Source organism: Eleutherodactylus coqui, chromosome 6, assembly GCF_035609145.1.
Source record: "Eleutherodactylus coqui strain aEleCoq1 chromosome 6, aEleCoq1.hap1, whole genome shotgun sequence".
Classification (NCBI taxonomy): domain Eukaryota; kingdom Metazoa; phylum Chordata; class Amphibia; order Anura; family Eleutherodactylidae; genus Eleutherodactylus; species Eleutherodactylus coqui.
The window spans coordinates 173,971,615-174,091,079 of record NC_089842.1 but is presented as its reverse complement, the minus strand read 5'-3'; the positions used below and the strand labels follow the sequence as shown (position 1 = coordinate 174,091,079).

Sequence of the window (119,465 nt, the reverse complement as noted above, 5' to 3'; positions counted from 1 at the left end):
GCACTGTGCTTGTTAAAAACTAACACATGCTTTCTTTTTCACAAGGCATAATGCAGGGGTCCATAAAAAAAAAAAAAAAAAAATATCGCTTTCGCCGCGAGACAACCCCTTTAACTTGAAAATCTGTACTACGCGTGAACCATATGACCAACATAAAAATGATAATGATACATATTGCATTGTATTTTTGCCTTATAACAAACAGGGTTTAGTACATTAAAACAAAAAAACAAACACCACAGTAACAGAAATTTCAAAGGAAAAAGGCTTTAAAACCACTATTTGTGTTCACGTATATGATCAGTCAATAGAACCGTTGCCGGTTGGATAAAAAGCTTCTACCACCACTTGTTTTCTTGTGCACTTTAGTAGATCACCACGTTTCAGCAACCAACAGTAGTCGGCCATCATGGATGTATTCCATTGCCCCTGGTACCGCCTTCCAAGGTCTTGAATGTCCTGGTGAAACCTCTCACTGCTACGATGGTTTGTGGAAAGTGTATTAAAAAGGTTTTTGCTCACCCACTGTCTAGGTGTCTCCTCATTTGGAAAGATTATACATTAGCTTGGGATCTTTCAGACGGCTTCAACTGCTCCGTCCAGTTGCGGCACACAGGTAAGTAGATGCAGAAAAATGCTGTCTTCACAGAGATAGTGTCCACAAGCCTTTATTGAAGGCACATAATCCTCTCTGGGGCAAGTCTATGCCACACACTGCCTTTTCTAGAAAACCACTTAGTAGGTTAATGCAACTGGTGTAGCAGCCTTTGTTGGGGCCTTTAAAGCCCTGTTTGAGGCAAGACATACCTCAACCCCAATGATAATCTCAATGGAAGCCCCGATTGTAGACCCAGCGATAGACATAACTACACACTGCCTGCATATAAACCCACATACAAAGTCTTCCTCAATAACCTATGCCTTTGTATTTCCTCAAGACTGCTCTCTTACAAGCCAGCCCACTTCTTTCCTGTACAGTGAAAGGAGAAGACGTTAGCTTGTCAAGGATAAGAAGCTGCCACAAAAGAGGCTTTCATCCCCCAGAGGACCACTTCAAATGTAGAACAGCAGCAAGATATAATCTACTGAAATGAATCACTATGAAGAAGAGTAACCCAACTATTCAGGACACCTAATTAATCTACAACGCTGCTGACAGCCGTAACAGCTCGACTGCGCTCTTCTATACCGCAAACTGATGCAAGATAAAAATAATGGATATATTTATATATATATAGCGCCAACTTATTCCGCAGCGCTTTCAGGTAATTTATTACCCCCAGCAAGCTGGGTACTCATACTGACCTTGGAAGAAAGGAAGGCACAGTCAACCTTGGGCTACCTGCACCAGGCGGGGATTAAACTTGCAACCTTCAGGTTGTGAGTGAGAGCTTAGGACTCTGCGCCACACTGGACTCATTGATGTAACTCCCCCCACTTTTTGGGGAAACAGAATTCGGAATGCATTATTAAATATATGTGTTTAAAGGATGTAACTCAAGACTGCCAAGAGAAAGTATTTGTAAAGTTACTGAACATACCTAAAATTATAGCAGTCAACCAGGATATTATAAAATCAAATTCAAAGAGCAAGTACATTACTGTACAGGATGTCACCGCTTCCTTTCTAAAAAGAGGAAAGTCGGAAATAAATAGAGAGACCAGGGCTTCCGTAAATTATTTCTTAAAAAAACGAGCTTAATTCTGGAGACAGGCATCTTAAAAATATAAGAAAACTACATCAAACGGGGATTTAATAATCGGACATCTACATACGATACTGTTGACTTGGGTCATTTATGGCGCTTTTACACACGAGTACTGCACAAGTCTCGTTTGCCTGAGTGAATGAGCTGGTGATGTCATCATTGGCTCATTCGAGCTCGTGCAGCCTGTTTAGTCAGGCAGATTGTTGTGCACCATTCACTTCTCGTGCAGCGCTGCACATTCCCTATGCGAACCACAGAGCAGGGACAAATGAATGAGCCAACGATTTTCATGCAAGCTGAAACTGAACCACCAACAAAAAGCGAACTATTCTCGTTCATTCAGTTGTTGGCAGAGTTTAAACTGAACAATTAGCTCACGTCCATTTGAACGATAATCGTTTATCTAACCGCACCTTTAGGCTCACAGATGGGCTGTAACAGGTACAGAAGTATGTCCATTATACCTGTGTGAGACTAGCCTTAGACTACTGTACAACATCTAGACAGGGCCGGTAACTAGGGGAGGAAATGTTGGACTGAAAATTCCAGCTAGGAACCTCCACTGCCTGTTCATAACACCAAGTCACGGTCACTAAGAATAAGTAACAAACGGGACGTTACATTTTTCACTTGTCTGTAAGAGGGAACAGATCCTTGAGGTGAAAGCGTTACCCGCACCCCTCCCCCAAACGCATTCCTAATACTACAAAGCTGCATTTAAAGGGTTGCCTCCTATCACTTTCTGAAAATCCTATTAGCCATGCAACATTCAGTTCAAACTGCGCCTCTCTCAAGCATCAACAGTGCAGCACAGAGACATGTGACTCCATCCTTGCACAATCATGTGACAACCATAAACAGATCAGATTGTATAATCTACATAAAGTCAGCAGGTCTTACATCAAATTGCATGAATACAATTCATATTACATTAAAGCGCCTCTGTCAGCACCTTTTGAGCAGCATAAACTACATTATGCTCAGAACTGAGGGAACTGGAAGTCTGACGAAGTATGTTGTATACTCACCGCTTCCCACAAGCAAGTTGCACTGTATGCACGCTCTCCCATAACAATTAATAGAGTACGCTCACAACACCGTTGACAAAGTTCATGTGCGTGCGTGTGCCTGCCAAGTCCATGGGGAGACCGCACGATAATGGGGTCCTGGCGAGTATAAGGCATAACTCTTCTCAGGACTCCCCGTTTCCTCTGCTTTGAGCACCATGACAGTTTACGTTGCTCAAAAAATGTGCAACAGAGGGCCTTTAATATGAAAAATGAACTCAGAGGGTGTGCAGGGGGGCAGCAAAATAGCCAGTACTAGTGTTTCTACTTTCCCACTGACCACGAGCGCGTGGACCCAGAAATCAACGTGCATGTGTCAAATCCAGAGAGCCACATTGGAAACCAGTGGAAGCGCACACACACTGCTTATTATTATTCATGAATTGTAAGTCACATGTCTACGATGTCTTTCTATACTGTTTTGTTGCTTGATCAAGGCTCAGTTAGAATGGAAATGCTGCACGGATGCTAATAAAAGGAGATTCGTTTTGAGCGCTGCCCATGCAGTTTTCCCCTTATATTATAGGCTTAAGAGTGCTCTAAGAACATAGTCACATGCAGAAATCTCTGCAACTGAAAATCTGTTCTATACAGGTAAAACCGGGTTGGCAGCAAGCACACAGATCTCTGAAAACCTCATTCAGACGACTTGGACAGTCTCAGAAGTTTCTGTAGCAAACCTGCCATGTGTGTATAGACCCAAAACAGCTCTTAAAGCAATTTGTTTACCCTAAGGCCTCATGTCCACGGACAAAAGAATTAAAATCCGCAGCGGATTTTAACTCTTCTCCTGCCCGCGGATCCGCGCCCCATAGGGATGCATTGACCACCCGCGGGTAGATAAATACCTGCGGATGGTCAATAAAAGTGATTTAAAAAAAATAAAAAAATAAGTGAGCATGAAAAAATCTGAACCATGCTCCACTTTCGTGCGGGTCTCCCGCGGGCTTCTATTGAAGCCTATGGAAGCCGTCCGGATCCGCGGGAGACCAAAATCGGAATTTACTCACCTGCTCCGGATCTTCCCTTCGCCGCGGCTTCATCTTCTCTCCGTCGCGGCCGGATTTTTTTTCTTCGGACCGGCGTATGCACGGGGCATGTAACCGACGTGCCCTGCGCATCCGCCGAGCCGAAGAAAGAAGATCCGGCCGCGACGGAGAGAAGAAGATGAAGCCGCGGCGAAGGGAAGATCTGGAGCGGGCGAGAGGTGAGTTAATTCTTATTTTAAGCGCTCATGTCCACGGGGCAGGAGGGACCCGCTATGGATTCTCCATGGAGAATCCGTAGCGGGCCTGATTTTCCCCGTGGACATGAGGCCTTAAGAACCTTTTACAAAACCTAACGATCAGCCAAGAACGTTTGGGGGACAAGAGACCATATGAATTGTTGGCCTTCAGAGTTTAAATTCAGTCTGTGTAAAGACCAGGCAGACAAGCCAAAGAGCTGGATCCTTACTTCAGTAAGTCTTCTACAGTCTACAGCTGGGCCGAGTTGTCAGAACTTCAGAACTCCCCAAACACTGCCCAAGAGGCTCTCATGGCTGGCTTAGGCCTCTTTCACATGATTTTGTAGCCTGTGTGAAAGAGGCCTTACTGCTTAGTGAAGGTTTGCATTACTTTAGGCCTCCGGGTAAACAGATGTAGATAACAAAATTGGTAATATACAAACTACTTTTTGCCATGTAAATGTATATAAATAAGTAGCTTTTTAAAAAAATCTTCTGCCTTTTTCCCCATTTTGATGACTTAAGCATCACTAGATGCCAATTTACCATAATCTGTTGTCTAAAGAGTATATGCATTGCAAATAGAAGTGCAGTCAGTATCCCTTGGCATTGTGACCCCACAAAGAGCTACAATTAGAGCCAGTTTGACCTGTAAAAGCAGCGTTCACCTGGAAGGTTACAAGATCACACTTCAAACATTCATAGTTGGAAAACGTTTTCATTTTTATTAAAATCTCAAAAATATCACAATTACAGAAGATTTCATTATCTACTCAAACTGTAAAGCCTACAGACATACAGCACTAGAGATCACCAGGGTACACAGATCAACGCACTTATTCTGGAAATTAGAATTGCATATCTATATATGGGTAAACTGGTGTATCTTGTCTCCACCAGCAGCTAAGGGTGGACTGGCCTTAGCTGGAGGAAACACCAGTCATGCCCCTAGCTGCTTATTGACTCCTGGTCTCTGCTGTCCCGTCCGCACTGTTACTTGCTGGCTGGTCATCCATCGTTCGGAGGGCGGCGGGGAGAAGAGTGCCAGTGGAGCCAGGAACAGAGGGGAGGCCGGCAAGGAGACTGACCACAGGGCCATGACCGGACACGCTAGGGCGCCGGGGACTGCGACAGCAGAGATGGGAGCTGCTGGTGTGCCGAGGACCGGACTGACGCCTGATACCGCCCCCCCCCCCAATAATGTAGAAGGAAATCCTGGCAGCATGTAGAGGTGCTATTTAAAATATACTCTTTATTCTCCCATCACACAGAGACAGCAACGTTTCATCCTTTCTCCAGCTTGAGAAAGGACGAAACGTTGCTGTCCCTGTGTGATGGGAGAATAAAGGGTATATTTTATATAGCACCTCTACATGCTGCCAGGATTTTCTTCTACATTACGTGGACTTCTGTGGGAGTGCGGTTTGGACTGTTATCTGGCTGCTGCATTTGGTGGCCCTACCCAGAGTGTTTTTTTCTGGTGCTGCTGACACTTCGTTATTTTGCATTTGAGCCAACCCCCCCCCCCCCCCCCCATCCCGTGTCAGCTGTAATGCGTGATGATGTCGCTAAAGGCGGCTACACTGTTACCTAGCTGGCCCCGATGTCCCCCTCCCGTCAGATCTCCCCAGCCCCCATCAGGCGCTTTCTTTACCCTCTGTCCTGCCGTTTCCTCCCCCTTCCCCCGCACTCTCTCTGCCTCAGTCCACCCCACACTGGCTGTCAGATCTCCCCCTCCCTCATGCTGTCAGACGTTTTCTTCACCCTTCGTCCAAGTAGCCAATAGTCAGCTGTGGGCATTGACTAACTCCACCCCCACAATCCCAGGTCTCCACCTGTAGTTCAGGTAGAGACAAGATACACCAGTACCAAACTGGGGATTAGGAAAATTGTAAGGAACATCTCCTCATACACAACCAACTAGGAAGACTGCAAAAACCATATTTGCGCATCCCAAGAGACTCGCGTTTTACCTGACCAACAGATTGCAGGCATCCGGACATGATGAATAGGACGGCTCCAACTCTTCATGTTCTCCAAGCTGTTCCTATAAACAGGACAAATGGACAGATTTGTATTAGGGCCGTAACAGATACAACACCTTTCTCTAGAAAGTGCCCATCTATTCATACCAACAGTGCAGCCACGTGACTTTACAGCCGTGTGATGATACAAAAGTGGCTTACATTGGTTGGTGCATTTAACAGTCATTGTTTGTATTGCCCCCAAAAGAAATTCCCCATTGACAAACGTTTACACAATGGGGCAGATTTAGTAACACTATCCGAAATTTCAAACAGCACCAAAACTATTAGGGCTCTGTCACGGGAGCTTTCTAGCAGCGCACTGCGTGCAGGAGCACACAGTGGCACACAATGCATTGCGCAACTGCTGTGTGACGACAATCTCCATACACCATCTTGGAGTACATGTGAACGTAATACGCACAGAGATACTGCATGCTGTGGTTTTTTGTGCACTGAGCGTGATGGGCACGATTGAATGCAATGTAAACAGTGGTACGGCGTAATACATTGTAGAATACGCTTGTGAGAGCCCTACTGGGGTGATAGATTTGGCACATTTTGATTGACAAGTTAAGACACTTCTCTTGCTAACAACACCTTTTCGTTGACACGAGTATATTTGAATTGTGTAATACACAATATGGTGTGCCACTCACACTTGCATAGAAGTGCATAAAAAAAATAAATAAAATTAAAAAAAACAAACACACAAAAAGCAGTATGTCCTATTTTACCGCATATTACGCGTGACAGAGCCCTATTGTCCTCTATAGAAACACACTGTGCAAACAATTACACTGCATTTATGCTTTTTTTTTTTTAACACAACGTTGCTCAAAGACAATAGAAGTAAAAAAACAACAACAACAAACAAACAAACAAAAAAAAACTAAAGCCAATGCACAAGAGTGTGTGTGAGATGAGCTGTCAGACATGATCACAAACAGTGATACACAGCTCCACACACTGGGAAAACGCTTTAAAAAGCGTTTTAAAGATGCTATGTAAGGTGTGTGAATACATTCTGGGGTTTTTTTGTTTGTTTTTTCTCCTTTTCTCTTTTTTCTTTCTCTGTTTCATGTCATGTTATTTTAAGTGTTCCGACAATAGAATATAGATAACTGGAAGCTCTAACTACTAGAATCTTACAGGTTTATGTACAAGCTCATGCCGTTTCCATATTGTAATACAATGTACTATTATTTCGATTATTCTCATTGTTATGTTATAACTAAATAGCAATAAAAAAAAGAAAAAGTCTGAGCGAGGCCTTATGCTAACTTCACAATAGCGAGGGCGATATGAGGCTGTGAATATCACCCCCATATTGCGCTCCCCACCATTTGAAAGCCCTGTGGATGTGAAAACAGCCTTGCATCACTTCGGGAAGGAAGCGATCCTCCGGCGCGGCAGTCACAGCAGAGGATTGCAGAGTTCTCCCATTGCTTTCAATGGGGCCGGCACTGCTGAAAAGTCAGTTTAAAAACCTGTGAACAAATAGTGAGCGATTTCTGTGCATTTACACTGCATGATTATCACTCCATTTTGGAGCGATAATTGTCCATTAATGCATAGATATTTTAATTTTTGGAACTGTTGATTCTTCAACTAACTGTTGAAAGTAAAGTCCCACTTAGATGGGAAGACAGTTGTCAAAACGACTGCATGAGCGCCGACGTCCCCTCATGCAGAGCTCAAGGCTGGATCGCGGGCTTCTCAGGGAAGCAGGGAGCGTTGACATGGAACGATCACTTGACTATTCTCACCATTACACCATCTTTTAGAACTAATTAGTTCTGGGGATCTATTCTAGATTTTGGTTTCCTACTCTTTCTAAGGACAATATAAAAGACATTGACCTCATTATGTCAGTACACTACACATTACTTTAGGCAATGAGATTACTGGGTGTAAATTCAGCTATGACAATTTTATCCAAAAGATTTTGTTTCAAGATATTTTTCTTTTTAACATGGACAGTTTTTATCCTGTGTTCTTTGCCATCTTTTGAGCATTTACCACTTACTGCCCCATTTACTATCTCTTTGCATTGAATTTTTATACAATTAAAGAAAATTTTCTGCACTTAATCCGGTTTTAGGCCCAATGTCCACAAGCGGATTTGATTTGCGGAATCCGCACAGAAGATCCACAATTCAAAGTGCTATATGTAAGCATTGGCATAAGCAACTGATTAAAAGCATGCGGATTTGATTTCCGGAACGTTTGGTGGGGAAAACATATCGCAGCAAGCTCCATTTCAGTGCGGATGGGCTCAACAGAGGACAATGGGTGCGGGCGATCCGCAGTGCATCCGAAAATACAATTGCGGATTTGAAGGTCAAAATCAATTAGGGAGGTGGAGAAAAGGCTGGGAGGTGCAGTTGTGGATGCTTTTCCACGCAGAAAACATTACATCCGCGATCTCCCACAAATAGTCGATCCACCAGTGGATATGAAGCCCTAATCGTATTGTTTGAGTTTAGGTTTGCTCTTCCTGTCAATGCATTGCATTCATAATATATAGTTTCACTATCTGGCAGTTTGAGGAAGAGACATCAGCCTCAAAATGTGTTACAAGCTGCTTTAAATAAAGCCTTTACTATCACTTACCATTAGAATTTTCACTTGTCTATAGATTGCCACAGAGGACTAGCCCTCCATATTCATAAGCTGCAGCTAGCCCCGTTCACCGCAGACATTGCCTATTACTGTGCATAGAGAGGCATTGGTCAGACAGCTGTCTGTGGCTTGTGGGCGGGGCTAGCTGCAGCTCAAATATGGAGGACTACTTCCTGTAGTCCTGTGTATGGCTCCTAACAATATAGTGTAAGTTTGTCCCAAACTGCTGCACATGGAGAGCAGATATAAAATCGCTGTAATCAGCGTGAGGGACACGACCTTCTGCTGCTCAGCGGACTGCAAAAACATGGCGACAGATTCTCTTTAAGGGCAGTATACTCTAGGTTTAACCCCTTAATGACATGGCCTATTTTGGGCTTAAGGACGCAACAATTTTTGGCGGATTTTCTTCTCCGTTTATCAAAAGTCATAACTTTATTTTTCCGTCGACGCGGCCATATGGGGGCTTGTTTTTTGCGTGGCGAACTGTAGTTTTTATCGGTGCCACTTTTGGGTACATTAACTATATTGTAAAACTTTTTTTTTTAATGATAGCAGGGAGAGAAAACGCATCAATTCTGCCTTGGTTTTTTTTAAATTTTTTTTTTACAGCGTTAATCATGCAGCATAAATGAGACATTCCATTTTTCTGCGGACCGGTACGGTTACAACGATACCAAAATTCTTACTTTTTTTTTAGGTTTTCCCACTTTTCTGCAATAAAAACCCTTTTTCTTGGAAATCTTTTTTTTTTCTAGATTGCTGCAAAGTCCTGTAACTTTTTTATTTTTTGATGTACAGAGCCCTATGAGGGCTTATTTTTTTGCGAGACGAGCTGTAGATTTTATTGGAACCATTTTGGGGTACATACAGCTTTTTTGATCACTTTTATTGCGCTTTTTAGTGAGGCAAAATGCTAAAAATTAGCATTTTGCCTGTTTTTTAGCGTTTTTTTCCGTGCACAGTCAAAAGCATGTGCAACTTATTGTACGCGTCGTTACGGACGCGACAATACCAAATATGTGGGATTTTATTTTTTTTATGCTAATCTGAGAAAAAGTATTAAAAAAATGGTTTTTTTACTCTTTTTAAATTCTTTTTTTAATCTTTATTTTTTTTTTTTTTACACTGTGTCCCTCTGAGGGACTTTAACCACTGCCCTGATGATCGCTGTCATAAGGCACGGCAGAGCTACTGCTCTGCCATGCCTTATCGCTTGTACAGCGATTATAGGCATAGGCAATACAGGACGCCAGTGTCTGGCGTCCTGTTGCCATGGTGACAGGCCGGGCTCTCGTGATGACATCGCGAGTTCCGGCCGGAGACACAGAGGGAGCCGCGCTCCCTCTGTGAACTCTTTCTCTGCCGCGATCTACTTAGATCGCGGCAGGGAAGGGGTTAACAGCGGGGGGGCGCATCTCCGATGCCCCCCGCTGTTGCAGCGAGACACCGGCTGTGACTGACAGCCGGCTCCCGCTGCGGGATAGCGCGGGATCACATATGATCCCGCGCTACCTCCAGGACGTAAGTTTACGTCCTGTTGCGGGAAGTACCAGGCTGCCAGGACGTAAACTTACGCCCTGCAGCGGGAAGGGGTTAAAGAAATTAGACAAAGTAATCGAACACTACTAAATGTGTTCAAGTGTCATATATACTGTATAAAAGGATATTAGTTTTATATAAAAGAAGCTTATTCAATGTATAAGTTACCCAACTCTCACCGCTTTGCTCACCATTTTCGAGCTCTTACTGTCAATGACTGGAAATTCTAATTTTTCGGATGCCATGTTACAAATTCAATGGCTTCAATTCACCGACACAACAACTTCATTTATTGAAACGAGCAGCATTGAACTGTAACCAGCAAGTACATACACTCCTCTCTGTTAAGAATCTTTCATACCCGCATGATGACGTCCAGATTTCTCCTAGTGAGGCCAGAGTACTAGCTGCCATTGTTCATCGGACTCCTCACGTTCCTCTTGTCCTTGCTGTAGTGGCAAAGCTCAGAGCTGCTCAACCTTGTCCATTATGTCAAGATTCTTCAGAAGACTCCGGGAAGATCACCCTCACCATCTTCATGTTCTGCTCCCTCTGTTGTGGAACAAATCTGAAAAATACTCAGACTTAATATAGTTTCAGACAACAAGCATGGATTTATAAATGAAACAAAGTTATGCAAGACAAGAATTTCAAGTGTGCTGAAGCTGGCAACAGACAAAACATCAGTCAGCAGGAGCCGCCAACTGGCCAAGATGTCACCAGCCAGATTTCTTCAGTCAATAAGAACTCCCAGAAACATCAAAAGAAAAGTTAAAGCTAGATTTTAGAAAGTTTCCAGGCACTGAGGGAGGATTCTACAAGCTGTACTTCTAGTTGTCAGTAGTTTTGTTTTCCCCAGAGATGCCCGTCACCGCTTACCTACCCTTATTGAAATATATACCCTCAAACCATTTACGTCACGAAGGCAGAATTGAGTGCATTTGGCCTCCAGCCGAAGTTTTCCCAAACAGAATAGCACAGCTTGCTGTGCCACTTCATTCAGGACTTTGTGGCCATCTACACCAAAGGCAGCGAACACTGACGCAAACATGAATGTAGCCTTCCATAGTATTATATGCATGGATGTAGGCAGCGCTTTAGGAGATATCTTTCCACCTACATGCCTGGAGCTGCGGTTTAGGTCTTGCCTGAAAGTCAAGAGTCAAACCTGCAGCAGCAACCTCGCTCTAGATGGAGAGAGAGCAGTTTAATATGAGACATGTACTAAACCTGCAGCAGCAAGAGCTCATCTAATCAGTCTTCCGCCCCCAATTAGGATTTTTACTACAAGAAAGTTGAACCCTCAGTTGCAGCAATAGCAGTTTTCTGTTAGTCACGCTTTCTGACAACAGAAATAAAAAAGTAGTCAGAAAGGACTGGTACTAATAAAACTAGACATCTTCCAAAAAAAGAAAAAAAAAAAAAAGCAGCCTCGTACATCTAGGTATGTAGAAAAAAAATAAAAAATAGGTCTTGGAATGTGGCATGGCAGAAGGTTGTCCTATGGTAAAAATAAGTGTTTACAAATATATCTTTTTTTTTCTTACTATATTTGTACATTGTGGTTGAGACAACCCATAAAATACACCGCACAGTGAACATTATTTCTCCGGCCATGTTCGGTCTTATGTTTTGTAGAAAGCTGTAATTTGTATTGGTACATATGGCTTTTGGATTGCTTCTTTGGTAGGCAAACAAAAGAAAAATAGAAATTCTGGTGTTCGTTTTAAAGTTATTTTACGTCATTCACAGTGAGATAAATATTTTTCATTGTCTGGATTATTATAAACACGGTAATACCCATTGTGTTGCTTTAGTTTTTTTTTTTTTATATATTTACAAGAATGTTTAAAAAGCATATATATTTTTTAAAACTCTTTAAAGTAAACCTGTAGGCCGTGTCACGCAAATGTTTGTAAAAACCCAGCGTTTTAAAACAAAGCGATTTTGTGTTTGCATGCGTTTTTACTGCATCTTTTGCACAGTAACAACGCAGGCAAAGAATGCTGATGATGTCACCCCCCCCCCCCTCTCGGTGGCATAGTAAGCAGCGTTAAAAATTGCAAAACACGGTACATAACGTTTTTTAAACATACCCCATTCACTTTAATGGGTCATGGCAGGGCATCAAAAATGTGCTATAACGCCAAAAATAGAACATACAGCGTTCACTGTATAGCGTGTTATAAATGCTGCACTCAAACGCTTGTCTGAGAAGCCCCATTGAGGTGAATGAAGGCTTAGTGCAGCATTTTTAGCAGGTGTTGAAAATGCCCACTAAGTGCAACCCCCCCCCCCCCCCCAAAAAAACCACAACACGTATAAGACGCCTTTTTGAAATTTTCATGATCCTGTCGATCGCTAGCATAAAACATTACATTAGTGTATTCGGTATTATTGTATCTTGTCACCACTGGAAGTAGGGGTGGTGACAAGATGTAGGCTGCTTGGCAGTCTGGTGACGCCCCCAGTAGCTGATTGGCTGATGCAGTTGCTAACTGTTGGAAGCTGTACCTTACTCTTGGTGTATGATTGCCCTCCTGTAAGAGTGTACTGGGAGTCCTGGGATCTCCGATGCAGTCGGCACCAGACATCCCGAGCATTGTCCCCACTGTCACAATGGACAGCAGGGACAATGCTCGCTGTGGTCATTGCCTGGGACGGAGCTCTGAGCAGCGACAGAGAGGCAACTGCCAGGACGAAGCAGCGAGGTACAAGTATCATGAGGGAGCGTACTGCACTATGGAGCTGTGAAGCGCAAGTATTTTCAGAGTCAGCGGAGGTCTGAGGGAGCGGATAGTTAGGGGAGATATAGGGATGGCCGGCCGGGACAAAGGCTCACCGGTGTCCTCCAAGGCCTGCGCCGCAACTCTCAGACTCACCATGGTGAGTTCCTGTCGTGTCAGAACGGCACTGCCAAGTCGCTTCCGTCGCTGCTGCTCCCTGCCTCGCCGCTGTCCTCCTGGCCTGTCTGAATTTAGTAACGCCCCCAGCCAATCAGTATCTCGGGGCGTTATATTGTTTGACAACTGGTACCTTGTCACCACTCCTAACTTCCGGTGATGACAAGGTACAATACTACCAGTTTATTCTACTATCCATTACAGCAGCCTAGACTCTGTGGGAGGCAGGGTCTATTAGGCAGAGTTAAATGGCAGACATGGAGGCCTTTGTCAGGCTCCCAGCTACCATAGGAACCCATTGATAACCAATGAGTACTAATGGGTGACAGAAGGAACCCCCTTCCAATATCATCTTACATACTACAGTTGCTATTGATTATGGCATGTAAAGGGTTAAACTGCAACGATCTGAGGTTTCTCCACATCTGTGGGTTAGAGCAGGAACCTGGCTATCAGTAGTCCAGTCACCACCTTAAAAACATGTTAAAAGCCCATTTGTGAGGTCAGTAAAAAGGTGTACTGACCTTCACTAATGGGATTAAATCTAAAATTAGTTGTGGTACTAAGGAGTTAATGCAGTCACTGCATAAGTACTCCCTTAAGAAAACACCATATACTAATAAAAAATATCCACATACAAACATACATAAATGTAGATCAAGAAAGAAGCAATGCATGTGTCAGCGCCACTTAATCCTTCGCCGTATTCAGCGGATGTAACTAATTACAGACCTTGGTTACTGATACAACAACCCTCATGTCCGTCCCTACGGGCCGGGAGGCTCTGCTCACACATTTCACAATATGAAGGCTGTTCAGTAATTCTTCAGGACAAAAAGGCAGTTGTTGGAAAATAGCGTGGGCAGCCCATGTCCCTACACTGCCGGACTGCAGGGCGACCGTCCAGAGAAGGACGCCCCCCATGGCTGTCACCTGATATGTGCTTACAGGACCCTATGCAGAACACATGCACTCATATGCCCCATGCGTTTCTCCCATCTGTCATTCCAGCGAACATAAGGGAACTAAAAACAGGCAAAAAGTGCTAAGCCTCCCAGAGCAAATGACATCCGGATGAATTACTCAATGATATTCGTAAGCCATTGGAAACCTGATTGAGCAGTAGATCTGAATCTGCGTTTATGATGCCTATTATTCCCCAGGTGCCCACTGTTTATGTATCCTCATTAAGGCATAAAGGTCTAGATTGACTCAAGGGCAGACCAACTGTATAAATAAGTGCGGCAGAATATTAGAATCAATGTGAACAAAGTATTGGGAAGTTTTGTGACACTAGAGTGACTGCAGAACATTGATGGGATTTCTGTTTGAGGATATTCTATTGATGTGGAATCACTATATAGCAATATTCTGCCCAATCTGGCTATCAAATATTTCCTGTGGATGAGAGGTGCTCAAGTTGGGTCCCATAATGATTCTGGGATACAGCCGCTTGTATTTATCCTCCCGACATAATACCTTATCTAGTCTCTTTACACGGGTCGAGCTGATGGGCAAATGACACATACACTCGTCTCAGTGCCGCTTGCTCCGGAGCCATTACACAGGGGTATTGCCTTCATCGCTCACAGCACTGCTGGCATGGAGGTGGAGCGGGCCAGGGAGCGTCCTCCCCTGTCAGCCTCCGAGTTGTTCACCCAGCGGCTCATCGCTCAGCTTTCTGCCTGCAGAAGCTGTGAACAATTCCCATTCAGTCACTGACCACGTTTACACGGGACGAGCATCGTTCAGAGTCCCGCAGGAGTGTGGTAATCATCCCGTGTAATAGTGGATTACTGTTTGGCGCCCACCTCTATCTTGATCTAGATTTGTGTGTCTATATGGGAGCATTTATAAATAGTACACAATAATAATCTTTATTTGTATAGCGCCAACATATTCCGCAGCGCTTACATAGACAGGGGGGATACGGAAAGACAAGAGTACAAACATGACAGAACCACGGTTACATAGTAATCAGTTGATTGAGAGTGTAGGGGTGAGGATCCTGCTCCAACGAGCTTACATACTACAAATAGTGGGGTGATACAGAAGGTAAAGGGGCTGGAGATGTGCACGGTATGGCGAGGTGGAGTGTGAGGGATGCTGTACACAAACAATGGTCAGACAGTTAGCAGTGTGATGGCAGAAACGGTATGACTGCAGGGGGTGGTTAATGGTAGCTGGCAAGGATTGCAGTCAGTAGGTCAGGGAGCATGTTATCAGGGAAAGTACAGATTCAGGATGGATTGGAGGGGGAGAGTCTGGTGCAGGGGAGGCCGATCAGCAACGAGAAAGTATGTTTTAAGGGATTACTTAGGCAGCAACTTCCTTGAATACTGCTGCATTTCTCACAGATATAACCATTTAGTGGTTATTGTACTAAGGAGTCAAAATGTATTTGAGGCAACTGACTTATGTGCCAACTACGGGAATCAATGTGTCGTATACTTGATACGAGTTAAAGAAACCCACTACATTTTCTCAGGAGGGTTTTTTGAATTTTAATGTGACTGCTAGGCGGTTAACGGACCACTGATCCAGTGGTAAAGCTGTAGCGCAAATCCTGAACTAAAGACTTTGGAGCAGGTTCAATCAATGGGCCACGTTTCCTGAAGTGGTAATAGCAATGCCCATGGTTAAAGGAGATGTCCCGCGCCGAAACGGGTTTTTTTTTTTTTAAACCCCCCCCCGTTCGGCGCGAGACAACCCCGATGCAGGGGTTAAAAAAACCACCCGCACAGCGCTTACCTGAATCCCGGCGGTCCGGTGACTTCAATACTTACCGCTGAAGATGGCCGCCGGGATCTTCTACCTTCGTGGACCGCAGCTCTTCTGTGCGGTCCACTGCCGATTCCAGCCTCCTGATTGGCTGGAATCGGCACGTGACGGGGCGGAGCTACACGGAGCCGCTCTCTGGCACGAGCGGCTCCATAGAAGAAAGCTGAAGACCCGGACTGCGCAAGCGCGGCTAATTTGGCCATCGGAGGCCAAAAATTAGTCGGCTCCATGGAGACGAGGACGCTAGCAACGGAGCAGGTAAGTATAAAACTTTTTATAACTTCTGTATGGCTCATAATTAATGCACAATGTACATTACAAAGTGCATTATTATGGCCATGCAGAAGTGTATAGACCCACTTGCTGCCTCGGGACATCTCCTTTAAAGGGGTTTTCCGACAGTCTCCCCAAATACTGTGATTTGGGCTAGAGATAGTCATGTACTTCCCTGACATCATTTTCGTGGTCCCCACAGGTCATTTACCAGACTATAGTGACGCGTCGTACTGAAACCACCACCAGGTGTCAGTGAAGAAAAGAAACGAAACACTAAAAACCAAACATCTCTGGCTTCTCGTTACATGTGAACGCTCCCCGCTTCACTTAGAAGGTTACGTGCTGAGCGAGCAGTCTTTCTGTGTAAACGCTCAGCACCAACAACCTTAGTGGTGACATCAGCGCTCGTGCTGTCGTTTCCCCGACTGTCGGCCCATGTAAAAAGGCCCTACGGTGTAATTGATACTTGCTTTGCAGCATTCTGTCATAACAGGAAGACTGTGCAGCAGCTGGGGATAGACATCTCATGATGGCCACTAACTGCACCTTGTAGACCCCAATGACTACAAACACGGCCCTCAGACCCCCGTCACACCGCCTGCAATATTGCCGGACATAGTTCTTCAGCACCATGCGTTATTTTGTGCATTATTTACACAACTGAGCGTCCGACGCAGATGAAAGAGCCTAAGGCTGCCTGTCCATGGGCGTTGAGGTGAGCCTATCTGACAGATAGGCTCACAGTAGAGAATCGCTATGATTCTCCGCTCGTGGACAGGGGGACGGCGCTTTCCATAGCAACGCTATGGATAGCTTTCACTGCGTTCCCCACGGCCGGATTATCGCCGTGGGGAACGCAATGCTAAAACACCCGTGGACAGGCAGCCTTAGGGCGCGTTCACACGAGCGTCTTGCATTTGTCGGTCCCTGAATGCGCAGATACCCGCCAGGGTATTTTTAGGCACTTTTTTTTTTAAAGAGTTAAAACATCCAATCGATGTCTTGTGTAAATGTGCAGGGTTCCTGTCTATTTACGCTAGCGCGTTGATTTCTAGGAGATATGTCGGTGTGTATTCTGCCCTAAAATAGAACATGCTGCAATATTTCCTCATGTGACCAGAAATAGTGTGAAAAATACACAGCCGAACCAACCGCAAACAATGGGTTCTATGCACTGTCACTGGCCCATGCACACCGGCGTGTGGACGCTGCGTATCCATACACAAGAGAAATAACACGCAGCATGCTCTATTTCTCTGCGTTAGCCCTATACACTCTGAACACAACAGAGGATTTAAAAAAACAAATTTAAGATGTGTGCGCGATTTGTGGGCATGCGCAGTGCCATATGCAGTCTCTGCCGGCAGAGCATATGGCTGGAAACAGTGTGAAATGCTGGGGGGAGACCTGCAGCGATTTACGCCTATGGCTGTAGACAGGACCCCTAAGAGGCGGCTTCACGCCTGCGCTGGAGATTGCGCTTTCCTTCTCCGTTTGGCGAACAGGAAAGAGGAATCTCTGCAGCCGACCGGCTCAGTCCGTGGACGGAACGGACCAGCGCCAGGCACCCTGCACGGAGTATAAGGCATCTGTGATGGAGCCTCCATCCGGACTGTCTGACATAGATGTGAAACCGGCCTAATTTCACCTTTATGTTTCATAACTGTAAGCGATACACTGAAGCCTGAGTGACAGGAAACGCTTGTGTGCGCGAGCTATGACAGAAAGGATCTGTTCAAAATACGCAAAAAAGCTTGAAGGTGTTCGTTTAAGGGCTCATTTAAGGTGGATTTCATTTGCGGAAGACCTGCAATACAAGCTGCCCGTGGGAAGCACGGATGTCAGCAGCTGAATTAAAGTTTACAGATTGGTTTTACCAACCTTTTGGTGCAGAAAAAACAAATTGCAGCATGCTCCATTCTAGTGCGGATTCCGTGCGGATGGCTTCCATTAAAGTCAAAGAAGTGCAGAAAAAAAGACGACTCGGACAGGTGCGCAGGGTCGCAGCCATGGGAGAATTCTGCTGTGGGCTCCCGCCTTCAGAATCTGACTCGCCCGTGGACAGGATGCCTAAAAGAAATAGTTTATGTTCAAGACTTGTGAGTGATGTGACGGCGCCCTCCTTACAGACGCTACTTGTGGCAATATTCCCTCAAGTCCTCCTTTACATCTGCAGTTAACCGCAGGACAATGCTTGCTTGCCCTAATGGATGATGTCATCACCAGCTTGTCCGCCCGCGTGCGGCCCGCTTAGATGGGCGCTGAGGTGCGTTAAAGTGCTACAATGCACAAAACCAGAGCAGACAGCACTTGAAAATTACGGCAAATCCCATTGAAATCAATGTGAGCGTTGTACCGCCATGTTTGAAACGCTGCAGTAATATCTGTAAGAAGCAGGCGGTGTGATGGCAGCCTCAGGCCGCCCTCATGCTGGCTGCTTTTTTCCACAATTATCGCAGCGCCCCGAGCGCCGTGCTATCCATGGAACAACCCCACCATTGATTTCAGTGGGCCTCGCAGACCCGCACTCATCAGTGGCATCTTTGTAACGCCACAGTTTGAGTGCCGTCTGCTCCATGTGTCTGTGCTTTCGTGTTTTTTATTGCGCCCCATCACAATGATAGGGCGCGTTACAAAGCGCTGCACCATGCATTCAAGAACAACGCTCAAAAAGTCGTGGATAAAAGTGCCACAGTTTTAGATGCAGCGTTCTCTGAACAGATGCGAGAGCGGCCTCAGCCGTTGGTTCACGTTTAACCCCTTAGTGACGGAGCTTTTTTCCCCCCCATTTTCGTTTTTTCCTCCTCCCTTTTAAAAAAATCATAACTCCTTTATTTATCCATTGACATCGCTGTATGAGGGCTTGTTTTTTGCGGGACGAGTTGTATTTTTCAATGGCGATATTTATTGTACCATAGAATTTTTAAAAAAGGTTTTCAGTACATTATAAGCAGAGCAATGGAAGAAAAAAAAAACACGACATTCCGCCATCTTTCGGTGCGTCCTGTTTCTACAGCGCACAAACTGCAACAACAATGACCTGATATTTCATCCTATGGGTCAGTACGATTATTACGATACCAAACTTGTATATATATTTTTTTTTTTAAGATATTGAATTTTTAAAATAATTTTCTGTGTCCATTTTTTGCGCACAATAACTTTATTTTTCTGTCGACATAGTTGTGTGGGGCTCATTTTGTGCGGTATGTCCTGTCGTTTCCGTTGGTACCATTTTCGCATACAATTGACTTTTTGATCGCTTTTTACTACATTTTTCCCGGAGACAGGGTGACCAAAAAAGTGCATTTCGGACGTTTTCCCCCCCCGGACCACGTTCATCGTGTAGGGTAAATGCTACATTACTTTGATAGATCGGACTTTTACGGACGCAGCGATACCATAAATGTATTTTTGGTTTATTATTTAGACTTTTTTATTGCAAATATGGCAAAAGGCCTTTTTTGTTTTACTTATTACTTTTTTTTGTAATAATTACTAAAACTTTATTGATCTTATTTTTACACTTTCTTTTAGTCCTCCTAGGGGACCACAACCAGCGATGCTTTGATCGCTCCTGCAGTATGACATAATGCTATAGCATTACGTCATACTGTTTTTTGACAGGCAGTCTATCAAGCCACCTCACGGGGATGGCTTGATAGGCAGTCTGCTAAGGCAGCTCTGGGTTAATAGCCGCGATCGGACGAAGAGCTGCCTGCGGGTGTCAGCTGTAATAAACAACTGAGGACCGCGCTGTATGGAGGGAGATAGCGGCGGTATCTCCCTCCATACATGTCCTGCAACAGCAGGACGTAAAAAGACTATAGGGCCGGCACTAAAGGGTTAAACTGACCAATTATGCACTGAACAATAACCATTCCGTGTAAACGCAGTTTTAGGCTCAGCCCAGCGTGCCACCTTCTATGTGACGTGGGGAGCGTTTACACGGAACGACAAGCCCGCGATCCAGCGATGGTTTTGATGTCCCCAATAACGACTTGCAAGCATTTTTTTCATTTACAAAATGATTATTGCACAAAATTTGTTAATTTGAACAAATTCTGAGTGATAGTTGCGTGTAAAGGGCCATAAGCCATCTGGGGGGGGGGGGATTTAAAAGCCTTCTGACTTTAACGGTGCACATTAAAAAATAAATAAATAAAAAAAATTAAATATTATATATAGGTTATTTGTTTTTTATGTCCTGGAAAACCCCTTTAAAATCAACATGGCGTCAGTTACTGCAGCACAGTTCGGAGTAGATCGCAGCTCTTCACACGGCCTGTGAATTCTGCATCACATTCGGTGCCAAAAAGAGCAGCAAGGGGTGATAGTAAGGAGACTGCTGCCCCTAGCGGCAGGACGGCTGCCTGCAGCGGGGGCGCCGCAGTGTGAAGTGACTGCTGCCCCTAGCGGCAGGGCGGCTCCCTGCAGGCATACAGCGGGGGCGCTGCACACAGTGTGAAGGGACTGCTGCCCCTAGCGGCAGGGCGGCTCCCTGCAGGCATACAGCGGGGGCTCCGCACACAGTGAGAGGTCACTGCCAGCTGTGACTGCTGCCCCTAGCGGCAGGGCGGCTCCCTGCAGATACAAAGCGGGACCTCACACACAGGGTGACGTGTCGCCGCCGCCGGGCCGCACAGGGTTAAGCCCCCACGGAAGCAGCTCCTCCGCTGGCAGCACTTCCTGTGACGCCGCTGATGTCACCTCAGCAAATGGATTCCTTAGCCAACAACGTCACCGCCTTCATATGACCTCTGCGCGCCGCCAGCAGCCGCTGTCTTACCGTTAGCCCCCCGTGAGGCGGCCGCTCCGCGTCCCCGTCCTGAGGGGAGAGCCACAGAACCGCAGCTGCCCACCTCCGCCCCGTCCGGCCGTCTCCCGGGCCGCAGCCTCCAACCGCGCTCGCTCCTCCTGCTCCGTCTAAGCATAAAATGGGAAACATCCCCCTTACAAAATGGCGCTGAGCCCTTTGGCAAGCGCCTGCGCAGTAAAGCGAAGCGCGCAGCAATCCCCGCCCCCTTGCGCAGCCCTTTCAGCTCCCTCTAAACTCGGCTTTAGTTCCGTTTCCAGGAAACAGAGCGACCAATTGTATGACAGGCACGGCTTCAGCCTTCAATCCCAATACCCAATCAGCGTCCTTCTAGCTTCATCCGGATCCTCGCTGTCCAATCAGTTCTAGAGAAGTGACTGCCTTCACTCTACAACATCCAATGATCAGCGAGGACCTGATGTATCCAATGAGAAGACCTAGTGACTTTACCTGTATCCTAGACTGCCAATGACGCTTTTTCCTTCGCGCAACCAATCAGCGTTTTGTCTCTTCCGACCAATCAGCTGGTGCGTTTGCTCCCCACGGCATGAGGATGAGCCAATGGTCTTCGGAGAAGGATTGGTTCTGCTCAACAGCTTGTTATTTCGTTTATTGCTTGCAGTTCCGTGCAAGTGGGGAGTTGTAGGAGCCGAGTGTGTGAGTGCAACTTTCACCCGTTTTGGGGTCACTTTCCGGTCTGGGGGTGCGCTGAGGGGGAGCGGAGGACGATGGTGGTGGGTGAAGGGGGGGCGGGATCCTGGAGCTCGGGGCATCCGGCTTGGCCGAGCGCTGACTTCTGAGGGGAGAGTTTGCAGGTATGTGACGGGGCCGGGGAGTGAATGGTGGCGCCTTGCGCTGAGGGGGCAGACGGGACGGAAGTGCGGGGAAGAGTCTGCCGGGACGGTGACGGCCGGGACACGGGGAGCAATGGCGACCTGACTGACTGAGCGGGGGAGCCGCACAAAGCCCGGCGCCCCCTCTGCTCTGCTGCCCCCGACAGGAGGAGCCCCACCGCTGCTGACAGGAGCCCAAGGGGTTAATCTGCTGCCCTCCCTGCCAGGGGGCGCCGGGTGACAGCCCTCCTCACTGGTGATGGCGGCACATCGCTCCCTGTCACACGCCAATGTGGGGTCCTTATTGCTGTTAGTCATTAAGCTGCCATTTTTTTTTTCTTGAATAGTTCCGGAAAAAGTTCTGACTGTTGCCCGGCAACGGGCGCAGGCGCTAGTCAGCGACTGGTCTCACCCCCGGGCGCAGGCGCTAGTCGGCGACTGGTCTCACCCCCGGGCGCAGGCGCTAGTCGGCGACTGGTCTCACCCCCGGGCGCAGGCGCTAGTCGGCGACTGGTCTCACCCCCGGGCGCAGGCGCTAGTCGGCGACTGGTCTCACCCCCGGGCGCAGGCGCTAGTCGGCGACTGGTCTCACCCCCGGGCGCAGGCGCTAGTCGGCGACTGGTCTCAGCCCCGGGCGCAGGCGCTAGTCGGCGACTGGTTTCACCTCTGTGGGGATCAGCATGGCAATGGGCTGTACTATGTGGGAGACACATTTTGGCCATGTGACTCGGACGCGGTGGGGGGCATCTGCAGTCGGGGGGCGACGGAGGTCTGCGGCCGCCATATGTAACGCTTGTTGTCTTCTTCTTCTTTGCAGTCGTAGTGAAGACAAATCTTCGAGCTGGAATCCCTCAAATAACCTTGGACGATGAAGGTAAGCCCCCCGCAGGAGCCGAGGAGGGTCCGCCAGTGTCGGCCGGCGTCATACCTGTCGTCGTACCTTCCTGGATTCCAGCTGTATTCTGGTGACTCGGAGCGACGGACAACAAAGTCAGCTCTGCTGCACCTGTAGAGGTTGTGCTCACGGCCGACCTGCTGGCGAGAAGGGGGCTGCATGTTGTCGGCCGTGTAGCAGGGTTTGTCAGACATGGCCGCCCGCCCGGAGGGTCCTCAGTAACATACGTTTCCTGGCTCTTGTTTCCTCCGGACGTCTTGTAGCTTACTGTCTGGCGCAAACATGAAATTGTCGCTTCTCTTCAGGATAGGGCTCCGTCACGAGGACATGGCGTATTACGCTGTGCTGGTAAGATATGGGCTCCCGTGTTGCCACTCGCACATATTGCGTGAAATCTGCGCTTAATAAAGATGGCAGCGTGTTCTCTCTCGGCGCGTATTACACATCCGTGCATGGCGATCAGCGGTACGCAGTGTCATCGCATACTTGCCGCACAGCTGTCTCATACAGGCGACACGCAGCAAATCCCGCTCTTGTGAGCAGCTGTTGAGAAGTACGAGCGGCGGTCGGTCGTCTGCTATTACGCGGAGCGGCGGTCGGTCGTCTGCTATTACGCGGAGCGGCGATTGTTCGTTAGTTGTCTGCTGACATCTCCTTCGTAAAGGGGATCTCCACGCAAATTCATTCAAGTACGAACACTGATGACTTTACACCCGGCGGCTTTTGATCAGCAATGAAAGTGTATTTTTGGTAAGCTGAAACAAAGCGACTAACGACTTACTGCTTGTCACCCCGCTGGCGGCCATGTTTACTCTGAACGACTATCCTTTGAATTCGCTCTTTTGAGCCGTTATTTGGAAGGTGGTCGCCCCGTGTAGCAGCGCCCTCACGTGGTTTTCTCTGCTGCTAACACGAGTGTATATCTAGCAGCGTACGGGCTATGAGATATATACGCATGCAGCCAGACCGCAGTGACATTGTGTACTGACTTCGTGCCGCCATGTATTTTTCTGGCGTGTATGCATGCGTAATAAACAACAAGATGGAACATGCTGCGATTTTTGTTGCATGCGTATTTTGTACAATTCGTATGAGCGGCGGTGGCATATTGGTACAGCATATTACGCGCACGTAATTCACGATGACCATATGCTTATGTGAGACAGCCCGTATACCTAAGTCACAAGCATCCTATAGGGTCTAAGTCTAAGCAAGATGACCTCTAACATTTGGGCCCCCCTTACATTGATCTCCGGGCTCTCAGCTGCACAAGTCCTAGACACAGGACCGTCTGCTCTTCTCCCATCCACGTGGTCCACCCTGCGCGAAAAGATCAGTCTGGGCTTGGCTCCTGTTTGGCTTGTTCTCACTCGTCCGCCATCGTGTTCCTGCGCTCCAGTGATTTCCCACACAACTGCTGAACTATGTGGGTGATCATGGTAACATGGTTGTACGAGGCTGCTCACATCTGCGTTGGAGGATCTGTTGCCGATCCTGTCAGAAATGCTGGGAAAAAAATCGTGCTGCGCTATTTTTCGGGGAAAATGATTGACCCATCATGGCCTCCATTGTAGTCCCTTCTGTGCATCCAGCGCTGCTGGTTCTGTTCCTGCAACTCACGAGAAGGTAAACCAGATAGCGCCTCAAGGTTGACATGCAGTGGAACTCAGCACTATTTTGATCCTCCAATACCCGGGGGAGAGCTGCAGAAATAACTGGGGTCTCTCATAAGAGAGTGATCCCAAAGAAATGAAATACAAAAGAGCTATCAGCAAAACAAAAATTTCTGCGCTCAATAAATAGTGTGAAACCACAAATAGTGATCCGTCAAAGAAAGTATAGGAGTTACACTTACTGGGGAGGAGGGGGGTATGATGACCATGAGCCCCCTCCTTGAAGTGATGACTCCTGCAGTCTCCAAATAGATGTTTCCCACACGTTTTTTAAAAATGATGCAATAGCAACTTTAATTTCAAAACTTCGCTAAAATAACAGGCAACGCGTTTCAGTGCACACAGGCACCTTTCTCAAGCCATAATGTAACATAAAATACTCACATATATATAGGAGATAGATTACTTACTTACTATTGCATCATACCCCCCTCCTCCCCAGTAAGTGTAACTCCTATACTTTCTTTGACGGATCACTATTTGTGGTTTCACACTATTTATTGAGCGCAGAAATTTTTGTTTTGCTGATAGCTCTTTTGTATTTCTGTTCCTGCAACGGAACAGAACCAGAGTTCTAAAATGTCTCCATTCCGCAGCGACATCTGTTTAGGCTGTGCTCCCACACGGCGTATTCCCGGCGTAAATCTCACGGTTTGGCCGTAGTGAAAAACCGCGAGACTTCCGACCGGAAAAGCGCTACTTCAGAACCTGTGGCACTTAGCCGTAGGTTTTGGAGCAGCTTGGCCGCACGCTTTTTCATTGCGGCCGGAGCTCCCATAGAGGAGAGCATGGCCACAACGAAAAAATAGAATGGACATGCTGCAGCCGGGGAATCCGCGCCGCAACGGCGGCTTCTGCTGGCTTTGCTGTGACAGATTCTGAGAAATCTCATCCACATGGCTGTCTAAACTTGGGATTAGGGGCCGCAGGCGGATTTGCCGTGGCGAAATTCTGAACGGAATTTCTGCTGCAAATCTGCCCTGTGTGAACCCAGCCTGACACGGAATGATTGGTTCAGATTGATATGAGATCGCGAGGATCTGATCTGTGATCTTTCAGTGTAAATTCTGCCGGCGACTGAACGGCAAACGATAATTTGTTTGCTTATTGTTCGTTTTCAGTAGGCCTAAAAATCAAACAATGACCGACCAACCCGCGTGAATCGGCTGCCTGCTGACTGTGAATAGAGCGACAATCATTGGAATGGCCGTTGGGTACTAAAGTGCCCAACAGTTTTTCCATGTAAAAGGCCTCATCCACACAGGTTTTTTTTTCTTTTTTTTACAGTGTTTAACATGCGTTTTCAATGCGCCGTTTAAACGTAGTACTAAGCCGTCATTCCTTTTTAATGGGGCTTCTCAGACGAGCATTTTTAGCGAAACACTTCTAACGCACGCTAAAACGAATGCTGTATGTTCTATTTTTCAGCGTTTCGGCACATTTGTGACACCATGCATCACCCACTGCAGATTACAGCATTTTACAGCGCTTTTAACGCTGCTCACAATGCCATTGGGTGTAAAAGATAAAAATAATAAATAAAACATGGTGATGTTATCGGCTTACTTTGCCTGCGTTGTTACTGCACAAAATATGTAGTGAAAACTCCAGCAAACGCACACTAAAAAATTTGTAAAAAGCGCAGTGTTTTTACAAGCGCCTGTGTGAGCGCGGCCTTAGTGTGTGATCTTATAGACAGCTCTGTCAGGAAGAATGGCGGTTAACTCGCCCAAGAAGCAATCTTATTAGAGCGGTGTACACCGATACACTTCTGATGGCTTTCGGCCGAACGCTCGCTTGACCCACTACTAATCCTGACAGCCCCCATATGGGCCAAGTGTGCAACAGGGAGAGGAGGGGAAGCCGCTGCTGCTGGACTCCTCTGGCCTTGGTAGAATCTTGCACTCCCCGTCCTCTCCCCGACATCGGTCATCCAGGGGTAGCTAGACATCGTTACATGCGGTAGATGCTGCTGAAATATATTCGTATTCTAGTTCTCGGTTTAGTGTCATTATAAAGATTCTCGCAGAGTGCAATATATTATTTTTTTCCCCACGTATGCAAGGCGTTTTTATTTATTTTTTTGTGTGTGTGTGTTTAAAAAGACCTTGCGTCACTTCGAGGAAGTAGTGATCCTCCGGCACAGCTTAACGCCAGAAGATAGGACATGCTGGGGAAAAAAATCACCCATTCAAAAGAAGTATATTCATGCGTCTCCCAGTGCACACATGTGGCGTGATTTTCCCGGCCGTGTAAAAGTGGTGTAGGGCTGCATTCACACAGCTGAGCACAATATTGGGCCAAGAAACTTTTCACTGCGATGCAAAGCCTTTTTGATTAAAAAATCGAATCTGTGAAATTCAGATCCTCACATGTGTACGGTCTCAGCGTATTGTGCGCATGGGTTTTTCACGCATCTACTATTTTATAACTCGCACAAATTGCGCAAACTCTGCGCACAAGAAAAATCACAGCATATTCTATCTTGGCCCGTATTATGTGAACATACAGGCTAAGACATCATTGCATACTACCGCGGGGGGCTTTCACGGACGGCTAAGCTAACATGACTTGGAGTAGAGCAGGTTCGGTGCTGCACCCTGCAGGATCGGCGGAGATAAGGTCAGCCGGCCGTGTACTTTGACATGGGTGGTCCTCAGCCCTCTGCTGCTTGTGTTTGGAGTGCATTATGAAGTACAAGGTGTTGTTGCTTTTCTGCAAGGTTTTGTAGAGCTGTAAGGCTAAAGTCGCACAGGCGAGCGTGATATGGGGCTCAGCTTGCCAACATACGGTTTACATTCACATTGCTTCTGTGAAATTACAATCCGCAGGTGTGTTTCACGCACATCAGTGGATCACAAGTGCTTCCTATTGATTTCAATGGGAAACATCACATGGTGGTTGCGTGCCCACCGGGTGTATGTGATGTTTTTAAAGGTCCCATTGAAAACAATGGCAAAGCGTTCTAAAGATGGAGTTCATATTCGTGCGTCTCACGGCGCACAAAACCTTGAGTGAGATTCTTACTCATGTGAACAAGCCCTAAAGCCTCCCTCACAGATTTTTTATTTTTAAGCGTTTAGCATAGCCCTCAATGCAGTCAGAGGCTCCCATTGTTTTCAATGGAGCCTCTCCGACAGCTGCTTGAGCAGTGTCTGTTATAGCTTTGGGCGTTTAGTGCTCCTCATCAATGATGAGTAGTGCCAGAAGCCGGCGTCGACCGCAACAAAAGTAAAATGTGGCAAAGTGGGGCACTTTAAATCTCTGTGCTTTGCCCCGTTCATGTGTGATGGAGGCCTAAGTCTGCAGTAAATCCATGGCAAAGTCTGCAGATCCTGTAACATAATAGTTGTGCAGACTTGAAGATTCCCAGATCATTTAGTTCTCCCCACATGTGAACTGACCCTGATAGACCAGCATCTGATGTGCTGATGATCCCCCTCCTCTTGAAGTGCATGATAATTGCAGCTGTCACATGGTGGAGCCTAGCTCCCATTAGCATAGACTTTCTTCACACCTATTTTTTGTGGTGTGATTTTATTTTTAACCAAATAATGTAATGTAAAAATAAAAATGTTCTATGTATTTTCTCCGGTCTCCTCATGTCGTGTTCGGGTCTGCGTCCCTGCGTTCCATCACACAGTCAACCACGCTGTTCTTTCCAGCATGAATAGTAGAAGAGAACAGAACTCTGCTGAGACCTCACCGGGCTGCGTTCGAGCGGTGCCAGCCTTTGCTTCCCTCCAGGTTTCTGTCTACATGCCATTTCTGCAATCCAGATGGAATCTGGGGACAGAGGCCTGAATGTAATGGAACAGACTTTTACAAACTTTTTTGGGTGGCGTTATGTTATTACAATATTCTTAATGTGCATTTTATTTTATACTACAAGGACGGTTATACAAAAACGCCTAAAATACATGCCAAACCTACAGCCTGCTGCGATTGGGGGATAAAAATGCACAAGTGGGGAAAAAAGTACATGTAATGTTTCCTTATTGACTTGCAGCTAGCATCTAACAATCTGCATTTCTTTCTGTCTTTTGTAGGCAGCGGATGAGCCTGCCTACCTAACAGTGGGGACCGATGTCAGTGCTAAATACCGGGGTGCCTTCTGCGAGGCAAAGATTAAGACCGTCAAACGTTTAGTCAAAGTTAAGGTAAGTTATCCGATAATAAAATGATACCCATGTCTTATAGCGTTGGGGTTGACAGTGCAGCGATTGCTGTGTTTTATGGACAATCCTGTTCTTGCCCCAATGACTTATAATGGGGCAGCTCTTCCTTGTTGAGCTGTAGCTGCCAGCCACTTTCAGAGCCCCTTCAGTTTTTCTCCGTGGCCTAAGCTTTCAACAGGTATGCTTCTCTGGATTTTGGACAACTTATCCAAGGATGTAATATACAACAGAATGCTGTTTTAGGCTCTTCCTTTGTCATTCCACTGGCAGATGTAAATTAACCTTGAGGGCTGTATGCACAGAGTCCATATAGGTTACTATAACGTTAGTAACATGACGGAATCCTGCAGCCGCAGTCCTGGAAATCTAAGGCTATGTTCACACGGCAGAATCGCTGTCGGATTTTAATTTTTTTTGCATCAGATTCCACCTCTAAAACCGTGGTAGACATCTGCATCTAAGCTGCAGATTCTCACATGGATTTATCCCTTGTGTAGGGACAAAATACGTTTGGTGAATTTCTTGTGTGGATCTATGTTGAGAAGTGACATTTAATGAATTTTTTTTTTTTTTATCCCCCCCCTACGTGAATTTGAAATCTGCAGCAGGAAAATTCCATGTCATGAAGGCTTTTGCACGGTGTCCTATTCAAATAAATGGGATACATGTAGTGGGCATTATGCCGCAAACATGCAACTCCTCTAGTATTCCATGTAACAAATGGTCTTGAAATAGCAGAACCCTTTTTAGAATATTTTACACGTGACTGGTACTGCTCCAGGTTATTGACACCATTATATGTGGCAGTACTGTAACCCATATGTATACTTAACCTGCATCTGCCTGTCTTCTGTTTACCAAGTAAGGGAATGATTTGACATCCACCGAGGCAATGTGTAACAACAACAATCCCTACCTGCTTGGAGTATTGTTTGATCCACATGTAGAGGAACTGCAGTATGGAGTCTGCACCGCAGATCCACAGCAAGCTACAGTATAAGGCCAAATGCACACGGCCGGGTTGGATCCCACAGCGGAATCCGGCTGGTGACCCCTGCGTACCTGTCCGGATTTATTCTTGTCTGTGCTGCGGACGCACAGTACAGATGACGCCACGCTGTCGCTAGACGATGACAAGGATTCCTCGGCCCGTTCGCAGCTGTCACTGCGGATCAGACAGCTTCCTTGCCGAAATAGAATATGCTGCGGTTTTCCTTCCGTGAGTGGAAAATCGCAATTGATTTCTGCTCATGGACAGGAAAAAGCGATTTTTCTATAGCATTCTATGGGCAGCATTTGTTACGGAATCCAGAGGCGATGTTAATACGCCCGCGTGCTTTGGCCTAATGTGTATGAATGAAGTTTTGAAAACTCCATCCACATACAGTGGAGAAAAGCTGCATCCTTAGCTTGTGAATTATGACAAGTACAGGGTTGAATCCATGATGAATCTGCACGGAATACATGCAGATTTAGCAGAGGATTCCTCACAGAATTGCAGCATAGTGCACTGTGGATTTTCTCCACTATGTCTAGATTCAGCCTTAGTCTATCTTCACACGGGCGAGCCCGATACCAGGCCAAGAAGCCCGGCCTGATATCACGCTTGTCAACGTGTATTTAACCTGCGGATGCGCGGCGTTTTTCTTGCAAAAACGCCTCGCATCACTTCTCTGAAATTCTGATTGATTTTTTAAGCTCACAGGAAAAAATCTCTTGTGTATGATTCCATTCCAAAGGATGGAGTTCATGTTTATGTGACTCGGAACAAACTAAATTCTCGTGAGCAAGAAAGTGTGGCTCCCATTGTCACATTATCGCGTTCACTTGTAAGGCTGGGTTCACATGGGGGATGATTTGCAGCAGAATGTCCGCAGTGGGCAAAACATCTGCCTCCAAACCAGTACGATTTGGTGCAGAATTCACTTGTTCAATGAAAGGAGGGAAGTTCTGCGGCGGAAATGGTGATAAAATTGACATGCAGGGGATTGAATCCCGCACCACATGGCAATTTCCGCACTGGTTTTATGTGGATTATTTCTACAGCTTGTGGATGAGATTTTCAAAATCTCATCCACTTTGCTGTTACTGTAAATGCCGTGAATTTCCGTGTGGAGAGTCCGCACGGAAATTCTGGGGCAGATCTGCCCTGTGTGTACCCCAGCTAATGATTTTAATGCTCCTGTGGTGCTGATTGGCCTGAATAAGTGTCTGTAATGTCGGCATTTTTCTATGCAGTGAAATGCAATATGTGGTAGGATTATGTGCAGACAGCATCCTAATGGTTTTCCATATACGACTGTATATCTCAGCACTTCTTGTCACGCACTTGGTTAAGAAATGCCAGCAGTGTATTCCCAGTGACCCACCTCTTTACGCCTGTGCCAGTTACTCAATAATTGGATTTTCAGACCTCTAATTGATTTACTCTTCTGCTTCCCTCCACAACTGTTCTGTGTTTGACATGGTTATCTGATTGTGGCTTCATTTACAGGTCACTCTGAAACAAGACAGCTCAACACAACTGGTGCAGGATGACCAGGTCAAGGGGCCATTACGGGTACGTTTGTATCACGTTCTCTGATAAGAAATAGGCATTTTCTTGTATGACTTCTATTCGTTTGTTTTTGTATTCGTTTGAGGTGCTTTTAGACGTAACGATTATCATTCAAACGAGCAAATAATAATCGTTCAGTCTAGATGTGCGCCAACAACTGAACCACAAATGAGAATCCTTCACTTTCCGTTCGTTATTTGTTTTATGCAGGCATGAGATGCATTGTTGGCTCATTCGCTGCTTGTCGGGTTAAGCAGTAATCGTTCCGTTACCGTATTTGCTTGTACAGGGACTCAACGATTCTGAACAGTTCTCATTTGAACGATGCATTTGCTTGTTTAAACAGGTGGCAAGAGTGCGAAATAATTAGCGGCGATGTCACTCGCTCGTTCAAATGAGAATCTGCTCATCTAAAAGGACCCTTGCTTAGAGAGGCTGTAGTACTCCTAAGACCAATTACCTGTGCTCAGGATAACTCGTCAATAGATGATCTGTGGAGGCCACCGCCCGAGACCCTGCCTGTCTGCTGATTGTACAGAATTAAGGCAGCTCCTTACATTAGAACACCAGCCTCGACTATTTGTTGATTGATGGTGGTCCAACACCTGAGACCCCTGCAATCAGCTATTAATGAGCTATTGAATCATAGAATGGTGGACCTCTGGGGTCATCTGGTCCAATCCCCTGCTCAGTGCAGGATTCCCTAAATCATCCCAGACAGATATTTGTCCAGCCTCTGTTTGAACACCTTCCATCGAAGGAGAACTCACCACCTCCCATGGTAACCTGTTCCACTCATTGATCACCGTCACTGTCTAATATCTAATCTGTGTCTCCTCCCACTCGAACCCTCAATCTTCTGATCCAAAGTCAGGTGCCTTATTCATTAGGCCACACATTGCAAAAAACATTACATGCTTTTAGATGGAAGGTGGGCAAACATCCCAGATGGGACATATGAACCCACAATCCCTGGCTTAGGAGGCCAGTGTCTTATCTATTATTGTGCAGATAGGACATCAGTCCTAGAAATAGGACAATCTGTTTAAGCCCTTCCCGCTAGATGACGTACATTTATGTCATGCAGCGTCGGGGTATGTATGAATAGAGATCGCGGAGCGACCTCTCTTCATACAGCGTGGGCGTCAGCTGTTTATTACAGCTGACACCCACAGGCAATAGCTGCAATCGGCCGTGTGGCTGATCGCGTCTATTAACTCTTTAATTGCCCCGAACACTGTTCGGGGGTCCCGTACGGCCCCCCCCCTGCGATGAGATCGAAGGGAGACGGGCAGGTGTCATGGCAGCTGGGGGCCTTCTGTAAGGCCCCATGGCTACCTTAGCAGAATGCCTATCAAGCCATCCCCATTTAAGAGGAGCTGTGAGTTACAGGAGATCGCAGTATGTAGAAATAGTAATGTAAACATCTGCTTCACCTAGCGATGGCCCCTGAGATCAGTTCCCAAGTAATGCATTTTTATTGCTTTTCTGTTAAAAGTGTATGACCATTAGGAAAAAATGTCATTTTCCTATAATTATGCTTTTCCAAACCTCTCACTCTGATCTTCAAGATTACTCCAGAGCTGCGCCAGTTTTCTGGGACGTGCTACCCCCAATCAACCAAGTTAATTTCTTACTCCCACAATTTTAAAGTGTGCCATAAAAACACATCTTTTTAGGGAGGCCTACTATATTCCCTAATCTTATTCTTCTCTATCCACCCCACTTCTACACTCCCTCTCAGAACCCAACCTGTTTATCCCACTGTATCCCCTACACAGCTCATTCTCTATACACTTAATGTCTGTATATACGCAGATACTGACTGGTGACTGGCCCATACAGCTTTATGTGTATTAACCTATTTGTTTAAAAGATGGCTGGACTAGTGTATATAATAAGAATGGGTATTCTATTTCCTCATAGTCTGTAAGCTCTTGTCAGCAGGGCCCTCACCACTACTGTTCAAATTGTCTATTGGCATTAGCCTTTTATGACCAAGGGTCATTGATGCGCCTGCTTCCAGATCACATTCTGCAGTCCTGATATTCCCTTTTTTTCTTTTTAACCTTTCGTGTGACCTCTATTTGAGGGCTTGTTTTTTGCTGGACGAGTTATATTTTTCAATGGTGCCATTTAATATACCATATAATGTATTGGAAGATTTAGAAAAATTTCTAAATGAGGCGAAATGGAATTTCTCCATGGTGCAGTAAAAATGATGGCTTTATTCTATGGGTGAGCGTGATTACAGCAACACTAAATTTATCTAATTTTATGTGGTAATGCTTTATAAGAAAAAAAAAGCCTTCTGTCACCATCTTTTGACCCCCATAACGTTTTTAATCGGGTTGTCCCGCGAAACAAAGTGGGGGTATACACTTCTGTATGGCCATATTAATGCACTTTGTAATATACATCGTGCATTAATTATGAGCCATACAGAAGTTATTCACTTACCTGCTCCGTTGCTGGCGTCCTCGTCTCCATGGTGCCGTCTAATTTTCAGCGTCTAATTGCCCGATTAGACGCGCTTGCGCAGTCCGGTCTTCTCCTTTGCTGAATGGGGCCGCTCGTGCCGGAGAGCTGCTCCTCGTAGCTCCGCCCCGTCACGTGTGCCGATTCCAGCCAATCAGGAGGCTGGAATCGGCAATGGACCGCACAGAAGACCTGCGGTCCACTGAGGATGAAGATCCCGGCGGCCATCTTCGCAAGGTAAGTAAGAAGTCATCGGAGCGCGGGGATTCGGGTAAGTACTACCCGGTTTTTTTTTTCAACACATGCATCGGGTTTGTCTCGCGCCGAACGGGGGGCTATTGAAAAAAAAAACCCGTTTCGGCGCGGGACAACCCCTTTAATTTTTCCATCAATGGGGCTGTTTTAGGGTTGTTTTCTTTTCTTTTTTTTTTTTTTGTAGGGAGACCTGTAGTTTGTATTCATTATATTTTGGAGAGCATATAACTATTTGATCATTGCAGATTTGTTTTCTGACTGAGTTAATCATGCAGGAGTAATAATTTGAATAAATTGGACCTTTTTATAATGTATTTGAAGCGATACCAATTTTTATATTTATTTTTTTCAAATTCTTTTCTACCTGGAAAAGCGGTAAAAAGTGTGTGTGTGTGTTGTTTAAACGGTTAGTGGCTGCAATCTGAGTTCTCTCCAATTTGCAGTCGTTGCCATTGGGTGTCTGCTCTCAAAGACTGCTGATACCCGCTGTGTATGATACGGGTTAGGACCCCGAGCTCGATATGCAGTGGACAGATATAGACCTCCTAATAGACCGTGGTATGTGCAGTTAGAACATATAGAGCCTCGTGTGGCGCACTATACAAATAACAAGATTTATAGAGGTTAATAAGGTATGTTCTAGTTTGCTGCAGAATATGTTGGCGCTATATAAGTAAAGATGATTCTCAATAATAGTAATATTTAGAGAGCACTAACTTGGTTAGTACTCTCTCTCACAAGACTCTTGGCCGAAGTGTGGGAGAGCAGGGCATTGTACCCACTTACTGCACAGGATTAACTTGCTGTGCTTATGTTTTTGTTGGCAAGTATCCTGCGGTGTATAAAATATTCTAGCGCTGTAAACGGTGATCTGGAAGTCATGTGATCTAGTTATCCACACCTCTTCAGTACTGTTGTATGAAGTACTTGGGCTGCTGTTTAATCAGTGTAATTCTGTGGTATGACCCGGTTTCTCCTTAAGGCCTCTTTCACACGGGCGACACGGCATCGGCACGTGAAAATCACAGCAATATCGCATTGCTGGTCCGTGCGATATCGCTGCATTTTCTCGCGGCAATACGTGCAAGGATTTTCGGGGTGGGTTCTGCGGGTGGGGGTGTGGAATGGTTTAATCACAGCCATTCATCGAGCACTGGCTGTGATTGGCTAAGCATCAGCCAATCACAACTAGCGCTTCCAGGAGGTGGGGATTTTTTAATCCCCAGCCAGAAGATGAAGAAGAGAAACAGTGCTGGGACCCAGGGGGAAGCTGCAGCAGAGAGCGCTTGTAAGGGGATGTATGTTGTGGTTTTTGTTTGTTTTCCTGCAGCTAGGGCTTAGGTTTGGCTTTGACAGTAGGGTTCCCACTGTCAAAGTTGGATGGCACGAAAATTGCGTTTTCATGCAATGCAACAGAGAGGGAGGCTCCATAGAAAAACATGGGCTACAAAACCTCACAAGTCTCGTGCATATCGCCGGATCTGTGAGGTTTTTGTGTTGGGTTGTCACATGCTACAAAACATCGCAGGTGTGAAGTAACCTATAGGAAAGCATAGGCTTCACATACATGTGATTTGTCGCCCGTGTGAACGAGGCCTAATGGAGATGTTTTCCATCTAAATTATCTTGATGAAGATCTGCTGTATCGGGCTTTCTTCAGTGTGTCTGAACAACGTCCTACTGAGGCTTCTGGCCACTTACCGTATTTTTCGTTCTATTAGACGCACCAGTCTATAGGACGCACCCCCACTTTAGAGCGGGAAAATGGGGTGAAAAAATTTAAACTCACCCAGGGACAACGCAGGGTTAGTGCCGGGTGACAGAGCAGAGGGAGCAGCAGAGGTCTGAAAAACCATCACTCCATGTTACAGCGGCGTGTGTGTGCAGCAGGAGGAAGGAAGGAAGCCGTTTGGTGGAGGCGGGGAGCAGCAGTAGTACCCGCCGGCGCTTGCCACCAATCAGAGGTATGTATGGGCGGCAGTGGGGAGGAGAGAAATCTTCTAACTGATCGCACTCGCGCTAACTAAATCGCGTTTGTGCGTTAAATTCGCGATCGCGTTAAGATGTCGATCAGAACAAATTTTTGGCACATTCACTCTATAAGACGCAGCAACTCCCCCCCCCCCCCCTCCCACACACACACACTTTGGAGGGGGGAAAAGTGTGACTTATAAAGCGAAAAATACGGTATAAGCCCCCATTTTTTGTTTTGGTAAGGGCATTGAACATGCCGGGAGAGCACGGCCGCAGTCATGGTCAGATTTTTCTACTTTCGGGTGGAGAACCCTTTTTAAAACTTTATTAAAGGGGTTGTCCCGCGCCGAAACGGGTTTTTTTTTTTTCAATAGGCCCCCCGTTCGGCGCGAGACAAACCCAAGGGATGGGTTAAAAAAAACAAAACAGTTTAGTACTTACCCGAATCCCTGCTCTGCGGCGACTTCTTTCTTACCTTAGCAAGATGGCCGCCGGGATCTTCACCCACGATGCACCGCGGGTTTTCTCCCATGGTGCACCGTGGGCTCTGTGCGGTCCATTGCCGATTCCAGCCTCCTGATTGGCTGGAATCGGCACACGTGACGGGACGGAGCTACGAGGACCAGCTCTCCGGCACGAGTAACCCCATTCACCAGGGAGAAGACCGGACTGCGCAAGCGCGTCTAATCGGGCGATTAGACGCTGAAATTAGACGGCACCATGGAGACGGGGACGCTAGCAACGGAGCAGGTAAGTGAATAACTTCTGTATGGCTCATAATTAATGCACGATGTACATTACAAAGTGCATTAATATGGCCATACAGAAGTGCTGAACCCCACTTGCTGCCGCGAGACAACCCTTTTAACATAGTGCTGTTCTTGGATTTCACAGGTATTTTATGCAAAAACTATTTTTGCATATTAGTGAACAGGATTTCACTTTGCAACATTTTTTTGTGTTGTAAAGTCAAGTATGATTTGATTTTGCCTATCAAGCAGGTCTAGATACTCATTTTAATCTAAGTGTGTTAAAGGGGTTGTCTCATAAAGGCGATCCCTGTCCATATGCCCCATTATTACATATGGAGGTCATAGAGGAGAGTCTCCTGCTTGGGACCCCACTTTCCTGACTAACCCCTAAAGGACCAGGCACTTTTTAGGGATTTTACCCATGTGGTGGTTTTACTGCTCTGATATTTATTTTCAGCCACCAAAATTATTTTTGCTGTTATATTTTTACGGTGACACATAGGGCTATCTTTTTTTTCTTTTTTTTTTTATATCTATCTACTTTTTTAAAATTTTTATTATCGGGGATAAAAGATTTAAAAAAAAAAAAAGATTCTTTTTTTTAAAAATTATAGTTGTTTAAAATTAGGATATTTTCGCTAAAATTAAGTACGAGAATAGGTTCCTCATCTTGTTTCAGACGTTTTGATATATAGTTCGCATATTTTTGGATTACAGGGCATGTATGGGAACAGTTTTGTTTGGCGTTTTGTTTTTTTATTAAAATATTTTTTATTTCATTCTGTTTTGTTTTTTTTCTTTCTTTTTTTAACAGCCATGACCCCCATGACATCATATAAGAGCTCTGAGGGTCATTCAATGGTTGGAGACAAACTGCACACCCACAAACAATGCCCACAATTTGATTGGCTGGGCAGGAGAATTGGGGCCCATCATCTCCCCTCCCGCCTCATGTCACCCCTCTGCCGCTCTCCCTTGTCCCCTTCCCGCCTCCTGCGCTGTCAGTCTCCTCGCTGCCGTCCCATCTGCGCTGCAAATAGTGCTCCGGTCCTCCTCCTGCGCCACTCTACCTTGTGAGTGACAGTGGGGTTGGCAGCTACGGCGGCCGGGGGGGGGGGGGGGGGGGGGGGAGAGAGACGGCAGCTAGTAGCTCACATGGAGCAAAGGGCAGCAGGAAGAGAGTGACAGCTGGGCCGGCAGCTGCTGATGCGGCGGTGACAGGGAGACTGGAGCTGGGAGCTGACATGGATGGGAGCGAAGGGCAGCTGCTGCGGCGGCCGGTGATAGCAGCAGGGAGACTGGAGCTGGAAGCTGACATGTCAGTCAGCGCAGCGATGGGGGCTATTGGCCAGGCAATTAAAAGTTGTGGGGCGTGCACTTTGCCTTCACCCATTCTACTGGCCAGCCAATCAAGTTGTGGTTGTTGTTTGTGGGCGTGCACTTTGCCTGCACCCATTCTTCTGGTGGAGACAAGATACACCAGTACAGCTAGGGCATCCATAGGAGCCTCCGTAACGGGAAAACATCCGCCTGTAGTGATAATAGTGTCTGCTAGGAGGGCACCCACTTCTCCCCTCTCCTCCGGGTGTGTCTGACAACAGAGGACCCCACCTGCTCCTGCTTGATTGCAGAAGCAGAGGCTTTAATCTCATGCCATATTTCTACCATTGGTCGAGATTAAAGCCCAGGACCAAGCGCAATAAATTTACCGCACTTGGTCCTTAAAGGGTTAATGAGGCAGAATGGAATGCCGCTCTGTGCGAACTTTTCCCATTCTCAAGCCATGTTTCATTCATGTGACTGGCTGTTCATGTAATGCTACGTTGCTTGTTCTGCTGAAGTAAGATCACTGGTGTGCCAGAAGTGAGACGCAGCGCGATAAGCTGATGTCCACGGTGGCCACATTTTGAGAGGTATTACCAATGTGTTTTTGCAGTTTGTTTGTATGTAGTAGTGCAGCAGCTGCAGCAGGTTGAAGCTCCAGATCTAGTGGCTTACAGTAGGCTGCTTGCGGCAGGTAAAAGCTCCGGGTCTAGTGGCTTACAGTAGGCTACTTGCAGCAGGTAGAAGCTCCGGGTCTAGTGGCTTACAGTAGGCTGCTTGCGGCAGGTAGAAGCTCCGGGTCTAGTGGCTTACAGTAGGCTGCTTGCGGCAGGTAGAAGCTCCGGGTCTAGTGGCTTACAGTAGGCTGCTTGCGGCAGGTAGAAGCTCCGGGTCTAGTCCCTTACAGTAGGCTGCTTGCGGCAGGTAGACGCTCAGGGTCTAGTGGCTTACAGTAGGCTGCTTGCGGCAGGTAGAAGCTCCGGGTCTAGTGGCTTACAGTAGGCTGCTTGCGGCAGGTAGAAGCTCCGGGTCTAGTGGCTTACAGTAGGCTACTTGCAGCAGGTAGAAGCTCCGGGTCTAGTGGCTTACAGTAGGCTGCTTGCGGCAGGTAAAAGCTCCGGGTCTAGTGGCTTACAGTAGACTGCTTGCGGCAGGTAGAAGCTCCGGGTCTAGTGGCTTACAGTAGGCTGCTTGCGGCAGGTAGAAGCTCCGGGTCTAGTGGCTTACAGTAGGCTGCTTGCGGCAGGTAGAAGCTCCGGGTCTAGTGGCTTACAGTAGGCTGCTTGCGGCAGGTAGAAGCTCCGGGTCTAGTGGCTTACAGTAGGCTGCTTGCGGCAGGTAGAAGCTCCGGGTCTAGTCCCTTACAGTAGGCTGCTTGCGGCAGGTAGACGCTCAGGGTCTAGTGGCTTACAGTAGGCTGCTTGCGGCAGGTAGACGCTCAGGGTCTAGTGGCTTACAGTAGGCTACTTGTAGCAGGTAGACGCTCCGGGTCTAGTGGCTTACAGTAGGCTGCTTGCAGCAGGTAAAAGCTCCGGGTCTAGTGGCTTACAGTAGGCTGCTTGCGGCAGGTAGAAGCTCCGGGTCTAGTGGCTTACAGTAGGCTGCTTGCGGCAGGTAGAAGCTCCGGGTCTAGTGGCTTACAGTAGGCTGCTTGCGGCAGGTAGAAGCTCCGGGTCTAGTGGCTTACAGTAGGCTGCTTGCGGCAGGTAGAAGCTCCGGGTCTAGTGGCTTACAGTAGGCTGCTTGCGGCAGGTAGAAGCTCCGGGTCTAGTGGCTTACAGTAGGCTGCTTGCGGCAGGTAGAAGCTCCGGGTCTAGTGGCTTACAGTAGGCTGCTTGCGGCAGGTAGAAGCTCCGGGTCTAGTCCCTTACAGTAGGCTGCTTGCGGCAGGTAGACGCTCAGGGTCTAGTGGCTTACAGTAGGCTACTTGCAGCAGGTAGAAGCTCCGGGTCTAGTGGCTTACAGTAGGCTGCTTGCGGCAGGTAGACGCTCAGGGTCTAGTGGCTTACAGTAGGCTGCTTGCAGCAGGTAGAAGCTCCGGGTCTAGTGGCTTACAGTAGGCTGCTTGCGGCAGGTAGATGCTCAGGGTCTAGTGGCTTACAGTAGGCTACTTGTAGCAGGTAAAAGCTCCGGGTCTAGTGGCTTACAGTAGGCTGCTTGCAGCAGGTAAAAGCTCCGGGTCTAGTGGCTGACAGTAGGTTGCTTGCGGCAGGTAGAAGCTCCGGGTCTAGTCCCTTACAGTAGGCTGCTTGCGGCAGGTAGACGCTCAGGGTCTAGTGGCTTACAGTAGGCTACTTGCAGCAGGTAGAAGCTCCGGGTCTAGTGGCTTACAGTAGGCTGCTTGCGGCAGGTAGAAGCTCCGGGTCTAGTGGCTTACAGTAGGCTGCTTGCAGCAGGTAGAAGCTCAGGGTCTAGTGGCTTACAGTAGGCTACTTGTAGCAGGTAAAAGCTCCGGGTCTAGTGGCTGACAGTAGGCTGCTTGCGGCAGGTAGAAGCTCCGGGTCTAGTGGCTTACAGTAGGCTGCTTGCGGCAGGTAGAAGCTCCGGGTCTAGTGGCTTACAGTAGGCTGCTTGCGGCAGGTAGAAGCTCCGGGTCTAGTGGCTTACAGTAGGCTGCTTGCGGCAGGTAGAAGCTCCGGGTCTAGTGGCTTACAGTAGGCTGCTTGCGGCAGGTAGAAGCTCCGGGTCTAGTCCCTTACAGTAGGCTGCTTGCGGCAGGTAGACGCTCCGGGTCTAGTGGCTTACAGTAGGCTGCTTGCGGCAGGTAGAAGCTCCGGGTCTAGTGGCTTACAGTAGGCTTCTTTGCTGTTCCTCTTGCTCCAGCTTAGCTTTGCATTTAGGGCATGACATGGCTTATTATACTTATACCCTGGATGCTGGGGAAGAGCTGGAGGTGGATGGCAAGGACTGCAAGGTCAGCTAGAAGCACCTTCATTTGCAGTCTTTATGAATATTCATTAAAATTTTAGCTTGTAAGGTCCCCGGAGACCCCAGGGGGGGTTGTGATGAGCCGCTAGCTGCCACAAGCCTCTTACCTTGGTAATACTGAAAACTCATCCAGCTCTTGTAAATCTCTAGGAAGCTGAAGGGTCATTTCAACCAGCCCACTGTATTTGGATGTAAAGTTCATTACGTGGATTTCAGGTTTGGATAAGCTGATAGTGGGGTTGGGGTTTCTACCTGCTACCCCTACAATCTATGGTTATCGATATGAAATGTGTGCGAGCCCTATCTTGTATTCATGCATTGTATACTACATGCTTGATAATGGATGTGTTGGTTTTCTTTTGTTTTTATAAATATAGCTTTTTATTTATATAATGGGGAAAAAAGTAAGTAATTTTTGTAGCATAAGTAGAATTTTACTTTGCACAGCTTCCCAGTTCTCTGCAGCTGGGTGCAAACAATCGGTATAGCCATGGTATCGGGGATTAAAATACGGGGGTGTGGATTGTATTGAAGAACTGAAAAGGATACATAACAGAAATAAGGTGTATCAACAAGATAGACTTTTCATAGACTTAGGCCGCCTGCAGACGGGCGGGTCGGATCCGGCGGCGGCGAGAATTCTCGCCGCGGGACCCGACCCGAGCGCCTGCAGGGAGGAGCGCGTACTCACCCGTGCCCGGCGGCCCCGGCTCTTTCATGTGCCGGCTGACGGGCAGCCAGCGCATGCGCACACCGTAGCCGGCGGCTGGGTGAGTGACATTTCTGTGCAAGGCTCTGCGAGCCCCGCACAGAAATAGGACATGCCGCGTTTTGTTTGCCGCGCGACATTTCATGCGGCCAAACCGTGGCCGTCTGCATAGGAGTGCGTATTGTAATGCACTCCTATGCAGGCTTTCAGTGGCGGAAATCCCTGCATCGGCGTATTTGCACTGTAGGATCTGGAGCGGGTGTCCGCCTCTAGATCCCGCAGCAAATACTGCCCATAACATGCTATGCAAAACTGCTTTTCCCTGTCCATGAATGAAAGTCAACTGCAATTTTTTATTTATTTTCCCCACTCACAGGGGGAATCACACCATGTTCTATTTTGGTGCGGGCCTCACATGGACGGCTTCCATTGATTTCAATGTAAGCCTACCATCCTGCAGCCCTTCTGTAGTGAGCAGTGCAGACGGGCCACAGGATCCGTGTCCTCGCTTTATGACAGCGCGTCACACTGTACTGTGATGGCCGGCACATCCGCGGTACAGAAGCCGCCTGCACACAAAGCCATCAGACAGGTACGCGGGGGTCCCTGCCGGGGCACAGGGTTGGATTTCGCTGCAAGATCTCACAGCTGGAATCCCACCTGTTCGTGTGCAGGCGGCCCTATAACGAATTCTGATGTCGTAGGGTTGAGCTTTGTTGTATGTAACCTTTAATATTATTGCCTTGCTGTAGGTCGGAGCTACAGTTGAAATGAAAGCACCCGATGGATCCACCCAAGAAGCAGTTATAAGTAAATTGACAGATGCTAGCTGGTATACAGTGGGTGAGTATGCACTATATGTCTCATTCCCATATATCTACACTAAGGGCTCCCACACACTTGGGTTTTTTTTGTTGTTTTTTTTTTTACTGCAAATGACAATAGGACTTTCTAATATTAAAAATGCATTGTGCTTCGCAATTTTTGAGCAATGCGTTTTTAACACTAGAAAGTCCCATTGAAATTTGCGTTAAAAAACGCAGCTTTAAAAAAAATGCAAGTGTGTGGGAGCCCTAAGACTGGCTGTACAAATCAACATCAATATATCACAACTTCCTTATGCACATGTGTGCTTGACTCGGCCAAATGCATATGTTCTGCATATAGAGGGGGAAGAAAGCCACTGCCACACTCCCGACAGCAGCTTAATCTCCCCAAAAACTAAGGATCCGTCAAGTTGAAATTCAGCTGCTTGATCCTTATCTACACGACATCTGATAGGTGGAGTCGGGAGGCCCAAACATACACATTGGATTGTCAGTTGGCCCGTCTAACATCCGTGAGTTTAGCTGATATACATCTAATATGGATTTGTGTTCCGCGAATTCCAGCACATGAGGGAACAGGTGATGATGAACTGACGCATTGTCTGGATTGCTGTATTGGCTTTCCTCACTGTAAGGGTAAATTCACAGGGGGGGTGGTTTGGACCCAATTAAAAACTGTGCCAAAAACTGCATCAGAGAAATCTTTCCTAACCGAAAACCCACAAATGCACCAAAATTGCGTGTTTTTCTTTTTTTCTAGAGTAATGCTGAATGTGTCTGAAAACTTTTACCATTGATTTTCTCTTTTATTCGTTTTTTTTTTTCTTTTCTTTTTAGTTTTCGATGATGGTGATGAAAGGACTCTAAGACGGACATCATTATGCTTGAAGGGGGAAAGGCACTTTGCTGAGAGTGAGGTAATCCTACTGAAGTTTTCTGAATGTGCTTCAAATACATTAATTATTGGGTTAAAGAGGTTTTTCCACCCCAGCCCATTCAACGAGGTCAGAATTATGGAAAGAGACAAACTGGCTGTTCTACACTGTTTCTGTGACTCTTGTAGAATTGAATGGGAGTTATGGAAATAGTGTACCATGGCGAGCTATTCTGCTTTTGTTAATCCCTAGTTGCAAAACAGCGTAGCTCACTGGGCTATATGGTTTCCTTAACGCCCATTCACTTCCATAGCAGTTGTGGAAGCAGTGTAGAGAAGACCTTCCCCCCCCCCCCTTTTTGATATGGTTTTAACTACACCTCCACTGCCCTGTCTGAACAATACCTTAGGCCAATTTCACACAAGTCTATTACTCCAATAATAAGGACCAGTGTCCTGGCTTTGGTCTGCTGACCTAAACCCTGACCATCATGGGTATCATGCTCTGAGTTTGGGTTAGTAGACCTATAGTTAGGCCGTGTCTCTTGCCTGTACTATGAGCACATAAATGCACCCATAATAAGCTTGTGTGAAACTGACCTTTGAAAAAAAAAAACTAACCAAAACTCTAATCTTTTAATAACATTTCTACTTATGTTTCGTAGACTTTGGATCAACTTCCACTAACCAATCCTGAGCATTTTGGCACTCCTGTCATTGGGAAAAAATCCAACAGGGGAAGGAGATCGTCTCTTCCAATGTGAGTATTGAAGGGCTCTCCGTGGTGTACAAACACTGTATGTACACTCTGGTTTTTATACTTTCAATCTGTCCTACCAATTTCCTTGATCTGCTGTATTCTGAAGAAGGGACCTTGTTATTTGTGTAGCGCCAACTTATTCCGCAGCGCTTTCAGGTAATTTATTTATTACCCCCAGCAAGCTGTGTTTTCTCACTTTTGCTTTCCTCCCATGTTTCTGTTATAGGACAGAAGATGAGAAAGAAGAAAGCAGCAGTGAAGAAGAGGATAATGATTTGAAACGCATTGGGGATGAATTATTGGGAAAGGTTGTGAGTGTGAACTGCAGCTCAACAAATGAATGCTATACTGCTGTGGTGAGTAACACGTTTCAGTATCTCTGGGATGAATCTGATGGCCATGGTATACGTGGCTCATTCCATTTAAAGAGGGAATTTTTGAAAAAAAATATCACAATATATTAATGTTAATATTTTTTGATGATTTATGTTTTTATGACTCTTAGAGTATATTTTACTATTCTCAAACATTTCTTCTAACACAATCATATCTAATACTGCACTCAAACTAGACCATGCAAGTTTCCACAAGTTTTGACAGATTGAAGAGAGAGATTTATTCAGGCTGCATTTCAGTATAGAAGTGCATAGATGTTTTTAACTAACACATGTGACCAAAAATAAGCCAGTGAGGTAATGTAACTTATTATATTTGTTATATTATGTAATTTATAGTAGAATCAATAGCCCAACAACTAGATGTCCAGTCTGTTACCAAGAAAGTGTAATTAATCGTTCTGTTAGTTAATGGTCATTATAATTTACAGCAAAAGTTCTTAATTCAAGTCTTATAAAGTTCATATATATTGCAGTTACCTGTTACTGAATAAGACCTCTAAAAAAATGATTATTCTTATTTTTAGTAAGTTTACATTCAAACACGTCCTGTCTGTTACCCGTACATCCTGTCTGTGACCATATGAAAAAATAAATTAGGGGTGTTTATAACTAACAGATCAGAACAAGCACAAAACAGACAATCTTTTAAGAGTATACTGAAAATAATGCGAAAGAGTCTTGATTATATATTAACTAGGAGAACAGAAATTTTGGAAAAAACAAGCATTCTGCAATTGCATGTCCTGTGTGTTACTAAAAGTCACATGTCATTTACTAAGAGTTGATAGAAAGTTAGGAGGTAGGTATGACATAGATACATTTGTCACAGTGCATAGTTTACCTATAGCTATTTTTAAAGTTTCAGACAAATATATATTTTAAAAAATGTGAAAAAATTTGCGTGTTGCGTGGCCTGTCCGTTACCATGGAATGCACCACATGTTGTACATCGTGATGTATTTAGAAGTATGCTTTGGGTTCAGTCATTAATTACCCTTTTAGACAAGGTAATTTATTGTTTGAATGAATGAATGACGTCCTCGTTCGTTCGGGCAGCCTGTTTATATAGCGGACACATCATTGGCTCGTTCAAACAAAAAATTGTTCAGTTTTTCACATTCGCTGTACAAGTGAATGAGGAGGACTAACCGAGCGCAATTATAAGTCAATGGGCCAACAATTATTTTTATGCCTACATAAAATGCATGATTGGCAAAAAGCGAACAATTATCTTTCGCCGCTCGGTTGTTGGTTTGCATTTAGACTGAACGATTATTGTTCACTGATGCTCGTTTGAACGATAACGCCCTCTAACTCAGCCCAACAGGTTTATAAACTCCGTGTAGCAGATAAGGTAAACCTTTTTTTGTTCTTTGTTTTTTTTTTCATTGGACACATTGGAATTCCCATCGCATATCGGGCTTTGGGCAAATGTCTTGTCAGCTGTGTAGCCCTTGGGATCTGTTCACACTGTATTTAGGCTCTGCGTTCTGCAGACACGTCCTGTCAGACACATGGATCTATTTGCCTATATTGCTGCATACATTTGCCAATGAATTCCATTGTCAGAAATCTTTTCCCTTTGTTTAGGCATCCAATTGTACTAAAAACTGTAATTTCTTTTTTCAATACAGTAATGGCCCATTTACATGTAACGATTATTGGTAAAATTCGTGTAAACAAATTTTGAGCGATAATCGTTAAGTAAATGCAAAAAATTGTTGGTTGGATCGTGGAGTTCTCGGTCCTGTAAATGCCTGTGATGTCTTTCAGTCTGAACACTCTGCACGAGTTCTGACGACCATAGCGGTGAGGTCCGAGCCTGTGCAGTCGTTTAGACGTCTGTCTGCCTGTGTAAAAGTGCCATAAAACAGGAGGTCAAGCGGAGGCATTCTGTACACATCGGGCTATTGGAAGTGTTTCCCAGTCGACATGCTGATTTGCAGTACCCCAATAGGATGTGAACAAAGCCTAAGGCCACTTTCACATGGTCAACAAAATCGTGAGATTTTTGCCACAATGCAATGGCGCGAGACAATGCATAAATGTGAAGCTTTCCAATCGGTTCCTTCACATTAGCGCTGTTTTCTCTGATGCTATCTTGCGGGGAAAAAATTTGCAGCCTGCTCTATATTAACGCGATCTGCAGGGTTTGTTGGTTTTTTTTTTTGTTTTTTTGGAGTCCATGTTTACCTATAGAGCCTTTTGTTTTTGTCTTGCTTTCATGCAATGTGATTTTTAACACTAGAAAAGAAGTCCTACCCCTAAACTAAGCCCTAGCTGCACTCCAGAAAAAAAAAGAAAGTCCTCGTTCAACAACAGAAGATCACTTCCAGGTTGCAGGATTTATAAATCCTGCCTCCAGGAAGCGATGGCTCTGATTGGTTCATCCAGCACCGCTAAGCCATTCAATGTAGCGCTCAATGAACCAATCACAGCCATCGCATTAATTTATCGAGCGCTGTATTGATTGGCTGAGCAGCGCTGGATGTACCAATCAATGCCGCGCTGGATGAACTAATGCGATAGCTGTGATTGCATTGATCGCAGCGCTGGGCTTAACATTCTTGTGATAAAATCCAGTGTTTTATTGCAAAAAAACGCATCGCTGACACTACAGATTTGTGGGGACAAAGCTGCAATATTGCCACCATTTTGTAGCGGCAATATTGCTGTCGCCCGTGTGAGAGGCCTAAAGATAACTATGCATTTGAGAAAACTCTCAGCCAAATGGTTACTTCTCCTGTCTGCACTATAAACCTTCTCCATTAATGGGAATAGGCTGTGACCAAGTTCTGCTCTGGCAGCAGCTTATCTCCTGCGCAGACAAAGATATATTGAAACTCAACAGGCAAATCTCTTCTTCCTCAGAAATGACGCGGTTTGCCCACATTTATCTTTTACATTTATTACAAGAAACTATATGCTTTTCTGAACACATGATGTATATCTGTGATATTGTAGGGCAGTGATTCCCAACCATGGCACCATGGCGGCCTGTTGTGCTGTGGAAGGGGAGGGTACCACAGGGAAGAAGGGAGATATTTAGGTGGGGGGGCGGTTGGCGTGACGGTCAAAATTTTTAACTAGGTGTGCTGCAAACTGAGAAAGATTCAAAAACACCATTTTAGGGAATTACACCTGGCCAGTTTCGGCTGATATCTGTGTGGTGAAAAAGAAGCCATTACCATCATGAGTTACTTTTAAGTTCTTCACTTGAATAAAGCAAACCCTGAACCCTAGTGTTTGAGCTCCTGCATGTATTACAGTTTAGTTGTGATGTGTCTACTACACAGTTTATAGCTTTCCTAGTGCTATAAGAGGTAGTGTGTGTGTTGTGGCATTCACATATGGACCATACAACTGGACTGATACAATTCTCCCACACTGTGTGCCCTTTACTTTCTGTTGTTATTTCAGCATGCCTCTGGTATACAATAGTAGGTATATAACCAGGTCCCTTGGGGATTCTAGGAAGGTTGTCATCTCCCAGTGAACATAGTAGCAGTCCTGGAAATGTTTACTCTGTAATTTAGTCCTCAGCAACATCTCCTTGACTGAGGAAACGTCCGTCCCCCTGTAACATCTGTTTATTGCCTCTTTAAAGTTGGCTTGGCACCTGTCCACCACCAGTCTAGTCTTAGTAGTTTAGTACAGCGTACATAGCTGGCATGCTCTCTGGGCTGCATTGCTTTCCTTTGTCAGGAATTATCTAGAAAAAGCCTATTTATCAAGGTTGAGTTGGAAATTAAAGCCCATTGCAACACAGCTGACATTTTATTTTGTTTCAGCTGAAAGCTATTGTCTGAGGAGGTGAAACAAGTTTCATCCAAACCTCACTCCCTCCCCCGGAAAAAGAACAAAAACTTAAAAATGGATTCCTCCTTCAGACTAATTCTGCTTGGCCTCCCTTACAAGCTCCAACAGTTGTCATGTGTGCCAACTGGCAGGGTAGACAACAGTCGGGATAAGGCGTGGATCCAGTGCATAATTACTAGACATAGATTTGCAAACATTACATTAATACCTTAACAATGCACGTGCTTTGCACCTTAGACCACTGGCATAACTATAGGGGATGCGGTTGCACCCGGGCCCAGGAGCCTCAGGGGGCCCATAAGGGCCTCTCTTCTCCATATAGGGAGCCCAGTACTATCAATAAAGTATTACAGTTGGGGGCCCTGTTACAGGTTTTGCATTGGGGCCCAGAAGCTTAAAGTTACGCCTCTACGTTAAGGGGTTTAGAGACATTAGGGGCCCCAAGATAAACTTTTGCCCATGAGCCTTTAGCTACGCCCCTGCCTTAGGCCTCATGCACATGGGGTAAAGTGAGCAGCGGATTCCACACCTGTCAACATGCTTGGGCGATCTGCTGCTCAATATGCTCATTGATGTGTATAGAGGTTCTCCACGCACACCAGCGGATTTTATTTGTGGCCACTATGTGCCAAAATAAATTTGCAGCATGCTATGTTTTTCTGCGGATTCCTGCATGGACTGCTTCCAATCCATGGCACATCAGCAGCTGTCAAAGAGTACAAAGTAGTATGGGAACAGCACTCCTCCACAGAACCAGTAAGGTAGGACCCACAGATAAAGAGCTGCCAGCTACAGCATGAGTCTGGATCAATAGACTCCACAAAAGTGTCATCCAAGTAGAAGGTAAGCCGTAGCAGCAATAATGATGCAATAGTTATGCCAATGTTGTCTTTATTCCTCTGCGCAACGTTTCGATCACATAGTGATCTTTGTCAAGCAGCTGTCACTGAGGATGTACCACGGATCCGCAGGAGATTTAAAAAAAAAAAAAAAAAGGCACTGCGCATGTGCTGGGCATGGCCCGGCGCATTCGCCCGTGATGGAGGAGACCTACGCTGGATCCGGAGAGGTAAGAACCTGTCTTTTAATGCCCATGTCTGCGGCCATGCATGGATTCCGCTGCAATTTTTTTTCCTTTGATTCAAAACCTTATTTTCCCATTGACATAACTGTATGAGGGCTTGTATTTTGCAGTGCCACCATTTTGGAATAAATATAGATATTTTTTTTATATACAATTTTACCATTTATTTCTTGCTGTTTCTTTTTTTTCCTTTTGTTTAACCTGCAGTAAAAATAACATGATAACTTTATTCAATAGGTTGCTACAATAATGCTGATAATAAATAGGCTGAGGTTTTTTACGTTTGAGTACTTTTTGCACAATAAAAAAACATGTTTTAGGTAGAAGTCCTTCTTGTTTTGCCGCATTCTGAGAGCCTTAACTTTGTTTATTTTTCCAGCAATTCTGCACTCAATACCCCATAATGGCAAAGTGAGAATGGAATGTTAGAAACCTTTTGTAAATTTTTTAAAAATGGAAAAACATTTTGCATTGACATACGTATTCACACCCTTTGGTATGATGAAATTTAGGTCTGGGTGCCTTCCATTTCTCTTGATCATCTTTGAGCTTTTTCTGCACCTTGATTGGAATCAACTGGTGGCAATTCAGTTGATTGGACATAATTTAAAAGACACACCCCTGTCTATATAAGATTCCTCAGCTCACAATGCATATCAGAGCCAACAGCAAGCTATGAGAAGGAAATAACTTCCTGTAGAGCTCAGAGTGGATTGTGTGGAGGCACAGATGTGGAGAAGCTGAAAGTTCCCAGAAGCGCAGCGGCTTCCATAAGGTCTCATGTCCACAGGCACGCATGGATTCTGAGTGTGGAATCCCACAACGGATTCCTGCCATGCCTGCAGACATGAGGCAAAAAAACCATTTACTCACCTGTCCGGATGTGGCGCGGGTCTCCTCAATCGTGCCCAGATCTTCTTTCTCCTGCACGGCGGACGCGCTCGGCACGCCGCCTGGCGTGCTGCTCGCATGCGCCGTGTCTTTTTTTTTTTTTTTTTTTTTAATCTCCTGCTTTTCCACAGATCTGCGGCACGTCTGCAGTGGCAGCTGCAGGCGAGATGTGGTCCGGACGGCTTCCATTGACTTTAATGGAAGCCGTCCCTGTCGGATCCACAGAAAAATGGAGCATGCTGCGTTCTTTTTTTCCCCACGTGCCATACGCATGCAGGGGGGAAAAAATAACATCTATAGGTATTTAAATATCTGCGAATGCCCAATGATTGTCTTTGGGCGTATTGAACTGCTGATCATCCGCGCGGGAGACCCAGGCGGATTCCGCAATTCAATTATGCCCATGGACATGAGGTTGAATTCTTAAATGTAAGTTTGGAACAACCAGGACCCTTCCTAGAGCTGCTGTCCACCAAACTAAGTAATCAGAGGAGACGTAACTTGGCAAGAGAAGTGACCAAGAAACCAATGGTCACTCTGGCTGAGCGCCGAAGATCCTGTGTGCAGATCGGAGAAATTTCCAGAAGGTCAACCATCACTGCAGCCTCCACCAAACTGGGATTTATGGTAGAGTAGCCCGAATGAAGTCTCTACATAGTAAGGCCAGCTTCACACCAGCATATGTGTGCACACAGTATGCAGAGAATAGAGCCCATTGATTTCAATGGGTTCATTCACATTTCCGTATTTTTCGCATGCGCTTTTCATTTGCGTGAGGAAATAGAGCATTTTCTATTTTTCTGTGTATTTACCACCAAAGTTTCTCACAGAAGACTGGGAATGCGCAAAGCCATGCATAATACGCAAGGAGGTACGTGAAACCCTGCTGGGCAAAGAACACATCTAAAACTAATAGGTGAGTCTTAGTTTGCCTCATACAAATGAACAGGACCTGCAGGCGCTTAACAGTAACTGTAAATTACACCGATGTGTGCGCAAAAAGCATTGTTCATTTTACAAATTCTCAAGGCTCATGTGCGCGCAAATAAGCTTACGCTTGTGTGAAGCCAGCCGTAACCCCTTAGGCATCCTTCACACAGGCGTCAAAGTTGCGCAATTTTGTAACATTGCTACAATGCTAAAAAACGCATGTATGTGAAGCCCATGCTTTCCTATAGCTTCCTTCACACATGCAATGTTTTGTAGCATGCAACAACCCAACACAAAAACCTCGCAGGTCTGGCAATATGGCTGCGACACGTCAGGTTTTGTAGCCCATGTTTCCCTATGGAGTGTTCCTCTCTGTTGCATCGCACCGCACAAAAATGCGGTTTTCGTGCTGTGCCATGCAACTTTGACAGTAGGAAATCCTACTGTCATAGCAATAACTTAAGCCCTAACTGCAGGCAAAAATAAAAAGATACATATACATTACCTTAGACGCGCTGTCAGCCCGGCCGCATCTTCTTCCAGGAGGCGGGGATTTTTGAATCCCCAGCCAGAAGAGAAGATGATGATCAGTGCCGGGAGCGGGGAGAAGATTTAGCCGGGTGGACAGCGCTGGAGAGGTGATGTATGTGTGTATTTTTTTTCTTCTTCAGCTACGGCTTATTTTCGGGGTAGGGCTTGTATTTCAAGCACCCCCTGAAAACCCTTACATGTGATGCTACAAAGTCGCCCGGCTTTGTAGCGTCACACTTGACTTTGTAGAGCTACAAAAGTGTGGTATTGCCACGAGAAGACGCTGCGATTTTCTTGCGGCAATGGTGTGTCGCCCATGTGAAGGAGACCTTGGGGCATGTTCTCCCCCCCCCCCCCCCCCCCCCCCCCTTTCCCCACATTTTTTTTTTCTCCCCTTGTTTAAAATGTCTTTTACTTCTCTATCAATGTAGATGTCTGAGGGCTTGTTTTTTATGGAACGAGTTGAATTTTACAATGGTACTAATGTACCATATAATGAACTAAAAAATTCTAAGTGGAGTGAAATGGAAAACAACCCTAAATTCTGCTATCTTTGGGGGGTGGTCTTGTTTCTATGGTATACACACTGCAGCAAAAATGTGTCAATGCGACTACTATGATACTGAATTTATATAGGTTTTTGGCGGGTCTTTTTGCTGTACTACTTTTTTAATTTTTTCCAAAGATTTTGTCTTTTAAATCTTCTTCTGACAGCCAGACCGTTTTTTTTTCATCCTGCTGCCATAGTTGTGCGATGGCTCGTTTTTGATGGACGTCCTATAATTTCTATTGGTACCATTTTGGAGTACATATGACCTTTTTGATCACTTTTTATGGTATTTTTTTTTCCTGGATGAGGAGTGACCAGAAAAACGTAATTCTAACGCAGTTTTTTTCTTCTGACGTTCACCATGGGGGGGGGGGGATAAATAATGCTCTACTTTGATAGATCAGACTTTTACCGACGTAGCGATACCACATATATATAGTTACATGTGTTTTTATTATAAATGTTGAATAATTTTTTTTTTTTGTAGGTACTTATTTAAATTTTATAGCGCTTTTTTTTTTAAATTAGACTTTATTACACTAATTAACTTTTTTTTTTTTTTTTTTGTCCTTATTGACAAGGACTTGTGGTGGTATTCAGAAGGGCCCCGGCTGCCGTGGCAACCCACGATCTTGTAGCGGGGTTTGTTCCAGACCCCCAAACATTGATTGGGGCATTTAAATGCCACTGTCAGAATTGATGGTGTTATTTAAAGGATTAACAGCTCCAATTAGTGGCGCTGCTGTTCGGAGCTGTTATGGGCAGTTGTCGGCTGTAAGAAACAGCCAGCACCCGCATTGTATGGAGCGGGATCCACCCGTGATCCTCCTTTATACATATGCCGAACCTGTTGAATGTAAATATATCTCCCGCAGCATTAAGGGGTTAAAGACCTATATGAAAGCCCATCTGGAGTTTGCCAAAAAGTGCCTAATGGACTTTCAGACTGAGAAAGAAGATTCTCTTGTTTGATGAAACCAAGATTGAACTTTTCGATTTCTGTTCCAAGCTTTTTGTCTAAAGGCTATTGCTCATCACCTGCCCATCACCATCCCTACAGTGAAGCCTGGTGGTGGCAGCCTCATGCTTTGGGGGTGTTTTTCAGGGGTAGGGGGACTGGTCAGGGTTGATGGAAAGCTAAGTGGAGCAAAGCACAGAAATATTCTTAATGTAAACCTGATCCAGAGCGCAAGGGACCTCAGACTGGACAGAAGGTTCACCTTCCAACAAGACAATGACCCTAAGCACACAGCCAAGACAACACAGGAGTGGCCCCAGTCAGAGCCCTGACGTTAACCCAATCGAACATCTTTGGAGAGACCTGAAAACAGCTGTCCACAGATGGCCCCCATCCAACCTGACAAAGCTGGAGACGATCCGCAGAGGAGAATGGCAGAAAATCCCCAAATCCAGGTGTGTAAACCTTGTGGCATCATAGCCAAGAAGATTGGAGGCTGGAATCACTGCCGAAGGTGCTTCAGCTAAATACTGAGTACAGGGTGTGAATACTTATGTCAATGCAAAATGTTAGCTTTTCATTTATAAAAAGAAAATAATAAGTTGCCAATATTTCTTACATTCTGTTTTCACTTTGTCATTATGGGGTATTGAGTGCAGAATGATGGGGAAACTTGTGATTTTTTTTTTTTTATTTTTTTTTTTTTTTAAATTCGCACAATGCCACAACACAATAAAATTGTAAAAACGTGAAAGGGTCTAAAGACTTTCCGGACCCACTGTAGCTATATAAAGACTTATTTTTTCCAAGATGCGTTTTGTTTTTTTTGTTTTTTAGTGCTATATTGGGGTGCATACAACTTATTGACTTTTACTTTGGGGGCTTTTTTGTTGCTGATTACTGTACAATAAATAAAAAAAACTAATAACTATTTTCATTTTTTTACCTTTGGTTTTCTTTGGGAGCAGTCATAGATAGGCAATTTTGCTTTGAAATATATAATACTAATTAACCATGCCCGATGAGAGAAGTTGTCAGTGCTTGCTGTCTAGATGCTGATATCTGCGATGGTACCAGAACAAAGGGGCTACAGCACCACTCTGTCTCTATATGTTAAGCTACCAGTAATAAGGAAAAACGTGTGCTCATCTAATGGCTACATGTACACAATTCTTCTGTAAATTGTGTCTAACTCGGGTGTTAATGTTTTCTATTATTTCAGGTTGTTTCTCCTAGTTGCAATGATGACACAACAGTGAAAAAAGACCAGTGCTTGGTTCGATCCTTCGTGGATGCAAAATTGTGAGTTTTTGCTTTTTCTTCTTACAATTAATATGTTTTAAGTTCAATTTATGTGTTTTAGGCCGGGCTTGTATGACCGTAAATTGTGACAAGAGGCACGCAGCAAATACGCATTGTCATTGCGTACTTGCTGCAGGCCCTCCAGCGCCATGTACTATCTTGGCATGTATGCGCTGTACCAACACGGTTGTGTGAGCCTGGACTTAAGCTCAAATCTAGGAATTTAATGTTTATGTGGACATATTTTATAACTGTAGTTGGCATGTTTTACACTTTTGTAGCCACAAATTATGACTAAATGTATTTGTATTCCGAATCCTATTAAAGGGGTTGTCTCGCGGCAGCAAGTGGGGTTATACACTTCTGTATGGCCATATTAATGCACTTTGTAATACACATCGTGCATTAAATATGAGCCATACAGAAGTTATTCACTTACCTTCCCTGCGCTGGCGTCCCCGTCTCCGTCTAATTTCAGCGTCTAATCTCCCGATTAGACGCGCTTGCGCAGAAGGGTCTTCTCCCATCTGTTCGGTCCGGCACGAGCGGCATTCTGGCTCCGCCCCTTCTACGCATCATCGCGTGGCTCCGCCCCGTCACGTGTGCCAATTCCAGCCTCCTGAATGGCTGGAATCGGCACACGTGATGGGGCGGAGCTACATGACGACGCGTAGAAGGGGGCGGAGCCAGAATGCCACTCGTGCCGGACCGAACAGATGGGAGAAGAGCCTTCTGCGCAAGCGCGTCTAATCGGGAGATTAGACGCTGAAATTAGACGGAGCCATGGAGACGGGGACGCCAGCGCAGGGAAGGTAAGTGAATAACTTCTGTATGGCTCATATTTAATGCACGATGTATATTACAAAGTGCATTAATATGGCCATACAGAAGTGTATAACCCCACTTGTTTTCCCGAGACAACCCCTTTAAATGATCAAAAGATATAAACAAATTTACGCTTTCTCTGAACTCTGTCATCGCAGCTTCAGGCAGGTATGTGTGCCCCTTGTGTGGCGCAAAGTGCTAAGGCAGCAGTCCTAAGTTCTCACTCACAACTTTAATGTTGCAGGTTAATCCCCGCATGGTTCAGATGGCCATCTCAAGGTTGACTTTTTTAATCTTATGGTCAACTATTTCCCATTTAGCTCCAATGAGCAGGTTCTAGATGAGTCCTCAATGACTTCAGCATATGAGCCTGATTGTGAGTGAGATGATGTTGTCACTAGGGTCATGTCCCTGCATCGTTCACTGTATTATCAATGGTATAAGCTGCACTCCGCACCTTTCTAAGAATGATCATAGACAAAATTGTCATAACAGCACCTTTCAACACAAGATTTTAATATGCCGAGATGTGACATACGCCTGCTTGAAAATAGCCCACATATGAGGCTGAAGCGTGGTCGGTATAATATTGGATGCTGCACTGACTTATTTATGCAGCAACTTTTGTGTCACTTTGAGAAAAACATTTGCAATATATTCTTGTACTTTTTCGGGTGATTATCTCAAAAAGTTGCACTATTCTATCCAGTGGGATTTTTTTCTAAAATTTACTTCTGTTACCTATAGATATAATGAATAGAATAGTGCCATCTAGTGGTCAGGTATAGTTGTGGACATATGTATGCTTCTTCAGTTGTAAGATTGACCTAAAGCTACAGACAAAATCACAGGATAATCACAATGCGATGTTATTGAGAAGCCTTATGGGAAATGTTGAGGTGACCTTGAAGTAGGAAATGTTGATGGTTTCATTTCTATAACAGTAAACAGAGGATTTTATTTCATTACATAGTAATCTACACAATTACTTATAGCATTTTAAAGTCTATATAGTGTTATACAAATTATTTTTAGTAAGTGAACTCTGCACAAGATTACCTCCGGCATGTATCGGCGGCAATGCTCGCTTTCTGGACTAGAAATATTGACTTAAAGGAGATGTCCCGCGCCGAAACGGGTTTTTTTTTTTTTTTTTAAAACCCCCCCCCCCCCCCCCCCGTTCGGCGCGAGACAACCCCGATGCAGGGGTTAAAAAAACAACCCCCACAGCGCTTACCTGAATCCCGGCGGTCCGGCGTCTTCATACTCACCTGCTAAAGATGGCCGCCGGGATCCTCTGTCTCCATGGACCGCAGGGCTTCTGTGCGGTCCATTGCCGATTCCAGCCTCCTGATTGGCTGGAATCGGCACGTGACGGGGCGGAGCTACACGGAGCCCCATAGAGAAGAGGAGAAGACCCGGACTGCGCAAGCGCGGCTAATTTGGCCATCGGAGGGCGAAAATTAGTCGGCACCATGGAGACGAGGACGCCAGCAACGGAGCAGGTAAGTATAAAACTTTTTATAACTTCTGTATGGCTCATAATTAATGCACAATGTACATTACAAAGTGCATTATTATGGCCATACAGAAGTGTATAGACCCACTTGCTGCCTCGGGACAACCCCTTTAAAAGGGTTTTACTATTGTATAAAGTGATGGCATTTCACTAAGATATGCCATCGCCTTATGATCAGTGGGGATCTGACCACTGGGACCTACACTAAGGGCTCGTTCACACAAGCGTATGCGTTTTTGTGTTCTCTCATCCGCGCTGTAAATTTGCATGAATGGACGATTTTCCGCGATCAAGTCCTTAATTAGCTAAATTAGCGTTTTCTCATCCATTCATACGACCAGGTACAACATTTTTAGCGAAAAAATAAGTCGCACCCCGGAAAGCCCTCACTTGGCATAAATCTCGGAATGAATTCTAGTGCCTACATAGAGGCACCTGTAAGCTTTTTCACAGCATTGGACGCTGCTAAACTGCCTCCACCTTCCTCCCTACCCTATTTTTCCCAGCTCCCATAAAAGTCTATGGGAGCCACCGTCATAAATCAGTCAAAAGATAGAACCAGAACTATCTTTTTACCCATCTTATATTCGCCAGCATGTATTTCGGTCACGTATGTTCCATTTTTTTTTTGTTTTGTTTTCATGGTGCAGCATTTTTTTATGTGTGTATATTCGCCCGTGTGGATGAATGTCTTGGAAACCAATGCCTCAGGTGGTCGCGTACATCGGTCGGCTGTGAAAACGCAGCTGATATACGCCTGTGTGAATAAAACGTAATCCTGATAATGAAGGGGGCTCAGTACTGATTTAGTGCTACATCCCCTTCACTGGTTACCCTGCATGGTTTTGCCCTGGCCACCTGCTGTTCAGGGAACTGCGGTACATCTCTGTGCGTGGGCTCCGCTGAAGTTCCCTGCACAGTCGTACAGCTGGAAGTGCCATTGTGCAGAGAAGACCTAGAAGGGAGACGCAGCGCTTATTTACCTGCACTCTCCTGAGACTTGACATTATATTGAACCTCCCTAAGATGATGACATTCCTCATTTTGCCGTTTGCAATCTTGCTGTGTGAACTTACGTATGTAGAAGATGCCCTTGTTATTGGGTATATAGCATAATTGTAAAGGTGTTCTCTATTTTATAAAGTAATGCCCATAGAATATGTCATCCTTCTATGATCGGTGGGGGTCTGACCTCATGAACCTCCATAGATATTGAGAAAAAAAGGTCGGCCCCCACTGATCATAAAGTGACAGCCTAGCAATATGCCATCATACTACTGGGAATAACCTTGTACGGCTGGAGATGGTGACTGGAAGAATAATTTTTCCCGCAAAATGAGACACCAAGGCAAAACCCGACTGATCCCCTTTTATGAGACTAGAGGGTCTCTGGATGGTGTCTGTCTATGACATGAGCAGTAACGTTTAGGGTAGAAGTAGCTGTGCTGCTAAAATGACCTTTAGTGAAAGTCAAAGACTGTCTGTCTAATTCAAAGAAGAAGGCCAAAGGAGCGGCAAAGAGCAAGAACTTTAATAAGTAAGTATAAGTAGCTTACTACAGCATTCAAAGAAGGTTCCTGGAGCAGCAGCACACACAATACTATAGTAAGTAGATGTAGATTACTAAAGGTGCTTACTACAGCTATAAGGTTAGGCCTCCAGAACAACTTTTTTTTTTTTTTATCATTGGGCAGCATTCAATTTGGAGAAGGGGCAGCAAAAGTCTTTCTACTTATTCTATAAATATTCTGTGTGCTGCTGCTCCCGGGGCCTGAAGCCAGTGCTGCCCAATGATGAAAAAAAAAGTTGTTCCGGAGGCCTGACCTTACTTCTGCAGTAAGCGACATATGCTTATATAATAAGAAGTATCTATAGAATAGATTTAGAGTGGCCCACTTTGTATGTAAGCCGCCAAAATGTTATCTGCAGTCCCATGAGGTTTGCCGATTTCAATTTTGGCCCCTGCTAACTGCCGGGCTGTTGAGGCCTGCGCTTATAGGGTTCACTGTCTACTATACAACGGATTTGGCACTATGTGAGGTTTTCATTTATGAGTGAGACTTTAATGCAGATTTGAACAGAGCCCAACCATCTCACAAAAATATCTGATAAAAACACATCATAACCAATATATTTGTTACTTTTGCTTCCTGTTGTAATAGATCTAAATATTTTCTTTACTCTTTTTATTTATTCAGCCATACAGTAGCAAGAAAAGATATTGAAGAGCTTGACATGAATGCACTGAGTTCGGAGAGTCTTCTTAAGCCAGGTAACTGAATATATGTGCCCATCTTGATTGAACAGATTGCATTATTTTCACATGCAGGAAAATGATCTTTTTTTTTTTTCCCGTTAATTTTTATTATTTATTATTATTATTGCACGTTAACTTAACGAAGGGAATAACGACGAGGGCAACTAGTGCATGGTGGGCTTACATTTCTAAGCTACTTACTACAGTGTGTGCAGACAGATGTGTACAATTGCAGCTAATCTGATGCAGCTGGACTGATGCTGCTATACGTATTGCTTTACAATAAAAATAAATCCTCATTCCTCCAGACTTGCATACCACGTTTCATTTCCAATTTCCCCTTCTTGTTTTTTCTCTAGGAATGTAAGAAAAGACCCCAGAGAGTGGACTAGGCTGAAACTCCCACAACTAAATATGAACCTTCTCTTCTATCTGGGGTCATGACTGGACATTAAAGGGGCTGCCCAGGTGTTTACGTCATGTAGCTGCAGTCACTGTTAGGAAACGACAAACCAAACATTGCTCACCTGTTAAAATCCGCACCTTTTCAGTACTGATAGTCTGATGGTCCCCAACAGTATTTTTTTGTTTAGTTTTCCTGCAATGGTGACATGCAGTTCCTTACATGTGACCGCTGTAACCACAGCATTCACATGTTATACTTGCTAGCATCACCACTGAGGCCAGTAATTGGCCTTTTGTGCTGTTGGAGTGAAGTCCCTGCAGTGTATTTGGAGGTTTTCCATGATCTGGCTTCCTCCCTTCCTTGCAGTTATTGTGTTCATTAAAATCAGCAGAAGTAATGCTACTTCCTTGTACTTCCAGCATTAGTTCCATTTCGGGTTCCCGTCTCCTGTGCAGAAAACCGCACCGGAACGGAAACCTGGATGAAAATATAGGGTTATTATGTAATACGGAGACCTCTTTGGTCTCACTTTCGCATGGTTTCTGTCCCTGTTGGTCTTTGAGAAGCAGGTGGAGAGAAGACGGCATTTTTCTATGCAGCTAAAAACACTGGTGGGGATTGGAAATGCCATGCTCGGTGGATGGTGTGTTTGAAAAATATGCCAAGCACATGAAAAAGGCAGAAGAAATGCGGAAAAAAAGCATTTTGTATGAATACTATAAACTATTATGCAAATAAGGGAAATGGAACAATACTACTGCAGCGCCACCTATTGGAGGGCAGCATTCATGCAAGTCACTGTTGGACTCTTTTTATACAAGCCTTGTAACAATGACTGGGAATGAAATTAACTGTTATGTAAGGTTCACTTCCAGTGTTTCTAGCCAAAAAAAAAACACATAAAATATGAGAAATGTGTTTTTTGTTTTTTTTTATTTGTTTTGTTTATTTAGTTTTTCCCCTTAAAAAAAATCTCATGGTGGCACTTTCCTTGTTGGATGACTGATCTCTGGTTCTAATAGTCTGCCATCACCTAGGTAGCATGGCCATGCGTTTTAATATATAAGTACATAGAGTCCCCCCACCCTTTTGTAGCAGATCCGACTAATGGAGGGGCAGTCTTGTATGATGATGATCTGCCCCAATATTACATATGTACATTGGTTCTCATGATGTCCTGAAGGCTTCTTTGGTTTCAGCCTGGTTTTTAAAGCACCAACAGGCAGTGCTCAAATTTTTGTAAAAATGTGTTCCCAACGTGCTGTTTTGGGGGAATGCTAGTGGCATAATCAATGTACCTGAAAGCTGAAATTGTTCAAGGATTTAAGAACTTTGTTGCTGGAAATTAGAGCCTTAATACTAAGCCTCTGCTTCCCTCCCCCCATCCTCCAGGTATAACGGAAGCCATAGCCTTTTTCAATTCGAAGACTATTCCCGCTAGTTGGAAAATGGACATGAGTGAAATATTGGAGTCTTCCAGCAGTGATGAAGAAGATGGAGATGCAGATGCTAGCGATGGCGAACAGAACAAAGAAGACGAAGAAACTGAGGTAGGTGTTTGTCTGTGTCTAATCTGTTTTATACTGTGTGGTAAATAAAATATCGCCTTTTAAAGGGGCTATCCCACAAAATTATTTCCTATTCTAACTAGCGGATAGTTGGGGGTCTAACTGTTCGGAGAACCTGTGTCCGTAATAAATGGATTAATAGTCGCACATGCCCACCACCATTCATTTCAGTAGTGCCACCAGTGGTGGCCACGTTCAGGCACTTCACTATCTCCAGCAGTCTCCCCATGACCTGTCAGCGATTTCAACACTATTAAATAAATACAGGAGCAGACCGTTGAATTAGAGCAATTTCCATAAATATGCGAAAAACCATTTTAAAATCCCCCGCACCGCATGCTAGCATCCGTGGTTGGGTGGGCAGACCTGACTCCTCTGTTCTGACCAGAGTTTTTAGCATACACTCGCCCATTTCGGCTGCTGAGTTCAAAACCTCCACTGGAGTGCTTTGATCTCTCGTACGCCAGAAGACCGGCGCTTGAACTTATTACTTTTGTGGGCAGATTAGTTGTTCCCATCTGCGCATGCACCAGTCCAATAGGGTTGAAACCGCTGACTGGTTCCCATTAAGGTTATTCATTGATGTGAAGTGGATCTTAAATGTTTGATAGATATACCCGTGTCGACCAGAAATATTTTCTATACGCTTACAGCTGTAAAAACACAACTAAAACACACTAAACGTCCGTCTGGGAGACCTTGTACCTACAGTTGATTTGATCCCTACTTGTTGTGCAGTTGAAGGCAATCTACTTTCCTATTGTTATAATCCCTTTCAGACTGCTGTGTTCTATGGGATTACTTACAGTTACTGCAGGTAGATCTTATATTTCTCCAGTTGTGAGATCCTCCAGTATATTTACCTATATACGTGGTAATTCTATTATATAGAATAGTACTCTCTAGTATGCTGGTGCACATCGATGGATTCATTACTCACTTATTGATAAAGAGCTAACCTCCATAAACCCCAAAGTGTTGTCAGGAATAGAAAAAAAAATGTCAGTTCTATTTGCTGTATGATTTCCATCCTGGTTTCCCCGGGTCTGTTTTTTTAAAATTGAAATGTAGGGACGTGATGCCACTAGACTGGCTGCAAAATACGGCACACTGAGGCTTTCTTCAGTTATCTGCTGTGGTCATGTGACATAACATTGAACTTTAATTGAATGTTGAGGTTTGCAGAAGATTTAGGGTGCATTCACGTTGCGGATTTGTTGCAGAATTTCCGCAGCGGATCCACAGAAAAACCCTTTCCAATCCACTGTCTGACGTCTAAAGACATTTGAGTTAAGGCTGTACAGCTCCGATGTTGGAAGACATCCGTAGGGGTTCTCTTGCTGTAGCCAGCCTTTCTGCTGTCGGAGCCTATCCTACGTCTCACCTCATGCAGTACTGGCTTTAGCCAGCAGATAGCACCATTGTATAACGGCAGAAAAAGAGTAAGCCCCCTAGGAAAACCAGGATACAAATTGGATTGGAAAGGGTTAATCTTTTTACAGGTAAACTAGACTTTCTTTAATCTCATTCCCTTTGATGGTAAGCTTTTCTGCTCTGGAAAGCCCCACAGTATTTCTGCAACATATGAACTCTCTCTTACCGCTCCCAGGAAGTATATTAGCATCATGTATTTTTGGGGTTTGTATGGAAAAGGATCGGGGGTTGATGCCGCTCTATACAAGCAGGTACAGCTAACACCCGCCCGCAGCAGCTCCAATCAGCTGCGCCGCTGAGCACACATGTTAACCCTTTAAATGCCATTGTCAGTTCTGACAACTGCATTTAAATGCCACGATCGATATGTTGGGGGTCACAAACGCCAGTTTTTCAGTACATTACATAGTACCAATGTAAAATACCACTTTGTCCTGCGAAAAAAGAAGCCCTCAGATAGCTATGTTGATGGATAAATAAAAGTGCTGATTTTTTGTTTAAGTGGGGAGGAAAAACTGAAGATGGGCAGAAGTTTTCCAGGAAAATGCTATTGATGTCCTATCGATATAGTTTATCAGCTGCTAAGGATCCTACCCGATCAGTGATGTTGGTTATCCTTGTGTAATGGCCACACTTGTAAGTGCAGGCACAGCTCCACATTGTGTGTATTGGGGTAGGCAGCAGGCACTGGATCAGCTGGAATCCATAGTGGCAGACCCCAGCCGATCAAGTATATTTATGACCTATCCGGAGAGACTCTGCCCAATATCACGCTTGCCAACGTGCATTTTTCACGCGGATGTGAGGCGTTTTTCACTCAAAAACACTTCCCATTGCTTCTGTGTTTAATGCATATCAGAGGATCGCAAGTGTTTCCCATTGATTTTCAGTGGGAAGCATCACAACACACTCGTATGCAGATCGCACATGTGATGCATTATTCTTGCATTATGTTGCACTGCATTCCATCGGTTCTGTATTGGGGTATGTGTAGATTAAGCAGATCTTTAATGCAGAACATCCGCAGCGTTTACAGTAGCAGCAAAGTGGATCACATTTCATTGGACACTAGCTTTTTGCGCGATTTTTACTTGTCTAATTACCTGTGTAGATCATCAATTTTGTAATATAGTTTTTTTGCATGTATTGTTTTACCATTTAAAATCAAGTTTTAAGTGGTCCACTGCCTGTCATTTAGGCATTTGGCTTCTCTAGTAACAGGGATGTGGGGACGCTGCTACATGCAGCAGATGGGCCGGCATTCAGATGCTGTCTTGCAACTGTTTGGAGCAGGGCTGTGAAAGGCCCCTTATCCACGGGCGTTGCGTTTGGAAGCCAAAAAAGCCACAGTGTGCGGTATTTACCAAAGGTGCAAGAAAACTATGGCAAAAGAGGCTATAGTTTTAGGTACGGTTTCTTGTGCATCCAAACTGCCTTGTGTAAATGCAACCTTAAAGGGGTTGTCCCGCGGCAGCAAGTGGGTCTATACACTTCTGTATGGCCATATTAATGCACTTTGTAATGTACATTGTGCATTAATTATGAGCCATACAGAAGTTATAAAAAGTTTTTTACTTACCTGCTCCGTTGCTAGCGTCCTCGTTCCCATGGAGCCGACTAATTTTCGCCCTCCGATGGCCAAATTAGCCGCGCTTGCGCAGTCCGGGTCTTCTGCTCTCTTCAATGGAGCCGCTCGTGCAGAATGCCGGCTCCGTGTAGCTCCGCCCCGTCACGTGCCGATTCCAGCCAATCAGGAGGCTGCAATCGGCAATGGACCGCACAGAAGAGCTGCGGTCCACGGAGGAAGAGGATCCCGGCGGCCATCTTCACCGGTAAGTATAGAAGTCACCGGAGCGCGGGGATTCAGGTAAGCGCTCCGGTAAGCTTTCTTTAGGTCCCTGCATCGGGGTTGTCTCGCGCCGACCGGGGGGGGGGGGGGTTGAAAAAAAAAAAAAAACCCCGTTTCGGCGCGGGACAACCCCTTTAATGTAGATAGAAACTCAGAAGAAATTATAATCTCAATTTTCAACTGATCATCAAGTCTCAGATGGCTTTTAGGCTGCCTGCTCACGGGCATTGTGGTATCCCACGGCGGATCCCCGCTGTGGCAGCCGCCGCCCGGGAGCAGGAGCCGACACACGGTTCTCTGCAGGTCAGCCTATCTTATTAAAGACTCAGGTATGCTTTAAGACCTCTTTCACACAGGTGACAGGGATGTCGCCGCGAGAAAAGTGCAGCAATATCGCGTTTTGTGCTCTGTTCGATATTGCTGCATCATCTTGTGGCAATATCGCGGTTTTACGTCGCTACAAAGTCGGGCGACTTTGTAGCGCTCTATTACTGCTATTTTCGAGAGGGTAGGGGCTTAAAATACAAGCCCTACCCCTAAAATAAGCCATGTCTGCATTAAAAAAAAAAACAAAAAAAACACATCACCTAACAGGCGCTGTCCGTGCAGCTGCACCTTTTCGCAGCTCCAGCACTTGCTTGCAGTTTTCAACCAGCTCTTCCTAGTCAGAGGTTAAAAAACCCCACTTCCAGGAAGCGCTGGCTCTGATTGGCAGAACCGTGGCGCTCGAGAACCAATCACTACAGTGCTCGATGAACTATTCACAGCCATTACAATGAATGGCTGAGCCGCGGCGCTTGAGAACCAATCGGAGCCAGCGCTTTCTGGAGGCGGGGTCAAAACCCCCTGTCCAGCAAGCACTGACCGATGACTGCATACAAGTGCCAGAGCTGCGGAGAAGTGCGTCGGAGCGGACAGCTCCTGTTAGGTGATCTTTTGTTTTTTAGTGTAGCCAGGGCTTATTTTAGGTAAAGAGTAAGAGTTCCTACTGTAAAAGTTGCATTATACGTTACAAAAAACGCGTTTTCATGCGATACAACACAAAGGAAGGCTCCATAGGGAAACATGGGCTACAAAACATCCCAAATCGCAGCAGTTTAGCATGCCACGTTTTTTTTTTTTTCTCGCAACGTAGCAGCCTACAAACATGTCTAATATGAAGGAAAGCATGGGCCTCACATACATGCGATTTTGTAGCACTGTCGCATCGTGAGAAAATCGCGCAATTTTGCCGCCCCTGTGAAAGCAGCCTAGTCTCATCCAAATGCTACAGAAAAAAATACGCACAGAAATTGACATACGATGCAGGTTTTAAATTCCTAGTATATGAATGTATGCTGTGGATTTCACTCTTTACATTACAACTTTGTAATGCAACGGGTTACATTTGTGGAAAATCCACAGCATTTCCGCAACACAGCTGCAACAAAAACCACATCATTTGGTGCAGTTTTTGCCACTACGTTTTGTTTGTGGATTTCTCCATATTTTTCTGAACCTGAAAACCTACATTGGATCCGCTTTGTATTAACATGCCCTTACAGCACTGTGGGCACTCTCTATGCTACTAGATGGGCCCTGTGTACAGCACTGTATTATAGAGGTGGTCTCCCCTACAAACAGTGCTTTCAGGGGAGAATAACTCTGTAATACCGCTTTGGATAAGGGTGCTAGATTTGTATTTTTTCAGTGTGATTTCCGATGAATTTGGCATACGGAGGGCCCAATACACTGCCATGGATGTGATGGTGCTATTAGGACTCCATACCACTCAGGGGCTATACATACTGTAGCTGCAATACGCCAATTTACATGAACCCTTAGGCTGGGCTCACACGAGCGTGATTTCATTGCAAGTTACACACTTCTAATACGTGATGAATGGAGTCAATGAAAGTACATTGCTTTTTCATGAAACATTCACAATTACATATTTTCATTGCTTATAATATGCGTGTAAAAAAAAAAAAAAAGCAGCATGTTCTATTTTACCGTACATTACGCGCTATAGAGCCCTATTGTTCCCTGTCAGTGCGTATGAAACTGCTGTACATATGCATATTACATTGTGTATGTGCGTTATTTTATACGCATGTTGCTAGGGGGGAAAAAAGGAAGACAGCGCTTGACAGGCGCTTGAGATACCCTATCATACGCCATTGCAGTGATACGCAGCTCCGGTAAAACGCTGTGTTTTATCATACACTCGTGTGAGCCCAGCATTAGACTGTTACTGTTTACAACTGGCTAATGAAACCATTTGTGACTTTAGGACAATTGTCAGAAGTGGGTAAGTGCAGTATAGCTTGTACCTCCCTCACACTTCAACTAGAATTAGAATTGTGCAGATCAGATTCAACAGTCTAATTTTATGTTTTACTTAACAACAACCAGCTGAATTAATAGTGGGTGATTCTTTCTATTGCAAATATAATTTCTTGTACCACTTGTGTACCACCCATCCACTACATGATAGGGGTTTATACCTACCCACGTGCTTAGGAGAGAGATGTCAGGACAGGCTGATTCCCAGTAGCAAGTCTTGTGCTGTGTTTAGACTGGATGATTACCGTCCAGAAAAAGCGAAACTGAACGATAATCGCTGAGTCTAAATGCAGTCAATAACTAACGAGTATCATGCGTTTCTCATTCGTCGTTTAGTTTCTGCTGGCATAACAATCATGACCGGCTCGTGCACTTATCGTGCTGTTTAAACACTGATCATTCAGTCTTAACATGTTGCTCAAGCGTGAATGAGCTGGTGATGACATCACCAGCTCATTTGCTTGGGCAAACAAGAATGGTGAGATCCTCGGCCCATGTAAAAGGGACATTAAGGCCCATTTACACGGAACGATGATCGCTCACACGGCAGTTTGAGTGACCGTTTTGAGCGATCATGTTGCATAACCTCTTAAGTAGCTAATTAGCTACTTGAGAGGTAATCGTGTAAATGAAGGTTAGACAGGATACCACTGATGGCTCAGAGAGCAGCAGATGTGCTGACAGCTGTTTTGTTCTTGGAGCTATCAGCTGGTATCCCGCTGAGAGCATTCTTTCAGCTGGTATTCTGCTATCAGCCGTATCCCACTGAGAACTCAGCGTGCGCCACTGATACAGCTGGTCACTCATTTCTAGCTTGCTAAAAGTTAGCAATGAACGAATAGTGCACGAACAGTGTACAATGGCAGCGCGTTTAGACACAGCGATTGTGGCTTTTGAGCGAAATTGTTGCGTCTAAATGGGCCTTTACACGTCCCTCGTTATCTATATAAAGATAAAGCTGGCAATCCACTTGTTCCCTGGCTCCATGCTGTGTACATCCTCACTGAGTCTTATCTGCGTGTCTGTAATCGGCAGCAGCCGCATTGCTGGAGTCCTCAGTTGCTTTTAATTCAAGGATTCCTTGTGAATATGAAAACCAAAGCCATTTTCTAGACACTTGTGAAGATGTACACCACCGGTCTCTAAGCTGTTCCGCAGCAGGTCTAACACTGTGCATTGCTGAGATCCAAAGGCTGGAAGCTTATCAGCAGGTTTACTGCTGTATGGTAACGTTTATATAGGAGGAGGGACATGATTGACAAGCCTTATTTACACGTACACACAGACTGAAGTTGTGTATCAGGGATTTGTTTCATCTTAAAGAGCAACCTCTTAGAAATCTCCAAGCAAAGCCAAAAAGGGATCTGTTACTGTGATGTACACACTAGTCCAACCAGAGATGATAATCGTAGCAATAACTGAATGCTTAAAGTTTTATATCAAATTTCCAGGAGCAGAAACCTGAACAGTCCCGAAGGGATCTGAGCTCTCTTATAACAGATCCTCTAGCTCTAAAGGAAAGAAGGTTTGTACGCAATCATAGAAGGCGGTTCTTTACTGTAAGAGCAGCGAGACTATGGAACTCTGTACCTGAGAATGTGGTGATGGCGAACTCGCTAAAAGAGTTCAAGAGGGGGTTGTATGTTTTTCTTGAGAGTAGCGACTATAAAGGCGCATTCATACGACCGTATATCAGCTGGGTTTTCACGCCGGCCGATATACGGTGTCCCTCTCTGCAGGGTGGGGAGGCTGGAAGAGCCGGGAGCAGTGCTCTGAGCTCCCACCCCCTCTCTGCCTCCTCTCCACCCCCCTGTACTATTTTCAATGAGGAGAGGTGGGATGGGAATTTAGCCCTGCCCCTGTCCCGCCTCCTCTCATTGCAAATAGTGCAGAGGAGGCAGAGCGGGGGCGGGAGCTCAGAGCACTGATCCCAGCTCTTCCAACCTCCTTCCCCTGCAGAGAGAGACGCCGTATATCGTGAATACCCGACCGATATACGGTCGTCTGGAACAACATTACATGTTAGGGTGCATTCAAACTCCAAAACAGCTAGATTGATCCAGGGATTATTCAGGTTGCCGGATTGTAGTCAGCAAGGATTTTTTTTTCCCCCTTAAATGTGGAAAATTGGCTTCTACTTCAGTTTTTTTGGGGGGTGTGGGGGGTGGGTGCCTTCCTCTGGATCAACATCAGGGGTAATGGGCTGCACTGAATGGACACAAGTCTTTTTTTCAGCCGTACATACTATGTTACATTCCAGATATCTGCGGTGCTCTAAAATCCGACTTCTACAATGTGATCTTCTGTTAGTTATCTATATTATGTAACGATCATCTGAACAGCTTGTACCACTGAACATGGTTTTAGTCATTTCACTTATCAGAATGTTTTGACTTTGTTTTTAAGCACTGTATTTCCTCTGTTGTAAGGTAGTTGAGTCTATATGGGTTCACTCAGAACCATCTACTACATATTTCAGCAAGTCAGATGATCATTCAGAGTTACAAAACCTAAAAGACTGTGTTGGTTGTAGAACTTCTTCTAACACTTTAAATGGGTTCATTGTCCAAATCAATAGCCAAATGGTAAGTTTCGCCTCTGAGTAAAGCCTTATTCATGCAAACGTTTTTGCGCAGCCATTTAGCCACGTTTATACGTCGGCTGGAAATTGTGACCATCTGAAGCATTGTTTTCCAATGTACTCGCTCAGATGACCGAATTTTATTTTATTTTTTTAAGCTGCGTAAAAACGTTGAGCCAGGGAAAAAAAGGACATGTGACTGAATTTATACTCTGACGGAAAAGATAGATCTTGCCTTATCCTTCGACCAATCTACACTGGCGGTTCCCATAGACACCTATGGGAGCTGCAAAGAAAGTAGGGGGAAGGAGTTTAGCTGCAAAACGCTTACAGGTCGGTGCCTCTATGTAGACATTAGAAGTCATTCCGAGAATTTATGCCGTCCGAGGGATTTCTGGGTTGTGAGGTATTTTTCCTCGCTAATACTTACAACCCAGACATGTAAATGGACAAAAAAACACTAATTAAGCTTGTGACTTGATCGCGGCGTTTCTTCACGCGATTTTCGGTCACGATGCGGCCAGCGTGAGAACCCATACACTCGTGTGAAGGAGGCCTAAGCAACATTCTTAAAGGGATAGTCTCCTCAAAGAATGGTTAGGCTATCTAGAGCAAAATAACAGTGGTTAAGCTTCATACTTCTGCCTACTGTCAGCCTAACTCCACTTTTTTCAGGTGGGCATATTGATGGCCGCTGATATGAACTCCTGCTCCACGTATGTCTATTCAGAAACCATCGTTTTGAAATGTTCAAACTCCATTTTGGTCTTTATCGTTATTATGTCTTATTAGTTTGAATTATTTAAAGTAGAAAACAGAAGTTCTGTGCATAAGGCCATCTGTGCCAGCATGCCACGTAACAGAGATATGCACGCAGCATGTATGCAATCGCGTGCTGCCAAGTGCCATGTACTGTCTTGGTGTGTATGCTCAGGTAAGAGGCGCCAACATAAAACACGCTGCGATTTTTCTTGCGCGTATATTTTGTGCAATTCATGTGAATGGCAACATGAGTGCCTATGGGAGAATGGTACAGGGTATTCGACATGAAATACGCTATACCAACACACTCGTGTGAGCCTAGTCCAAGGATGGCCATAGATGTGTCAGTTGTATCAGATGTATCAAAACTCAACTGTGTAGTACTACTCCCTCTGAAAGGTGACCAGGAATCGAAGACCTGCTGCAACCCAGTGGTTTTGTATCATTTCTGTATAGAGCATTAAACTAGATTATCCTGTGATGCACTAATAATGGTAAGGCAATGGGTGACATTATACTCATTTTATGGCATCCCCACTCCAAAACAATGCTTGGAACCTGTTAAATATAGATAAGAAAATCTGTCTTGAGTTCTGTAGATGCCCTGCCACCTGTCTCCCACGGTCCTGTATGTTAACTAGGCCACAATGTGACATTTGACTAAGGCTGGGTTCACACTTGGCGTATTCCCGTCGGAAATCTCGCGGTTTGGCCGCAGCAAAAAACGCGAGATTTCCGCCGGGAGAACCGTCGCGGTTTAAGCCGCGGCGGCTTTGAAGCGGTCCGGCTGCTTGCTTTTCCGTTGCGGCCGGCACTCCATAGAGGAGAGCGCGGCCGTGACATAAACAAACAAAAAAACGAAAGTAAATAGACATGCTGCTTCTTTTGAAACCGCGGCCGCCGCAGCCACGGTTTCAACCAGTCTTACCGCAGCAGATTGCCTGTCCCGTGTGGACGAGGTTTCTGAGAAATCTCGTCCACATGGCTGGCTAATTCAAAAATTAGCGGCCGCGGGCGAATCTGCTGCGGCAGAACCGCGGCAAATCCTCCCTGTGTGAACCTAGGCTAAGGACAATGCAGTCACATGATGCTACACCACACAGTGCAGTGCCACGGGGGTCCACTAAAATACAAAACTGTTGGCGGGGATCAGAAGGAGAAATGACTGCACGGGTGCTGATGTCACCACGAAGGTCGTTGGCGCTCGTGCAGAGTGTTTAGACAGGCTGGATCGCGGGCTTCTCGCTCAGCTTTTCACCTTCTATGTGAAGTGCTGAGCGGGGAACATTTACACTGGGCGAGAATCCTGCGATCCAGAGATGTTTTTTATGCTAACTCAAAGTCGGTGATAACTAGAAGTGAATGAATAGTAAATGTGGTTTTTTTGTATTTACACAGGACGATTATCGCTCAATTTAGTTTGTTTGAACGAATTTTGAGCGATAATTGTCCCATGTAAATGGCCTTTTAATTATACTTTCAAAGTTTTCTTTTGTTAGCATTTTTGGTTTGCTGTAAAAATCATGCTACCTTGAAACAGCGGCTGGACAGACATCTCTCTGGGATGACTTAGGCCGCCTGCAGACGAGCGGAAATCCCGCCGCAGGATTTCCCGCGGGATTTCCGCCGCTGGAAGTCTGCATAGGAGTGCATTATAATACGCACTCCTATGCAGACGGCCGCGGTTTGGCCGCGCGAAATCTCGCGCGGCAAACAAACCGCGGCATGTTCTAATTTTCTGCGGGGCACGCACTCACCTGGCCGCCGGCTCCGGTCTGCGCATGCGCCGGCTGCGCGGCAGCCGGCACATCAAAGAGCCGGGGCCGCCAGGCACGGGTGAGTACGCGCTCGCCCCTGCAGGCTCTGGGGTCGGATCGCGCGGCGAGATTTCTCGCTGCCGGATCCGACCCGCTCGTCTGCAGGCGGCCTTAGTAAATCCTGCACTCAGTAGGGAGTTGGACCCGATGACCCTGGAGGTCCCTTCCAACTCTACCATTCTAGGATCAGATGCTTTCATGTAGCAGCTCTGACACGCTTGCCGCCATAACCCATGACTTTTATTACACCTAGAAGTCCCCCAAAGCCTTCAGGATCTGTTTACACCAAACCGTTTATCATTTGAGTCGCTGATGTCAGAGTTCGCTCATGCATTCTGTTTATACAGGCTGATACATTTTTGGCTTGCTCAATCGAGAAATGCTTCAGTCGTTCACATTCATAAGTGAAGGAGCCAAGTATGACCTTTATGCCTGCAGAAAATGAACGACCAACGAAAAGAAAGCGATTTATCATTCGATCGTTGGCTGCGTTTACACTGAACGATTATCATTCATTTTCACTTGTTTGAATGATTTTTAGAACGATACCGTTCCATGTAAAAGGGCCTCTAGCCTTTTGGCCCTTTTACACAGGGCGACAGTCAGATAAGTGACTGCACAAGTGCTGACGTCACTGCTAGGGTCGTTGGTGCTCATGCAGAAAGCTTATACTGATGGACTTCACTGCTGGATTGCGGGTTTATTGTTTAGCTCTTCCCCTTGTATATGAAGGGGGGAGCGTTTACACAGAACGATAAACCCGCTATCCAGCAATTGGTTTTTATGCTGACTGAGATTCGGTGATAAGAGCCTGTGAACGACAAGTAAGCGATTTTTATTTATTTTGCATTTACAGTGCGCGATTATCGCTCACGTTTGTTTGAACGAATTTTGAGCGCTAATTCTCCCGTGTAAATGGCACACTAGGCCGGGCTCACATGAATGTATGTGCATTACGCACGCAATGTACACGCAGATAACATGCTGTAAATGGAGACGTCACTAAAAGTATATTGATTTTCATTGTTCCACTCACACTTGCGCATACTTATTGCGTATGTTACGTGCATAAAAAAGACCGCAGCATGCCCTTTTTACCGCGTGTTACGCACCTGAGAGCCCTATTTTTCTCTATGGGTACATACATAATTACATTGCGCATGTGCAGCATTTTTTTACGCATGTTGCTAGAAGATATGAAAAGGACATTAAAAAAGAAACAAAACAAAAAACAACAGGAAGCAAGTGCAGGGCAGCGTGCAGAAAATATGCTGTACATTAGCAGGCACACGCAAGTAAGGAGAAAAAAAAACCGTGTTGACATGCTAATCCAAACGCCGTAAAATGCAGCGATTTTTAACGTAGTGGATTATTATACGGTCGTGTGAGCTCGGCCTTAGAAGCTCCAAATTTAAAGGATTTGTCTATAGAGGCTTGTGGTTTAATTTATCTTTAAAGTTAATTGGAACTGATAAATCAGTCATCAAACATAAATAAAAGTTGCCTGCGGCTCCCATTAAACAAAGTGACAACATTGGTCTTGCAGCAGAGTGAGTCCTAGAAGTCCCAGAAGTTGGCGAGCTCCGTCCATTCCTATGGAGGCTTCTGTCTCCATGCAGCATGCTTGTGCAGTCCACCCTTTCTCTGCTGGTTAGCTGCAGGCCTAGATAACCCCTTTGTGTCTGGACGGTAGTCTTCCCTGTGAGAGGCCAGAAGAATGAAGTCACATGGTCCCAGTCTTGTCCTCCACTCTTCTGCCCCCAAGTGACTAATCCCTGGCTGCACGAGGCGCAGGACTCTGTAACTTCTGTTGCATCCTATTCTCTCCTGTATTCTCCTATATTCCTCTGCTCCTTCTAGGATCCCTTCTTCTCTGTCCTCCAGAGCCATGAGGGAAGCTGCCCAGTTATTGTGTCTAGTTGTGCTGGAGCCTTTCCTCGCCTCCCTCCCTACATGCCTGCTGATGGTATTTTTTGTCTATGTGAAAACACAAGGCTTTCTCTCCCCCCTACTCGGGGGCTGCCTAGAGTGTTACCATGGAAACCTGGTGCTGGGCATAAAGCACGCATGCTCTGCTGAGACAGGAAGGTTGAGCAGAGGCTTGGCGAGCTGCCAGGGGAGGTTCGCCAGATGCTTTGAAACGGGGCTGTCGTTTTCTTTTTTTTTTCTTCATGTAATGTCTGATTTTTTTCTCCTATCCGGGAGGGAATAATGCAGGCAGCAGAGCAGCGAGCAGGCAGGAGGGCGCTACTGCAGGCCTGTGTGAGAGCAGCTCTGAGCCCAGCCGCCTGCTAGCTCCAGGACATGCATGAACAATCCCCATTCTGGGCTTAGGTAAGCGCGGTGTGTCATGTTCTCTCTGCGGCGCTTGCAACATTGTATCTAATTGTGTCCGTCCTGCGAAGTGATCGGGAAGTAGCGGCAGCGCGTGCGGCCCGGCAGACAATAAGTGGGATCTGTCACGCTGCTGCTGGCCATCGGGGAGAATGCTCTGCCTCCTTCCTCTGCTCAGACTTTCATTGCATGCCTTGCACATACGTTAAGTTAACCTGAGTGGGGGGAGAAGGCCGGACTGAAATCCAACCCCTTGAGGAGTTAGGTGGCAGCAGAGCAGAATGAAGACATGGCTTTTTTTCAGTGTAGCCATGAGGGTTCCTGTCTGTCTGCTGCATGAGGTTGAGGCTGAACGTGAGTATTTTTCTCGCAAGGAGTATTTTTTTTTACTTGTGGGTGACAGGGATAGGATTTATTGGTTGCTGTAGTTTAACCCTTTTAAATGGAAGCTAAAGAAAAGGTCTGTGTTTTCTGGAGTTGGCTCTGTCCTGGGCTGGATGTCTTAGGATCTGGCAGGGGTTTTAAGCTTGGTGATGTGTTAAGCAGGTGGGTGTGGAAGAGGGCTTCATTGTTGCTGTCTTCCGATTGATTAGCTCTCTCTATATAAGGTTTGGGTTTGCATATATGCCAGGAGAACTTGTTTGTTGGGATGGGATAGGATGCTTTCAGCCATTTTTCCCCCCCTCTACATCCTGTACTTGCTATTGTGTATGCCACTTGCAATTAATGTCCTCTTTTTTCTGACTAGCCTGCCTGTCTCTCTCTTCCTGCTAATACAGCACAATGAAGGAAGCATACACCCGTGGGCACAGCACATGCAGACATACGGTTTTCTATTGGTTTGTTGCATTCAAACCTGTTATAATCCAATTATTTTATTTTTTTTACTTTCCTGTAACCTAATGGAAAATTGAAAAGACTATACTAGTATAAAGGACACGTTAAGCACATGGGAAAATGTCACACACACAGATAAAGCACATGCTCCATTTGTAATAGGAAGGGCATGGATTTTTTCAGAAAAATAAGTATATATGGTGTAGAACCTACAACTAGCTTCGGGTAAAGATCGGTGTGTATGTGTGGTACTGGCGGGGAAATTAGATTGTAAGCTGCATTGGCACATGGACAGTTCTGAACGGGTAGTTTGGGGTTACATGTAAGCACTTCAATAAAAATAACGACTCGCGCAAAGGTGAAAGGACGTCAGGGGCACAATATTGTTTGCTATTGTAAATGGCAAACAATATAAGTTAAATATAGGCTCATGAGCTATTACAAGGGTTGTCATCCAGCTTTCCCACACTCATGAAGGGCAAATCTCACTAGTTGTTAGCAGGCAGGCAAATTAACGTATAACACTACATAATGTGGCATTTGCCATTCAGGACCCCGAGGAAGGTGGGTTTCACCCCCCTTGTGTGTGTTGTAATTTTTTATTTTATTTTTTTTAGCGTTTTAGCACCCTGCTTTCCCAGAACAGTAGTACTATTGCCTAGAAGTATAATTTAATATATATTTTTTTTAATTAAGATGGCTTTTCTCTGTTTCTCATACTTTTTGGATGATGACATCACTCTGTGCATAGTTGTACCAGTGATACAATGGAGAGAAAGCTACATGCAAGCAGCCTAGCAATTCAGGAGTCACATACTCAGCAGAAGCTACTCTAGTTGGATTTTTGGTGGTCACCGAGCTTTCTCAAACTTCTGAAGGGCAAATCCATCTAGTTGTTAGCAGACAGACAAATCAATGGATAGCACTACATAATGTGGCATTTGCTGATCAGGGCCCTGAAGAAGGTAAGTTTCAACCCCCATGTGGGCACTTTAATGTGTTTTGTGTTTGTTTTTAACCTTTATCACCCAGATTTTTACACAGCGTTTTACTGCATGTGGAGCTGCATGTTGTGCGCGTCTGCCTGTGTTTTTACTGCGTGTTTTTATGCAGTAACAATACAGGCAAACAAGCTGATGTCGCAACTTTTTTCGCCCCTCCCAGTGGGATAGTAACCTGCGTGGGGGGAAAAAAAGCAGTATTACACGTACGATTGCATTTTTTACGCAACCCATTAATTTCAGTGGGTGATGTAGTGCGTGAAATACATACAACGCCGAAAATAGAACATGCAGCGTACGTTTTTGTGCATGTTAAATACGCTGCGCAAAAACACCAATGTGAGAGGCCCTATTAAAATAAATGGAGGTTTAGTGCTGCATATTTCACACACGTGTAATAAACAGCAATTAAAAAAAAGCTTGTGTGGGAGTGGCCTTAGATTGTGGTTTCAAAATCAAGCTTTTTGGGGGTTCTTTGATGGCAAATCTGTCAATCTGTGCTTAGTTGCACAAGTTATAAAATGGAGATGGAGCTGCATGCAAGCAGGCTAGCAATTCAGGAGTTGGGTAAAGCTGGTCACCTCAGCAGAAGATACTCTAGTTGGATTTTTGGTTCTCACCCAACTTTCTCAAAACTAGTAAGTAATAAGTGACTGAGTAGTATTTTGAACAGCTTGACAGAAGAGGATATCCCAAGATGTTATAATCTGAAGATTTTAGGGTCTTAGACTGGTTTATGCTCTTTGAGGGAACACTCCATAGAAAACCTACTACATTATGCCAAATGCAGAGTCTGAGTGGGCGGTGCATGACACAGGGGTTCTCTTACTGGTTTTATTGGAATAGCTGTCATGCACCGCCCACTCAGGCTCTGCACTAGATATAACATGTTTTGTCCAAACTGTCCCTTTAAGTCTACTGGAACTGTTAAGCATTAGTTAGTGTTCAGAGCGTGAAATAATAATATACATTTTTTTTCATCATGTAGGCTTCCCTTTCAGCTATACAGCTACCAAATAGGAATATTGTGCATTTTCTCACATTTTCTTTTATTCTTCCATGTAGCCAGAAGAAGAAGCGGACCCAGTTGAACGTGACAACTTCTTGCAGCAGTTGTACAAGTTTATGGAAGACAGAGGTAAGGTGCCATCTCACACGATGCTGCGGATGAGTATAATCATCTTTACCACTAACCTCCCTCAGTTTTGCGCTCTTTGGCAGGAGCTCCACCAAATGAATCCAGCAGAAGTCTAAATGGCAAAATCATTACATAGGGGCAAGTTTAGTGTAACTCCTGTCGAATCCAGGGTGGCAGCACAAAGAAAATTCTTGTAAAAGAACCAGTTTGGCTCAGACACATTCTGCTTATGCTGCCATTTTGGATTCTGGCAGAATAGCTGCATTTTTCTGACTGATGACTTGGTATTGTTGAGGTGCTGTGTGCCTTAAAGAGGTTGTCAAGTGGTACTTACTTTTTGACTACAGGCTGGCACAGCTATAAAATAATGGAGCTATGCTCGCCTATTCCTTAACTTACCGCTCCAGCTTTCACATACTTCGAAGTAGCGTGATCATGTTTCATTTGGTTTGTGACCACTGTGGCCAATCACTGGCTTCAATATTGGTACCACTGAGACCAGAATTGGCTATAGCAGCCTAGATGGAACATGACCACTGTACCCGGATGTATGAGGAGATTGAAAGGGACACGGAACAGGTGACTATAGCTCCATTTATTATATTTACACCCATGCCAGCCTATTGGAAAAAAATATTACTACCAGACAACCCCTTTAGACCTCACTGGGTTTGCTTGTTCATAAAATAACTGTTCACATGAGTAGAAGGGCTTTTTTTGAGACTTGGGCAAACTTCTTATTCATTGCTTCCTCTTGGTAGAGAATAAAGACCTCCTTAAACAATATGTTGGGCTCCAGCAGATTAGGTTTCCAAAAGCAAGCACACATCAGATGTGTCTACCTGGCAATTATCAAGGTGTGGCAGTAGTTTGGCTTGGCAGCTCTACCTGTCGAAACATGGGCTCTTTTACGTTTTCAGTTTTCATCCTGTAGATTCTTGATAGTTTAAACAGAAAATACAGTATTTTGTATTAAACATACACAGGAATCTATGCTGGTCGCTGGTAGATGAGAATAGTTACTGCAGTATGTGAGAGAATTTGAAGGTGTTACAATGATTTGGGAAGTACTGTAGCAATTAACCGAGGCTCTGTTCACATCGACACTGCAGACACAACACTGCTGTATCCAGCGGCACCTGCCAGACCCCATTGATTTTTAATGAGGTCTATCCAGTTCTGCTGAGGTGTGCAGCATTTTGAGTGGAAAACAAAAAGCTATGGAATCTGTGACAAAGCCTGTGACGCAGGTGTGACCAGCGTCTAATAGTTCGGATGGGGGGGGGGGGGGGGGGGTGATGCTACTTTTTAGACAGGATACATACAGTCTAGTAAACTACATTGCTGGTTGGAAAAATAGCTTATGAAGACAAAGACATTGCAGATAGCCGCTCCAGAAATTTGATCTTCATGATGACTATTTAAAAAAGTATATTACAAGCTGACAGCACAATGATCTATTCCAATAGTTTCAACTAATTAAAGGCTAATGACACTTTTTTGGGCGGGAGGGTTCAATTCAATGCATGTATTTTGGGCTAAGAATCATTTTTGTAAATTTGAGCCATTTATCTTCTGCAGCTTTTAGATCATTATATAGTAACTGCAGTCAGTCTCAGTGCAAGATCCAACTTGGGTTCCGTTTTAGATAGGACAATTGTTTGGGGATTGAACACCCGACAGTCATCCCAGCCATAACCGCTCCTGAAAAGGAAGATTGTTGGGCGCATGAGCGTGTGACAGTCATCATAGCAATAATCTCTCCTGTGCTGTCACACAGGAATGATAGTAGATCAGTGAATGGAGGTGGAGCAGGCCTGAGATCACTTCCTGACGTGCGCCAACATTCACAGTAAACGGGTATTTGTTCATAGTTAACGATTGCCTGTTTAAACAGCCTATTTTTTTTATGCCTGTCTAAACTGAACAAGGAGCGATAGGCCCCCTGCACATGGACAAAATTCCGCTGTGGGATTTCCTGCAGAATTTCGGCCCGTGCTCACCTGCATAGGATTGCATTACAAAACGCAATCCTGTGCACACAGCTGTGTGAAAACACGCGTGGAAAACAAATCGCGGCATGTTCTATTACTGTGTGGGTCTCACAGAGGCCAGTACAGGAATGTCACTACCGAAGCGCCGTCTCTGCTCTGGGCATGCGGCAGCCTGCACATCACAGAGCAGACGCGAAAGCAGGTGAGCTGCACTGGTCACTGCAGGGGCGCGGGGCGGATCCCGCTGTGAGAATTCTCGCAGTGGGATCCGACTGCGGGCGGCCATAAGTGAACAAATTTATTGTTTGTCGTTCAGTCTCTGGCACCCTTTACACTGAATTACTGACTATTTTTTAGTTTCTCATGACGCAGCAAGAACCTGAAGGATATGGTTCCGTTAGTTTTCACTCCTTATCTTTTTTTTTCCCCTCTGCTTTTTTTATCAGCTGATTTTATGACCACAACAAAGATAAACTTTAGTCACAAATTAACTGATGATAATGTGCAGGAAAGAGTAAAGGCCCATTTACACACAACGATTATCGCTCAAAATTCGTTCAAATTATGTCTTTTGAGCGATAATCGTTGCGTGTAAATGCTAACATCATTAGCTTTTCGGCTAAAAGATGATTTTTAGTTCAGCATAAAAAACATTGTTCAGCTGGCTAGATGATAGAGGGGATCGCACACTGTGATTCTCCTCATATTCTCTCTGATAACATTGTTTTCGGCTGCTGTCCCGCAGGAGGACAATGGAACTGTATGCAGATAACAGACCACCTGCTGTTATCTGCATACAGCAATGGGAGCTTCATTTAAATGCAAATTAAGCTACTAAGCTACTAATGGGCATTAGTGCCTATTAGTAGCTATGCAAAATGATTGCTCAAAATGTGTCTCTCAAACGTGTCTTTTGAGCGATCATCTTTGCGTGTAAATGGGGCTTAAAGGGAAACTAATGGCTCTTCTAGAGGAGCTGATGCTCCTTTGAACAAGCCAGTGACGTCACCATTAACTCCTTCGCACTCGTTCAGCCTCTTAAGACAGGCAGATCATCCTTGAGTCGTTCACTTCTCCCTCAGCGTTTCCCATTCCTATGTGAAACACTAGCAGGGAGTGATTAAATGCAACGGTAAGTCAACGGGCCAATGATTATTTCTATGCTGGCTGAAACTGAACAATGAACAAAAAGTGAACAATTCTCCATCATTCGGTCGTTGGCTCGCGTTTAAACCGATTATCGGTCACTTTTTCTTTGAATGATAATCTTTTCACCTAAAGGCATCCTAAGGGTCCTTTTAGATCAGCGGATTTATTATTTGAATGAGCGAACAAGCGAATGACACTATTGCTCGTTCACTTGTAGAGCCTGTTTGAACGAGTCAACGGTGTATCTGCCTGTCTAAACGAGACATTGTTTGAAATCGCTCTCAATCACTCATATAGTGAATGTGAAAGACTAAAGGACTGAACAAGTGCGGTTTAAACATAATGGTAAATGAACGAGTCAACAATTATTTTTATGCCCACATAAAATGAATGCCGAATGAAAAGTGAATGATCATTCCATCTAAAAGTGCCATTCTTTGCATTCTCACTTTAGTAGTCTGGCTCTTCCCAGTATAATGTGGTGCTCCGCACTGTAAACCAATGCGATGTCTCTTACTTAGCCTCATCTGCCTCTTCTCTTCCTACTATTGTATATATTGCTTCATTGTTTTATTTATTTATTTATTTATTTTTTGGGGGGTGAGAAAAGGGACACTTAGCTGTCTTTAGGAGAAAAATGACGCTTTGCGTGAATCACACGTTTAACGAGGCTTTCATGCATTCACATATACATAGCAATTTTTGAAAAAAAATGTTATGTACTTTTTAATGCATATCGACTCCAACCGATAAATTCCGATGCGATTTGCCCGTCCGAATATCTTGAATATTTCTCGTCATTACCACATAAAGCCTGAAACAATGTTTGACCCCCACCGCTATAGTGTGAAGCCGGTTTCCTGAATGCAGTCCCGTTTTAATGTTAAATGTTGTTTTTCTTGCCATTTCTGCTGTAAGGGAAGTGGTAGTGGAAGCGGCCCTCTAGGTTTGCCTTGCTGACTCAGTGAACTGAATTAGTCTCAGGAAAAAATCTGTAATTCCATTATAGAAAAACATGTGTCAGGAGAACATCTCCCACACACTCACAGGAAATTGGAATTAAGGGGTACCTGTCGCCTACACGTGTAGGCAACAGCCGGCTTGTGGGATGGAGCACTAGTCAATGTGCTAACTGATTAGGGGTGAAATCTAGCACCATTAAGCTATTTGTCAGACAACTTCTTAGTAATGGTAGCTCTTACTGCACATAGAGGTAAGCCAGAACTGATTGAGAAAAAATATATATAGATTTCTTGTTCGTCTTAGAATTTTGGCTAAGAAAATACACTTTTAGTTCTGTATTAGAACGGGAAACGTTTTAACATTGTGGCAGAGAGGGTTTAGCAGAACTGAATTGGCAGTAATTGAGGGTTGATATGAGATCTTACATGCAGTTCTATGATGAACCACAACATTGCATCACTTAGCTCTGCTCTATATGTACATAGCCACTGAGCTAAATAGGAGGCCCCCTACCATTATTGTGCTGGGTTTTGCCACCCAGGAAAGAAGGGCCTCATGTTTGCACCCTTTCCAGGAGCCATGGGCCCTTTTGCATCCTGTTTGCTAACATGCAGTGCATGCAGAGAGGGAAGTCCTGCACATCCCAACATCTAATAGCAAAGTGGATGAGCTTCCCATTGTAAAAGGCCCAATAACATCCACATGGTCCGCCAATACCATGGTCTGTGGTATGTTCGCCTTTGCCTGTGTCCATTAGACCCGAACTCTGTTTTTGATACTATATCTCAGATGTGTTGCATATCTGTTCATTTTGGGTAGAGAATAATACAGAATGGATAACCATATTATTGGGGACTACCTAGGAATATGTGCAGTGCATCTTTATTTGCAATGAATGATCTTCTATAATGATTTATCTTTGCAGACACAGTATAAGAGCAGGGACGTGCTCCGTAGTGGGTAATACTAGTCCTCTACGTTTCATGTAGCTGTTGGCTATGTACCTCCTCATAAAGCTGATTTCAGTTTCTCTACTTTTGCAGCGGCTGCCTCCAGGCTTCAGACTGTAGGCTGTCCCTCACCCACTGACCCGACCAAGGGCCCATGCCGCGGGGGTGCTCGTCTCCCCAAGGCAGTGACTCGTACTGTAAGTTTGGTCGGTCTGTGTGGGGGCCCTAGGGTTTTCACTTGCTACGTCTTAAGAAGGTGCCTGTTCCTATGTAATTTAACTGAATTTGTTTTATAAACTTTTAATTGAAAGGTAACAGCAGTTTCAAAATTAGATGTTCTTTTTTTCTTCTTTCAATTTCTTCCACAGAAGTGAAAACATTGTGGCCTTCTGCCCTCTAATGACAGTTCACCGGTTGCACCACAGCCCATGCATACGCCGTAGTTCATGTGTATCTGACATATGCAGTTTTTGTATTTGGTTTTACGCATTAGTATTCTAGGACATGATTATTAAGTGCCGCTAGCCATATTACACATAAAGGGATCTCCTTGTGTTGACAATGCCGTCCAATCTGTGCGGTACGTTGTAAAGCTGGAGGTGCTGAGCAGAAATATGTGTAAACCGTGTAAACATTTTAGGCAGGTCTAGAAAAATGTTGCAACGTAAGAATGCTTCCAGGAAATATAAAGAGTTTGCATTTTGTTAATTGACAAAAATAAAGTGAATGAACAAAAGAGGAATCTAAATCACATTACACTTTATCTTCAAAAACCACATTCGTTCTTGTAGGACCACTTGCACACAGTTATTAAAGGAGCTCGGCAGGGAGTTTGTTCCATACATCTTGTAGAACTAACCACAGATCTTATTTATGCTGAAGATAGTTGTTAATGACATTGGCTGTAGGTTCGGGGTGGTTGTCCTGCTGCAGAAAAAATTTGGAGCCAATCGGACACCTCTTTAATGGTATTGCATGATGGATAAGTATCTGCTTTTGTTTCTCTGCACTGAGGACACAATTAATCCTGGCCAAATCCCCAATGTTATTGGTGTATCTTGACGCCACCGGAAGGTAGGGCTGTGGCAGGGCTTCCATAGAGGGATGGCCCTGTCACACCCCTACCTCCGTATTGGCTGTTAGTCACCGTGTTCTGCCATGCCCCCGCAGCAGTGTTAGTCAGCAGCTGGCCGCCTCGTTGGTCTCTCCGTTGGGTGCTGTTTTTGTTGAGACGGAGGCCTTCTTCTCTGAGGCCTGGCACTGCAGGGCCGGAGAAGCGGGGAGGCACAACAGCGATGGGGACAGCGCCACAGACATACCAACGGCAGAGGCTGCAGCTGAGCACAGGGGAGACTGCAGCCGGCCCCACCTTAGAGTCCGGAACCCAGCGGCAGAGCGTTGAGCGTGCAGTGCAGCGGGTGACAGAGTGGCACACAGCAGGGACTGGGGAGTGGAGGCACTGAGCCACCGCAAGAGACCAGCGCAGCGTGGACAAGTGGAGGCAGAGGGGAGCTGAGGAACGTCTTTAAGTGCACCGCCGGAGGCTGCAGAGCAGGCGGTGGTGAGGTGAGCAGCGTGATTGGCCGACCACGGAGCTCAGACAGGGGAACATGAGCCTTTCAGTACAGCGCTGTAGCCCGCAGCGCAACCAAAGGAGGTGAGCATCGCGAACGGGGAGCATAGACGGGGGTTGGGACGAACAGATTTAGCCTATTTTGCTGAGCCCCGCCGGCTTCTGCCATAAATCCAAGGTACTAGGACCTTCAGCTCTTGAGTCAGTCTGAAGCTAGGGGTGTGAGAGGGGCATTCTTCCTGTCAAACCCCTATCTTCAGGTGGCGTCAAGATACACTAATACCATCCCCAATGCCATTTGCAGAATTGCAGCCCCAAACTTGCAAGTAACCCCCACCATGTCTCACTGCTGCCTGCAGACGCATTATCGTACCACTCTCCAGACTTTTGGTAAACAAGCTGACTTCTGTTATTACAGCAAAATATTTCAAATTTTGACTCCTCAGTCTGGAGCACCTGCTGCCTTTTTTTTCCTACACCCCAGTTTCAATGTTTTTTTTTTTTTGTTTGTTTTTTTGCATAGTTGAGTTGCTTAGGCCTTGTTTTTACGTTGAAGGTTGGATTTGTGGCCACAATTTTTCAATGAAGATAATTTCTGCCCAAACTTCTCCAAACAGTAGATGGGTGTACCTGCATCCCACTAGCTTCTGCTAGTTTCGAGCACATGGCACTGTTGGATATCTGATTTTGAAGGGAACCATGATGAGTCTTTCATATTCTGCACTGTTTTTTTTTTTTTTTGACTGACCACTGTGTCTACTGTCCTGAAAATTGCCAGTTTTTTGTGCTTCTTTAGATCAGCACATCTTAAAACCCCAGTCTGCTTTGAAATCTTTGCCTGGGAGAGAGCTTGCTGATGCAGTTTAACTACCTTGTGTCTTGATGCTGTGCCATAATGTATGACATGTGATGAAATGTCTTCCACAACCTCACCTTGGTAGCAGAGGTTGGCTGTTCCTCACCCAGTTTTAAGCCTCCTACACAGCTGTTTCTGTTTCAGTTAATGACTGAATTTCAACCTACATATGAAAGTGATGATGTTTCTACAAAATCCCTGACTATGTATAAGGGCAGATTTGATTTGTGGAATTCGCACAGGTCACCCGTGCAGAAGATCCGCAATTCAAAGTACCCATAAGGAAGCATTGGCATCCGCAACTGAATTTAAGCATACAGATTTGATTTGCGGACCGTTGGTGCGGAAAACAAATCGCAGCATTTTCCATTGCAGTGCGGACGGGCTCAATAGAAGTCAATGGGTGCGGATGATCCGCAGTGTATCTGCAAATACAATTGTGGATGCACTGCGGATTTCAAGGTCTTCTGCACTGATGATCTGCAGTGCATCCATGTGGAAAAACCATTACATCCACGATCTACCGCAAATGGTTTCCACAGGTCTCCTGCAGCGGAAATCCACATGCAGAATCCGATCCACCCTTGCATATGAGGCCTTGGGGTGCCTAGAAGAATGGATGTGGCTTTGAAGGTAAAGGGCGGTCACACCAAATATTGGTTTTGGTTTAGATTTCTCTGTTTATTCACTTAGCATTTTGTTAATTGATAGTAATAAGCTATTAACACTTCTATGTTTTGAAAGCCTAAGGCTTTAGTCACAGGAGCATATCTATGCAGCTATGTACCCGCATAAATACGTCAGCCATCAAAAGGAATGCATTGAATCCAATGCATTTATTCAAAGGGCTGCGTATTTACGTTCGTGTGACTAAAGCCTTAGTTTGTAACATCTTTGCAGCATTTATTCCCACACCTGCCTAAGGCTGGGTTCTCACTGGGCGTATTCCCGGTGAAAATCTTGCGGTTTGGACGCAGTGAAAAAATGCGAGATTTCCGCCTGGAAAGCGCTGCTTCAAAACCCGTGGCACTTAGCCACGAGTTTTGGAGCGGCTCGGCCGCAAGCTTTTCCATTGCAGCCGGTGCTCCCATAGAGGAGAGCGTGGTTACAATGGAAAAGAAAAAAAATGAACATGCTGCCGCCGGTAAATCCGCGTCACAGCGCAGTCTTTGCCACAACGGATTTGCCGTCCCATGTGGACGAGATTTCTTAGAAATCTCGTCTACATGGCTGCCTAAACCCGGGATTAGCGTCCGCTGGTGGATCTGCCGTGGCGAAATTCTGGGCGGAATTTTTGCCGCAAATCCCCCCTGTGTGAACCCAGCCTAAAACATTTGCACAGTACTGTATATATAATGTAGTGGTTGGAAGTGTTTCACTAGAACTTGTATTTTACTGATTTAAACCTATGCTCGTTCTAGGCTTAAGAGTCCAGTATGTTGTCCTAATCAGTGATTGGCAGGTATAGGTACTGGTACAGAGATAGCTGGCAGTCATTCAGTAGGACCGCCCACTGGACTCCTAAGCCCAAAGTGCATAGAGGTTTACATGGATAAAATAGTAGTCCTGCTGAAACTTTCCCCAGGATTATAAAGCTGGAGGTGCTGAGCAGACTAACATTTATAACATGTTGCCAACACAATGGACTGCATTTTCAACACAATGGGTACTCCTTAAAGGGCCCTTACATCTATAGAATAAGGTGATCCAGTGTTAAAAGGTTCTTACTTATTAAAACTTGCATTTTTTCCCCTCATTGTCTGCCCTTCCTAGTTTCAGAAGGCACCCTGTATTCAGTCATTTCCACTTCTATAGCCTCAGAGTTACACAGGTGTCTGATCTGCTTCATACTGTAATAAATACGGATCGCTCATATAGTCTACCTGTGAACGCTCCTGACATTTCATCTTTAGTACATACTTTAATTTCCCATAAAATAACAAATTTGCAGCATCTCGTAGACCCCTTGAGAGCCCTTCTACACGGACCGGTTAGCATTCAAAAAATCGTTGGATCGTGCGAATCTGAAAGATAATCATTCAGTGCACACATGGCCGAAGAATGAGAATGCGTTCATTTCTCGCTCACCGTACATTTTATGCAGACATTAGAAATCGTTGTTCACTCATTTACAGTTCATTGCACGTAAACAGCGATCATTTAGTCATTCACATTTATTGGTACAGTGAAAGTGAATGCCTGAACGATTTGTGAGCAAACAATATATCTGTCTGTATAAACAGGCTGCAGAAGCGAACTGTCACGCGAATGATAAATCGCTCAGTGTAAAAGGAGCCTAAGTTGTGCTGTCCCTCTGTTGTTCCTCCTGGAAATGTATAGGAAAACTTCCTGTTGACAAGAGGAACAATAGGAAGAGTTGCTCAAGAACTGCTATTTCATGGGTGATATAAGTACTTACAACGACCAGATACATGAAGTGAGCAGGCAGGTCTTCTGTAAGCACGTCTCCTCACTTGTCAATACTACCTGTTTCTGCATGCAATGACTTCTGGTTCCTGGAGATGACCATATAATGTAGTCAGGTCAGTTGCTTGCTGGTACATTGCCATATCTTGTCTATTGATTTCTGTCACCCTTTCTGTATGATTAAATTGTTGTGTTCAAGCTAATAATCAATATAGTGTATCAGCTTGTGTTCAGTGAATGAATCGTCATTCTAACGAGTCATCTTTCCTTTAATGATTGCTAGGAACACCAATCAATAAGCCGCCAGTATTGGGTTACAAGGATTTGAACCTCTTCAAGCTCTTCCGACTTGTGTATCAGCAGGGGGGCTGTGACAATGTAAGTAGCGACAAGCTCTCAGCCAACATTCGTTTTCTACTTGAATAACCTGCTGAGGGGATAAATGTACATTATTTGTTACCAGATTGAAAGCGGTGCTGTATGGAAGCAGATTTATATGGACCTTGGCATTCCTATATTGAATTCGGCAGCATCCTACAATGTAAAAACAGCATACAAAAAGTAAGTTGCAAGTTAATGTATCGTTCAGAACGGCTTGATGAGTTTTTCTTTTCAAATTGCAATATGAAGATGGAATTATAAACCATGTTTATTGTCATATTTGTTGTCTCCTTGGTTATGATGATGGGCTGACAATCATAGACAGCTATTACAGCCCCACATAAGGTCAGTCTCCTGAACTGTCTGCACATAGCAAGCGAAAGATAAGCACCTAGTGTTGTGAACGACCCTGGCAGAGAGCTAGTCTGGTACTTACAAGATATGTACCACCCTAGAACATACTAACATGTTAACAGCAAGGATCGCTGATCTCACCCATCCCCACTGTTGCAGTTGGAGGCCGCCTATCAGTCACAGCCAACTCCTGCTGCAGGATGGTGTAGGCTCACTTTTATGCCCATGCCATCCATAGGATATAAGTTTACTACCTGCTGCATTGACTACCACCCTGCCTGGATGTAAACTTACATCCTGTGACATTGAGTGGTTAAAAGAGCGACTCTGGTGTTTGTTCTTTTTTTTTTTTCATTCATTCATTGTGTAACTACTCTCCCCCCCCCCCCCCCCCCTCCAGTATGTATAAGTCTGCTGCTGTTATCTTCTTTAGTTATTATTTTCTTTCTGAAAATTTCTGGAGTTCTCCACTTCATGTGATCTCAATTCTGACCACCTGAGATGTACTTGTGTCTGTGTGTTGTCTAGCAACTCTTATAGTAGCACAGTATGTTAGGCTAAAGAAAGACACTTGTCCATCCAGTTCAGCCTATTACTCCCCCCAATGTTGATACAGAGGAAGGCAAAAACCCCACTGAGGTAGAAGCCAATTTTCCTCATTTAAGGGTAAAATTTCTTTCCCGACTTTAATCTGGCAACCTGAATAGTCCCCGGATCATCGACCCTTCTGAAGTGACTATAACATGTAATATTTTAATGCTCAAGAAAGCCGTCCAGACCCCTCTTAAAAAATTCAAATTCGCCACCACGACGTCTTCAGGGAGAGAGTTCCACAGTCTCACCGCTCTTACAGTCAAGAACCCCCTTCTATGTTGGTGTAAAAACCTTCTTTCCTCATACTGCTATTGGACAGGAAGTCTATCAAGCCACCCCAGGGGGACAGAACCCCAGAACATTATTCGGGGGACTTAAATGGCGCTGTCAGAAATTACAGCAGCATTTAAAGGGTTAATGGCTTCGATCAGCTGCGCGATCTCTCTTTATACTTTCCCTGATGCTGCAGGACATAAATCTACGACCTATAGCGGGAAGGCGTTAAACACTGCAATCTGTTTTTTAGACGCCCAGCAGTTCTTGTAAATATCATGCCCATGGAGCTGCATTCTTTTTTCAGGTAATCAAAAACTAGTTCTGTATTTGACTTTGACTTGTATTGTAATTTCAGGTATTTATATGGGTTTGAGGAATATTGCCGTTCTGCAGAGATTCAGTTCAGGACTATTCACCATAATGATCCTAGACCTGTAGAGGAAAGCCCGGCAAAGGAAGAACCAATGGAGAATAGAGAGAAGAAAGAAGCCGCAGACTCCCCAGTCAGCGCAACAATTAAAGATGATGATGAGACGGATTCAACCAGTGAGAATGAGAAGGATGACACAGAGGTCAAATCACCTCGGGTACCTTCATTTTTCCTCTATTTTGCAAAAAAAAACTAAAACCTGCCCAATTTAGCACCTAGTTGTAATTGTGCATCTCCTAAAGGGCTACTTATTCTTAGTGAAGGCAAACTATACATATCCTGTAACTCCTATATGTTGGGGAACGCCTAGGCTAACCATTGGTGGAGCAGTATTCCAGGTTGGTGGTGATCGTTGGGCAAAGAATTAAAGAATCTTATGTATGGTTAAATCCTTCTAAGTATGACAACCTCTTAATATTGTACTTTGATTATCAGACTTGTTGGAAAATCTCTTTCCACCTTTTGTCCTACAAAATAGAACCCTACTTTACCAGTGACACTTGGGCCCAAGGATCGAGAGATGACTTACGAGACGACATACTAGAAATGACAAACTTGAGGGATTTTTCATTGGGGGAGGAAATTCCAGTGGTTTTTGAAGGACCCATCCCTAAAAGCCTGGAAAAGCCCTTTAAATGATGGAGAAAGATCTGACTAGATCATAAGTTTAACTCTTTATTTTGCTTTAGGGGAGGCGAAGACTTGCTTGTAATGCAGTTTCAGTAACAAAAGATCCTGAAGATTGTGACAAAAGGAAAGACAACAACAAGGAAAACAAAGATGTGGAAGAGGAGTTGGACACAAATGATGAGAAGAAAGAAAATGACACAACTCCAGGAAGGAGGAGCTTATCCTGCAAATCCAAAGACAGGAAAAGCCGGAAACCAGATGAGTCTGATCGAGAGTCTGAAGAAGAGGATGAAAAGCTCTGTGATGGGTGAGTAAAGCGGTTGTATGAAAGGGGTTTTCCAGGCAGCGCCTGCTATTGCAGCCGAGATACATCGGGGTCAGAGCAGAAGCCGCTGCTCCGGCCCATGTGTAGTGGCTGGCACTTGTAATTGCAGGCACAGCATCCGCTCATTTCAATGACAGCTGCTGAAATTACAAGCGCCAGCCAGTACACAGGGGTCAGAGCAGCTGCTTCCGCTCTGACTCAGTTGTATCTCCACTGCAATAGCGTGCGCTGCCTGGAAAACCCTTTTAAGCCAATGGATGTATTATGTACTTATCTTGGATTACTTCAACATCCTTTTTATTTGTTAGAGCTTTAGAAACGGGAGCTCTGTCAGAAAAGTATCTTACAAATGCTCAATAAGAAGTTGTTTCCCATCAACTAGATATTGCTAGCGTATCCTACTGAGACAACTGCTGTGAGCCATGGTGGATTGTTTTCCTAGTGCCACCTTATGCAATGTGCCTTTGCTCAGTATAGTTAAAGGGGTTGTCTCGCGGCAGCAAGTGGGGTTATACACTTCTGTATAGCCATATTAATGCACTTTGTAATATACATCGTGCATTAATTATGAGCCATACAGAAGTCATTCACTTACCTTCTCCGTTGCTAGCGTCCCCGTCGCCATGGATCCGTCTAAATTCGCTGTCTTCTGGCGTTTTTAGACGCGCTTGCGCAGTCCGGTCTTCTGCCTGGTGAATGGGGCCGCTCGTGCCGGAGAGCTGGTCCCGCGTCGTCATCGTAGCTCCGCCCCGTCACGTGTGTCGATTCCAGCCAATCAGGAGGCTGGAATCGGCAATGGACCGCACAGAGCCCACGGTGCACCATGGGAGAAGACCCGTGGTGCATCGTGGGTGAAGATCCCGGCGGCCATCTTGGAGAAGGAAGAAAGAAGTCGTCGCAGAGCGGGGATTCGGGTAAGTAATATATATATATATATATATTTTTTTTAACCCATCCCTTGGGTTTGTCTCGCGCCTATTGAAAAAAAACAAAAACCCGTTTTGGCGCGAGACAACCCCTTTAAATGGCCAATCATGTGACCTCAAAAGAAAAAAGGAAGCTTAGACCCTACCAGTTGCACTTATCCTAACAATGGCTTTACAAAGATAACCCTTTGCTATAGAGTGCAGCATAGGCTATTATTAAAGAGTAATGTAGAGGCTCTTACGTATTCCTTGTGTGCACCAGATTTTAATTCCCTTAATGCAGTCTCCAATTCCCGTTATGCCTATGACTTTGCAGAGACGGAGGGGGCGGAGCACTTGCTCTGCTTTGGGTCCCTTGTAAGGGCAACAAGTGATAAATCTGTAACCTGGAACTTCTCTGTCCTTTTTCCCATTAGCCTCTGTGCTTTAGTGTGATACAGCCTGACTTCTCTGCCTCCTGTTTGTAATACGTTTGCCCGTTGGCGCTTACAAGCAGGAGGTGGCAAAGCAGGTTGAAGCTACATGTAGCACACAGATATGTACCGATCAGCCAGAACACTAAAACCACAGACGAGGGAAGGGAATAACATTGTATCTTGGCATAATGATACCTGTCAAGGGGCGGGATATATTGGGCCGCATGTGAGCTGTCCGTTTTTGAAGTTGATATATTGGAAGCAGAAAACATAGGCAAACAAAAGAATCACAGCAACTTTGACAAGGGCTAAATTGTGATGTGTAGACAACTAGGTCAGAACATCTCCAAGACGGCGGGTCTTCCTGGTATGCAGTGGTGAGTACCGACCAAACATCGCCCAAGAAAGGATAACCGGTGAACAAGCAACATGGTTTTGGGCATTGAAGGTTCATTATTACATTGGGGAGTGAAGGTTCTTCTATCTCTTCTGAGCACGCAAAAGGGCTATTGTAGTACAAATTGCAGTAAAAGTTAATAATTGCCACGTAGCCACTTAGTATGCAATATTAGCCTTTGGTTTTAACGTTATGCCTCCTTGTATAGTGTATACAATTAGTGTCAGTCAGGGGTTTTACAACTCTGCAGCTGGTCCTTGTAGGGACTGACATGTGTTACTGCACTTCTGCATTGGCAGATAGAGCAGAAATAATTTATTCGGCATTATGCGCCATTTATGCAGGACGACTGTCGGGTAAACGATCTGCACGGATTACGTCGCTGCTGGTTGCTCTGCAGAACATTTAGACAGGCAGATCGCCACAGGGAGTCGCTCACTTCTCGCTCAGCACATCCCATTCTATGTGAAACCCTAAGTGGGGAATTTTAGACGCAGCGAGAAGTGAGCGAACTAGTGATGATTTTTATGGAAGCTGAAACTGAGCGGCAAACGAAAAGTTAGCTAATGGTACATGACGGCTTTGCATTTAGACGTAACAATTATTACGCATTTTCAGCCGTTTGAATCAATTTTGCCGATAATTGTGCCTTGTAAATGGGGCATTACTCTATATGGGGGAGAGTGGGGGGGGGGGGGGGGACAGGAAAACAAGGGTGGAGCTTGGTGTGGAGGGGCGGAGTCTGTCAGGAGGGATTTGATAGATGCTGAGGTAATACTGTAGTTTACATGAGGTCCTCAACACGGGGGAGGCTGGCCACCTGTGTAAACGTGAGTGAGATGAAGCTCTGGACTTGTGGTTAGACAAGGATCACGTGACAAAGGGGCCGAAAAGGGTTTAAAGTCTATGGCTGTTACAGAGTTTGGGATATATTATATAATGTATTTTCTCGTCTGTGTCATTAAAGGGGTTGTCCCGCGCCGAAACGGTTTTTTTTTTTTTTCAAACCCCCCCCCCCCCCCCCCCCCCCCCCGTTCGGCGCGAGACAACCCCGATGCAGGGACGTACAGAAAGCTCACCGGAGCGCTTACCTTAATCCCCGCGCTCCGGTGACTTCTATACTTACCTGTGAAGATGGCCGCCGGGATCCTCTGCCTCCGTGGACCGCAGCTCTTCTGTGCGGTCCATTGCCGATTCCAGCCTCCTGATTGGCTGGAATCGGCACGTGACGGGGCGGAGCTACACGGAGCTACACGGAGCCCCATAGAGAACAGGAGAAGACCTGGACTGCGCAAGCGCGGCTAATTTGGCCATCGGAGGGCGAAAATTAGTCGGCACCATGGAGACGAGGACGCTAGCAACGGAGCAGGTAAGTAAAAAACTTTTTATAACTTCTGTATGGCTCATAATTAATGCACAATGTATATTACAAAGTGCATTAATATGGCCATACAGAAGTGTATAGACCCACTTGCTGCCGCGGGACAACCCCTTTAAGGGACACAGAAGACCTTGGGTATAGCTTCTGCCACTAGGAGGCGACGCTAAGCAAAGTAAGAGTTAGTCCCGTCTGCAAGCATTGAGCTAAATCAGTTTTAGCTTGGTGTCCATAGGAGGCCCACCTCCTGCTCTGCGGGTCTTCTGTCTTTTTATTTTAGTTTGTTTTTTTATTCTTCTCCTCTTAGCTGGGAATCTGTGATGAGCTAATTTTCCTGATTGTCCCCAAGTGGGTAGGGCGAACAGTGCTGCATCAGACAGTGTTACTCCCTCTATTCACAGCTGGGAACCTAATCACCCTGGCGGTGAACCTTATGTCATATGCCTCATGCTCTGTCCCTACCAGTTCCTGATCTGTAGTCGTTCTGGGTCCTTCAGATATGACATGCCCTTCACTCAGTCATACCTTACAACATGCCCTTCACCCAGTCATACCACACTTATGCCCTCTTCCATTAACAGATTAGACCCGTCTGGGACACTATAATATGAGTATGTAGCAGTTAATGCAACTCTGAAGTTCTCTTTGCTACCCTTACGCCTCCTGAAAGAGAAACTCCAATCTGTATCCGTGGCGTCTGTCATGCCTGCACAGATGTGTGTATGTGCAGTACTGACATGCAAACACATAGGAAGTGTCAACCATGCTATTTCCCTCTCCATGCAAACAGAAGAGTAACATCCAGTTCAGCCTGTTTTCACCCCCTTTTGTTGATCCTGAAAAAAACTCCAATGAGGCAGGAGCCAATTTAGCCCATTGGGGAGGAGGGGGGGGGGTCCTCCCCAATATCCTTATAGCAGTCAGATCGGATCTACAACCCGCTGGTTATTTAATGTCTATATCCTGCAATATCATAGCGCTCTAGAAAGGCATCGAGTCCCCTTTTAAACTCCTCTATCACTCTCGCTATCAACAAGTCCTCGGCCAGAGAGTTCCACAGTCTCACTACTCTTACAGTAAAGAACCCCCTTCTGTAAGGGTAAGTGTAGTATATTTTTTTTCCCATGTTAGATTCTGCATCTGTGTGCCTGCCCAATTTTTGCAAGCAGCAACCACCTCGTTACCTTCCTGCTTAGAGGAATAATTGCGCTAATGCTAGACTACCTGTGTGGTAATGATGCATGTCTGTGGGAGGAGTCATTATATTCCACTAGACCCTGTTCTCTGCTTGCTTCTACAATTATGGTGGGGATCAGCCGAGCCGCACCCCCTTTTTTCATGGTAGTCACCGCCTTTTCATCTAGACGCTCTGCCTCGTGGGGGACTTAGCTAGCACAAGCATGAGACTACCTTATTTTGATGTTCTAGAGGCTGAAGTGATTGTTACTTCTAGTCGTGTAACCAGGGTTGCAAACACTAGTTAGCCTCTCTACCCCTTACTATTGGTACGACTATCTCTGGTCCCCTAACCCTCTATTGGGATAACGGTCATTTCCAATATCTGTCACAAACCCCCTTTCAAGGAAGTGGTTATTGTATTATGTTAAAAAATAAAATAAATTATATTCATTCACTATCGGGATGTGTTCCTGAGGTTTGTAGTTGGCAATCGCTACCAACATTCAATATTCCCTTTTCCCAATCGTGGGGAGAATTGCATTTTTAACAATCCTCTCAGTAGCACAGTGTCCAAGGTGGCACAACCCAACCAGAAGGCTCCGTATTCAAGCCCTGGCCAACCCTGCACCTTGCATTTTTTTTCCCCTCAGACACCAAGGACTTGTATGGGAAACGTCTAGGAAGTCTAATGTGAGAGATTCCCCTCCGAGTGGCTTCCTGTGTCTGATGTAGCTGCCAACTCGTGCGAGTGTCAATTAGCCACAGCAAACTCTACAACCTTTGTAGCTGATCTGACTTCACGTTTTGAGCAGCCACATTACCCCTGCTTGTCTTGGTGCAATTTCTCGCAAGCCCTGCTTTTGGCATTCCATCCGCATATATTATGAATGCTTGTGTTGTGCAGTTCAGTGTCCTTTGCCTTTAGGGTAACTCGTCTCGCTGCAATTGTGAAAGCATCGGGTACCCACATCACTCCATTTTCACAAACTGCTCCTTTTCTTGGGATCTCAGACCAGGCTTCCATCTCTCCGGCACCACACCCAACCACTATTCAACGTCTGCTCTGTTACGAATTGAGAATGCTAGAGCAGTCACTGCCTTAAGCGATGGCGCTTGAGCTAGCATTGTCATGACCATGCCAGACAAGACCAAATGCTGAGATGTACGGAGTATTGTGGTCAATGGGGTTTGCCACAGTCTACTCCCAGGAATGGATCAAGCCTGGCGGTGACCGCTTTTCTCTCTTAGCTCAAGATTGCAGGTCATCTTCGACAAGAAACCAGTTGTTTCTTTCGCCTGCTAGAAGACCATTCTTTTTTCCCTGTTGTCTCCAGCCCTCTAGAAGGCATACCGCCTATCAACCTTTATTTTCTCGTGGGATCCTAATTGGGTCACGGCTTCACCCCTTGTGCAGATGGATTCTCCTTGATGGGCTTAGTTTCTTCCGTTCATGTTGTGGTGGTTCCAACCTTGCTGTAAATCAGGGCACGGGCATCCTTCAGTTACTCTTCTCTTCTTATTGACGGCTACCACCCACCGGGGAGCGGGCTATTCCTTCTGCTGCTTCATCTTCTGAGAGTAGCAGACACTTCACCACCGGTATAGCACACACCCTTGCCCTAACTAGTGGTAGGTCAATCACCTTCCTTTTCACGCCTTGCTTTTTCAGAAGATATTCCTGTGTATCTTCGGATATATGCCTCGAGTACCATTGGTTTGCAAGCGTCGATGCACGTTTGGTACACCATTTTCATTTTCCCACCCCTTGGGTACTGCTCTTAAGTGTCCCAAGGTCTTGCTGTGTTCACCAATGACAAAGACAAGAAAAATGGATTTGTATTACTTACTGCAAAATCCATTTCTCGATATGTTCATTGGGGGACACAGCAACCAAACAATTTTTATTCTTGCACTTAGGCCCAATGCGCACAGGCAGACTTTTGCTGTGGATTCCGCAGCAATGTCTGTCTATAGCATGCTATATAAAATGATTCTTCTACGAACACGAGAGGAAATCGCTTGCGATTACCGCTCTCGGAGGAAGAATCGCAGCACGCTCTATTTTGTGTGAAATTCACACGGATGGCTTCCATTGCAGTAACTGGAAGCCGCCTGACCTGCGGCGATTTTTGAAATTTCGATATCGCCGCGGCACTCTACACTGCACATCGGCAGCACGCAGAAGACCAATCCGGACAGGTACGCGGGGGGGGGGGGCACCGGCCGGCACAGGGTCAGATCCTGCTGCCATGTGCATTCGGCCTTACTCTGCTGTCCCTCTTGAAGGGTCCCTCATTTCTTCCTGGATCCATTTATTCCACTGTGCATTTTCTATTGACTGTGTTCATTTGTTATATTGGTTTCTACTACTGTTCTTGTACAAGCTGACTTAGCTCAGTATCTGTAGGAGGGACTCTTTCCTTGCCTAGTGTCGCCTCCTAGTGGCAGTAGCTATACCTCAGGGTCTTGCTGTGTCCCCCTAATGAACGTGATGAAAAAATGTATCTCCTCTTTAAATCAGGAGACTTCAGATGTAACACCCTTCAGTCCTTTGATTCCTCTTACACTGATGTTAGTTGTTATACTCGCATACTTTATCTTTCCCATACCTGATATCTGCATTGATTGTCACCACAACAGTTTTGTTTATGGGCCTTTTTGTTGTAAAGGACATTCTGTACCCACTTATCTGTGAAAGCGTGCCCCACATAACACTTCTAAATACATGCTTGTTAGCTTGGTTACCATAAAGTGTAAGCCAAAAGGAAACTGCAGCACACAACAGTGCCTTCCTGTTGGTAACAGTAGCCGTCTTTAGTTTGCTAGGCCAACATAATTACCAGAAGGGCATCCCTGCCAAGATCCACAGTTCTCATAATAGTTTGTGCTTTTTCTCCTGTTCTCCGTTGTAAACATTTTAATACGGTCACATGACTGCTTTCACTTTTCTAACTAATGGCTGTAAACTGATGTATTGATTTCTGAGGGTTTCCTGCTATTTACATTGATATTGTTGTCTTCTGTAGAAGAGACGATACAGATCATAGAGGAGACAGTGATGGCGATGAGGACTCGGAGGATAGAGACTGTCTCGCGGGCACCAAAGTGAAAGTCAAATATGGTCGTGGGAAAACCCAGAAAATCTATGAAGCCAATATCAAGAGCACTGAAGTTGACGGAGGAGAGTTGTTATACCTGGTGCACTATTATGGCTGGAATGTAAGGTAAGCGCCTCCATGTAGGGTTAAGACAAGAACACTTTAGGGAAACTGAGTCATAGAGGATATTACACTTACATATCTTAAAGGGGTTGTCCCGCGCCGAAACTGGGTTTTTTTTTTTTCCCAATAGCCCCCCCCCCGTTCGGCGCGAGACAAACCCGATGCAGGGATAAAAAAAAACAAAAACGGGTAGTACTTACCCGAATCCCCGCGCTCCGGTGACTTCTTACTTACCTTGTGAAGATGGCCCGCGGGATCTTCACCCTCGGTGGACCGCTGGTCTTCTGTGCGGTCCATTGCCGATTCCAGCCTCCTGATTGGCTGGAATCGGCACACGTGACGGGGCGGAGCTACGAGGAGCCGCTCTCTGGCACGAGCGGCCCCATTCAGAAGGGAGAAGACCGGACTGCGCAAGCGCGTCTAATCGGGCGATTAGACGCTGAAGATTAGACGGCACCATGGAGACGGGGACGCCAGCAACGGAGCAGGTAAGTGAATAACTTCTGTATGGCTCATAATTAATGCACAATGTACATTACAAAGTGCATTAATATGGCCATACAGAAGTGTATACCCCCACTTTGTTTCGCGGGACAACCCCTTTAATTAAAATAGTTTATGTGCGGATGGATGGGATTGTCTTAATCAATCCTGAACTTTAAGAAAGTGGCTTTCTGCAAGCCACTTAGGGTCACAGTTGTACAGTGGAGACTTACATTGAGATATTAGTACAAAGGGACTACTGCCTGCAGTTCACGGAATGGGAAATAGCATATCTCAACCTCTAATGTATGTCGAGGTAGAGAAGACCTTTAAAACCATATATTCTAATTACGTATGGTTATAAAGTTAAATAGAGTTGTCTCAAAAAGACAGGCCCAGATTGAAGCTGTTGTGGTGATCAACTAATTTTTTCTCAACCTAATGCCAAACTGCTAATTTTGCCCGAAAAGGGCCGATCATATCGATAACTTCAGTCTGTAAGCTTGAGAGCCAGTGTTAGTAGCTCATCACTCTGGCTTACAAAGCGTATTTCTAATAGGGAATATAATGTGTTGTATGAGTGACCCCTGTAAAATGTTGTATGTAGCATAGATGGATCTTCAACAATCCCTGTAACAGAAGGCCATGTCAGTCCAGCATCTGCACCACGTTTGTGATTTCACATTGCTGGTATGTTCTAGGAATATGCGATCCCTAACTACTCAACCCCTTTTAGAGTTAGGTTCACACATGGCAGAATTGCTGCAGACGTTTTCCACTCAGAGCTTGACTCGTAGTTTGGATTGTTAAAACTAAAGTACGGTATGTTCATTTTCAACCCAGATTTGTCTTGGACTTCTTGCCAATTGTACCCATAGAGTTCAAAAACAAATGGGTTTTGTTGTGTATTTTGCTGGACATCGGCAGATTCTGGCTGCATTACAGCAATTCTGCTACATGTGAGCTGATGTAGCCTCTGAGTTGTCTCTAAAAGCTGTGGGATGTCCCTTAGTGAGCTCCTAAAATATGTGACACTTGTTAAATTATGTACTATATAGGATTTTCCCCCATTTAAATAAACTGAGTTGATGTCTCCTCTACTTTTACATTGGATGTTGGAGTAGTCTGAAATTCTTCTGTAGAAGTGTTTTCTTCTGAGAGATGCTGATATTTGTCAAGCAGCTTAGGTATACACTTCGTTTTCTTACAGATATGATGAATGGGTAAAAGCTGACCGAATCATCTGGCCTTCGGAGAAAGGTCTAACAAAAAGAAAAGTAAAGAAAAGAATAAAGGTGAATATAAACCTTACATCTTACCTGATATGTCAGTCGCCTTGGTTATGGTCTTGTAACTACACTCATTGTCAAAATAAAATAAGCGCCTAGAATGGAGTTGTCTTAATTGAATCAAACATTCTCTGTGAGATCTGTAACATTGATATAAGTGATTACAATACAGAGCAAAAGGAAAACTGAACCCTTGGAGGGAGCCTCTGTACCGCCTCTAGCTTGGGTACAAGATGTGATATGGACGGGCATGGAGGCTCCAGTACCCTGTTGGTCCACATCTAGCTTGGGTACAAGAGGCGGCCCAACAGGGTATGAAGGCTCTAGTACCCTGTTGGGCCGCCTCTAGCTTGGATACAAGATGTGATACAGGTGGGCATGGTCCCAAACCTCTCCACTGCAATAAGATTGCAGGGATGAGCGCCTGGGGCCTTCTGAAGGCCTCCAGGGCTGCCATGATTCTGTGCCTGTTACGACATGCCTGTGGCAAGTCTTTAATAGGAAGCGTGTTAAAATGCAGTATAATACAATTATTATACCATTATACTGTATAAGCCACCAAACGATCACAAGTTCTAGTCCTTTACAGGGCTAAAAAAAAAGTATAAACAGGGAAAATTAAGACTTTTTTTTTTTAATTATTAAAAAAAATGTTCCAAGGGGGGAAAAAAACCTCTTCCCAACTGTTGGATAAAATATTTAAATTGGTATCTCAGCATCTGTAAAGCTCCAATTTCTTAAACTATCACATTAACCCCTTAGTGCTATAGGACATACATTTACGTCCTGCAGCATCAGGGTATGTATGAAGGGAGATCGCGGGGTGATCTCCCTCTATACAACACAGGCATCGGCTTTCTTACAGCCAACACCCGGCTGCAACAGCTCCGATAAGCTGCGCAGCTGATCGGACCTGTTTAACCCTTTAAATGCCTCTGTCAACTCGACAGCGGCATTTAAATCCCTCAAACGATATTCAGGAGTCCCGTAGGGCATTACTTCATACAGGTTCCATATGGTATCCTGTGGCATATCTGTCCACGTTCGCTGTAAATGAACCTCTAGATTGTGCAAACTCCATGGGCTGTCGAGGTTTGTATCCCACTTGGTCCCATACATGTTCTATTGGTGATACATCTGGCGACCAGGCAGGCCACAGAAGTGTGACAATGTTGTGGAGACATTCCTGTGACCGCCTTGTGTTTGTGGATGAGCAATATCCTGCTGGGAAATAGTTTATGGAAGCCACCATAAGAGGCAACAAATGTGGCTGCAGGATGTCCTGAACATATCGCTGAGCTGTCATTGTCCCTAATACCACTACTAGGGGTGACCGACTGTCATATGCAATGGCCCCCCAGACTATCACACCAGCAGGGACAGTGTGCTGCTCCACAGAAAAGGCAGGATTGAGGCGCTGACCCTTAGGTCTCCAGAAACTAACACAGCTGCCGTCAGTGCCCAAACTAAATCTGAATTTGTCCTGAAAACAACCCGGTTCCTCTCCGCAGCAGTGCAGTTTCTTCATTCGTGACACCAGTGCAAACAGAGGTGTGATGGTGGATGTCAAAGGCAGAACATGTAATGGGCGGTGTGAGACCAAATGTCCTTCAGCCAAGCGCCTGAAATGGTTTTGACAGACACAGGGGTGTAACGCTGGCGCCACCTGTCTCTGCATGGTGAACAACGCAACAGTTGGAGGTGCTCGTGCTTGTCAAACGATCCTCTCTACTCGTGGTCTGTCGAGGGCATCTTGAGCCTGGTCACCGTGTGTGTGTCCGTGTGTGTGTGTGTCCTCACACATCCACTGGCCCCAACTCCTCATAACAGTCTGGTCAGGATGGCCCAGGTAGCATCAAGTCTTCGATACAACCATCCAGCCTCTCACATCCCAATAATGCGCCCCTCTCAGACTCTGGTAACGGGGTGAAATCTCTTTAATTGTGTCATAGAGGCATCTTCTGGTCAACAAGCTCTACACAAGTGGTCTCCTATCGTCTTTTTAAATGCAAGGATAGAACCACTTTTAGGGCCTCCGGTGACAAGACCATTCATCTAATCACCACAACTCTCATCATTTGCATATCTGCCTGAGATGGGACTGCATGCCAAGTTTTGCAGCAAAATGACAACTTCTTCTAGGGGCTACATTTTTATCCAAAGTAAGGCCCCCTGTCCACGGCTGTGACGGAATATCGCTAACTATATTCTGCCGTGGGGGAGGAGGGGGGAGAGCTGTCAGGTCTCGGCGCTGAGCCTATCTGACAGATAGGCTCACCGCGGAGAATCGCGGCATGCCGCGATTTGAATCCTGCAAGTGGAGAATCGCTATAATTCTCCGCTCATAGACTGTGGGCTGCACTTTCCATAGCAACACTATGGAAAGTGTTCGTTGCGTTACCCGCGGCCGGATTATCGCTGCGGATAACGCAATGAACTATCGCCCGTGGACAGGAGCCCTACATCTGATGCTTGGTTGCTGGAAAGGGAAAATTGGCAATACAAAAAAATGTATTCCTCTGTTCTTCCAGAATAAAGATGAAAATGAGGAAAAGAAGGATGAAGAGAAACATAAATCAAAGCGAGGACGCCCTCCATTAAAGTCGACTCTGCAGACTAATATGGCTTGTGCCATGCCCAAGACTCCAAATAGTGAGAATAAGGCCGCCAATAAACATGTGAGGAACAGCCTGCCTGACAATAACTTCTTGTCGAATGGATTAGAAGGTAATGACATCAATACTATAGGCCTGCTATACTTTATGTATAGTTTTTCATTTATTTTAGCTTTTGTAATGGCAAAAGTCAAATCAACTTGAGTGTTCCATCTCATTTGACACATCTTGCGTGTAGACACTTAAGAGTGACTGTCGTTTCAGGTGACTTTTCAGGATTAGTTATCATTTGAGTATATGTGAGAAATAATACTATATCCTGCACTTTCACCAGTTTTTCCTTCTGAAACCGCATCCATGCTTGGCCAAGGCGAGTGTATATGATGGATTTGGGAGTAATAGCTGCCTTTGGCCAGCAAGTGTTATACTGTAAGTGTGCAAGCAGCTTTTACCGATACTTGTCTCATCCAGTTTGCCTGCACATTTATCCAAATTCAGCTTCTTTATCACATATAATTGATTGAAGAAAAGTGAAGGGTGGCAGACGCAGGTCAGTGTTATCTCCTGAGGTCAAGAGGAAACTCTAAAAGGTATTGGCTGCTTTGGGAAAACTTGATTTAAAAACCCTTTTAAAGTTATTCTGCATTGATAGAGAGGTATCTCATTCTGGAGCTCCATAAGTTAGCCAGAGCAGAGAGCAGCTACAAAGGCAATCTCTCTGATGGACCCAGAACTTCTATTATAAACGCAGCCCATTAAGTTCCATGGGCAATGTTTCACTCTCCCAGTGAAGGTACAGAGAAATTGAATACAACAATCTGGCTCCCCTGCAAATTACACTTGATTTCTGGGGGTTCCAGCAGCTAGAAACCACCTTTTTAAGAAGGTGTAACAATTTCTTACTTTATTTGCATAAAATGATACTGCAACACTTCACTAAGGCTTACTTTGTACCCTTTAGGATCAGTTCGTAGAAGGACAAGGAGGAGCTCAGGAATGTACGATTCTGATAGATGCTCTAATGGTAAGCTCAAATCTCTAGCAATGCAAATGTGTAATGTTTGGCTTTGGGTGGTTTCACACCTGCGCCCGGGGTTCCCCTTTCGGGGAGCAGGAAAGGGGGATCCCCATGGCCAAATAGCTGTGTGTCAGGACGAAACCAAAAAGAGCCGATGGAGCTCATTGACTATAATGGGGACCGTTCAGTTTCCACTACGCTACTCTGCTTTTAGATGGTATATTGAGCTGGATCCACACTGGAACCTCCGACCAACGCAGATGTGAAACCGGCCTTAGATTGTATTATGAGCAGCTTGCTTTTTAATCTTATTGATCTTGTATAATCTTTTAATTCTGATTCCAGATTCATCAACCTCAGAAAGTGATTCAGAGGAGGCTATCGAAAAGACACCAGTCAAGGAGGAGATTTTACCAAAGGTTGAAAATGAGCCTGAGCAAAACAACAGCTTGGTTGAAAATATTATTGAGCAAGAAGTAGCTCCAGTTGTTTGCCCTGCAAAAGATCCGGAAACCAGCCCAATAAAGCCAGCCGAGACCTTACAGCAAGAGGTGGAAGAAAGTGAACAAATTGTTCAGAGTTACGGGAAACAAACAGAACAAATTGTTGAAGTCAAGGAGACAGAAAATCTGCCAAAAAAAGGGAGAAGAAGCAAAACAAAAGAGCCTTGTCCGGAGACCATAAAAAGTGTCCAACCACCTACAGAAGACTGTGTAGTGGAAACCAAGGTAGAGCCCGATGTAGAACCTGAAGTGATAGACTTTCCACCATTTGTTTCATTACAAAGTAAGGAGTTGCTCTTTGTTCCAAAAGAGTTGGAGCTTCCGCTTCCACATGATCAACAGATGAAAGAGAAGAAGGGTTGTAAAAGGAAACCTTTGGAACATGCATCCCCAGAGAAAAAATTGCGTGCCGAGTGCGAGCCAGAGCTGCCCATCATTATTGCAGAGGAGAAACCGGTCGAAAGCTGTGAAGCCCTGGAACCCATCAACACCATTAAGGAAGAGCAGGTCCAGAATAGCAATGAGGAAATGCCCTCCCTAACAGCTGAGCTAGAACACGTACAGAGCAGTCGGACGGAGGACTATGACATGCCACTGAATGAACGGATTTCATATACTGAAGAGCAAGAAGATATAATGCCCATGATTGGGCCAGAAACTCTGGTTTGTCATGAAGTGGACTTGGACGATTTTGATGATAAGGACAAAGTGGAGGATATGGTAATAGTGAAGCCAGATCCAGATACACAGACTGTACTTGCCCCCACGCTGCAACCAGCCGTCCTCCCACCTCATACCTACTCTGAGCCTTCTCCTCTTGCACTGAGCCATGATGAGTCTCACAGCATAAAGAGTGAGAGCGATATAACCATTGAGGTGGATAGTGTGGCCGAAGAATCACAAGAAGGCCTTTGTGAAAGTGAATCTGCTAATGGCTTTGAAGCCAGCACCACATCTAGTAACTGCAGCATAACTGCTCAAGAAGCAGAGATGCGGGACAAAGGTAATTAATCCTGCTTTATGTCAAAGCTGCCATTCATGTCTTGTTACCCAGACAGGCATCTGCAATGCGTTCCTCAGCTGCCTCTAAAATTGTGCTGATCACCAAGATCCAGAGCTTATAAACAGGAAAAGTTTGAACTCTATTTAAAATGATCTATTGATAATAACCTTGGTGGAGCTCTGTGAGATGGAGCATTCACGGATTCCAAAAACAAAGGACTGCGCTGCTTTGCAGAACCTGGATACACTCTACTGTATGTGGCAGAGGTTTCTTACGACCATAGAGCACCCTTCACACCATAGTGGCAAGGATATTGGCTGTTTTTACTTGCATCTAGCATAGGCCCTGTGAATGTAGAGGTTATCCCCCTCCTGACAGTCATATGACTATTTATGTCCTAATTCCATATCCCCCGTTCAGTAAGAATGTCTCTAGCATATGCAATGCATGCAGCGACCTTGGGAGCCAAGCCCCCTCCATACACGCTGCATACAAGCTGACAGCAGCATTTAAATGTGCCAAACCTCTCCACTGCAATAAGATTGTATGGATGAAAGCCTGGGACCTTCTGAAGGCCTCCAGGGCTGCCATTATTGTGTGCCTGTTAAAACATGCCTGTGGCACGTCTTTTAATAGGAAGCGTGTTAAAATACAGTATAATGTAATATCAAGTAAAATAAAGACTTTTTTATCATTACTAATAAAAAAAAAAATATTAAAAGTTTAAGGGGGGGGGAGGGGAGCTTTTCCCAACGGTCGCATAAAATATTTAAATTAGTATCCCGGCATCTGTAAAGGACCAATTTATTAAAATATCACACTAGCCCCTTAACGCTATAGGACGTACATTTACGACTCCAATAAGCTAGCGCGCGCTCTCTCTCACTCGCCCGATTAATGAGCACCATCGAGTATGCTAATTCTCGAACGAGCATGTTCGCTCAACTTTAACCATGCGTTGTTGTCCCCTCTGGGGACTAAGAAAAAAAGTAAAAATAAGCCCTCATGTAGATATGTCACCTGAAAAATAAAAAGCTAATTTTTTGGAAAATGAGAATACCACAACTGCACAATGTAATGTGGACGCAGGCGCCTCAGTTTTATCAGACATAACACAAATGAACAGAAGTGTTACTCTTTCTTTATTATTCCTGATGTACTGACTAGACCCTGACTTGATTGCTTTTTAATAATACATTGTAAATCTATGTTTTATTTCTAATCAGGCCATAAACGGATTAGTGACAGCAATATTGGAGCACTAGCAAAGAAACAGAAGCGAACACCAAAGCGAATTAATACGTCATCGAAAGCTGAGAAGAATGGAATAGGTGAGTCTTCTAATAAATGACTTCCTATGAATACTGTTTCACAGTTAGGGCTAAAATCTTGATATTCTCCGCACACAATTATGAATGTTTTCATTATTTATTTTTTTGCTTTATGTGTAGGGCAAAGCAGTGACAGTGAAGATCTCTCCGCTGTGGACAGTGCCAGTAAATGCTCTCCAGTTAAACATGTAAATGTACCCAAACCTCAGAAGGTTATGAGATCACCAGCAAGAGTCACGTCTCCGCATACAAAAGATCTGGAAAAGGATAAACATCGAGAGAAACACCAGCACTCCTCAAGAACTTACAAGTGGACGTTACAACTTAGTAAGTAGTTGCTCCTTTGACATGATACCTACTCCTTTAGAGCTCATGCGGTCAATGAGATTGGATATCCCCAAAAAAAAGCAAGCCCAGAGACTGGATGGCAGAGCGGAGTACTGATTGTTTCCCTACCAAAGAACTGGAGAATCCGTGTAACACGTTTCACTTGCCAGAGTCTGCCACAGCAGGTTCCTTCATAATAAAGGGTCCCCTGCTTTGAACCACCCCATGTACAATGTCCACTTGCCCTATTGGGGCATATGAACTGGCGCTTTTGTTATTGGTTAACCATGTAAATCTGCAGTTGTAGCAATAGCTCAGAAATACCAGCAATCCTCCTAATTTCACTGTAATATTAAATCTTTTGCTTTTTACATCAACACTGCAGCTGACTGCAATTTAGCTTTCCATAGTGAAAAAACTGAGGCCATGCTGCTGTAAAAGAAGTGTCAATGTGTAACCCTAGACTTATAGGGATATCCTCATCGGTGGTCAGAGCCAAAAGTGTAATAGGATGATTTATTCCCGTTGAAATCAATGGGAGTGAAGCCATCTATATCACACCTCCGGCTCCACTGGTCAGGGACGACTGTTTAATCGATTGCTTCACTCCCAGTGATTTCAATGGGTGTGAAGCCGCCTATTACATTTCTGGCTGGATGATCAGTTGAAGGGGATCTCGAGCGGTGGATTCCTGCCAGAACATTACTTGATGACCTATACTGATAGATCATCCGTAATATAAAGTGGCAAACCCCTTTAATGACATGCTTGCCAGATTTAGATTTATGCCTGCTGCCATTAACAAGCCTTAGTTCTGTAATATTGCACTACTGTCTGTTGGGTCGAATGGATCTTTTATTTGGTATTTCCATTCCTGATGGTTGATTGTATATTTACTTGGTGGTATATTTTGATCAATGCCACTCCTGTCTATGGCCGGTGTCTGGTATTGCAGCCCAGCTTCATGTAAGTGAATACGTAGGATCTGCAATACTATGCACAGCGTCTGGGAGAAAACGGACGTGTTCTAACCCTGGACAACCCCTCTGGCCAATTTCCCACTAGCGTATTGCAACACATCCGTGATGTGGACGTGTTACAGACTATTTTCCCGCTGTGTCATCAGTATTTCATCATTGGTCTCCATATTTGATGTCATTGGTTTTATTTTCTACTGGGAAAATACTGATCTTTATTTCCCCAATAGAATATAATACCAATGGCTGTAAATACGGAGACAAAAGCCTGACAAAAGTAGCGCATACTGTGTTTTTAAAACGCAGCCATAAAACCTACAGCCATGTAAATGGACACACTAGATTCACGTTTGTTCTGTATGATGATCTACAAAACACAGACCAAATACAGAGTAAAAAAAATCATGTTTCTCGTCCTGTTATCATTGGGGGACACAGCTCTGACCTTGGGTATAGCTTCTGCCACTAGGAGGCGACACTAAGCACAAAAGTGTTAACTCCTCCCACTAGCTATACCCCTCCTGCAAGCAGCATGCTAGCTCAGTTTTTAGCTTAGTGTCTAGGAGGCAGGACTGTCTCTCCTGCTGAGACTATTTTTTATTTATTTTTATCAGTTTTTTCTCCGGAAGGCCAGGGCATAACGAGGAGGCAGGACTCTCCCCGTTAACCCACCGAGGGCGGCGAACAGAGGTGATATGTAGCCCTCTGTTGTCTGCCGGGCCCCCTCTGAAGAAAAGGAGGCACACTCGGCCACCAAACTGAGTGTGACCCGCCAGCCATAGAGCCCCCCTTATTTATGGTCCGGCATCCACTGCCTCATCAAAGGCAGGCGATGATGGGGAGAAGCTCTGCTGGAGCCCGGGAGCCACCCTACCTCAGGAAGGAGGTAAGTATGTGGGTTTATTTTGTTATTGCCACCCGATGTGCGTTGCGCTGCTTGCTATGCCGCCTGCTGCGCTACTTGTTTCCCGTTGCACTGCTTGTTAGCTACGCTGCGCTGCTAGTTATGCCGCCTGCTGCGCTGTTACAGGGCGGCTGCGGCTTATGCACCCGCCGCACCGATGTTTATGCTGCGCCCGCGGCTGTTTGGTGGGCGCCCGCGGCTGTTTGGTGGGCGCCCGCGGCTGTTTGGTGACGGCCGTTTGGTCGGCGCCCGCGACTTATATGCTGCGGCGGTATGGTGGGCGGCCTTTTTCAAACTTGGCGCGGTTGTGGCCGCGACTGATGTGCTGCCGGCGGCTGCCCGCTTCCAGGACGGCTGCGGCTTATGCACTTCCGGCCGGACTCAGCCCCTCCGCGGCTGCTGTGAGCAGCCGTGGCTTCTGTGCCGCCGGCGGCTACTTGTTCAGTGGCCACAGCGGATGTGCCGCTGGCCGCCCGCGATGTCTCCCCCCGCGGCTGATGTGCCGCCGGCCGCCCGTGCCTGTGGGTGACGGCCGCGGCTGATGTGCCCCCGGCCGCCCGCGGCTGATGGCACGCCCCCCCCCCCCCCCCCCGCGCGCGCGGCTTGCGCTGCCGGCCGCCCGCGCCTGCTGCTCGTTTCGTGCAGGGGCTCCTCGTGCCGTCGGACGGGCATGCAGACGCCAACGCCAAGCTGGCGTTTGAATTTTCCCACCAAGCGGGCGTTTGAATTTTCCCGCCAAGCGGGCGTTTGAATTTTCCCGCCGAGCGGGCGGTTGAATTTTTCCCGCCGAGCGGGCGGTTGAATTTTTCCCGCCGAGCGGGCGGTTGAATTTTTCCCGCCGAGCGGGCGTTGGAATTTTCCCGCCGAGCGGGAGCCTGGATTTTCCCGTCGAGCGGGCGCTTGAATTTCCCGCCGAGCGGGCGACTACCCTGTGGCGCCCCGTGTCCCTCTTTCCGTAGCGCCGCCCGGTGTACGCATTGCGCCGCATGGCCGGTTTGCCGGCCCCACTCTCCGTGTCGGCGCAGGGACATTTTAAAATCGCCTCCAAAGCGGCCACGCTCCCGGCGCCACGCGCAGCAGAACAGGCCACGCGATTTTTAGAGTTTGTGCACCAGCATCGCCCCCTACGGAAGCGTTGGTCACATGTTTCCTGCGTGCTTTGCCGCCGGTCAGGACGGGTGGTGGATAACCGTGTCGCACGGCCACCATTGCCTTGCTGCTGAACAGATTGCGTAGCTCGCGACGTTCGGTCGTTTGATTGCCATAGGCTGGCGTATAATGCTACTGTGCGACCCGCTTTGCCCGCAGGCAGCAGCTGACCACTCCTTACGCAATCCTCTCAGCGAAACGGAGGTAGCTGGGACCCCTTCCGTACTACACACAGACTATCGGTGGCTCCTTGGTCGCTGATAGCGCCCCTATTACCCCTTCCATAACAGAAGGAGTACCGCACAGCTACCCATATCTGCTCCGGAGCGGGTTGAGCGTTGCCTGACGGAAGCTCCCCCATTGCCCCCCTGCAGCTAGCAGTACCGCGGTGTCTAATTCCAGGATGACACGCGAACAGGGCAGCCAGAGCCACATGCCAGGTGTGCTCTTGCTACAGCTCTATATATACGGACAACAGTGTGTGAACTCTTGTCAGCATTACTCGGGGCTCGCTGACTGGATTCATCGTTCCCCATGTCGGCTCCGCACCGGGTTGAGCCTTGCATGTCGGCAGCTCCCCTGTGTTTCCTCCCGCGGTCACATGTACCATAGTGTCCGCGTCAGGAGGACATGCTGGCGGGGCGCCCAGAGCCACATACCAAGTGCGCCCGCGCTGTAGTTCGAGATTAAGCGGAGAGAATCTCGTCTTACAGATAACCGTATGCGATCTCTTGTCAGTACTCGCACAGGGAGTCTCTGGACTCATTTTTCCTCATGTCTGTCCTGAATCCGGTTGAACTCCTCTACAGACAATCGCACCACAGTGTCCGTGTCCAGGAGGACACGATGACAGCGGCCGGGTCACATACTAGGTGCGCTCTCGTTAAGGAACGAGACTGCATCCAGCCGGATAATATCTTGCCCTACGTACAACAGGGTTCAAGCTGCTTGTCGGCGGTACCCTAGGCGGCTGAGACCGGTGGTACTTCAATGCCTGAAGCAGCGTATACACTGGTTTGAGCAGGGGTCAGCTTTGTCCCCTCAGTAGTTTCCTGCACCCTTGGTCGCAGTCCGGGACCGAGCCGCATATCAAGTGCGCTCTCTGCTGCCGTACTGGTCTACAAGCTGATTATCAGCGGTACCTCGGCCTTGATGTTAGGCGTGACTGGGTTGCCCTGGCTTGACAGCTAGCCCCCCGCTTTTCCCTGCAGGCAACCAGACCGCTAGGTCCGATGCCGGGATAGCACGCGGACAGGGTCCGGCTAGTACCACATCGGTATGGGGTCTCGCCATTGTACGAGAGTTGCATTCCCCCAAAAATTAGTCACCTTATGGACAACATGTATTGGGCCTTGTGTGGAGCAAGCTGTTAAGGCAGCAGTATGCAGGCCAAAACTCTTAAGGAAGTCAAATAGCCGTTGGGCTTCCTTCGGTCTGGCTAAGTCTTGTGGTACCCTTCTGAGGAATATACTATTCTCAGGAATTCTGTGAACACGTCGTATTCGCCTCCACCCCACAGAAGCTTACGCTCCAGACTTTTTTCATAACGGCTAGCCTCCCTGGAGTTCTCACCTGCAGCTTCCTACAGGCAACTTAGGGCGATCTACGATGACAGAAGAGCCGCATACTTTTTAGGCCCCCGCCACAGACAGAAGTGACGCGGGGCGCCCCTCTGGCGGCGCTTTGTAATGCCGGGTTTGTTTCTTTCGGGCGTTCTCTGAACTACAAGGCATGTGTACTCTCTAGGAATGATGGACTGCTAGTTCTACAGCCGTGTCAGTAGGACGTGGATAGCTCTCTGCAGGAGACAGAGCTCCTGCGGACCCTGGTGGGGTGCAGAACAGGCCACGTTCCTCCCATTGGGGATGGGAAGACTGACCGTAGGAGTGCTCGGTGTTCTAAACGGTCACTAGTGTCGGTTCAGGTGTAGAGCGCTGATCCTCAGCAAACTAGGCCCTCCTAGTCGCTTGCGAGACTGATTGTATAGGAAGGTAAAACGTCCAATGGGGTTAAGGCGGACAGATCCAGCGACTCGCTGCGATCCTCCTGCATTGTTCTCCCTGCATTATGACTTGCAGGGCAGCATAAGACAGTCCATACTTGTACTGTCTGCAATTTTAGGGTTCCTCCATCCTTACTGTGGAGGTTTCCGCAAAGGGATCAGTGAGTCTCAGACCAGTGTACCCTTCCTGCCTTGTGCGGTCAATTTTTCTGTACCCAGTTGAATCACACGGTTACATTGCATCCCAGCACGGGGCCAGCCCTAGTTGATCACGAAATGGGCAGATGTCCTAGCTAGCCCATGGGGCCATGCAGAGGCGGACGCCGTGGGCATTGGTGCAGAATCATGGAACCAAACTTTTTCCTCTCACGACCCTTTTTCAAGTTACAGCTAATCAGACAGCCGACGCCATGGACGGAGACTATCAGCATATACAGCATCAAGGTCATACGGCAGGCCTTCCAACCGTGGTCAACACAGGACTCCAGCATGAGACGGTTGCATATCTCAACAGGTCGTTTCTCCACTGGCGTCTGGAGTCGAATGTCCCTTCATCACGGAGGGACAGTGTAGGTAAGATCGAATAGCTGGAGGTATACGGGACCTGACTTTACAACTAAGTCGCCTGGTAGAAGGTCCACAACCCAGATGTTTCGGCGCCTATGGCTTCACAGCTCCATCTTCGGATGCCTATTGTGTACGGAGGGTACAGGAAACGGTCGTTATCTACCCGCTGTATGGCCTACTGCCGGTATCAGGATCCACTTCGGTGAGGTATCGGTGGGCACCTTCTCGGTAGTTCCAAGGAACGCTCCAGGGCAGGTTTCTCGGTTGACTACGCCAGAGTACCTCGTGCAGGTAGCATGCTTCAGTCACGCTGGTGCGCTGCCGGTAATCCTGACAACTCCAACTGGATCCCTGCGTTTCCAGAGTAGACTCCTTACAATGACTCTGCCTTGCAGCAATTCAGGGCGACTATGCCAGCAAGTTCATATTCTCAGGCCGTATTATTTGGAAGGCGTGTGCCTCGTCAGAAGCTCCTTGTCTGGGTTCTGTTTTTTTCCTCCCTCAGAGGGTGGATGGGGCCGTTACTTAGGCCCCTTTAGGCATCCATTAACGCTGGTCGCATTTGAAGGACAGATTGCTTCCTTACACATGCGACGCCTTATATTTTCCCGCCCCCTTGGGTACTGCTCTAGAACGTCCCAAGATCAGAGCTGTGTCCCCCAATGATAACAGACGAGAAAACAAGATTTGGTAAGAACTTACCGTACAATCTCTTTCTCGTCTTGTTCATTGGGGGACACAGCAGCCACCCAGTCTGGTGTCGGAACTGTGGCTCCCTAGGGGAGGGTCCTCGGTGCAGTCGCACACGGTGTTGGAATGAGTTACAGTTCGTGAGTATTGTTGTTTATGATCTATGTTGTATCCTACTGGCTGCTCCCACTGCTTGCACACAAACTGAGCTAGCATACTGCTTGCACACAAACTGAGCTAGCATGCTGCTTGCAGGAGGGGTATAGCTGGTGGGAGGAGTTAACACTTTTGTGCTTAGTGTCGCCTCCTAGTGGCAGAAGCTATACCCAAGGTCAGAGCTGTGTCCCCCAATGAACAAGACGAGAAAGAGATTTTACGGTAAGTTCTTACAAAATCTTGTTTTCTTTGAAAGCGACCTTAAGAGCATTTTCCCTAAAATGAATGTAAAAAATAAGTCCTTTAATCATGAAGGCCTCCTGTCCACGGACAATTTTTCACAAATCGTGGGTAACGCAGTAAACGCTTTCCATAGGATAACTATGGAAAGCGCTGCCCAAATGTCCACCAGCATTAAAAATCGCGGCATGTGGCGATTCTCCGCGATGAACCTAACATTATAGATAAGTTCTTCACAGAAAATCACAGTTCCAAAGTGCTCCCCGGCGGCTCCCGCAGCAGGATATCGCTACTCCCGTGGACAGGCGGTCTTATTGTATTGGCAACCATATTGCTTGTAACTCAGCTATCTCAAACACAGCTGTAACTAGAAAAAGACCAAATTAGACATTTAACCTCTTAAGGATGTGGCCCTTTTTTGATGTGTTTTTCAATGGTACTATTAAATGTACCATATAATGTACTCAAAAATTTGAGTGAAAAAAAAATAAAAATTCCCCAATCTCTGGGCGGAAACCTTTATTTTTATGGCATACACACTGCAGCAAAAATGACATGGTACCTTTATTTAATGGGTCAGTATTAGAGATGAGCGAGTATACTTGCTAAAGACAATTGCTTGAGCGAGCATTGCCTTTAGCGAGTACCTGCCCGCTCGAGACTGCAGGTTCAGGTGCCGACGCGGGGGAGCGGTGAGTAGCGGCTGTCAGCAGGAGGGAGCGGGGGGGGGGGGGGAGAGAGAGAGATCTCCCCTCGGTTCCACCCCACTCTCCCCCGCAGCTCCGTGCCTGCTGCCGGCACCCGAACCTGCAGTCTCGAGCGGGGGAGATACTCGCTAAAGGCAATGCTTGCTCGAACAATTGCCTTTAGCGAGTATACTCGCTCATCTATAGTCAGTATGATTAGAACAATACCAAATTTGTAGTTCTTTTTTTCTTTTGGTGTGCTACTTCTAAAAAATATAAAATATCCTTAGAAAAACATTTAAATTATTTTCTGCCGCCATCTTAGGACGGTCATCACATTTTTTTATTTTCCCGTCGACCTAGTTGTGTGAGGGCTCATTTGACGTCCTGTTTCTCTTGGTACCATTTTGGAGTATACACAATTTTTTAAATTTATTTTATTACATTTTTTACTTTTAGGACGGGTGACCAAAAAAGTGCAATTCTAACATTTTTGGGTTTTCTACCCCCATACAACATTCACTGTGTGGGATTCATAATGCGTTACTTTGATAGATTAAACTTTTACGGACGTAGCAATATCAAATGCAGTTTATTTTTTTATTATAAATATAGGAAAAGGGTTTTGGTTTTTGTTTTGTTTTTTAACGCCTTTTTTCTTTTCTTTAAAATAAACCTTTTTCAATTCATATTTACATTTTTGTTTTTTTTAGTCCACCTAGGGAACTTTGAATTTGCGATTATTCTATCTCTCCTTCAGTATAATGTAATACCATAGTATTACATTATACCACAGCTGACAGTCAGTCTATCACGCCAGGCCACAGGCATGGCTTAATATGCCATCAGCCATAGCAGCGCCGCAAGCCTTCAGAATGCCCCAGGCTGTCATGGCAACTGAATGACACCTTGCAATTTCATTGCAAAGGGCGTTCGCAGCCCCACAAAATCAATCGTGTGATTTACATGCCGTTGTCAGAACTGACTGCTACATTTACAGGGATAACGGTCGCAATCAGCATTAATGCTGATTACGGCTGTTGATGGCAGGTGTCAGCCGTTGAGAAACAGCCGGCACCTGTGTTTGCTCCCAATCCCCCTCTATACAAACCCTGAACACACAGGACGTAGATATACATCCTGTGTCATTACGGGGGTGTTACAGGGCTTCTCCTTTTTCCTGTTAGTGACCAACAGGTCATCAGTAGATGATATGCAGAAACCTGCTGCTCTGATCCCCTCCAATTAGCTGATTCTCAGTGCCGCTGTCACTGCGGTAAGCACAGAAAGCGCTCACCATAGCGCAGTGGGCTGGGTTGGTAATGAATTCAGTAGGAGCTGCGCCTGCAGTACCAACCCAGACTGCTGCGCTGTGGTCCGTGATTCCTGTGCTGACTGCAGGGACCGGGCCCCAGGGTTCTGAGCATCGGGACCCCACACATCATCTATTAATTACTTGTCTGTCATCTGTGACATTAAAGGGGTATTCCGGGACTTCTTGTATATTTTTTTATTAAAGACGAAGACTTGGGGAGCAGCTTTATATATTTACTTAATATTTTAGGGGAAACATCCTTTTAAATTGCCAAAAATGTAAATGTTTTATACTGTATACCATTCATTTTTGGAGTTGATCACATATTTTTATTGTATTTCATAGGTGAGTTGGATAACATGACTGGAGCGGACAAGATTGTTTTTCTCCAAGATAAATTGCAAGAAATCAGGAAATACTACATGTCTTTGAAGTCTGAAGTAGCTACAATAGACAGGAGGCGGAAGCGGTTAAAAAAGAAAGATCGGGAAGGTATTTACGTTTACTTTTTTTAGCAAAACATTCCTCCAAAAAACAGTAAAGTGGAAATGTGTGCTTACTTATCATGACTGGCCCCTCCTATATTGGAAAATGTAAAGGCTTGCACCATGATGTGTGTGTGGCCAAAACATCACTTATATAGGAGTGTAATCTGGCAGCTTAAACCTTGTATGGTATGCCTCCAAGGGCCCATTCAGACGGCCGTATATTTGGGCCCTGTGTTGTCCAGGTATTTCACAGACTGCACACAGCTTCTTAGTAGCCCATGAGTCCGATCTCGTCAACAATCTTTCACACTCACGATTGGGTGAGAATAAAGTCTGATTGAGACACAACGATTCTCGCTCACAAATTGCTCAAAGCCATCTTTTGAGTTATAATTGTTGTGTCTAACTGCACTGACATCGTGCAGTTTTCGTTAAGCAGTCGCTGATCGCTGATCTTTCAGTGTGTTCAAAGATCAGCAATCAGTTATCAGGAGTTCACAGTGGAATACAGCTGATACTGTTGTTTCAGCTGTATCCCGCTCCCTGAACACAGGCTGCATATGAAAAACAGAGCAGTCCAGCTGTGTTCTTCATCTCCCACTTGGAGCACTCGGCGCTCCGAACAGAGAACAGCTGAATGCTGAAGACAAGCGAGGCCACCTCGCTTGTCTTCTGCATTCTCTGCTTGGAGCACTCGGCTGTATAACAGCCAGGCGCTCTGAGCAGAGAACAGCTGGATGCAGAAGACAAGCGGCCCCGCTTCTCTTCTACATCCTCCACTCGGAGCGCAAGGTGATCCCTCAACGTTTGAGCGATCGCCTTGTGCTGTAAAAAGCACACAACGATTATCGCTCAAAAACTGCTCAAAAGATTTTCTTGAGCAATAATCGTTGTGTCTAAACCAGCCTTAAGTGCAATCTGCAGTGTCCATGAACATTGGACAGCACACAAACAGGTATGTTGTCCATTACAAGTTGCGCCCAAAATTTTTTGTACAGCCATCTAAATATGGAGTTATACTAAAATTTTACATTCTGGGCCTTATTTAGTTCTTTAAAAAAAACAACAAAAAAACCACTTTTTTTATTGTAATATAAATCATTTATAGTTGAATAATCTATTCGTATGTAATTTTATCTGTGTGAGGCAGAATTTTTCAAATTTTTATTTTCTTGGTATTTTTGTTAACTTTTTTTTTCTTCAGTATACATAAGTATTTTTGTTTTTCTGTCTCTACAGTGTCCAACACAGGAGCATCAACGTCATCAGCGTCTTCTGAGACTGGAATGAGCCCCTCATCATCTTCTCCCCCACAAAACACACTTGCTCTAGAGTGCAGGTGATATGTGCACTCACTTCCACCTCAGCAGCCTGCTGCCATGGACACTTACTCTCCTCTCCCCCTTTAGTCCAACAACACAAAAGCACTCAACCAGTTTGACATTGCCAAGTAACTTTTTTTTTTTTTCAAAAATTTCCTCTGCTGGATTGCTTTTTTTTAATTTCCATTTCATATTTACTTTTTTTTCTTCTTATGAAATAAGATTGATTTAGGATTAGGAGACTAGCAGTCAGCATACCACAATGGCGTCTTATTTTGTTCGATACGATAAAATGACAAATTTTTTTAGAAAATTGACAAAATGTCTGAATAAAATTTTCTAGGAGCTCCCAGATGAAAGGTATTTTCCCCACCTTTTACCCAATACAAAACGAAAAGCAAGCAAGTGTATAGAATAAACTTCGCCATGTTACTGAAGCTACAATCCTGGCAGCTGCACTTTACGACTAAGCTGCAATTTAGCTCCTGATGTTTTTACGGGCTGTGTATTTTTTTTTTCCGAAGCACTTGCAATGTACAGAACTGCCAAAGTCCAATGTATTCAGCAGAGTGCCCATTTTAAAGCTGTAAGCAAGACAAAATAAATTGTGAAAGGGAATGTAGTAGACTGAAAACTACATGAAGAAAAACAGTCTTCCACTTTTTACAGGAATTTAGAGCACAGAATTATGCAACTATTTTAAATGTTTATTAAATGTTTACAGTGGAATTGTGAATAAGTTTTCAGTGGACTATCTTATCCCTTGACAAATATATTTTGTCTTTTTTTCTATGTAATTTCAGAGTTTTTATTTTGTTACAAAAAGACAAAAATAAAATATATGACAACAGCGAAGTTATTTAACAAGATTTCTAAAGCTGAAATTTTTTTTTGTGTAAAATAAGGTATTATCTTGCAACCTGTTAAATATATTTATTCAGACATTGGATGTTGTATTTTTATGTATTTTTTAAAATATTAATAAAAAAGAAAAAAAAAATTAAGCGAAGGGTCTAGCTTAGCTCTCTCATCCAATACACCTATAGCTCTTGGCCAGGTTTACACAGTGCAAGATGGACGTTGAAGAAGAAAACAAGAGTCTCTTATTTTTCTTTTTATGGCCAGACGTCCAAAAGGATAAAACTTTCCTCTCTGGATGGATATATATATATATATATATATATATATATATATATATATATATATATATATAATTTTAGATCACAGTCAGGAAGCCAGGAGCTCTTCCTACACAGTAGAAAGTCTAATCCTTTTGGACGTCTGAGCCCAGTTTGGGCTTTAAAAGGAAAAATCTACTGTGTGAATCCTGGCTTAACATAATTTACTGCGGTTTGCTTTATGACACTGACATTTTTTTCCGTCTCTTCTACAATGTCGGTCTGTTTCTTTTTCTTCCCCCCTTTCTTATTTATACCTCCCTGCTCCTTTTGTGTTTTCAGGTAGCCCTTCTTTTTTTTGTATATTTAATAAACTGCCAAACTATTTTTTTTTTCTCTCCAACCATTGAAGAATTTGTCTCCAATTGTTGAGATTGCAGCATTACAGCAAAGAAGCGTACACACAAGGACTGTGGTTCATTCCATAGGCTTAATACATTATGTAAATAGTTCTTCCTGAAACCTGTATTTAAGAGTTTTTTTGCATATACATTATGTACAAAAGTGATTTTTTTATCAATTTTTTATTCATGTTTGTACATTAAAAAGGGTTTTTAACCCCTTCTTCTGTGTTTAATATGTGTAGAATAATGTAATTTCTCTAGAGCAATGTTTTTTCAACCATCCAAGCATACCATTGTCTTAGGCATAACCCCACTATTCATATGGTCTGAATATCAATGTATGTGTGATTGGTTTATCATCAATGATTTTTATTATTTTTTTTCCACCTTCATTTTCAGGAGATCAGGCTAACACGCTGAGCCTTTTGATAGTGAGGGAGGCTCAGGCTATGACTGGGTTGTGCAGAGAACAGCGGTTAGGAAAGGTTCTAGATTGTACATCAGAAACTCGTTCACAATAGCTGATCACCTCAGCGAAACACTAAAAATGGGTAATAATTGCTAAAATTGCTTTTTATTTTATTTCTTTTTTTTTTTATTTCTTTTTTTTTTTTTTCCGCATTGTGAACTTTTCTGATTCTTTCCAGCACAGATGATTTACCTTCTCAGCTGTCAGAGGGGGTTATACAGAAAGTACTCCTGTAATATGCACTTTTTCTGTTTTTCTTAAGCAACGCAGAGTTGTGTATGTAAACAGCGCTCACTGAAGAGCATCAATAAAGGCCATGGTTTAAACTTTTTTGCTCCTTTTTGTATGTTTTTTTTTTTCCTTCTTTAAACCAAACCGCACGCATTACAATGTCATTCTGTTACAGAAACATTTTGAAGGAAAATTAAGCGGTGTTTCATTGTATAATAAATAGTTATATAATTCTCTAATATACTTTCTGTATCAATTTCTCACAGTTTACAAGATTTCCGCTTGCTGTCATTCAGAATATGAACCTTCATCGTTTACATCCAGGGGAGTTGCAAGTCTTTCTGGTCATGCATGTGATGAGTTTATCATAAGACACCGCTCTGATAACTGTATTGCAGCAACCTGTGTGTCCTTCACATGACCAGCTCAGGTTTTTATCCACTAGATATGAATAATGAAATTCCTACTGAATGACAGCAGAGATCTTGAAAATCATGAGACAGAAGGTCGAACTTAAATATGCAATGGTAACATTTATTTACTGAAACTAGAATATGCCCTTTAACATTTTCCGATCCACTGTCTGACGTCTAAAGACATTGTGATTGAAGGCTGTACAACTCTGATGTCGGAAGATGTCTGGCAGGGTATTCTTACTG

General features: G+C 45.2%; 1 protein-coding gene and 1 long non-coding RNA gene across 4 annotated transcripts; one reads left to right on the top strand and one right to left on the bottom strand.

Annotated features, from left to right (window-relative positions):
* Nucleotides 1-5,328: 5,328 nt before the first annotated feature.
* On the bottom strand, nt 5,329-21,116 carry LOC136632941 (uncharacterized). 2 transcript variants are annotated; one of them, XR_010793207.1, is made up of 4 exons: nt 20,942-21,116; nt 18,034-18,222; nt 10,554-10,760; nt 5,329-6,048 (listed from the first exon to the last, which is right to left on the bottom strand). It is a non-coding gene; the product is annotated as an uncharacterized lncRNA (long non-coding RNA). The 2 variants fall into 2 exon arrangements; XR_010793206.1 differs by lacking the exon at nt 18,034-18,222 and having other exon boundaries at nt 5,612-6,048; nt 20,942-21,107.
* Nucleotides 21,117-21,478: 362 nt separating this feature from the next.
* On the top strand, nt 21,479-118,905 carry ARID4A (AT-rich interaction domain 4A). 2 transcript variants are annotated; one of them, XM_066608240.1, is made up of 25 exons: nt 21,479-21,625; nt 22,619-22,675; nt 28,419-28,529; nt 31,042-31,107; nt 42,276-42,366; nt 43,188-43,267; nt 43,890-43,984; nt 44,211-44,340; nt 54,368-54,447; nt 58,990-59,063; nt 60,847-61,004; nt 77,028-77,100; nt 87,296-87,390; nt 87,476-87,573; nt 88,973-89,204; nt 89,737-89,984; nt 97,325-97,522; nt 99,213-99,297; nt 101,823-102,018; nt 102,868-102,930; nt 103,270-104,430; nt 105,657-105,761; nt 105,882-106,088; nt 115,120-115,266; nt 116,502-118,905. In XM_066608240.1, exons 2-25 carry the CDS (start codon nt 22,670-22,672, stop codon nt 116,603-116,605), a joined length of 3,903 nt encoding a protein of 1,300 aa, XP_066464337.1. In that variant the 5' UTR covers nt 21,479-21,625; nt 22,619-22,669; the 3' UTR covers nt 116,606-118,905. The 2 variants fall into 2 exon arrangements, with proteins under 2 accessions (XP_066464337.1, XP_066464338.1); XM_066608241.1 differs by lacking the exon at nt 21,479-21,625 and adding an exon at nt 21,718-21,783.
* Nucleotides 118,906-119,465: the final 560 nt, after the last annotated feature.

Excerpts from the sequence above, each read along its gene's own strand:
- ARID4A (XM_066608240.1), top strand. Across the intron at positions 77,101-87,295 it reads CAAGTTTATGGAAGACAGAG|GAACACCAATCAATAAGCCG; the intron begins GTAAGGTGCCAT and ends AATGATTGCTAG. Across the intron at positions 99,298-101,822 it reads AAGTAAAGAAAAGAATAAAG|AATAAAGATGAAAATGAGGA; the intron begins GTGAATATAAAC and ends CTGTTCTTCCAG.